The following is a 144,179-nucleotide window of genomic DNA, read 5'->3' as shown; positions in this document are numbered from 1 at the left end:
GGTTGGCCTAGGTTCCTTACCATGCAACATACATCGCCGTGATATTAGAACCAGTATTCTTTTGTACCATGCATGTTTGCCAAGAGATTTGTGACACTGGACTGCAAAACTGCATCTTTGTCTTTCATCTTATAGAGCAAAGCCTGTTTTTAATGTGTGTTCAACTCCATAACATAGAGTTGCTAGTATACTTTCAAACAGGAGGAGGACAATGTATTCTACATTGTGACTGACTATAGGTTCTTCAGAATACATTTGTAAAGGGCAATAGGCTGATGTGGTAATTTGTGTGGATCTTCCATCATTTCTTTCTCCTTTTCCTGCAGGAAAGAGTAGAGGAAAGGAACATGCTTCAACACTTTTCTTGCATATGCTCATTATGGAGCATTTGGTATGTCTCTGGTGCATTTTCTTTAGGATATTGTAGGGTTTGTCTAACTTTGTTTCAGTCGGCTAGGTGTTGCCAATTTATTTTGTCTTTTGTTGACACACCATTAGCTAGTGCAATCAATGAATGATCTGTTGGCCATTGTAATCCTAGAGTTTCTATATTTGCTTTAAGATCTAATGGCAAATATAGTACTTTGTCACAAATGCCCTTTAGTATCTCATATGGAGGCAATTTGTCAATTTTCGGTTGAAGGCATTGTATAGCTTGAAATGGGTGGACTGTTTTGATTATAATGCTGTCATACAAGTTAAGTTGCTAGAGAGCCTTTGAAAGTGGAAATATTTCTAAGTTATTAGGGATAGCACATGATGGCAGTTGGCTATTGCTAAGCTTTGTATTGCAGTACATGCAAACTATTAAAGCTAATTGGAACCATTGGAACCATTGGGATTCCTCATTGCCTCTATTTTGTAGGCCACATCTACTATTTTTATGTTCTTTGATAAAAGAAACATACTTGGTATAGTATTTCTGCAGATGTGTTTTGAAACTTAGCTGTTTCTTTTTTGTATGTGTTTGTTAGGAGGTTGGTGTTTGTGAGGTTTTCGCTAATGTTTTATGAAGTTACTAAATTTTCCAAGTCCACTTGAGTTCCAAAATATTTACTTTTGATGTGCTATGTTTCTCAAAGGAGTTCTTTTGCTGTCCCTTGTAGATTAATGTTATTTAAATGTTGCAGTTCTAGAGCAGGCGTGTTTGCATAGTACAGTCTACGCACAAGATTTGTTATAGCGGGATGGTGTGTTGCTAACATTTTGATGTGGTGGAAGGTGCTTTTGCAAGCAGTTCCGGAAATGCAGGATAATGAATGTCCTTGCAGCCCACTGTGGATGCACACTGGACAGTAGTCCATGTCTGTAAAGTGTTCATTCTATTTGTGTCTTGGGTCTACTGTTTGGATTATAATGCTCTCATACATGTTACATTTTTTAACAGCTTTTGGAAATGCTGATAGCATGCACTGGCATTTGGTTATTGTTACGCTTTGTATTGCAGTGTGTGCAAACTATTGAAGGGTCAGTTGTGTTGTATTTATTTTCTGCTGTTAGATATAAAGCTAAGTGGAACCATTGGGAATCCTCATTCTCCTCTATTTTGAAGGCCATAGTTACTATGTTTGTGCTCTTTTTATAAAATGTTCTGCAACAACAGACACATGCTTTGTGTGGTATTTCAGGATATGTGTTTTGAAACTTAGCTATTTCTATTTTGTATATGTTTGTAAGGTGGTTGTTGTTTGTGAGATTTTCGCTAATGTTTTCTAAAGTTACTGAATTTTCAAATTCAACGTCAGTTCCAAAATATTTACAGGGTAATTCATAGAATTTCGCAGAAAAGTGTCGCAAGCGGCTGGCGCAGAGTGTCCGCCTGCGATTGTCTGCGCCAGGCACGTGCGCTAAAACCGATTTCCGCGCACAGCGTATTCATGGATTTTAGGCTCCCAAATCAGCCGTGGCGCAGAGTATCGCAGCGACCCTGCAGCAGCGCCAGTAACGCCCCCAAGAACGCCCTCGCGCAAGGAAAAGCCATCAAAATCGCTAAATCATCGCAAAGGGCTGCGCTAACCCTGGACCAGTGTACAGGGCTGCCAAACAAGGAACACAAAGTGGGTAACGTGCATATCAGGGGTACGCGTGAAGTTATACACGCGATTAGCCAGGGTACGTGTATTACAGGGGTACGCGTGAAGTTTTACACGCGATTAGCCAGGGCACGTGTATCACAGGGGTACGCAGGAATTATCACACGCGATTTGGCTGGGTACGTGTATTACAGGGGTACACGGGAAGTTCTACACGCGATTCGGCTGGGTACGTGTATTACAGGGGTGCGCGGGAATTCTCACATGCGATTTGGCCAGATACGTGTATTACAGGGGTGCGCGGGAATTATCACACGCGATTTGGCTTGGTACATGTATTACAGGGGTGCGTGGGAAGTTCTACACGCGATTGGCCAGGGTACGTGTATTACAGGGGTACGTGGGAATTATCACACGCGATTTGGCTGGGTACGTGTATTACAGGGGTACACGGGAAGTTCTACACGCGATTGGCCAGGGTACGTGTATTACAGGGGTACGTGGGAATTATCACACGCGATTTGGCTGGGTACGTGTATTACAGGGGTGCGCGGGAATTCTCACATGCGATTTGGCCAGGTACGTGTATTACAGGGGTGTGCGGGAATTATCACACGCAATTAGGCTGGGTGGGTCCTCACAGGTGTTCCCTGTACACCCTCCACGGTCCCTGCAGGCAGCCCACAAAACAGGGGAATACCCTGCACACCTGCTCATGTCCCCCTGCATCCCCACCCCCCAGCAGTGCAGGGGCAGCCTCCACCAGGCCCCCACCCATGTCTCCCAACACCCCCACCCCCCAGCAGTGCAGGGGCAGCCTCCACCAGGCCCCCACTCATGTCTCCCACCACCCCCACCCCCCAGCATCCAGGGTCACCCTCCACCAGGCCCCCACCCATGTCTCCCACCACCCCCAACCCCCAGCCACCAGGGGCACCCTCCACCAGGCCCCCACTCATGTCTCCCACCACCCCCACCCCCCAGCATCCAGGGGCACCCTCCACCAGGCCCCCACCCATGTCTCCCACCACCCCCAACCCCCAGCCACCAGGGGCAGCCTCCACCAGGCCCCCACTCATGTCTCCCACCACCCCCACCCCCCAGCAGTGCAGGGGCAGCCTCCACCAGGCCTCCACCCATGTCCCCTATCACCCCCACCCCCCGCCACCAGGGGCACCCTCCACCAGGCCCCCATCCATGTCTCCCACCACCCCCACCCCCCAGCAGTGCAGGGGCACCCTCCACCAGGCCCCCACTCATGTCTCCCACCACCCCCACCCCCCAGCAGTGCAGGGGCAGCCTCCACCAGGCCCCCACTCATGTCCCCTATCACCCCCACCCCCCCGCCACCAGGGGCACCCTCCACCAGGCCCCCATCCATGTCTCCCACCACCCCCACCCCCCAGCAGTGCAGGGGCAGCCTCCACCAGGCCCCCACTCATGTCCCCTATCACCCACACCCCCCCGCCACCAGGGGCACCCTCCACCAGGCCCCCATACATGTCTCCCACCACCCCCACCCCCCAGCAGTGCAGGGGCACCCTCCACCAGGCCCCCACTCATGTCCCCTATCACCCCCACCCCCCCGCCACCAGGGGCACCCTTCACAAGGCCCCCATCCATGTCTCCCACCACCCCCACCCCCCCGCCACCAGGGGCACCCTCCACCAGGCCCCCACTCATGTCCCCTATCACCCCCACCCCCCCCGCCACCAGGGGCACCCTTCACAAGGCCCCCATCCATGTCTCCCACCACCCCCACCCCCCAGCAGTGCAGGGGCAGCCTCCACCAGGCCCCCACCCATGTCTCCCACCACCCCCACCCCCCAGCAGTGCAAGGGCAGCCTCCACCAGGCCCCCACTCATGTCTACCACCACCCCCACCCCCCAGCCACCAGGGGCACCCTCCACCAGGCCCCCACTCATGTCTCCCACCACCCCCACCCCCCAGCAGTGCAGGGGCAGCCTCCACCAGGCCCCCACTCATGTCTCCCACCACCCCCACCCCCCAGCAGTGCAGGGGCAGCCTCCACCAGGCACCCACTCATGTCTACCACCACCCCCACCCCCCAGCCACCAGGGGCACCCTCCACCAGGCCCCCACCCATGTCTCCCACCACCCCCACCCCCCAGCAGTGCAGGGGCAGCCTCCACCAGGCCCCCACTCATGTCCCCTATCACCCCCACCCCCCCGCCACCAGGGGCACCCTCCACCAGGCCCCCATCCATGTCTCCCACCACCCCCACCCCACAGCAGTGCAGGGGCACCCTCCACCAGGCCCCCACTCATGACCCCTATCACCCCCACCCCCCCGCCACCAGGGGCACCCTCCACCAGGCCCCCATCCATGTCTCCCACCACCCCCACCCCCCGCCACCAGGGGCACCCTCCACCAGGCCCCCATCCATGTCTCCCACCACTCCCACCCCCCAGCAGTGCAGGGGCAGCCTCCACCAGGCCCCCACTCATGTCCCCTATCACCTCCACCCCCCGCCACCAGGGGCACCCTCCACCAGGCCCCCATCCATGTCTCCCACCACCCCCACCCCCCGCCACCAGGGGCACCCTCCACCAGGCCCCCATCCATGTCTCCCACCACTCCCACCCCCCAGCAGTGCAGGGGCAGCCTCCACCAGGCCCCCACTCATGTCCCCTATCACCCCCACCCCCAGCAGTGCAGGGGCACCCTCCACCAGGCCCCCACTCATGTCCCACCCATGTCTCCCACCACCCCCACCCCCCAGCTACCAGGGGCATCCTCCACCAGGACACCAACTTCCCTGGCACTGAAGCTGGTTCCCCTCTGCCTCCTTGGCCGGGGGTTGCCACTGGTGCCAGATGTTGTAGTGCCCGACATGGCAACCCCAGAGGCAGGAGTGGGTGGGCAACTGGGTCCTGGGGCTGGGCTGTGGGGCGACGGAAAAGCAGTCGGGAGCCTTTGGTTCCAGCAGGGGTGGTCACAGCAACAGCACCCCTGGCTGATGTGCAGGCAGCAAATGGCAGGGCACGTGGGCAGCAGGCAGTCAGGCAGCAGCAGATGGCAGGTGGGAGCGTGCTCAGGGCTCTGAGGGGCAGTAATTTGGCCTCCTGGGCAGGAGCGTGGTCTTTCGTGTGTGAACGCATGGACAGCTTGATATGTAGTGAGTGATTTTGCACGTGAAAATCCCACACGTCTGCGTGTAAATCGATGAAAGGCCCTTAGCGCGTAAACGCTTATGCGCGTCTATGAAGTCACGTGCACGCATAGGCAAAAGTTGCGTGACACGTCCGAGTGTCAAAGCGTCTTATTGGTGGAAATAGCCCTACACGCAGAAGTGTCAAAGCGTGTAATTGGTGCAAATGGACCTACGCGCAGAAGTGTCAAAGCGTGTAATTGGTGCAAATGGACATACACGCAGAAGTGACAAAGCGTGTAATTGGTGCAAATGGACCTACACGCAGAAGTGACAAAGCGTGTAATTGGTGGGAATGGGCCTAGCACGTACACACCGCGTAAGTGACGCTGTACGCGTGGGCCTGCATATAAGGTACGTGTAGAACACCAATTCCTTGTACTGCATTTCGTGGAGAGCGAGTGGGTGAATTCTGTACTTCTTGTCGTTTCACACGCGATTTACTTCACAGCGTTTCAAGTTCGTACTCACTGTTACCTCTGACAGCTTTTTCTATTTTTTCTCTTGTACTGGTTTACCTGGGCCTGTTCCCTCAAACAGTGTTCCCTTCTACTGTTGTCCTGTCTCCTCAGACAGCGTACATATCTTCTTTTGGCGGGGGTGTTGCCAACCAAACGCGCTCATTTTTCACGCTCTTTTACCTGGCAGACGGTGAGTCACGCACGTATCTAACATCTGTGCTTGCCCCGTGTGTAGCCTACCCCTTCAGAGGTCATTCTAGGCTGCGTGTGACACGCATACGTTCATTCTTGTGTTACTGGGTGCCACAGCGTAGTGCAGGTTTTTCTTTCTGCACACGTGGTCTAGGAGGGGTTGCGTGCACGTCATCTCCCTTTTTTGGGCCTCCTGTGCGTTGCGTGACCCGTCATCTTTCCCCAGGGGTTACATTCAGCCTTGCTAGAGCACTAGGGTACAATTACCATCTGGTACCCAACCCCTTTGACCCCCAATTGCCCAGGACAATAGTCTACATCCACTCCCATACGCACATTAACATCAGTGCCATGGCTGGGAGGCGAGGATTCCGTAAGGGTGGCAAAGGTGGAAGAGCCACAAGTGGTGGCCGTGGTGGATCCGGTAGGGGACGTGGTCGTAACTTGCAGGGTGAGCCTGTCCCCCCATGTGTGGAGGACCAGTCACAGGCACCCATAATCCCCCCCCTCCCGTTGAGGCTGATGTGGCTGACACCATCCATGCTCAGCCCTTGTTGGACCAGCCCATTGTGGCACCAGACCTGGCTGACTCCATGGCTGACTTCCAGGTCAGCAGGGCTACGACACATGCGCTGGTGCACGTTGATGCCATCATGCCACGTGGATCTGGGGCAGCAAGGTCATCTGCTGCACCAAGGAGGCAGGGCGGAGAGGCTGCAGGGGCAGCTGCGGCTCCATCCACCCCAGCCCTCACACACCCAGCCAGGACAGTGTCGGTCCTAGTCCATGCTGCTGACATTCCCCCTGACACCATCACACTAGAGCCAATGCCTGCACCAACTCCCATGCTGAGTGTGCAATCCCACACTCCTGATACAGAGTCCACCAGGGCTCCTGCCCCTAGTGTCCAGAGCAGCGCAGGACACTCAGGATCACCACCACCTTCCAAGCGGAGGAGGAAGAGTGCTCGTCCGGCACAGGCTGATGCCCCAGACACGGCTACACAGTCCGGCCCGTCCAGGAAGCCCAGCTTCACGGATGACGAACTGAATGCACTTGTCGAGTATGTGTCCGGACATGACAACGAGATGGTCATTGTTGCAGGATCCAAGACCACACCTGCACAACGCCAGGCACACTGGCAGACCGTTGCGGACATCGTAAGTGCCCTTGGAATCGTGAGGCGCACAGCCAATGATTGCTATAAGCGCTGGAATGACCTAAAGCGCAGGGCAAAGAGTAAGCTGGCCTCAAGTCATGCCGCAACTCTAGTGACTGGAGGTGGGTCTCCAGTAGTAGACATGGAACTCACTCCACATGAGTCAGTCGCTGGGACCTACGTCACGGAGGAACAGATCCAAGGCGTGGGAGATCTGGCTGATTACGAGGCATTGTCCGGTGAGTGCACATGCATGTGTGTGTCATCCATGTGCATGGTGTGTGTGTGAGGGCTTCTGTTTGTGTGCCAGGTGAGAGTGTGTGCGCCTGAGTCGTATGGGTCAGCCATGTGCTTCATGCAATACTTCCTGTGCAGCTGCATTTGACCATAGCAGTATCCCTTCTGCCAACAGTAGACATCTAGCCCAACTGCACGCCAGTTGCCCTTGAAGTGTCACCTTGCCACAACATAGTTGCTTATTTTTCACTGTTCATTCAGTCAGATTGTTTTCATTCCCCCACTTTTACTAGCCATGTCGATGTCCACTAGTCACATGTCTGACATGGCTATGGTAAAGTGGAGTGACTTTGTTACCTGGATATCATTTGTACACACATGTCCCTGTGCAATTGGACCATTTCAGACTGGCAGCTCCAGGTGAAAAATCTGACCTGTTAGAATTAGAAAAGCAATTACATGCGGGAACTAGACTGAATGAATAGGTGCTGCCCTCCTCTCCATCTTCACTCAATAGCAATGGTACATGCCATCTGTGTGATGGCATGTGTGTTTCACCTGGCAATCACAGGCCAATGTGTGATGCCACTGCCAGGCAGCAAGCAGAAAATGTGTTCATCTTCCATCTTGGTGTCATCAGTGTGTGCCATTTGCCTGCACTTCATACGCAGTGAGGGTGCATGCATGGGAGGGTTTTAGTCATGTGGGACATGTGTCAATCAAGTACTGGTTCTCTTGTTTCTCAGCCCTCATTGTGTGCCATGGTGCTAATGCCTGTTTCCATTTCTTTGTTTTCATGTCTTTGCAGGGGAAGACGCACCTGATACTGCTGGGGTTGTGGAGATGGTGCAGACCCAGGAGGGGTCCGAGGGCCGACCAACCACCAGTGAGGGACGTGGTGTGGTGGTGGGGGAGAACCCACAAGTGCTGCAGGTCGTGCTCTCAAGGGGTGTCTCTGGCTGCACCTCCCCCGAGCTGTACTCAGGTGTTGATTCGGATGAGACCTACGTGCCGTCGCAAGTGCGTGTTCCAGGGAGGGATTCTGTTCTGTCTCACCCACCTGCACCAGGGTCAGAACCCTCCATGGGGATGTCAGTGTTGGCAGCTACGCCTTTGGTGGTTACGGATGCAGGGTCACACTCCGCGACATCTGATCCTGTTCCTGGGCCAGCAGATCAGAGGGGGAATGCAGTCCTGCAGCCTCAGGCAGTGCCGGCACAGCAAGGCGCAGTTCGCCTTGCCCCAGACAGGATGTGGTGCCCCCCGACGTGGTGGCCGTACACCACCTGGCAATACCGCATGGGAGCAATCCATTTACGGTATGGCAACCCAACAGGCTGCATCATCCGAGATGATGGCTCAGGCCATGGATAGGGTGGCCGCTTCCATTGTCCCCCCAGAAAGGCTGATGGAGCGACTAGAGCAGGCAACCGACTCCATCTGCCAGTCACACAGGGAGGACATGTTGGGGTCCAACAGGGACAGGCGGGCGGCACTGGCGACTCTGCAGGAGGCCATATCCATTGAGTCCCACGGCCACAGGGAAGCCCTGAGGCAGGAGCTCCTTCACCTCAGGACGACTCTTGTTGAGCTTGAGGCATCAACACACCAAAGGACAGAACAGCAGCTGAAGCGTCTCACCCGTACGCTCTGAGCTGAGATGCAGGCAACGAGGGCGGAGGTCCGGGCATCCCGTGAGTTGTTGCATGGGGACCTCCGCACACTCATCCTCCAGAACCAGACCTACCACACCCGCATGCTTGCAGCCAAGGAGGAGCAGACTAGGGCCTTGCGTGGGCTGCCTCCCATAGTGCAACCACCTCCGGATGCAGCTGCACAGGGTGATAATAGCGACAGCAGTGATACTCCCACAATAGGGTAGCCGTGTGGGCCATGAGCCCATGGAGGTGTTTTATTTTCCCAGGATCCACGCAGGTGGGTTCTGGTGTGCATCCTGTCCTCGGACCTCCTGGGTGGCCTCCCCAACCCCCCCGGGCCCATCAATGGCCATTTTTGATTGTTTCCTATTTTTATTTTTATTTTTATTTATTTTATTCCCTATTTTTTTGGGACGATTTGTTGGCTTACGTGGTTCCTGTGGGCATACGCTGCATTGTGGCTGGGCACATGCAGGCTTGTAATGTATTTGGTTCAGATGCTTGGGTTTGAGTCACACACACCCCTCCTGCTTCCCGTTTCCATGGGCTTGCAAAGGGTGTGCCCAAGTGACAGTGAATTACACAGTGACGTTGGACTCCCATGAGCTGTGTGGGCAGTCTGTAGTCAATACTGTGTATACATTCCTAGTGCATATTGCTGTTGTGTTGTACACTGCATGTTGCATTGATGTGTAACTCATCTTCTGTGTCTACCTCCCAATTTGCAGGTCCCTTCCTCATGTCTACACAAGGACCTCTAGTCTGGAGATGGGGTCCATGTTGGCAGCAGTGCACCTACAACTCTACATGGTGCCAACACTGCACAGTTGGTAGTGGTGGGAGTGCAGGCATTTCCAGGTGGTGAGACTACTAATATGTAACATTTGTGATGTCATGTTAATGGTAGTACGTGCTCAAGTATGTTGTTGGTCCGGCATTGCTGTGAGCATTTCAGGTGTTGCAGGTTTCTAATAGGGACACTGTACATAGTGACACTAGTGTGGGGATTACTTTGTTTACCTGCAAATAGCATGACATGGCACGGTGTGTCGTGTGGCGGTGCTGGGGTTGGGTTGGCTGACATGGCACTGTCCTCTTGTTGCATTTTGCAAGTGGGTATTCTTTTTAGCTGCTTGAATGTGTAACTCCACAAAACTGCATTGGTGGTGTCTGTGTGGGTAGGGATGCACACATTGTGACACTTACAGGTGAACAATCTCAGGCTGATATGGTATTCACGGTTCATTCTCCAGACATTCAGGATCAGTGTCAGGTTGAGTCATCATTGATTGGCAGATGGAATGTGCCAGGGCAGTGTGCACTCCACAGGGGTGTGATTTCTATGTGAAGTAATTAGCCACTAGCTGTGTACGGGCTGCCTCCCCCCGTGCCCTTTCCCCTCCCATGCGCAGCGGCTGTGCATGTGGTTGGGGATGTGGGGCCACCACCATGTCCACGGCCAGGCCCCGGCGTGTTGCAACGTTGTGCAGGACACATGCTGCCACTATGATCCTGCACACTACAGGGGGAGCGTATAACAGCTGGCCGCCAGAACGGTCAAGGGAGCGAAAGCGTGACTTTAGCACTCCGAATGTGCGCTCCACTATGTCCCGGGTCGTAATGTGGGCTGTGTTATATCTTACCTCGGGTGGCGTGGTGGGGTTCCGAATTGGCGTCATCATGTGGGGGCTGAGAGGGTAGGCCCTGTCCCCTGTGGAGCTGGTGATTGGTATCATTGGTGGGGTTGTGACCTTGCTCAGTATCCAACATGCATGCATGTGCAGTGGCATACATACTCACCAAGCAGCCATGTATCGCCATGCCGCCCAGCTTCTAGGTCCCGGCTTAGGGTGGACATTCGGTAAATGAAGCTGTCGTGGGTGGTCCCGGGATAGTTGGCATATACTGAGGTGATGATTCCCTTGGCATTACATGCTACCTGCACGTTGATGGAATGCCAGTGCTTGCGGTTCCTATAGATGTGCTCAGATGCCCTGGGGGGACGTAGAGCCACATGGGTGCAGTCGATGGCACCTAGCACTTTGGGGAATCGTGCCACACCGTAAAAATCCAGGGCGGCAGCATGCCTTTCTGCAGGTGTTCTGGGCAGGTATATGTGCCTGCGGACTGATGGGCGTGCAGTGATGATGTTCAAGACCTGGTGTAGGCAGCGTGACTGGGTGGCCTGTGACACCCCACCCACTATGGCACTTGTCCGCTGAAATGATCCAGTGGCTAAGAAGTGCAGTACATTGAGGACCTTCTCCAGGGGGCTGAGTGCTTGGGAGCACAGGGTGGGTGATGTGAGGTCATCCTCCCACTCACTCACCAGGTCCAGTATTATGTGTGGTGGAAACCTGTACCTCCCATACACCTGGTCATCAGGCATCCCGAAAAGGCTGGTTCTGGGTGTGAATATTCTGGCCCTGACTATCCTCCTCCTCCTCCTTTGGTAGCCCACTGCCACTGCTGCTAGGAACGGTATGTTCATCCTGGCGTCTGAGCTTGTTATTGTTAAAGTGCGCAAATGTATGCTTTGCGCGTGTTCTAGGCGAGCGTGTGACCCGCGCACCCCTGGAATCCAGTTCCCAGTCCAATAGCGTGTGGAAATTCCCACGCACCACGGGATACAGGTGCGCTGATGTACTTGCGTGTGTAAGTGCCCGCGCACCCATGAAATACACGTACATAGGCCAATCGCGTGTACGCGCACTTTTGTCCAATTACACGCTGACGTGCAGTATTTCCACGTGTGCTCCGTCATCACGTGCTGAGTGGGGAACACCCGTGCGGGTCACGTCACAGACGCGCTTACACGCTAAGGGCCTTTCCTCGGATTTCACGCTGACGTGCAGGATTTTCACGTGCCAAATCACTCCGTATCAAGCTGGCCACGCGAAAACACACGGAAGACCACGCTCCTGCCCAGAAGGCCGAGTTACTGCCCCCCAGTGCCCCGAGCAGCCTCCCACGTGCCATCTGCTGCTGCCTGCCTGCCTGCCTGCCTGCTGCCACCGTGCCCTGCCATTTGGTGCCTGCACATCAGCCATCTGCAGGGGTCCAGTTGCTGTGTCCACCCCTGCTGGAACTGAAGACTCCCGAGTGGGATTACATCGCTCCACAGCCCAGGACCCAGTTGCCCACCCACACCTGCCTCTGGGGTTGCCATGTCGGGCACTTCCACATCTGGCACCAGTGGCAACCCCAGGCCAGAGGGGCAGAGGGGCACCAGCTTCACTGCCACCGAAGTTGGTGTCCTGGTGGAGCATGTCCTGGGGCAGTATGATGCCCTCTTTGGATCGTCCCGCACCAGCAAGGAAGGACGGGAGAGGATCTGGGCCGACTGTGTGGTTGCCATCAACGCGGAGGGGGTGGCAACCCGCAACGTCCTGAAGATCAAGAAGCGCTGGGAGGACTTGAGGTCCAGGACCCTTGTGAAGGCCAGGCGCCTCGTGGAGGGGGGCCGGGGCCTCATGAGTTCCATCCAGATGAGGGTCCTGGAACGCGTACGCCCATCGCTCCACGCCCAGATCCTTGAGAGGGAGGCCCGTCTGGAGTTGAGCGGTAAGTGTCCAAGCATTACTGTGTGAGACAGGGCATGTTGCGGTGTGCTGGTTCTATGATACTTGCCTGTATGTGTGCCATAGGCCATGTATGCATGTATGTGTGCAGGGGCATCATAGTAATGCATGTGCGACCAGTGATGTGTGACCCACATGGTTGTTGCATGTGTTCAAATGCCGCATGGGGAGCCCTATGCCGATTTTGAACATGAGAGCATGCCAGTCTCTGTACCTGGACATGGGTGGGGGTGAGGGATGGGTGCTGATGCCAGGTACATATATGGTAGCCATGTCTGTGTGCCTGACCTGCGTGTCTGTGACTTGTGCATGCCATGGATGCATGACACATGTGTGTGACAATGCACAGATTCAGTGAAGCAGCCAAATTACCCTTGTATCCGCTGTGTTTGGTGTGTTTGGGGCCAGATGGATGTCACTGAGGTGAAGTGTGTGCATGTGATAGGCATGAGCCATGATGCATGTGAGTTACATATCATTGAATGTTTCAAGAGTCCATTGGACATGCATGGAAATGTCCATGGCATGCACCATGCCTGTTACTGTGTGTGTTTTGCCTGGACTGACCCATGTGTTGTGGAGGGACATGATGGAAGTGTACTTTGACAGTGGTGCTCATCTGCTATTGCTTCCTGTCTAGGGGACCATTGTACAGTACCCTAATGCTTGTGTTCTTTGTCTCCCTCTACGCAGCGGCTAGTGAAGAAGAGGGCGGAGACGGCGCTGTGGAGCAAGGCGGCGGGGATGCCCCCACGGCTGCAGCGGAAGGGGTGGGTGATCCCCCACAGGGGCCTGCTACGGTGGGAGACGGTGAGGAGCCATCCAGGTTGGTGGTTTGCACAGAGGAGGAGGAGGCCGCCACTGGGGCACACATGGGGCCTGGTGGGGGCATCCCTGCTGGTGCAAGTGGTGCAGTCCAGGGCCAGGGGCAGGAAGCAGCACAGGTCACCGTGGAGGGGCCTGTGCATGTCGCTGTCCCTGACCCTCTGAGTGCACCACCATGCACCAGCAGGGATGCCCCGTCCCAGGCCCGTCCGCAGGTAGAAGGGATGTCCATGTCACCTGACTCCCCTCCACCTGCGGACGTGGGAACCCCTGGCCGTGTGGAGAAGGTCCTGATTGGGGTCGCGTTGCGCACGGCTGTGATTCGTGATGCCGTGCATGCTTCCCGGGAGGAGCACGCACGTCATCACGAAGTGCACTGTGCCGACGTGGCCCAATTGGGATCGGCCATGTTCGGGGGTTTGCTGCATGTGTTGGCCAATCTGGCGGCCCTCTCCTCCTCTGTGCAGGCTATACACCAGTCGTTCTCCTTGCCGTCTTCCATCCCAGATGCCACCAGGGCCCCCTGTGGACCTGCCCCGACCAATGCAGCCAGCTCGGTGGGGATCCCATCCCTGCCACAGTTGGGAGTCGGAGGTCCAGAAGGGGTGGACAACACAGCAACTGGACCCCAGCAGATGGAAGATGTGACAGCATCATCGGGCAGGGCACGTGCACAACAGCGTCGGTGGTTTCCATCAGCCTGGATGCCGTCGTGCTGGCAGAGGCAGTGGCGTCGGAGGCAGCAGCAGGCTCGACGTGGGAGGCATCATGGCTCGGGGCCATCAAGATCAGAGGGGCAGGCATCGGCCGGAGGGCAGGGCAACCCTGGGATGGTGGTGTCTTCCGTGTGGGAGCAGTTGGTCCAGCGGATAGGTGCGGAGCGGCAGCGGGCGGAAGAGGAGCGGCTCACCATGGTCAGGGCGGAGTTCTCCATGCGTCGGGCGTTGAGGCGGGCTGAGTGCCTCGAGGAAGCTCGCAGGGAGTTTGAGCTGAACATGGGGTTATCCCTGCGAGACCTCGGGGCCAGGACAGAGTCCCGCCTCCAGGACATCGACATGGAGTTCGATGATGCCCTGGCCAGCAACATCACCGAGTGAGCCGCAGGACTTGCCCGCTGCCTTTGTATATAGTTATTTAGTTAGTTAGTGTTATGTTTCCTTTATTCATTTTTATTTTTTTGGACCGCTCGGACAATGGCCACTTTTTTGTAGATATTTTTTTCATTAGGTAGTAGTAGGTTTCATTTATGGTGTTGGGCTCATGGACCCTGGAATATTTGTGTATATAGTTTGCTTTTTGAAGAAACATTTTTTTTATTGATTATTGTGTTCACCATGAGGAAATGGTTTTTCATTATTTTCCTTCCACATGACATTGCTTTGGACAATGTTTGTTTTTGGATTACTTTGTTTTTTTTATTTTTACATTTGTTCTCGGACATGGACCATTTATTTTGTTATCCCCATTGTTGTATGTTTGATTTGTTTACTTATTTTTCATCTTTAATACATGTTTTTTTAACTTTCACTTGTGGTATTTTCTCATTGGTTTCATACATGTCATGATATGGGTTTTGACATTCACTTGCACCCGTTGTGTATGTGTGTGTGACGGACATGTGTTCATTTACATACTTGCCATTGGGGTTGTATCATGTAATTGCATTCACTATGTGGGTGGATGCAATCCTTGCCTGGGTGTTTGTGCTGGGTATGCTGCCCATTACTGCCATGATTGAGTATCGTCAGGACCTGGGGGCAGGGGGACATGTGTGGGTGCCTGGTGGGGGCTGCCCCTGCACTGCTGGGGGGTGGGGGTGGTGGGAGACATGAGTGGGGGCCTGGTGGAGGCTGCCCCTGGTGACTGGGGGCGTGGGGGTGGTGGGAGACATGAGTGGGGGCCTGGTGGAGGATGCCCCTGGTGGCGGAGGGGTGGGGGTGATAGGGGACATGAGTGGGGGCCTGGTGGGGGCTGCCCCTGCACTGCGGGGGGTGGGGGTGGTGGGAGACATGGGTGGGGGCCTGGTGGGGGCTGCCCCTGCACTGCTGGGGGGTGGGGGTGGTGGGAGACATGAGTGGGGGCCTGGTGGAGGCTGCCCCTGGTGACTGGGGGGGTGGGGGTGGTGGGAGACATGAGTGGGGGCCTGGTGGAGGGTGCCCCTGGTGGCGGAGGGGTGGGGGTGATAGGGGACATGAGTGGGGGCCTGGTGGGGGCTGCCCCTGCACTGCTGGGGGGTGGGGGTGGTGGGAGACATGGGTGGGGGCCTGGTGGAGGCTGCCCCTGCACTGCTGGGGGGTGGGGGTGGTGGGAGACATGAGTGGGGGCCTGGTGGAGGGTGCCCATGGTGGCTGGGGGGTGGGGGTGGTGGGAGACATGAGTGGGGGCCTGGTGGAGGCTGCCCCTGCACTGCTGGGGGGTGGGGGTGGTGGGAGACATGAGTGGGGGCCTGGTGGAGGCTGCCCCTGCACTGCTGGGGGGTGGGGGTGGTGGGAGACATGGGTGGGGGCCTGGTGGAGGCTGCCCCTGCACTGCTGGGGGGTGGGGGTGGTGGGAGACATGAGTGGGGGCCTGGTGGAGGCTGCCCCTGCACTGCTGGGGGGTGGGGGTGGTGGGAGATATGAGTGGGGGCCTGGTGGAGGGTGCCCATGGTGGCAGGGGGGTGGGGGTGGTGGGAGACATGAGTGGGGGCCTGGTGGAGGCTGCCCCTGGATGGTGGGGGGTGGGGGTGGTGGGAGACATGAGTGGGGGTCTGGTGGAGGGTGCCCATGGTGGCAGGGGGGTGGGGGTGGTGGGAGACATGAGTGGGGGCCTGGTGGAGGCTGCCCCTGGATGGTGGGGGGTGGGGGTGGTGGGAGACATGAGTGGGGGCCTGGTGGAGGCTGCCCCTGGTGACTGGGGGGGTGGGGGTGGTGGGAGACATGGGTGGGGGCCTGGTGGAGGCTGCCCCTGCACTGCTGGGGGGTGGGGGTGGTGGGAGACATGGGTGGGGGCCTGGTGGAGGCTGCCCCTGCACTGCTGGGGGGTGGGGGTGGTGGGAGACATGAGTGGGGGCCTGGTGGAGGGTGCCCATGGTGGCAGGGGGGTGGGGGTGGTGGGAGACATGAGTGGGGGCCTGGTGGAGGCTGCCCCTGGATGGTGGGGGGTGGGGGTGGTGGGAGACATGAGTGGGGGCCTGGTGGAGGCTGCCCCTGCACTGCTGGGGGGTGGGGGTGGTGGGAGACATGAGTGGGGGCCTGGTGGAGGGTGCCCATGGTGGCAGGGGGGTGGGGGTGGTGGGAGACATGAGTGGGGGCCTGGTGGAGGCTGCCCCTGGATGGTGGGGGGTGGGGGTGGTGGGAGACATGAGTGGGGGCCTGGTGGAGGCTGCCCCTGGTGACTGGGGGGCTGGGGGTGGTGGGAGACATGAGTGGGGGCCTGGTGGCCGGGGGGTGGGGGTGATAGGGGACATGAGTGGGGGCCTGGTGGGGGCTGCCCCTGCACTGCTGGGGGGTGGGGGTGGTGGGAGACATGGGTGGGGGCCTGGTGGAGGCTGCCCCTGCACTGCTGGGTGGTGGGGGTGGTGGGAGACATGAGTGGGGGACTGGTGGAGGGTGCCCATGGTGGCAGGGGGGTGGGGGTGGTGGGAGACATGAGTGGGGGCCTGGTGGAGGCTGCCCCTGGATGGTGGGGGGTGGGGGTGGTGGGAGACATGAGTGGGGGCCTGGTGGAGGCTGCCCCTGCACTGCTGGGGGGTGGGGGTGGTGGGAGACATGAGTGGGGGCCTGGTAGAGGGTGCCCATGGTGGCAGGGGGTTGGGGGTGGTGGGAGACATGAGTGGGGGCCTGGTGGAGGCTGCCCCTGGATGGTGGGGGGTGGGGGTGGTGGGAGACATGAGTGCGGGCCTGGTGGAGGCTGCCCCTGGTGACTGGGGGGCTGGGGGTGGTGGGAGACATGAGTGGGGGCCTGGTGGCCGGGGGGTGGGGGTGATAGGGGACATGAGTGGGGGCCTGGTGGGGGCTGCCCCTGCACTGCTGGGGGGTGGGGGTGGTGGGAGACATGGGTGGGGGCCTGGTGGAGGCTGCCCCTGCACTGATGGGTGGTGGGGGTGGTGGGAGACATGAGTGGGGGCCTGGTGGAGGGTGCCCATGGTGGCAGGGGGGTGGGGGTGGTGGGAGACATGAGTGGGGGCCTGGTGGAGGCTGCCCATGGATCGTGGGGGATGGGGGTGGTGGGAGACATGAGTGGGGGCCTGGTGGAGGCTGCCCCTGCACTGCTGGGGGTGGGGGTGGTGGGAGACATGAGTGGGGGCCTGGTGGAGGCTGCCCCTGCACTGCTGGGGGGTGGGGTGGTGGGAGACATGGGTGGGGGCCTGGTGGAGGCTGCCCCTGCACTGCTGGGGGGTGGGGGTGGTGGGAGACATGAGTGGGGGCCTGGTGGAGGGTGCCCATGGTGGCAGGGGGGTGGGGGTGGTGGGAGACATGAGTGGGGGCCTGGTGGAGGCTGCCCCTGGATGGTGGGGGGTGGGGGTGGTGGGAGACATGAGTGGGGGCCTGGTGGAGGCTGCCCCTGGTGACTGGGGGGGTGGGGGTGGTGGGAGACATGAGTGGGGGCCTGGTGGAGGGTGCCCCTGGATGGTGGGGGGTGGGGGTGGTGGGAGACATGGGTGGGGGCCTGGTGGAGGCTGCCCCTACACTGCTGGGGGGTGGGGGTGGTGGGAGACATGAGTGGGGGCCTGGTGGAGGCTGCCCCTGCACTGCTGGGGGGTGGGGGTGGTGGGAGACATGAGTGGGGGCCTGGTGGAGGGTGCCCATGGTGGCAGGGGGGTGGGGGTGGTGGGAGACATGAGTGGGGGCCTGGTGGAGGCTGCCCCTGGATGGTGGGGGGTGGGGGTGGTGGGAGACATGGGTGGGGGCCTGGTGGAGGCTGCCCCTGCACTGCTGGGGGGTGGGGGTGGTGGGAGACATGAGCAGGTGTGCAGGGTAGTCCCCTGTTTTGTGGGCTGCCTGCAGGGGCCGTCGAGGGTGTACAGGGAACACCTGTGAGGACCCACCCAGCCTAATCGCGTGTGTAACTTCCCACGCACCCCTGTAATACACGTACCAAGCCAAATCGCGTGTGATAATTCCCGCGCACCCCTGAAATACACGCGCCCAGGCTATTCGCGTGTGGAAATTCCCGCGCACCCCTGAAATACACGTACCCTGCTGAAATCGCGTGTTAAACTTCCCGCGCACCCCTGAAATACACGCGCACAGGCTATTCGCGTGTGGAACTTCCCGCGCACCCCTGAAATACACGTACCCTGCTGTAATCACGTGTGGGACTTCCCGCGCACCCCTGAAATACACGCGCCCAGGCTATTCGCGTGTGGAACTTCCCGCGCACCCCTGAAATACACGTACCCTGCTGTAATCGCGTGTGGAACTTCCTGCGCACCCCTGAAATACACGCGCCCAGGCTATTCGCGTGTGGAACTTCCCGCGCACCCCTGAAATACACGCGCCCAGGCTATTCGCGTGTGGAACTTCCCGCGCACCCCTGAAATACACGCGCCCAGGCTATTCGCATGTGGAACTTCCCACGCACCCCTGAAATACACGCACCCAGGCTATTCGCGTGTGGAACTTCCCGCGCACCCCTGAAATACACGTACCCTGCTGTAATCGCGTGTGGGACTTCCCGCGCACCCCTGAAATACACGCGCCCAGGCTATTCACGTGTGGAACTTCCCGCGCACCCCTGAAATACACGCGCCCAGGCTATTCGCGTGTGGAACTTCCCGCGCACCCCTGAAATACACGTACCCTGATGGAATCTCGTGTGGAACTTCCCGCGCACTCCTGAAATACACCTACCCTGATGGAATCGCGTGTGGAACTTCCCGCGCACCCTTGAAATCCACGTACCCGGCCAAATCGCGTGTGAGACTTCCCACGCACCCCGGTATACACGCACACGTATTTTTTGTCAGCGTGTCCGTGTTTGTGGGTACCCCTTTGCACGTCATTTGTCCTGGAGGGCCACAGTATAGGACATTCATCATGGAAGTATATGGGTGCTATTTGTTGGCGCACCTTTTGGCGCACATTTCTTACAGCCGCAGAGACGCTACCGCCTGCTTTCTTGTGGCGGTCGTGTTTGTGCCTGTGCGCTGGTTTGAGCGTGCGCTTTTTTGCCCTATTCTATTCCATGAATACGTGTTGTAGGCGAGCGTGTGGGCGTTCCGCGCACTTGTGCCCTGTACTTCCCCCGTGACGCCCACGTTTTTGCAAGTTGTTCCCCATTCCGAGTGTTACGCCCGTGTTCCGCCTACTTTTGTTGCGTGCGCCGCGCTATGTGCGAATTTCTCTGTGGCCTGTGCGATTTTCGCTGTGACCTGGCGCACGCGGTTAGATGGCCTGTGCGCCAACGTGTGCGGCGCACTTTTTATCGCACATCCGCTGGTTTTCTCGCGCACGGACTTCCATGAATCGACGTGCGCTGCTTTTCGTGCGATTTTCGCACTTGCACTGCGATTTTCGCTATTCCACTGCGATTCGCACGTTTTTGCCCACTTGCGCCGCGCTAATTATTCCATGAATCGGCCTGACAGTTTGGATGTGCTCTATTTCTCAAAGGAATTCTTTGGCAATTCCATGTAGGAGAATGTTATTTAAATGTTGCAGTTCTAGAGCAGGATTTTTTTCACAGTAAAGTCAATGGACAAGATTTTGTATAGTGGAATTGTATGTTACTAACAGTTCCTGAAATGCATGCAAATGAATGTCCTTGCAGTCCAGTGTGGATGTGCACTGGGCAGGACTCCATGGTTTGTGAAGTTTATATTCTACTTTTGTCTTCTAACATAGTCATTGAGGAATTGTCGTAAAGATTTTAAGGATTGTTGGTGTACGTTAAATATTGAGCTGTATGTCCATTTGTAACCTGGATGGTGTGTTTGGTCAAAAGTAACATTTGGTTGAACATTTGTTAAGAATGTTTTTTCTATAAGGGTTTATTTTGCGATAATGGTGTCACCGATCATTTCATGCCCTCTGACATTATTGTCTATGGCAATTGGGTTTCTTAGTTCTTGTTTTTTAGCATCTCCATTGCCATATGGTTCTGTGCTGTTGAGGGTAGATTGTGACTTTTTAGCTGTCTTCATAAGAATGTTAAAAACTCTACAGTGGAATCTTTTTGTAAACATTTTTTTGGATTGATTTACTGTGGGTGTGTTAACATTGGTAGATATGGTGTTAGGTTCATTAGTAGTTCTGTTTTTGTTTGTACATCTTGTTTTACTTTTAGATTTTGCAAGAGGGGCCTTACTTTCTTTAGTGGTGGCTGGTTTCCTTTTTTGGAGTGAGCTTACTAGTTGTTTTGTTTTAATGTTTTCTATACATTGTTTTAGAGGAGGATGACTATATGGCTTGTTTTATTTGTATCTGTTCTATTTTTTCTTTGTTTTGTTTTAGTAGGCATTCAGTTCTGTCTGTTGGGAAAAAGAAAGTTTGTGTTTTGAAAGTTGTGGAATATTTATGCATGTATTATGCATGGATTTGTGTGTGTGTGTGATTGTGTAGTGGGATGATTAGTGTGGTTCAGAAGGTTGTAAGAGAAAGAGTCTGTGCAGGTGTGATAAGATTGGGTTAGTGACTATATTAGTTGTTGTATGATTGAATAAGTAGACATTATGATGTTTCAAGGAAAGCAGTGATTGTTATATTGGTGTGTTTTAGTGCATAGGTATGAGGGTTGTGTGGGCGTAATGGATAGAGGGGTGAACGTGTGTGTGTGTGTGCGTTTGTTTGTGTGTGTGTATGCTAAAGGGTGTTAGTGATTTGGAATGCAATGAATTGGCAAGTTGTTGCATTGGTATTAGGACCTCATATACATGGGGATATGGAATATTAAGGAAGTGGAATTGTGGTATAGAAGTTGTTGAGATATGGATGTGTTGTTCGGCAGTAAGGAATGTGTGGTGCATTGAATAAAGAGCAGTGTTTAGATGGGAATAAACAGAGTGTGAATGTTGCAATATAATGAGTAAGACCGACATACACTGCATACTCTAGGCTGGTTTATAGTGAAAGTACATTGTTACATTGTTACAATTAGAGAGATATACATGAAAGTGTTCTTTCTTCAATAGCTGTCATCTTCAATCTCTCTTTTTCATGTAATTTTAAAAGAAAGCTAAAGGGCATATGTGGTAATGGTGAAGTACTTTTAGTAAGAGAGGTTGTTATTTGTTAAGGTAGTGGGAGTTGTTGGGAAAAATAGTTAATACAATTGTGTTATGGGTGGTGTAGCTAAATATGTTAACTAGGTTGTTAAGGGTGCAAGTGCTTCAGGGTTCCCCTTCCCGGACTGGGAATGGCAATTTACTTTACCCCTGCCGCCTGTGATATCTAGGTAGTATTGGGGTGTTAGGTGGTGGTAACAGTAATATTGGGTTGCCGGCAACTTGCTGGCTTAAAAAAGATTCATATCTTGGTTATTTTTTGTGCTGGGGATTTTCATAGGAAAAGTGGTGTGTTTATGGTGCAATGTATTTGTAATGTGTTACAGTGTTTTTAAAGAATAGGTAAACTGTGGCCTGGTGGTAATGCAATGGCAGATTGTAGTTGGAGCAGTGTATGGTGTCTTATAGTAGTGGTTGGAAAAGAACAGTAGTTTATATGTAAGGTGAAGTTTTGTATATAGATACATTGGCAGTATACACATATGTGCAGATGAAGAATGATGGTACTATAAGGGATGTAATGAGAACGATTGGAAAGTATGAGATTTATATGGAATGAAAATCTTTTTAGGAGCATTTTGTTGTAAATATGTGCATTTACAGCAGCACTGTGTGTAACTTTTTTTCTAAAACAAACAAAAAGCTGATGCATAAAATTTGTAGAACATTTTTAAGTGGCACCTGGTGTTTGGAAGTTTGATGTGTTGGCAGTACATGTAAGTTACTGCCTCTTGATGTGACAAGCAGCATGCTGTAATACATGGCATTTGACAGAGTAGTTAGAAAAGAGAACATGCTTATTGATAAGCTTATTACAGGGTAAGTGGCAGCAACCCTGTATATATATATATATAGTGAAAACACGTTGTTAGAGGGACTTTATGGTTAAGTTGCGCTACTAAAAACCTATGAAATTCAGTGAAAAAACTTTGTTAAAGGGACGTTATGGTTAAGTTGCGCTGCTAAAAACCTATGAAATTCAGTGAAAAAACTTTGTTAAAGGGATGTTATGGCTCCAAGTAAAACTGAAAACCCCCTGAAATTCGCCAGTTATGGTAAGCTCTGCAACCATAACTCGTGCCACCACCGTGCACTGCTAAGACTAACACCCATGACATCAAAGATGACATCACAAATGTCATTGATTACCAGTGCAGGGTGGTGGCGTGAGTTTTGGTTGCTTAGTTTACCATAACTGGTAAATTTCAGGGGTTTTTCAGTTTAACTTGGAACCATAAAGTCCCTTTACCAAAGTTTTTTCACTGAATTTCATAGGTTTTTAGTAGCACAACTTAACCATAACGTCCATTTAACAAAGTTGTTTCACTGAATTTCATTGGTTTTTAGTAGCACAGCTTAATAATAATAACTCTGATTTTATCTACATGTAAAATTGAACATACTGAACCTTTTCTATTGAGTTTGATGTCCGCGAACTCTTTTAATGTCTACGGACATGTTCGGACAACAGTACCACTACCTAAAAACTCTGGGGGGGTAGGTTTGATTGTTATATCATAACATGTGAACATTTTACAAATTCACAAACCAGCACACATACACATTATATGTAGTAATACATAAAAAGGGTAACCCATATATGTAACACACTATCCATTCATTTAAATACAATATTTTCTAAAATAGAATATACCAAAAGAAGATAAATAGGCTTCCAACATAATTACCTCACATACACTCCACACCTAAGAGCAAGAGCAGACCTACAGAGTACTACAGAACAGACCTTACCTGAAATAGTATATTGCGTTGTAATTAATTTCATTTTTTTTAAAAAAAAAACAATATAGGTGTCCGCGGACAGCACGGGTGTTCTGAAATGTTCGTAAATAAACGAAAATGGAGGTGTCCTGAAGAACACTATACCTGTCCGTACTGTTCGCTAGCAAGTTGAAACTGTTCTAAGAACACACGCGGTGTCCTGAAATGTTCGTAAAGAAAGGAAAATGGAAGTGTCCTGAAGAACACTATACCTGTCCGTACTGTTCGCTAGCAAGTTGAAACTGTTCTTAGAACACAAGTGGTGTCCTGAAGTGTTCGTAAATAAATGAAAATGGAGGTGTCCTGAAGAACACTATACCTGTCCGTACTGTTCGCTACCAAGTTGAAACTGTTGTAAGAACACACGCGGAGTCCTGAAATGTGCGTAAATAAACAGAAATGGAGGTGTCCTGAAGAACATTACACCTGTCCGTACTGTTCGCTACCAAGTTGAAACTGTTCTAAGAACAAATGACTGTCCGTAACTGTTTGTTTGACGTGTGACGCACTTTCAATTACTTCAGGACCCGAACATTGTTCGTAGAACATCAACGCACATGCGCAAACCAATGTCCGTGCGTTTGGTGTCCTGCGGACAGCCGCTCCCTTCGCTGACATGTTCGTGAAGCGATCATGTGACCGTGCCCACGCTGATCGTGTGTTCTAAAATGCAGACACTATTCGTGTCTCCAAACAATTGAAAAGTACATTTTCAAGTAATCCACAATATTTTTCAATAAAAACTCACCATAGCACAAGTCCCACATACTAATAATGAGTTCTACCTACTTTTTGAAACTTTTTTAACCTTTTTTTGTGTTCTATCCATAACCATTGCAATTTTCTCTAGGAGGAAGTGGTGGCTCTGAAAAGAGCCTTTGGGTGGTGTTTGTGTTTGAAAAATTTTAAATACTCAACACCTACTTCAAAATGGATGCTGTAATTCTAAAAAAAGGTTGCAATGCATTTTGTATGTATCTTAGAAAAATCTGATTGCCAGCATAAATTAGATGTACTCCATCTCTGCGAAAAATGTATGTCATACGAAACATAATATTTTCATTGTGAAAAGAGGACATGCCAAAATCTCTTAGAAAGGCACAAACAGCCTTGTTGACATTTTGCCTTGCTTTCTCCATTTGTGGACCAAATGAAGAAGAACAAAGCCACATTTGTCTCTGCGCAATCCGTGAAAAAATTACTTGAGAATTTGGAAACATGTCCATGACCTTCCCAAGTCCTTCTTTCATTGCAAATAGCAAAGAAATTCCAGACACATGTCCTAAACTGTTCCATCCACAATGAATTACAATAATGTCTGGATGTTGCTCTGTCTCCAAAGTAGCACAGAGAGGTAACAAGTCCAACCACTTCATTCCACGTACTCCATGCCAGTGTACTTCCACATATGGGAATCCAAGATCTACAGCTACTCCACAGCCTTCTGCATGCACCTTCAACCAATGTATCCACAAGTCTCCCAAAATCCAAACAATCTGTTCTCTGAAACAGACAGCCATAGCTATCTGTTCTTCTCTCAGCAAAAAGAGTATCTGAGAAACTTTCTCCCGGCACAACACACCCACTAAACTTTCCCGACCAATCCCTTTCTATGCTCATTCTCATTTGCATGGCTTCCCAACACAAAAATCCCCGGATGTAACACCCGATGTCCGCGAACTACCGCCACGTCCGCGGACATATCGTAACATTGACAGCCCTTCTACCATTTCCACTTCACTCTCTGTGCCATTCCATGATTGGATGTAGCTAATAAGTCACATGACCATCCACCAATCACATCCAAGACCTCTACATCTAACTGCATCATCATAGATCAGCACTGCAAATGTACTGTGAATCTCTCTGAGTACAAGTGTCGTTTCATTAGAAAGCACTTTCTACAAGAAATACTGTACAAGTCTCCAAGAATTCGACTTGCAGCTCCATGCATATCCATATGCATGAACACAAACTACAGGTATGCATATTTTCTGTAAAGTACATTAACACATTTTCTACTTTCATATAAACAGATTAACTGCCTTTTAGCTTGTATAATCTGTAAAATGAATGTACTGTCTTTTTTCAATCTCCTAAAATCAATTTACATACCTTTATACTATTTAATTTCTTCATACACACACACACTCAAATCATGTTGAACTAACATTTTTTAAATAAAATATATACACTACATATAGTCAAACAAAATTGCATGCACACTCTATGTTAAAATCTCAAACAACAATACTTGTACAATTACATAAACATTTTTTTATTTTTGTATTTATTTAATTACTTACATTTATATAGGACAATCAACCCATGGCATTGAGGCACTATTACTTGCAAAAGCTTAGTTACAGGAATAGTGGTATTCAGTGGTACATTATGAACTCCAGAAGACATACTAAAGATATTTTGTTTGCTACAATTAGTCATTGCAATACAGTTTATTCATAAACAACATTTGATTGGTATTCAACTGGTGCAACGTATTTTATGTGAATAAGATAGTTTTAATGATTTTAAGGAAGGCACTGAGGATGTCAATGAAAAAAATCAATGTCTAAATTAAAGACAGTGGTATATACAAACACAATTACTAATATATTTCTTTTACAATTGCAGTGAAGACCATTCTCCTGAAAAGAAGCAGCCGATTTTGAAGTGCAAAGAACAACTAAGAAGTAACCTGCTCATTTTAGAAAAAAAGTAAGTTGAATACCACCATAATATTTGTATTATTACTCAAACAAACTGTAAGATCAATTCATGCTATTTATGCGCCTAAAAGAGATTCTGCATCATTCTGTCCAAAAATCCCCATTTCTTAAACAGCGATTTGCAGCCAGAATGGTCCACTAATTCCTATTTGTCGACACACAAATTACCCAACTCAGCCACTAGAATTTTGATGTTATAGAACAAACAACTGTTTTAATTGTATAGCATTAGATTTACTATTTGTACTTCTCCACATCACTAGCTTACTTTTTTCCGTAATCTGAACCAAAGTTTAGTAACATATTAATTCAAGAATACCCATCCCTACTAGTTGTAGTTGCCAAATGCACAATCACACACCATTACATACATCTTTATCATCTTACTCAAACACTCATGCACACAGCACACATACATTGCAGAACACCCCAACCCATACCCTCTTTATTTTTTTCAACAGACCCTAAAGAATGCCTACCAAAAATCAAGTCCGTAGAAAGCAACGCAGAAGTAGAGCAAATGAAAATAAAAGTGTCCAACATAAGCATCCATCTCTAGCAGAATTTGTAAAAAAAGTTGAAACAAAACAGCTAATACAGTCATTTAGTGAAACAAAAGAAGTTTCAAGTACGAAAACTTTGCCTCCTCTATCAAAATGTAAAACAAACCAGAAAACAATTAACAGAAAATCAGCTATCACTACAGATAAAAATGCTTCTATAAATCTTGATATAGTGCAAAGTAAGCATACCAAGAAAAGTATTTTAGCCAACATTTTCTGTCACAAAGTCCTTCAAAATCTTATAAAAACAGGAGAGAAACCAGGTTCAACCCTTAAAACCTATCGTAGGAAATTAATCTTAGAAGCGCTGACAGACAGTGCAATTCTTCTCAAAAGAAAGTTATTTATTTTAGTGTTAAACAAAATGAAACCACTAACAAAACTAATAACTAAATTACAAAAAAGACTTCTCAATAAACAAAATGTCAAAAGAAAGAACTTCTTAAGTATCTGCGGAGGTGAATGGAGTCACACTACAAGCACAGAACCCTACTTTAATGAAAAAGCATACAAACAAAAGCATACAATTGCCATACATAGTGGTCGAGGTTATGAGGTAATGGAACAAGAAGTACTCCTTACAAAAATATGCCCAGAAAACTTAGAATTACCCCTCCATTCAACTGAATCAGAACGTCTAGTGTACAAATGGCCATGCACGTCAATGTGTAACACTCCTCAAAAATGTTTCAAGTCTTTACGCCAATTCCTCAATCAATATGTGAAAAGCAAAGAGAAAATCAAAATTAAACTGCAAAATATGGATACCTGTCCAGTACGCAAGTACACAGGACTACAAGGACATTCATTGGCCTGCATTACAGGACCTACTTGCAAAACCACCTTCCATGATATCAAAAGGATATCAACACCTCATTCAACTATAAGAAATCTAGTTTATAAACTGTACTATGCTAAAACTCCTGCTTTAGCACTAGCCAATTTAAATAACATTCTTCTACATGGTACAGCAAAAGACCTACTTGAAGAAATCGACTATATCCAGAAAAAATATTTTGGAAGTGAAAGCCACTTACAGAATGAAATAGCTGTAAACCAAATTAGTAACAATTCTACACATGGCAACCTTTTACTACACACATACAAAAAAGAAATACTAAAGTTTAAAAGTACATCAGCTGAAGTACCAAGAAATGTGTGTGTATGTTGCCGCAGAACTTTTTATAAAAGTAACACAAAAACTGTAGACCTATAATACAAAATAGAAGACAATGAAGATTCTAAATGGTTTGAATTAGCTCTCTACCTTATAGCAGAAAACAAATACGAAATAACTGACCCCTTAATACTTTGCAGTTACTGCACTACAAAACTTGACAACATCCAAACTCCTTCACCTGCTATCACAAATAATTTGGAACTATATCCACTACCAAAACCCCTTCAACAAATTAATTTATACGAGAGCATCATAATTCAAACATTGCACCCATTTCAAGCAATAATACGCCTTCAACCAAAAATTGCAAAATTAACTCCCTCTGAATTAGTGAAAGGTATTTGTGGAAAAGTAGTGTATTTACCATTAGATCTAAAAGAAAATGTGCACACTCTAGAAGTGCAACGTCCAATGCAGCAATCTTTAATTATCTTAGTAAATGGAGTACCTACAAAAGACAAAAAAAAAATTGGCAACAGCTGGTAGATTTACATAAAGTTAGAGAAGCCTTGCAATATCTTAAAAAGAATAATGAATATTACAAAGAAATTAATATTGAAGAAAACTTGAAGGATACAACTGAAATAATTCAGGAGACACAGAAGCTGGTCAATTTGAGCTCCTAGATCCTGCTACAATATCAAATACTTACTATACAATTCATCCATTGCACTCTAATGACACCATAGAAGATGCACTGGAAATGTACCAAATGCGTCAAACAAAAGGATCACCAATCAGCATATGGGAAAAAAGTATATAAGCACGTGCTTTTCCTTTACTCTTTCCTACTGGCAAAGTAGGAAGGTACGATGATAGACCTATTCAAATATCAGCATCAGAATAACGCTCATTACGGATGTATTCTAAAGATCCCAGATTTAGACAAAATGTGGAATACATATTCCACCTACTCTTTGAAAGTGAACTAGCAACTTTATGTTACGGAGTTGCACACATATTAAAATCAGGATCGCACTTTCAAAATATGACAGCTACACAATTATTACAAAAAGTTCAACAAAAAGATGAGATTTTGCAATCAAATATTACAAATCTATTAGCAAATATGCGTGGTACTAAAGAGTACTGGTTTCTACGTCATGGAGATGTACGTTGTATGATCAGAAACCTTGGCCCACCCACTTGGTTTGTTACATTAAGTTGTGCAGAATATGCAGGAATACCAAGCCAGAGGAGCACCACAAATCCACATGCTTTTATGGATTAAAAATGCTCGTAAATTTCGTCAAGACAGTGATGCCACTGTTTTACAGTTTATTGCAAAATATGTCACTTGTGAAATTCCATCAGAATCCACGAATAGTGATCTTCATGCACACATTTTACAATTTCAAAGACACAAATGTGGCAAATATTGTCGTCGCAAATACAAAAACAAAGGGAAATACTACACCAAATGCCGATTTGGTTTCCCTAGACCGGTTACAAATACAGGTCAAGTGAACAACCTCATGTCTTTAGTTAGACATAGTGTTAAAGGTAAGAAAAGAAGAAGAAAAATATATCAATGATTACAATGCAATCATTGCCCACTTATGGAATGCAAACATAGATGTGCAGTACATTGCAGACAATTCTACTGCAGTTGCACGATATGTCATAGCATACTTAACCAAAGCAGGAAAGACAGAGCTGCAAGACCTCTGGAATGACCTGTCATCAGACAAAACAGTGCCTCAGAAATTATAAAGCTTGGGCATAAAAATGCTCTCCCATAGAGAATGTGGATCCTATGAAGCAGCTGATCATTTAACTGGTACTGCATTGTATGGTAAATCTGAAAATATAGTATAGCTAAGTCTTGGTCCAGATAAATCTAGAAAAAGAGTTATAAAATCATACGAAGATATAGAAACAATAGCCAAACATGATCCTAACAGCCAAGACATTTTAAAAAACAATTTATTGGACAGATACTACCCAAACAGGAGTACCACTTTGGAAACCATGTGTCTGTACCACATAGTCCAAAACTACACATACAAAAATAATATAAAAACGGATGAAAAAAAGGTAAATACAGAGTGACAAACTGTGAAGGCAGTTTAGTAAAACTCACCAAACCAAATTTAATTAATCATATCAAATTGTCATTAAAGACTCCTCAGCATAAAGAAGTATATTACATGTCCCTGCTACAACTCTTTAAACCATGGAGAAAAGAAGAAGAAATACTAGATCACTATGACTCATATTAAGACGCTTTCAAAGCAATTGAAAGCACTATAACTGATGTAAACTTTACACAGTACAAAACAATGTTGCACAATGAACAGCAACATGAAGAAGAACTCCAGGCCCAACTAGATAAGGACACTCCTGACAGTAGTCAACCTTCTGTAACAGGAAGCCAAGAACCACTGGGAGAACCACTAATAACAAATGAGGCAGAATTAGCTATGATAGAAGTAGAAAACACCATGTGTCAGTATGAAGATAAAGAAGACTTAACTATACTACAATCAAAACTACACAATGAGCAATGTAGCATTTTTCAAGAAGTAACAAAAGAAATTGCACATGGTGTACAACATGAAAACAAAGAATGTGCCTGCCAAAATTACAAACCTACGCTACTGTACGTCAGTGGTGAAGCTGGTACTGGCAAAACATTCTGAAACAAAATCATCAGTAAGTTCCTTCAACAATTGAGACTATTACAAACTTTCTACAGAAGCTGCAATGGAACTATGCAGAGTATTGAAACAAATGAAAAGGCTACTAATAGATGAAGTGATCATGGTGTCCAACATATTGTTGTCTTTGATTCACCTCAACATAGGTGGTGTCACTTTACACCGATTACTACTCCTGCCAGTAGAACACCAAAACAAATTAGATTATTACAAACTTTCTGCAGAAGCTGCAATGGAACTATGCAGAGTATTGAAACAAATGAAAATGCTACTAATAGATGAAGTGAGCATGGTGTCCAACCTAATGTTGGCTTTGATTCACCTCAGATTACAAGAAGTACTCAAAACAAACTATGAAGAGCTCTTTGCAGGAAAACACATTATTGTTTTCGGAGATCTTCTTCAATTCACACCAGTAAAAGGTGAGCCTATTTTTAAAACATTAGGACACAAACTGTGCTGTAAAACTGTTGGCAGCATTGGAAATGTCAACCTTTGGCAACATTTCCAATACAGATAATTAACAGAAAACATGCAGCAATCTGCAGATCTCACTTATGCCAACATCTTAAAAAGTATCAGAGTTGGTATACTTTCTAAAGAAGCAGAAGCAATATTTAAAACCTGGCACATTCATGCACTTTATCGCGATAATGCATGTGCTACAGATGTTATGGAACAATTAGCCCACAAAAATGTCACTTGTATGGCCTTAATACCAACTCTTGCAAGCTGTTTCAAATTAAATGAAAAAATGTTAAGTAAAGAAATGCAACCAATAATGGAAATTAGCGCCACAGACAAACTAGATGTACATGGTATGACACTACCCATGTGTGACCAAGCCACAACAAGACTAAATAGTTAAGAAAAATCAACCTCATACACAGCAGGCTTGGAAAAGATATTAAAATTATCCTTAAATTGCAGAGTGATGCTTAAACATAACCTTAACGTGGACCAAGGACTAGTTAATGGAGCATTGGGTACAGTTGTTGGCTTTCAAACATACCCACGTGACAACAAAATTCAGTTTGTCAATATTCTCTTTGACAAACTTTCAGAAGTGAAAAGGATAGGATGCTCAACAGCTCGATTCCTTCTCTTCAAAGACATGTATGTACGCAGAGAAGAATTTTCTCTAACTCTTGCATACACAGTCACCATTCATAAATCACAAGGTCTTACCCTAGACAAAGCAATGATAGACATTGGTAACACAGTCTTTAAAGAAGGCATGAGCTACGTAGCACTATCACGCTTACGTACACTTGACGGTCTATTTCTAATCAACTTTGATGCAAGTAAAATAAACGCTGATATTCCTTGCATTTTAGAATACAATAGACTTCGCTTACTATACACCCCCCATCTAAACACGTATTCTGTACCACAAAAAGTAAAACGTTGTGAAAGAAAACTAAATCAAACAGAAATGCAATAGGATGTCACTGCAAATCGTCCAAAGAGAGTAAAAGAAACTAAAACTTCATGAAGTACCACAAACATAAAAGAACCCGTTAGGGAAAGTAAACCAGGTACTTCATCAAAGAAGGAAGACAAAAAAAATCAATCAGATACAGAACTACCTGGCCCATTTAAACTCTCAAATATAGTTGGAGTGAGTTGCTATGCAAATGTAGCAATGAATATTCTATTTCAGTTGCCACCAATTGTTGACAACTTTTATTTATACAGTACAGACCAATTGTGTTTGCAAATGTTAGTACTTCACAGAAATGCAACAAACAATCCTGATAACACTTATAGTGTTCATGGAATAAGACAACAATTGGACTACGGTGCTGGAATGGTTAAATTCACTATAAACTCACAGGAAGATCCACAAGAATTTCTAATGTACCTACTACAAGTACTGGAAAAAAAACTTTTTTTTCTTTCAGATTTCATACATGTGGAAACATACATGCACTCTCTGCAACAATGTGAGACAAGAACAAATCCCCAATGAACGTTTCATATATATATTAATACCTAATTGTGAATCCATTCCATTTCAGCATCTTGTACAAAAAGCAAACCATGGTAGATTATGTACTACCTGCAATTTGGATAATCGCTCCATGTTACTAAAACAAACACATAGTAAATACGTAATACTAACGCTTCTACGTTACAATGCAGATGGTACCAAAAACAACTGCAAGCTGACTGGATTCACACATGGTCAAGTATCACTTGGTAAGAAAACCTTCACAACAATATGTATAATCTACCACGCAGGAGTCACAACCAATTCAGGGCACTACACTGCATGTATTAAAAAGATATGTGGATGGTTTGAATGTAATGATAGTACCATTGCTCTAAAGCAGAGATTACCAGCGCATCTTCCAAACGCTTATTTAATGTTCTTGAAACCAAAATTGAATAACTAAACTGTAATTAAACCGTAAGTAAACTTGTAGTAAAAAAATATAAACTGTTAGAATATTCCATCTAACTGCCCAAAGATTCTACAAAAACTAATCAGATAAATGAATACCACTAATTTAGAGCAAACAATAGACAGTTTGAATATGCCAATTGGTATCCAACTGTCCCAAAATTTTACAATATCCAACCAGATAAATCAATACCACTAAAATATATAAAAAAATAGACAGTTAGAATACGCCTACTGGTATCTAACTGCTCCAAAATTTTTACAATATCCAAACAAATAAATGATATGTTACTGCTCCAAAAAACTGCAACAAGCCAATATCTATAGCATTAGCCAGAAACAAGTGAACACTGAAAACAAACAAATAAACTGTAGCATAACAGAAAAAGGTATTTTTTTTTTCTCCCACAGACCCAATGATTTTAGCAACAAACACAGAAACTGAGCATATTGCACAGTACTCTGGTTTGCAATGTATTAAATATGAGGGTCAAAAAAAAGAAATGTTGATTATTCAATGTAATAAGTCATTGCAAAATACCAATATTAACATGCTCTTTTCTTTTTATCACAGAAATGAAAAAGAAATACATGTACTGCAGTTACTAAACCAAACAGTAAGTATATTATAATAAGTACAACCATCGCAGCATATCACACCTATAGTGGCTTATAACTTTGTTCCTTATAAATTTGTTTTTGATCCCAAAGTTATAAGCCACTATGAGTGTGATATGCTGCGGTGGTTGTGGCCAGGGCATAGAGTATTGGGTGCATGGCCAAAACCACCATAGCATATCACACCCATAGAGTCAAACATTTCAACTATGGCCTATGGGAACTTTTAAAGTCTGTGGACATAATGAGTGTTCTTAGAACACTTTCAACTTTCCAGCGAACAATACGGACAGCGTCCTCAGGACACCCCCATTTTGTTTATTTACGAACATTTTAGGACACTGCTAGTGTTCTTAGAACACATTCAACTTGCCACCGAACAATACGGACACTGTCCTCAGGACACCCCCATTTTGTTTATTTACAAACATTTCAGGACACCGCTAGTGTTCTTAGAACACATTCAACTTGCCACCGAACAATACAGACACTGTCCTCAGGACACCCCCATTTTGTTTATTTACGAACATTTCAGAACACTGCAAGTGTTCTTAGAACACATTGAACTTGCCAAAGAACAATACGGACAGCGTCCTCAGAACACCCCCATTTTGTTTATTAATGAACATTTCAGAACACTGCAAGTGTTCTTAGAACACATTCAACTTGCCAAAGAACAATATGGACAGCGTCCTCAGAACACCCCCATTTTGTTAATTTACGAACATTTAACATACACCACGAGTGTTCTTAGAACACTTTCAACTTGCCAAAGAACAATACGGACAGCGTCCTCAGAACACCCCCATTTTGTTAATTTACGAACATTTAACGTACACCACGAGTGTTCTTAGAACACTTTCAACTTGCCAGCTAACAATACGGACAACGTCCTCAGAACACCCCCATTTTGTTAATTTACGAACATTTCAGGACACCGCAAGTGTTCTTAGAACACATTCAACTTGCCAAAGAACAATACGGACAGCGTCCTCAGAACACCCCCATTTTGTTAACTTGCGAACATTTAACGGACAGCATGAGTGTTCTAGGAACACTTTCAACTTTCCAGCGAACAATACGGACAGCGTCCTCAGAACACCCCCATTTTGTTAATTTACGAACATTTCAGGACATCGCAAGTGTTCTTAGAACACATTCAACTTGCCAGAGAACAATACGGACAGCGTCCTCAGGACACCCTCATTTTGTTAATTTACGAACATTTAGCGGACACCACAAGTGTTATTAGAACACTTCCAACTTGTCAGCGAACAATATGGACAGCGTCCTCAGGACACCCCCATTTTGTTAATTTACGAACTTTTAGCGGACACCACCAGTGTTTTTAGAACACATTCAACTTGCCAATGAACAATACGGACAGCGTTCTCAGAACACCCCCATTTTGTTAATTTACGAACATTTCAGGACATCGCAAGTGTTCTTAGAACACATTCAACTTGCCAGAGAACAATACAGACAGCGTCCTCAGAACACCCCCATTTTGTTAATTTATGAACATTTCAGGACACTGTGAGTGTTCTTAGAACACATTCAACTTGCCAGCGAACAATATGGACAGCGTCCTCAGGACACCCCCATTTTGTTAATTTACGAACATTTAGCGGACACCACGAGTGTTCTTAGAACACATTCAATTTGCCAGAGAACAATACGGACAGCGTCTTCAGAACACCCCCATGTTGTTAATTTACGAACATTTCGGGACACCTCGAGTGTTCTTAGAACACTTTCAACTTGCCAGAGAACAATACGGACAGCGTCCTCAGGATACCCCGTTTTGTTTATTTACGAACATTTCAGGACACCGCAAGTGTTCTTAGAACACATTCAACTTGCCAGCGAACAATAGGGACAGCGTCCTCAGGACACCCCCATTTAACATTTCAGGACACTGCAAGTGTTCCTAGAACACTTTCAACTTGCCAGCGAACAATACGGACAGCGTCCTCAGGACACCCCCATTTTGTTAATTTACGAACATTTCAGGACACCGCAAGTGTTCTTAGAACACTTTCAACTTGCCAGAGAACAATACGGACAGCGTCCTCAGGATACCCCGTTTTGTTTATTTACGAACATTTCAGGACACCGCAAGTGTTCTTAGAACACATTCAACTTGCCAGCGAACAATAGGGACAGCGTCCTCAGGACACCCCCATTTAACATTTCAGGACACTGCAAGTGTTCCTAGAACACTTTCAACTTGCCAGCGAACAATAGGGACAGCGTCCTCAGGACACCCCCATTTAACATTTCAGGACACTGCAAGTGTTCCTAGAACACTTTCAACTTGCCAGCGAACAATACGGACAGCGTCCTCAGGACACCCCCATTTTGTTAATTTACGAACATTTCAGGACACCGCAAGTGTTCTTAGAACACATTCAACTTGCCAGAGAACAATACGGACAGCGTCCTCAGGACACCCTCATTTTGTTAATTTACGAACATTTAGCGGACACCACAAGTGTTATTAGAACACTTCCAACTTGTCAGCGAACAATATGGACAGCGTCCTCAGGACACCCCCATTTTGTTAATTTACGAACTTTTAGCGGACACCACCAGTGTTTTTAGAACACATTCAACTTGCCAATGAACAATACGGACAGCGTTCTCAGAACACCCCCATTTTGTTAATTTACGAACATTTCAGGACATCGCAAGTGTTCTTAGAACACATTCAACTTGTCAGAGAACAATACAGACAGCGTCCTCAGAACACCCCCATTTTGTTAATTTATGAACATTTCAGGACACTGTGAGTGTTCTTAGAACACATTCAACTTGCCAGCGAACAATATGGACAGCGTCCTCAGGACACCCCCATTTTGTTAATTTACGAACATTTAGCGGACACCACGAGTGTTCTTAGAACACATTCAATTTGCCAGAGAACAATACGGACAGCGTCTTCAGAACACCCCCATGTTGTTAATTTACGAACATTTCGGGACACCTCGAGTGTTCTTAGAACACTTTCAACTTGCCAGAGAACAATACGGACAGCGTCCTCAGGATACCCCGTTTTGTTTATTTACGAACATTTCAGGACACCGCAAGTGTTCTTAGAACACATTCAACTTGCCAGCGAACAATAGGGACAGCGTCCTCAGGACACCCCCATTTAACATTTCAGGACACTGCAAGTGTTCCTAGAACACTTTCAACTTGCCAGCGAACAATACGGACAGCGTCCTCAGGACACCCCCATTTTGTTAATTTACGGACATTTCAGGACACCGCAAGTGTTCTTAGAACACTTTCAACTTGCCAGAGAACAATACGGACAGCGTCCTCAGGATACCCCGTTTTGTTTATTTACGAACATTTCAGGACACCGCAAGTGTTCTTAGAACACATTCAACTTGCCAGCGAACAATAGAGACAGCGTCCTCAGGACACCCCCATTTAACATTTCAGGACACTGCAAGTGTTCCTAGAACACTTTCAACTTGCCAGCGAACAATACGGACAGCGTCCTCAGGACACCCCCATTTTGTTAATTTACGAACATTTCAGGACACCGCAAGTGTTCTTAGAACACTTTCAACTTGCCAGAGAACAATACGGACAGCGTCCTCAGGACACCCCCATTTTGTTTATTTACAAATATTTCAGGACACCGCGAGTGTTCTTAGAACACATTCAACTTGCCAGCGAACAAATTGGACACATATTGCGTCCTCAGAACACCCCCCCATTTAGTTTATTTAGAACATTTCAGAACAGCCGTAATGTCCACAGACATATCGAACACAACAAGAGGGTCTACCACATAAAAGAATACAACATTTAACCTATCTCATACTCTCCCACCCTCCCCAAACACTCTTACACACCAACGCACTCTACTAAATACAAATTTTAAACCAAGTTTCACTGCGCCGTCCGGGAACATCCGTGAATCCAAGATGGCGGGCGCTACCGAAAATCTGACGTGCTTCACGCCATCCAAACAGCGAACACGCCGCATGTCCGTAGACATTATGCAATCCGATTGGCCAATCAGGACACCGTCCGCAGAGCTAACAGGGAAGTGTGTTTGCGGACCGTACACAGATATCACTAATTTCTTATGACATACTTTTTGGTAATTTAAAAAAAAACTACTGGACGGATTTTCGCCAAATCTGCAAAAGCATGCTTTCGGGACCAGGCCACTACTCCTGGTCCAAATCTGGTGAAAATCCATCCAGCGGTTTGGGCTGTAGGCACGAGCAAAGTTTTTTCTCCATTCAGTCTATGGGAAAAAAATAAGTTTTGGGACCCCCCTATAACTTTGCCCCCCCTGGACGAATCCTCACCAAACTTTGCGAATAATTCAGAGTGGGACATATACTTTTTTGGCAAAGTTTGGTGAGGATTCGTCCAGGGAGAGCGAAGTTATAAGCCGCCCAAAAAGTGCTCTTCCTATGGAAACAGCAACTTAACCATAACTACATATGTGTATATATATTCAGTAAAAAAACTTGTTAAAGGGACGTTATGGATCCAAGTAAAACCGAAAAAACCCTGAAATTCACCAGTTATGATAAGCTAAGCAACCATAACTCGTGCCACCATTATAATAGAGTAACATTTAAAAAATTCACGAAGTACCACACATACATATTATAGGGTCGATTCATGGAGCAAATGTGCGCCGAAAATCCCAGCGCACGCACGCGTGCGATTCAAGGAAGACGCTGCGCGTGTTTCCCGCTGTCCGTGCGCCCAATCCTGCCATGGCGCACGCAGGCTCACATGGCATGAGCTATGCGCACAGCAAAAGTGCACATAGCGCGGCGCTCACAACCAAAGTGGGCGGAGCAGTAGGCGTAACACGCGGAATGGGGAATAATGCGTGAAAAAGTAGGCGTAACTGGGGAAGTACTGCAGGGAACTACACGGAACGCCCACCCGCACGCCAACAACCCGTATTCATGGATACGAATACGGGAAACCTGCACACGGCAAAAGACGCACACAGGCGTCAACGCGTACGCCACACGAAGGCAGGTGGAAGCGTCCCCGCGCACAGTATAAAAGTGCGCGCAAACAACAAACACATATATACAGCTACGATGAATGCCCCATTTGTCGCAGCACTGATCGTGGGACACCGCAGGAGGAGGAGAATAGCCAGGGCACGCATTTTCGCACCACGGACAAGCCTTTTTGGGATGCCTGATGACCAGGTCTACGGCAGGTATAGGTTTCCACCCCATATCATCCTAGACCTGGTCAGGGAGTGGGAAGATGACCTTAAATCCCCCACCCTTTGCTCCCAAGCATTGAGCCCCTTGTAGAAGGTGCTCAATGTCCTGCATTTTTTGGCCACTGGGTCATTTCAGCCGACTACTGCCATAGTGGGGGGTCTCACAGGCCACGCAATCACGCTGCCTACACCAGGAACTGGCAATCATGACAGCGCGCCCCTCAGTCTGCAGGCACATATACATGCCCAGAACACCCGCAGAAAGGCAGGCCGTTGTCCTGGATTTTTTCAGGGTGGCACACTTCCCCAAAGTGCTCGGTGCCATAGATTGCACCCATGTGGCCCTACGTCCACCTAGGGCCACTGAGCACATCTACCGAAACTGCAAGCACTGGCATTCCATCAATGTGCAGGTGGTATGCGATGCAAAGGGAATCATCACCTCTGTCTATGCAAACTACCCTGGCTCCACCCATGACAGTTTCATATACAGAATGTCCGCCCTGAGCCGGGCCCTGGAAGCTGGGCAGCATGGCGACACCTGGTTCCTAGGTGAGTACAAATGCCCTTGCACATGCATGCATGTCACACACACACACAAATATACAAACCCCAATAATCAAAACCATTTACACCTCCCCAGGGGACAGTGCCTACCCTCTGAGCAACCACATGATGATGCCAATCGGAACCCCACCACACCACCCCAGGTAAGATACATCGCCGTCCATATTGCAACCAGGGCCATAGTGGAGCGCACATTCGGAGTGCTCTAGTCACGTTTCCGCTCCCTTGACCGCTCTGGCGGGCAGCAACTCTATGCACCCCCAGTAGTGTGCAGGATCATTGTGGCAGCATGTGTCCTGCACAATGTTGCAACACGGCAGGGCGTACCGGTGGACATGGTGGTGCCCCCACATCCCCAACCACAGGCACAGGTGCTGCCCATGGGAGGGGATAGGGCACGTGGCGAGGAAGCCCGGACCCAGCTTGTGGCCACATTTTTCACCTAAACTCCAACCCCTGCGGAGTGCACACATGTCTGGCACATACCAGGTGACAATCGATGATGACAAAGAGACAGTCAACTGTCACAACCATACCACCCTGAGATAGTTGCCATGGAAGTGCCACATTGTCTGAATCCCTAGCTACTTAAACACAAGCTACCCTGTGTGACCAAAAGGCACACATATGACATGACATGATATAGCCTATACACAAGTATTTCAAGGTGCGATGAGGCAGGGAGGGGGGAACAAGGGAAGACAGACAACAATACTACTAGGCCAGGTGTCATTTAGATTGTGCAAGTGCAGGGGTAGGGGGAAGGGAAAAGTGCAAGGGGAAGAGGAGAGGGGGAGTGCAGTACAGGGTAAGTAGACTAAAAAACAAATACATAGGCCAGCTGGTGGCAACTGCAAAGGTAAGTGCAGACAAGTGCTGGGAAGGGGGGGGGGCTGTAGGGATAGAGAGACAGTCCCGCAGTGCAGGGGTTGCCAGGGAGGCAGTGCAAGTGGAGAGTGGCTGGGCCAGGGACCGAGGTCGGTGAGAGTGGCCCAGTTGCAGATCCAGTGCAGTTCCAGTGAAGAATTTTGCAAGGGAGAGGCAGAGAGAAAGCAGAAGCAAAGAGGAAGGTCTTGAGGTGCTTCCCGAACCGGAGATGGTTCTCCTCAAGTTCCAGTGAGGCAGGAAGGCTGTTCCAGAGGGAGGCCCCTGCCGCAGAGAGGGATCTACCCCCAGCTAGTTGCTTTGAGAAGCGGATGACCCTGACATGCAAGGTGTGAATCACACACACCTGCAAAACAGGCCATGGCCATCACTGTTATGTCACTCAAACCCTCCCAAACCACAACATGACATGGCAAGCAATACCCATACACCAACACAGTAACAATAAGGTACACATTGCCATGTCAAAAATGTACAGTGGCATCAGACAATTATGCCTGACATGGAATCAGATGAAATGACTGACCAACAACCTCCCACCCAAAATAAGTCATTTCCAAATGCATTACAAGAGTTGTAGACGTAACATAATAATGAATGCCTGTCTACATGCACATTGTGCATTGCAAAATCAACACTACAGCTTCGGTGTGCTGTGTCCAACTCCTGCAACACACTGCTCAGCGCACAGCACAGTGAACAGCCATTGTGTGTGATGCACACCCTGAGCATCACATCTAAGCGACAGACCACATCAAAAAGCAAATTAGGCATGTACAGGATCCATAATTGGTCACAGAACATGTAGGCACCAGAAGGCAAACAGTGTACACGTGGATATGCAAGGGTGGTTGTACATGTAGTGCATCAGAGTGCAAGTGTGTGGTGTGGGTCAGTAAGGACATGCACTAAACATATGCATGTGCAATCAAGTGACCATCAGTGTCCTCTACACATCATATGTGAACATTCACCATGTGTACACCCCAGCATGTCAAACCACAACTATCCCCTCGCACCTGAAAGGTAAACACAACACATGAACAGGCATTGATCAGCAGAACACAACATGTACATAGGATACCACCATTACAATGTCAGGGTTCCCATCACACTGCAGGGCAAGGCGACTATCAACAACAACCCCCCCTCCCTCACAAATGACCATGACCCACTGAACAACTGCACCTGGGTCATGGAGCCTTCAACCCTCAATTCCACCTGGCCACAGGATCACCTTTCCCCTTCGTCACCTTCTCCCACCTTGTGTGTAAAAAGGTGCCTGCACCCTCAGAGTCCACACTCATTTGCAAAATCACAAAATCCAATCCAGAAAAAAGAACAAGAACACCCTCCAGTAGATGACTTGACCTAGCAGTATCTCACAAAGGCCAAGTACTACCACAATGATGTAACAACCAAGGTAGCACAGTAAAACAATGTCACAACAGGATGTGAACCATGTGTGGTACATAACATAGAATGATGCACCATGAATGGATGTGTACTGTCACAGGTCCCGTGTACAGGCGCGGGAGTGTCACGAAACAACCACCCCCACCGTGTCCCGGGTGCCTGCAACGTCAAACTCACACAGGCCTCTGAGACCCTGGTGGGGAAGGAGGGTCAGGTATATGCAGTCGGGACAGGTGTTGGCACACTGGATAACTGGAATGAGTGGCAGGAGAGGGGAGGAGGAATGACACATGAAAGTAGTGAATGCACGAAAATGTACTACCTGCATGAACACATACACAATCTAAACAGACTTGGACATCATTGTCATGGACTTCTGTAGTCCAGGCTTAGGAGTGGCATGAACCAACGACCCCCTCTAGGGTTTTGGCGCCTGCAAGTTTGGGGCTTACACAGGCATCCACAACCCCAGCGGGGAAAGAGGGTTAGGGAACGTTGCTTGGATAGGTACGGGAAGCAGGAACACCGGGTAGAGGGTACAGGGTTTAAAATTGGATAGGATTCCGGGAGATTAGGGGAAAAAAAACATACCAAATTGAATTACACATTCATCCATGCATTAGTGCACCACCCAGCAAGCCTATGCAGAGCAGTTTGAAAGAAAAAAAACAAGACACTTAGCTCTGGTTTTGAGTGCTGGCCTACTGCCTGCGCACTCTCAGGTCCGGTTACAGGAGCAGTGCAATACTGCAAAGAGAGTCATAGTCAATAACCTGTATGTGCCCATTACACAAAAACACACCACCAAACATGTCCCATACAATAAACTACTCTACAAACAGACAATCTGGTGTAGATGCTTCGTACCCATATATAACATTACCCCTGTGATGGGTCATACACAGTCAATGCAGTAAGTCAGCCGCCGCTGGGTGCGTGGCAAATGGAACACCAATGTGTCACAATTCACACAACATGCAATGTTCCCTGGGTAAGCAGACAGACCCATATAGCAAGGCATGACTTCAGAGCAAGTTGTGTTCCACCATGACCGAAACAAAGTTGGCAGTGCATTTATCAAAATGTACATGGAAATGAAATGCACTGCACCCGAGTATGTCCCTTGCTGTATGTCCCTGTGAGCTGCCCCTTTCCATGTCTCGGAAGGCTACGTGGTTGATACAAGTGCCTCAATGGACCTTGGTGTACCGGAGGGTATGTGCCACTGCCCCTGAAAGTGTCCCAGACAACCTTACAATCAACAGCCATCAGTCCACCAACACATCTGAGCTGCATTGTGTGCTTCAACACCAATATTCGTCCAAGCTCACCCTCAGTGCTGTGACTAAGCCTGCATGTGCAACTCGCCTGGTGCAAGCTTTGCTGTGTTGTGGCCCCCCTGTGCTGCTCACCTTGCCTGGAGTTCTTTGGAACACGTCAGCAGTTCTAGGATGTCTGTCTGCAATCCCTGTGCCTCTGCTTGTGCACACATGTGCATGTGGGCACCAACAAACGTGTCCAGAATTCCGACGTCCAATGGGCCATGTCTGCTGGCAAGGGTGCTCTGGAGGCTCATCCCCCTGCAGAAAGGGCATGAAACACATGATTAATGCTTTAAAGTCATCTTTGTGTGTCTCTTCAGGCATCTCATTACTTGACCATGTCAGAGAGTTACATCAGAAATCACACCATCAGTCCGTCTTTCACATCCAAAGTGTGGAACACAATATCTACGGCATGAATTGCAACAAGCACGTCTACAGTAAAGATAAGAAAAGATAAGAAACATGCTACACAATGCATAGCAATTAATGTACACATTAATCATGAAACACCCCATCTAGCAAAAGCTGAACAGTGGACAATAACACCGAAATCATCCCCACTAGGGGTGTCAACTCAAGTCACACAGCACCAGACATGCCACAGATATGACAGTCCAAAGCCCTTGTGTAATAGGTTGTCACACCGAACCATCCTTGCGAGCCCATGGATAAGGGAGGCAGGAGTGGCATATGTGAGTCAAGGACCCCAAGCAGCAAACACATACACAAGACAAGCCTGAAGGGCCCAGCTGGAACAGACAGTGGATGCCTTCAAAAGCCACAAAGCACTGCACCGTCACATGAAAGCACAATAGACAAGCAATTTTAAACTATAATAACTAATTACACTATGGAAAACCTACATTACCTAATTAAACTAACTATCAAACAGAAACTTAACTAACTAAACTAAAAGAAAAATAAAAAATGGCCACATACGACCCGGGGGGGAGGGGAGGCACCCAGGAGGGGGGAGGTACAGGGTGCTGCTCAACACCCACATGCGATGATGCAGAGCCAAAAAAAAAACTCCATGGGCTCAACGCCTGCACAGCCCGACCTATGTGGGAGATAGATGGTCGTCCGAGTCTGGCTGATCCTGGAAAGGAGGACGTGGCACAGTAGCCTGGCCACGCCTAGCCGCAGCTTGCCCCTCGTCGGCAGCAAGTCTGCCGGACGGGTGAGCCTGGTTCTGTGTGGCGATGTGACGTAGGTCTGCATGCAGAACCTCACGTGATACACGTGCTTCCTCTTGCAAGGTAGCACGTGTAACACGGAGTTCCTCCTGCAAGGCCTGGCTGGACAACCGCTGCACCACCCAGCAAGCCAGTGGCTCAGCCGAGATGGTACGCACAAGCTGTGCAAACCTCTCCTCTGCCCGCTGCCTCTGGGATATCCTAAGGACACCCAGAGTGGATTTGAGGGAAGCATACTCCTCCCTCAGGACATCCATGTGCGCCTCTGAATGAGTAGCAATTGCTTGACGCAGAGACGACATTTCAGCCTGGCGTGCCCCTGTCTGAGGCCGCCATGCCCAGCCTGAGCGAGCGGGCCGTGGACCGTGCCGCCTGCTGCTGGGGAAGCACCTGCCTAGCAGGGGGAGCACAGATCGGGCCACACACTCCATGCTCTCAGCGATTTTCTCCATTGCTGCCCCCTGCCGTTCTGAATTGGCAGTCATGTCTTGCTCCCACTCAGTATACTGCGCTTGCGCGCGGTGACCACGTTGCCAGGCTTGACCCCCTGCGGGACCCAAGGACCGGGGGTCCTCGCTGTGTTGGCACCGCCCGCGGCTGCACGACTACATGCCCCCGTCGACGTGATGTCCCAGGCACATCAGTGACTGGTGTGGAGGGTGACCCTGCGTCCCGATCCACCACGGGCGGAGTAACCAAGACTGTCTGATTCCTCAGTGCAGGTGTCATAGACAGAGGAGTGTCCACATCAGAATCACTCACCCCTGACACATGTACTTGATGCTCATCCAACTCAACATGGACATCAGAGTCGTCATTAAGGCTGGACTCATAGGCAGCCAGAGACAAGATGGACTGTAGCAATTGGGGGTTTTCGTGGCCTACCACCCCCACACCCTCCACTTGTGCCGGGTTGATGTAGTGGTAACAACCCTGTGTCTGGCATGACAACACCATCCTCCGCCTCCACTGCGTAATCACCTGAAAAATAGAGAGAAAAAAGGTCACTACACTTGTCAGAAGCACACAACACACACATACACCGACAGCAAACGCATCAGGCAGACATGTGACACACAACATATAACCTGGCATGCATGCTGGGTCAACTTTGAATTGCTTCTGTGATCAGACCTGTTGAAAGGTGGCAGTTTCCATGGAAGTGGGTCTATGCAGTGCAGAAAATGTGTACCTACATGTACAAGGACTCCATGGTGTGTGCCAGGAAATGTGAAGGCAGTGCAAGGTCAAATTCAGGCATCACGTGCATTGTGCATTCAATGTGTACCATATCTAGAAGCCAATCACCCCTCCACCCCTGTACCAAAGCAGGGATGCCTAGCATGGTATCAAAAGGCTGACCATACACCTGTGTATTGACAGGCAGTGTTGACTGGCATCAACAGCTTAATGTGATTCAAGTGACAACACTGCAAATGATGATGGGACAGTAAGCAGGACACATGATGAAAACTCTGGAGGCCGCCCATGTGTGAAGAAGACACAACAACAGTTGGACAGAGTCATTGGCCATTGAACAGGCTGAGGCCTGTGAGCCACACAGATTGTCAGACCCTAAACATGTGTGCAACGCAGTACTGAGCCACAGTTGACATGGGAAGGCTGATGAGATGCCATTCAATGTATGTAACCAAGGACTTGTATTACAGTGATCATCCAGTCAAGGACACATGGGGCATGCGTGCAATGCACATGGAGCATGAATGGGCACTCATGTCCCTGCGGGACATCTGACCTATGCACAGTACAAGTGAGATACCCTGCATCAAGTACTAAGGCTGTACCACACAGCATATTTCTGGCAGATTCTACGCTGGAAGTTAGCATCTACACAGGACGCATGAACAAGAAAGTACACATTGGCAAGATTGAAGCAGACCAGTGCAAAGGTGGAACTGGGGTGCAGAGTGGCAGAGGAGGGGCAAGGAAGCATGCCTATATGGAGTCCCCGCATGCAGGCAGAGGAGACATGCATCATGGAAGCATTGCATTACTTACATATCAGAACCATGTACACGTCACATGTAGTGGCAATCATGCACAACACATCCCACAAGTGAAACACACACGTCCTCAACAAACACGCATCAACACTCACTGGACTGGGCATCAAAGTCCAGCATCTCTCCCACTCCTTCGACCAATTCAGGTGGTATGAACTCTGCAACGAGTGCCTCATGCAGAGTGAGCTCTTCCTCCTCTGGTGCAGGCCCACCGCCAGTCACCAGAGTGAAGTTGTAATTAGAGGCATGCTTAGCCTTAGTGCTGCGTTTGATGTCATTCCAACGCTTTTTGCACTCTTGCGCCGTGCGCACCTCATGGCCGAATGAACTGACATGTTCCGCAACATGCTTCAGTGGGTGTCACGTTGGGCAGCCGTAGTCTGACTATTGGCACCCACTAGTATGTCACGGCTGTGGCCCCGCACGTAGCCCACGAGGAAGTCCAGTTCCTGCTTGCAGAAATGCTTCTTCCTCGACGTGCAGGAGGTTGTGGCTGTGTGTGGGGTCCCAGTCTGTGCTGCAGGTGCAACCTTCCTCCTCTTCGACTGTGGCGCAGACCCTGGCTGGCTAATGCCGCCCTGACCAGTATGGCCAGTGGGTTCGGTGGATTGAGCCAAGGGAGTGGCAGGTGGAGGGATGACCAAAGGCCTGACTTGTGTCAGTGGCAGCTGGGTGCCCTTTAATGGACCCTGCGCAGCAACATTAGCTGTGGCAGGGACATTGACCGCAACGGTCCTGGTTGGCAGACTCATAACTGGGGTGTTGTTGGGTGCATCTGCCCCTGCACTTGCCAACACCCGGCTGTTCGGGGCAGCAGATGACATAACTGCCCCAGGGACACGTGTCTCGGTCTGAGCAGACCGGCCTGCCCCTATGGTTTCCCTCCTGGCCTGTTGGAGATCTACCAAGGGCTCCTCAAGTGCCAACGCAGCCTGCGCTGGCAGACCCTGAGCCTGGGTGGCGGTGTCCACAGCTGCACCTGCAGCTACCCCTACCCTTGGGCCCGTGGCAGTCGATGGAACGGACTGCCGGGTCACACGAGTGCCAGTGCCAGATGCAGAAGCTGCATCCCTCGGAACCACAGGGGGTGGTGGCATGACTGCACCGACACATGGCACAACATTGTGCTCAAGTGGCGCACCCCTGCCTCTTCCCCCTCTGTGGCCACCCTGGACACCCTGGAGTCCCCCTACTCCCTGGTCACCATGGCCACGTCCCCGACCACGCCCGCCACGAGGAGTACGCCCAGCTGAGGTGCCCCTCACCTTTGGTGGCCTCCCAACCATGGCACAGATGTAGTAGTGCCGGCACAGATGAAGTAGTGCCAATGGGAGGTGTACACCACAGTTGACCCTGGCAATTGGGGTGAAGGGGGTGGGAAGCAAGATGTTAACAGCCCCCCTGCACCTGCAAGGCTGTATGTGACCCCGGTGATGTAGTGACGGGTCACGCAATGCTCAGGCACCCCAAAACTGCAGTAAAACCGTGCACGCAACCCTGCAGCCTATGTGCGTGGATTCAACCTCCCGCAGTACGCGGTGGCACCCAGTGAATAACGTGTATGCGTGGGACACGCAGGCTACTATGACATCGAAAATGGGTGCGATACACTGGGGCACCCGCAGTGGGAAAAAGAGCGTGTGCGACTCACCGTCTGACTAGCACGATGCAGAAAAACACACGTAGCCAATACCCCCGCCAAAAGAAGAGATACGTCCTTGATAGCTGTGAAGTTGTGATGGCGCGCGAAACAACAGGAAGCAGCAACACACGTCGGTCTTCACGAAAGGCACGTACAGCGAACTGCTGGCCCCGCTCACCTTTAACCCGTGCTGAGGGAAACGCCCGCGCGCGTCACGTCACTTACGCGCATGGGCCCTTTCCTCGGATTACATGCGGACGTGCAGTTTTTCACGTGCGCTGAAACGCCCATGCATGCCTGTGCGCGTCACGTCACAGGGGCGCTTGCGCTTGAAGGGCCTTCTGTCCAATGAAATTGCGTATGCGTGCAGATGCGCTTACGCGCTAAGAGCCTTTCCTCGAATTACACGCTGACGTGCAGAATTTTCACGTGCCAAATCACTCCGTATCAAGCTGGCCACGCGTAAGCACACGGAAGACCACGCTCCTGCCCAGAAGGCCGAATTACTGCCCCCCAGAGCCCCGAGCACGCTCCCACCTGCCATCTGCTACTGCCTGACTGCCTGCTGCCCACGTGGCCTGCCATTTGCTGCCTGCACATGAGCCAGGGGTGCTGTTGCTGTGACCATCCCTGCTGGAGCCGAAGACAACCGACTGGGATTCCATCGCTCCACAGCCCAGCCCCAGGACCCAGTTGCCCACCCACTCCTGCCTCTGGGGTTGTCATGTCAGGCACTGCAACATCTGGCACCACTGACAACCCCCGGCCAGAGAGGCATTGGGGCACCAGCTTCAGTGCCAGGGAAGTTGGTGTCCTGGTGGAGTAAGTCCTGGGGCAGTATGATGCCCTCTTCGGAAGTTCCCGCGCCGACAAGGAAGGACGGACTCAGATCTGGACGGACATCGTGACTGCCATCAACGCGGAGGGGGGGGCAGTCAGCGACTTCCAACATGTCAAGAAGCGCTGGGAGGACTTCAGGTCCAGGACCCTGAACAAAGCCCGGTGCCTCTTGAAGGCAGCGGATGCTAAGGGGCGCCGGGGCCACTTGTCGGAAGATCAGATGAGGGACCTGGAAGGCATATCCCCAGCGCTCCACGTCCAGGTACTTGAGAGGCAGACCTGTCTGGAGTCGAGCGGTAAGTGTACATCCATCCTGATTGTAAGCTGTGCATGTGGTGATGTTTCAGTAGTGTGCAGGTTGCACATCTGTTTGTATGGGGTCGAGTATGGGTGGGGGTGTACAGGGCCGTGAGGCTAACACATGTGAGGGCTGTAATGTGTGAGACATGGATGGTGCTTGTGTGTGTAGGCTTGCATGCCAAATGCAGTTGTGTGGGCACACATGTTTGGATGAATGTGTATGTAAGTAGGCCTGTTTGTGATGTCACGCATGTATGTTGTTTTCAGCTGCATGTATCAGCACTGTGTACATGTGCATGTGTGTGTATTTGACAAGGGTGCAACAGTGATGCAACATGGATGCATGTGACAGCGGGATGTGGAAGCCTGATTGGCAGATGTGACATGGATGCCCATCTGAACACTGCGACACTTGGCAGAGGTGTACACATGCATGCAAGTGTGGTGGTGTGTGTACATGTGTAGTGCACACCCGGTGTTGCATGTGATGTCTGGCTCACCATTGCCTGCTCATGCTGTTGTATGTGTATGGATGGTGCTGGCAGTTGTGATATGGCTGTGGTATGGCTCATGTGTGCAAGTTGAAATGACATGTGTGTTGGGGATTGTGATAGAATGTCTGAGGTTTGCCAATGCCACTCATGTACAACTGTCATATGTGTATGTGTCCATTGTACAGTGCCCTGATGCCTGTGTTTTATTTCTCCCTGTCTGCAGCGTCAACTGATGAAGAGGGCGGAGAAGGTGCTGTGGAGCACAGCGGCGGGGATCCCACCGCCAGCCGGAGACGCAAGGCCCGGCTCCCCTCCCAGGTTGTGATCTCGTCGGGGAGTGAGGAGTCCGGTGCCGCGTCCCAGGCAGCAGCTGCTGAGGGGAGGTCCAAGAGGCAGAGGTTAGAGTTGGACTCCTCGGCAGCAGAAGGGGCAGCTGGGACCCCACAGGGCCCAACGGGGGAAGATGGCACGGATCATCCAGGTTGGTGGGGGGTTTGGTGGAGGAGGAGGCCGTGCAAACAACAGAGACGGGGTCTGGAGGTGGAGATTCCACTGGTGCTAGTGGTGCAGTGCAGGACCAGGGACAGGAGGCAGCAGAGGCCGCCGCGGAGGTGCCTGTGTGCAATCCTGTCCCTGATCCAGTCCCTGCATCATCTCGCACCAGCAGGGATGCCTACGTCTAGACCCGTTTTCAGGCAGGGGATGAGCTCACGACAACTGGCTTTCCTCTGCCTGCGGACGTGGCTATCCGGGTCCGGGTTGAGCCTGTCCTGACTGGTGTGGCGTTGCGTCAACGGGCCATGCGAGGTGACCTGCAGTCTTTTCATGAGGAGACTGCACGTCATCTCGAATGGCTCGTTGACCGCGTCGGCCTACTGGGACAGGTCACCCAGGCCAGGTTCCTCCGTTTGACAGGGCTTGCTACAACCCCCTCCTCAACTGAACCCCCTATGCGCCAGTCGTCCTCCGTGCCATCTTCCCACCCATCAGTCACCTGGGTGCCCTGTGGAGCTGCCTCTGACGGTGCGGCCAGGCTGGTGGAGGAGGCATCCCTGCCACAGTCGGGAGTCGGACGTCCAGCAGGGGTGACCACATCAACGACTGCACCCCAGCCAGCGGAGGATGTGCAGACAGCAGGAGGCAGTGCACGGGCAGAGGCACAGCAGCAGCAGCAACGTGGTGGGAGCCATGATGGCTCGGGGCCTTTGACATCGGAGGGGCAGGCATCGGCCGGAGGGCAGGAGGACCCAGGACGGGAAGTGTCTTCTGTGTGGCAGCGGTTGGGCCACACCATAGATGCGGTGCAGAAGCGGGCAGAAGAGGCACGGCTCACGATGGTCAGGGCGGAGAACTCCATGCGGAGGGCCCTGAGGTGGGCCGAGTGCCTCGGGGAAATCCGCAGGGGGTTGGAGGTAGACACGTCGACGGCCCTGCGGACCCTCGGGGCCATGGAGGAGGACCGCCTCTGGGACATTGAGCAGGAGTTCGATGATGCTCTGGCCCGGGACATCCAAAAGTGAGCTGTCGGACTAGCCCGCTGCCCTTGTAAATAGTTCTGTAGTTAGTGTTAGGTTTCCTTTGGTTTTGCATTTTTTTTTGGACCTTTTGGACAATGGGCCACATTTTTGTATATATTTTTTTTTTTATTAGGTAGTGTTATTAGATAGGTTTCATTTCTTCTGTTGGGATCATGGACCCTGGCTTGTTTATCTATATATAGTTGACTGTTGGATTTTCTTTTTTTTTTTTTACAATTTACCCATGGAGCAATGGCTTTCAATTATAATTTTCCATTGGATTTACTTTTGTGGACTGTGACTTTGGACACCTTTCCTTTGGATTATGATTTTTGGTTTTGCATTATTTCACGGACATGCTGCTTTTTATTTTTTTTAATTCCCATTTCTGTTTGTTTATTTTTGATTCAATTTATGTTTCTTTTAATACATATTTTTTGTTCAAACTTCAATGTGTAGTATCATCTCATTGGTTTCATGCATATCATGATATGGGTTTTGAGATTCACTGACACCCATTGGGTGTATGTGAGGGACATGTGTTCATTTCCAAACTTGCAATTGGGGTTCTATCATGTTATTGCCATTGGATGGATGCAATACTCGGGTGGGTGTTTGGCATTTGGCGGCTGACCACAGGGGCCAGGGATCTAGATTGTGATGACATGTTGGCTGGGGGACATGAGTGGGTGCATGCTGGCAGGTGCCACACAGTGCTGGGGGGTGGGGGTGCAGAGGGACATGAGTTGGGGGCCTGGTGGAAGGTGCCCCACAGTGCTGGGGGGTGGGGGTGCAGGGGGACATGAGTTGGACATGAGTTGGGGCCTGGTGGAGGTTTCCCCACAGTGCTGGGGGGTGCGGGTGCAGGGGGACATGTGTGGGGCCTGGTGGAGGGTGCCCCACAGTGCTGAGGGGTGGGGGTGCAGGGGGACATGAGTTGGGGCCTGGTGGAGGGTGCCCCACAGTGCTGTGGGGTGCGGGTGCAGGGGGACATGTGTGGGGGCCTGGTGGAGGGTGCCCCACAGTGCTGGGGGGTGGGGGTGCAGGGGGACATGAGTTGTGGTCCTGGTGGAGTGTGCCCCACAGTGCTGGGGGGTGGGGGTGTAGGGGGACATGAGTTGAAGGTGCAGGCTAGTCCCCCGTGGTGTGGGCTGCCTGCAGGGGCCGTGGAGGTTGTGGAGCGAACACCTGGGAGGACCCACACGGCCAATTCACGTGTAGTACTCCACGGAACCCCTGAAATACATGTACCCTGCTGATATCGCGTGTGAAACTTCCCGCGCACCCCAAAATACACTTACCCAGGACATTTGCATGTGGAACTTCCAGTGCACCCCTGAAATACACGTACCCTGCTGAATTCACGTGTTTAAGTTTCCGCGCAACCCGAAATACACGTACCCAGGACATTCGCGTGTGGAACTTCCAGCGCACCCCAGTAATACAGGTACCCTGCTGAATTCACGTGTGTAAGTTTCCGCGCACCCTGAAATACACATACCCAGGACATTCGCGTGTGGAACTTCCAGCGCACCCCTGATATACACGTACTCTGATGGACTCGCATGTGAAACTTCCCGCGCACCCCTGAAATACACATACCATGCTCGCACAGGGCCAATCGCGTGTGAAACTTCCCGCGCACCCCAGTAATACAGGTACCCGGCTGAATTCACGTGTGTAAGTTTCCGCGCACCCCGAAATACACGTACCCAGGACATTCGCGTGTGGAACTTCCAGCGCACCCCTGATATACACGTACCCTGGTGGAATCGCATGTGACACTTCCCGCACACCCCTGAAATACACGTACCACGCTCGCACAGGGCCAATCGCGTGTGAAACTTCCCGCGCACCCCAGTAATACAGGTACCCTGCTGAATTCACGTGTGTAAGTATCCGCGCACCCCGAAATACACGTACCCAGGACATTCGCGTATGGAACTTCCAGCGCACCCCTGATATACACGTACCCTGCTGAATTCACATGTGAAACTTCCCGCGCACCCCTGATGTACACGTACCCTGATGGAATTGAGTGTGGAACTTCCCGCGCACCCCTGAAATACATGTACCCAGCTGAAATAACATGAGGAACTTCCCGCGCACCCCAGTGATACACATACTCAGTTGGCGTGCTGGTACAGGGTTAGCGCAGCCCTTTACGCTGGATTGGGGATTTTGATGGCTTTTCCCTACGCAAGGGGCGTTCTTCGGGGCGTAACTGGCGCTGCTGCAGGGTCGCTGCGCCACTGCGCGCCACGGCTGGTTTTGGTGGCTGGAATCCATGAATACGCTGTGCGCGGAAATGTATTTTGGCGCACGCGGCTGCCGCAGGGATTCGCACGTGCACACTGTGCGCCAGCCGCGTGCGCCACTTGTGCGCTGAATTCTATGAATTACCCCCTATATGTAGTAATACATAAGAAATGTAACCCATATATGTAACACACTAACCATTCATTTAAATAAAATATGTTCTAAAATGGAATATACCAAATGAAGATAAATTGGCTTCCAACATAATTACCTCACAGACACTCCACAACTAAGAGCAAGACCAGACCTACAGAGTACTCCATTTTACTCATATATTTATAAACTTTCTGTATTAGATAAAAAGAAATATATTATCTTTTTTTTTCTCACAGAAATGTCTAGTACTCTGGAATGGCTAGAGGAGCACTTCCCACATGACGAAATGTTAGAAGATAGTGAAGCTAATGGTACACACTTTACAATATAAACCATTTAATTATTATTATTTGATATATATTTACCATATATTTTTTTTTTGTACAGAGCATACCAAACTAGAAAATACCTTTGAAGAAACTGTTACGGTTAACACTCTTCAAAACATAAAAGAAAAAATAGATTTATTGTTGACCAATTTTAATAATTTGAAAACTTTTGTTGAGGATCATTTTAAAACAAAAACCTCATACCATTGTCCCACATGTACTTGTCCCCCCTCACCATACCCCAGTCAATTATCCCCAAACCATCTCCATAACCCAAAACGTTTTGATGAGACTTCCATTCCTTCTTCACCTGATACCAATCATGTTGAAACCTCTAATTCTCCTGTTTTTGTTTCCATTTCTGCCTCACCTTCTCTGTCATAAATTGTTAATATATGTTAAATAAACTTACATTTTTATATTGTGTTGTAATTACTTTCAGTTTTTAGAAAGAAAACAATTTAGGTGTCCACGGACACCGCGGTTGTTCTGAAATGTTCGTAAATAAATGAAAATGGAGGTGTCCTGAAGAACACTATACCTGTCCGTATTGTTCGCTAGCAAGTTGAAACTTTTCTAGAACACACACGGTGTCCTGAAATGTTCATAAATAAACAAAAATGGAGGTGTCCTGAAGAACACTATACCTGTCCGTAGTGTTCGCTAGCAAGTTAAAACTGTTCTAAGAACACAACTGGTGTCCTGAAATGTTCTTCAAGAAACTAAAATGGAAGTGTCCTAGAGAACACTATACATGTCCGTAGTGTTCGCTAACAAGTTGAAACTGTTCTAGAACACACGCGATGTCCTGAATTGTTCGTAAATAAACAAAATGGGGGTGTCCTGAAGAACACTATACCTGTCCGTATTGTTCGCTAGCAAGTTGAAACTGTTCTTAAAATACATGTGGTGTCCTGAAATGTTCGTAAATAAACAAAAATGGAGGTGTCCTGAAGAACAGTATACCTGTCCGTAGTGTTCGCTACCAAGTTGTACGTTTTCTAAGAACACAAGCGGTGTCCTGAAATGTTCGTAAATAAACGAAAATGGAGGTGTTCTGAGTACGCTATGTCTGTCCGTATTGTTCGCAAGGAAGTTCAACTGTTCTAAGAACAAACGGTTGTCAGTAACTGTTCATTTGACGTGTGACGCACTTTTAATTACTTCAGGACCCGAACAGTGTCCGTAGGACATCAACACGTATGCGCAAACCAATATCCGTGCATTTGGTGTCCTGCGGACAGCCGCTTCCTTCGCAAACATGTTCGCAAAGCGATCATTTGACCACGCCCACGCTGATCGCGTGTTCTCAATGCGGACATTGTTCATGTCCCTGAACAATTTAAAAGTACATTTTCAAGTAATCCACAATATTTCTCAATAAAACTCACCATAGCACAAATCCCACATTCTAATCCTGAGTTTCTACATACTTTTTGAAACCTTATGAACCTATTATTGTGTTTGATCTGTCCACAGACAGCGCGCATGTCTGCGAACCGTGCACAAGCACCCCTATAAAAGACCACGCCCTAGAGCTTATTCTCATTGTGTTTCTGGCTATTCTACAGAACACAGCGATTTTTGCTGTCACCTGCAGATTACACCATCAACGAGATGGCATCCATGGCTGAACTGCTGCCACCTGGTGCTGTAACTGCTTCAGCACCGCCCCCACCCTCTCCACCACCACCACCTCCCCAAGGGCTGGAAGAGGGGAACAGGAGTGAGGATGCAGAGGAGGAAGAAGAGGATGACGAGAATGAGGTAGTGGAAATCCCTACTACCCGCACTAGGCATGAATCTTGGGTGTGGCGGTTATTTACCATTCATGGGAATGGTCCTAAGGCTTGTGCGAACCAAGTCACCTGCAATGAGTGCAAATGGTACTCAGTCATGGGAGGCATGGTTCGTACAGCTTTTGGACCACAACCATGAAGCGACACCTCAAGTCATTTCACTCTGGGGCCATTCGCAGGGTTGTACCTCGCGAGGAGCATAGTAGGTTGATTTCCTCTACTTCATCCTCCGTTTCCGATCCTGTCACCACAAGGGACACCTCGATGGGACAGCGTCTTCCTCAAGCTGCCTCACAGGCCATACATAATGCTGATGACCCTTACCTTTCGAGGGTCACAGTTGTGTGTATGTACTGTGACACAGTACTCTTCAGGGGGGAGCGACTTTGTAGTGCTTATGAGACTATCGTCAGGGCACGAGAAGACCTGCTCACTACCCAAATAAAACCCACTCTACATCTTCCTCTCTCAGCTCACCCTTTCTTATCCCTGTGGTTGGTGTCCCCCCTTTACCCTCCTTTCCCCACCTATCCTAGTGTGTCGTGTATAAAAAACAAAAAAAATATAAAATAACAAAAATCAAAAGAAAATAAGGCTCTTTTCAGAGCGGCCTTTCACAGTTAAAAAATAGAAGTGAACATACATGAAGCAGGGCCCTTTGTATTTTTTAGAAGTCCACGGACAGTCCACGGACATCTAAAATTTTGGGGTCCTACCCTATCATAAGCATTGCAATTTTCTCTGGGACGAAGTGGTGGCTCTGAAAAGAGCCTTTGGGAGGTGTTTGTGTTTCAAAAATTATAAATACTCAACACCTACTTCAAAATGGATGCTGTAATTCTAAAAATGGTTGCAATGCATTTTGTATGTTTCTTAGAAAAATCTGATTGCCAGCATAAGTTAGATGTACTCCATCTCTGCGAAAAATGTATGTATTACGAAACATAATATTTTCATTGTGAAAAGAGGACATGCCAAAATCTCTTAGAAAGGCACAAACAGCCTTATTGACATTGCGCCTTGCTTTCTCCATTTGTGGACCAAATGAAGAAGAACGAAGCCACATTTGCCTCTGCGCAATCCGTGAAAAAATTACTTGAGAATTTGGAAACATGTCCATGATCTTCCCAAGTCCTTCTTTCATTGCAAATTGCAAAGAAATTCCAGACACATGTCCTAAACTGTTCCCTCCACAATTAATTATAATTATATCTGGATGTTACTCTGTCTCCAAAGTAGCACAGAGAGGTAACAAGTCCAACCACTTAATTCCACATACTCCATGCCAGTGTACTTCCACATGTGGGAATCCAAGATCTACAGCTACTCCACAGGTTTCTGCATGCTCCTTCAACCAATGTATCCACGAGTCTCCCAAAATCCAAACAATCTGTTTTCTGAAACACACAGCCATAGCTTAATGTTCTTCTGTCAGCAAAAAGAGTATCTGAGAAACTCTCTCCTGGCACAACACACCCACTAAACTTTCCTGACCAATCCCTTTCAGTGCTCATTCTCATTTGCATGACTTCTGAACCCAAAAATCCCCGGATGTAACACTCGATGTCCGCGAACTACCGCCATCTCTGCGGACCTATCATAACATGAAAAGCCCTTCTACCATTTTCCACTTCACTCTCTATGCCATTCCCTCATTGGATGTAGCTAAGAAGTCACATGACCACCAATCACATTCAAGACCTCTACATCTAACTGCATCATCATAGATCAGCACTGCAAATGTACTGTGAATCTCTCTGAGTACAAGTGTCATATCATTGGCAAGCACCATCTACAGGAAATACTGTACAAGTCTCCAAGATTTCTACTTGCAGATCCATGCATATCCATATGCATGAACACAAACTACAGGTATGCACATTTTCTGTACAGTACATGAACACATTTTCTAACTGACTTTTAGCTTGTATTATCTGTAAAATGAATCTACTGTCTTTTTTTCAATCTCCTAAAATCAACTGTCACTTACAAACCTTTATACTATTTAATTTCTTTATACACACACACACTCAAATCATGTTAAACTAACATCTTTGAAATGAAATATATAGACTACATATCAAACAAAATTGCATGCACACTCTATATTCAAATCTCAAATAATAATACTTGAACAATTACATTTTTTTTATGTCTTTATTTATTTAATTATTTACATTTATATAGGACAAGCAGCCCATTACATTGAGGCACTATTACTTGGAAGAGCTTAGTTACAGGAATAATGGTATTCAGTGCTACATTATAAATTTCACAAGACATAGTAAAGATATTTTGTTTGCTACAGTTAGTAATTGCAATACAATTTGTTCATTAAGAACATATCATATGTATTCAACTGGTGCGACGTATCTTATGTAAATAAGATAGTTCTAATGGTTTTGAGAAAGACGCTGAGGATGCCAATTAAAAATTAAAAACAGTGCTATATACAAACAAAATTACTAATTTGTTTCTTTTACAATTGCAGTGAAGACCATTTTCCTGAAAAGAAGCAGCCGAATTTTAAGTACAAAGAAGAACTAAGAAGTAACCTGCTCATTTTAGAATAAAAGTAAGTAGAATATCACCCTAATATTTGTATTATTATTCAAACACACTGTAAGGTGAATTCATGCTATTTCTTTGCCTAAAAATAATGATTGTGCACCTTTCTGTCCACAAATCCCCATGTCTTAAACAGCGATTTACAGTCAGAATGGCCCACAAATTCCTATTTTTCGACACACAAATTACCCAACTCAACGTCTAGAATTTAGAAGTTATAAAACAAACAACTGTTTTAATTGTATAGCATTAGATATACTATTTATACTTCTCCACACCACTAACTTACTTGTTTTCTGTCCTCTGAACCTCAGTTTAGTAACACATTAATTCAATAATACCCATCCCTACTAGTTGTAGTTCACAATGCACAATCACACATCATTACATACATCTTTATCATCTTACTCAAACACTCATGCACACAGCACGCATACATTGCAGAACACCCCAACCCATACCTTCTTTATTTTTTTCAACAGACCCTAAAGAATGCCTACCAAAAATGAAGTCCGTATAAAGCAACGCAGAAGTAGAGCAAATGAAAATAAAAGTGTCCAACATAAGCATCCATATCTAGCACAATTTGTAAAAAAAAGAAAGTTGAAACAAAACAGCTAATACAGTCATTTAGTGAAACAAAAGAAGCTTCAAGTACAACAACTTTGCCTCCTCTATCAAAATGTAAACCAAACCAAAAAACAATTAACAGAAAATCAGCTATCACTGCAGATAAAACTGCTCCTTTAAATCTTGATATAGGTCAAAGTAATCATACCAAGAAAAGTATTTTAGCCAGAATGTTCCGTCACACAAAGTCCTTCAAAATCTTATAAAAACAGGAGAGAAACCAGGTTAAATGCTTAAAACCTATAGTAGAAAATTAATCTTAGAAGCGTTGATAGACAGTGGAATTCTTCTCAAAAGAAAGTTTTTTATTTTAGTGTTAAACAAAATGAAACCACTAACAAAACTAATAACTAAATTACAAAAAAAAACTTCTCAATAAACGAAATGTCAACAGAAAGAACTTCTTAAGTATCTGCGGAGGTGAATAGAGTCACACTAAGAGCACAGAACCATACTTTAATGAAGAAGCGTACAAACAAAAGAAAACAAATACAATTGCCATACATAGCAGTGTTCAAGGTTATGAAAAAGTTAATAATACCATAATGGACCAAGAAGTACTCCTTACAAAAATATGCCCTAAACACGTAGAATTACCGCTCCATTCAACTGAACCAGAACGTCTAGTGTACAAATGGCCATGCACATCAATGTGTAACATTCACAAACAATTTTTCAAGTCTTTACGCCAATTCCTTAACCTTATAAGTGCCACGGGCCGTTTCTATTGGCCCAGGCATGCTAATCTAAGTGCTGGGCCGATAGCGTCGGCCGAATGATTCATCTCCAAATGGGAGGAGATTTCTGTTTTCCCCATCTCTCCTATCCAATGCAGAGCAGTTCAGCATACTTTATAACCCCACCCTCTACCACAATTTCACATAATATGTAATTGGGGGAGGGAAATGCAGGTGCAAAGAGCGCCTCATTCGAGCTGCTTCTGCCGTGATTAGAGAGAAGCACCACCCTTCAGTGGGAGTTGTATTTTACAGTTTCCTCGTCTCCTAAACCAATGTGTGACCCTCAAATACAAATACACGCCCCTTTGATTAATATTCTGTATTTGGGAGTGGGAGGTACAATTGTTCCAGCACTCCTCCAGGTCCCTGTGGACGCTACCATTTGTGTCAATTTTAAATGTGTCCCTGCAGATCAGGGCTATTGCAGCTCCACAACTGCAAAACCACAGACTCACTCAGAAAAAAATGTACATGTTCTGTGAAACTAATGACAACAACGAAAACCCTTGTTGGCTTCGCAGTCCTCTTTTTTTTTTTTTTTGCTTCCCCCCGAAACGGGCCAGAGATAGTTTTGCCCTTTCACAGCCGCACCCCAGCCCCTCCCTTTCAGGCCTGCTTTCCTGCACGTGCACAGACTAAGACTGGAGCCGTTATTGTTTTTGCTGCGTGTGTACTGCCATCTCGTTATTTTACATGTTTAGGTAAGTGAGATTACTTATTCATTTATAATGTCATCAACGGCAAGTGATTTCACGCTTTCATCGATTCTGCAAATGCTGTCTGAGAATTGATATCTGAGTTATTTTCTCGCCGATTTCACTTCCCAGACTGCAGCATTTGCAGCTTTTTCATTTGATCCATGTGAACTTTGCTTTTCAATCTGAAAGGCAGGAACTGACCACTGCATCGTTCAAAGCTTCTGCTAATAACGTGTGCAGGCTGCAGCAGGACATTTAGGCACACGCCATGTTTGACTGTTTTTGCCAGTGCAAACCCTGACAACCTCCTGAGCAGGGGTGCAATACAAGTGCACTTGAGAGGTCAGTAGTATTTGGAAGGGACATGTATTTTGCAGTTTAAAAAAATAAATGTCGGAAATACATGTTGAGGTCCTCTCTGTTCTCGCTTCTATGTTGTGTGGGTGTCTCCCTGTTTATGGGGGTTTCTTATCCATTGCCCGGTGAGTGTCACTACCCTGTTTTTTTTATAGCACCCCACATTTAAATTCAGGGATGTCCGTTTCAAGTGCACAGTACACGTGTGCCAGAGAAGATCTGTGCATTTTACGTTGGAAGTTGTTAGTTTCACCTGCCCGGGGATGAGCTTGCTTGTGCACGTGTTCCCTTTTCTCCTTCGAACAAACTGTGATGCTGCCAGTTAACAACACATTGCGATATCTAAAGCGGAAAGTGCTGCTGATGTTTGTGTCACACTTAGGATTTGATTTGTTTTCTTCAAAACGGGTCTAATTTGGTGCAAGGGCTATTTGGGAGCAGCCGCTAATTTCAGTATTGGACCGCTGCGCCAAAATAGCCGTCGCGCCAAATGAGCTGGGGCAAGATTTTTGTTGCCCCACTGTTGCCGTGTCGAAGGGGGCTTTGGGGACACAGCGGTGTGTCAAAATGGCCCGTACCTAAACGTGGTGCACTGTGAGCAGGCCCATGGAAAGAAAGCAACACAAGGCGCACTACAGATAAAGACTGCATTGATGTGCTGCTGGTTTGTCTGGATTCTGCAAATCTGTGCAACGACTGGCGAAGCATGATTTCTTTTCGTTTATTTTCACTTGCACACTACTTGGTATCACTTAATATCTCACTGCAATGCAGGCTGCTTTCTAGAACCACCGTGCCCCTGCTACCATGATTTCTAAGAACACATATGGGCCTGATTCACAAAGCATTTGTCAATGGGATTGCACCACTACCTGTCTGAGTTTCTAATACCCCAATCAATGCTCTGCCCGTCTACCTACTCCTGCACCTCCCTATAAGCCTCTTACCGCCCTCCCCATGCCCTAACACTTTTCTATTAGCCGTTCACTGCCCACACCTGCCGCACAGCTTCCCATCAGGTCCTCGCTGCACCCACCTGTCGTAGCTCCTCTCTACAGTCACAAACTGCCCCACACCTCTCCATCAGCCCCTGACTTCCCTCATTTGCCCCAGCACCTCTGCATCAGCCTCTGACTGCCACCATTTGCCCCAGCACCTCCCCTACAGTCCCAAGCTGCCCCCCATCAGCCCCTGACTGCCCCCATTTCCCCCAGCACCTCTTTTTCAGTCCCTCGTTGCCCACACCTCTCCATCAGCCCCTGACTTCCCTAATTTGTCCTAGCACCTGTCCATCAGCCCCTGACTGCCCCCACCTACCCAGCACCTCTCCTTCAGTCCCAAGCTGCCCCAGCACCTCTCCATCAGATCCTGACTGTCACCATTTGCCCCAGCACCTCACCTTCAGTCCCAAGCTTCCCCACACCTCTCCATCAGTCCCTCGAGCCCCCATTTGGCGCCGCTCCTCTCCGTCCACCCCTCACCGCCCTTATACCGCTCCATCAGCCCCTCGCTGCTCCTCACAATGTCATCTACCCATCCCCCCTTGTCACCAGACCCTCCTTCTCCAGGTCACCCTCCCCCTATTCCCTGTATCCCTTTTTCCCTGTACCCCTTCTTCCTGTCACCTGCCTCTTCCCTCTTGTCTCCCTCTGTATCATCTGCCTTTTCTCCCATGTGTCAGCCTTCACTCACACCCATGTCATCAGCTCCTTATTCCCCTGTCACCTGCCACTTCTTCTCCATTTTCCTGTCACCTCTTTTTTTCGCTGTGTCTCAGCTTCTCCCCCACCCATGATACCTATCCCTTCTCCCCATGACTCCAGCTTCTTCTTTCCCAGTCTCTTCTCTCTCATGCCAGCATCCTTTCTCTCACCTGTGTCAGCTCTCCTATTGATATGTGCCCATTCCCTTCTCCCATACACCTCTGCTGCTTCGTCCTCTGTCACCTGCCCCTTCTCCTCCCTGTCACCTTCCCCTTCTCCCTCTTATAACCTACCTTCCTTCCCCCATGCCATCTGCTCCATCATGGCCGTTACAAACAGCCTTTCACCCTACCCATGGCCTAAGCCCATGTCCCCATGTTATTTGCCAGCCCCTTCCTCACCATGTCACAAGCACACTGTTTTCCCATGCCTCTTCTGCCCATGTCACCAGCCCCTTCTGCCCCTGTCACCTGCCACATATTCAGCTTCTTGTCCCCTGTTCCTTTTCCCTTATGCCACAGCCTCTCATCCTGCCCATGTTACCTGTCCCTTTCCTCCCCATGTTCAACCTCTTTCTCACTTTCCCTTCTCCTCAGTGTCATATCCCTTCTCTCTGTGTCATTTGCGCCTCCTCTCCATGTCACCATCTTTCCACCATCTGTGTCACCTGTCCCTTCAACCCCTGGTCCACCTCCCTTAAGCTTGTCCTTCATTGAAGTTCTGTTAAAAACAAGCATTGTCAAAGTCAACATGTTGGCTTGTGTATAAGTATTATGCATTTGCCAGGCACTGCCATTAGATGCCCTGGTACTTGCACCATTTTGCACCTGCTACCATCAATGGTCAGTTAATTCCACTACTGCAGTGCCTTGCAAGTGCCATTCCCATTCCTACACAACAGCCCAAACTGTTGGCATTGCCAATGCTTGTTTGTTTCATTTTTGTTTGTAATACCCTTTAGGCTAGCATACGAGAGTGGTTTATAACCAGGTGTTCTTTCAAGATTGTAAAACAGTTATGACAATGGGTTATTGCTTGAAGAACACTTAGTGTAGTAGTACAATGCGGTGGGAAAGGGACTAATGTATTGTCAGCATTGCCAATTATATGATTTCTGATTCTCTCAGATGGTCCCTTTTGCTGCCTAGGAGTTCAACTGCATCACACCAGCGACCCATCCAAGTAACTGTATAGAGGCTGCTGGGATCCTGCCACTGACATCCTTTCATCAATGTGAGGTAGGTTTGTTAATGATTTGCAGATTTTTAAGCACTTGAATCATGGCACCTTTCTGTGAGTTATCCCCTGCCACGACCACATCAAATCCAAAACATGTTGCACGGCAGTTTTTAATCATGTACTACTTGTTCTGCAAAACATTTCAGGAGGGGAGATGGAGGTAACCCCTTCAAATGTTGGGAGCAGGGCTAACCTCAGAGACTGTGGGAGGAGGGGCAAACCTACTTGTGCAGGGGCATCTAACTTCTTGAAACATTCTAATGAGGCTATTCTGGTGAAGCTTTATGTTAAAAGCAATTAACTCTCTCAGTCATGACTGAATCCGGGTGGCTGCAGGAGTTAGCTGTGTTCTGACTTGTAGCCCCTACACCTACCCCTCTAATCACTCTCCTGACATGCAATCTTGACTGGGGGGCAGGCATGCATGAGTTCAGAGGCATGCAACAGAGCGAGGGTTAGATAAACCTGCAAGGGTGGGTGACCAAAGCATGTGGCAGTGTGCAGGGGCTTATTGAAATCACATGGCAGTTCTGGGGGGGTATTTTAGAGGCTTCACCCAATCCTCTAAACCACTTACCTTTGTCTTGTCTCTCTTCCCGCAGTGAACAAGGATTCCCCCTATCTAAGTCCAAAGCCGGATGAGTGGAACACCCTGGGCAGGAGCCACTTGCAGCACCTCCATGGCCTTGAGAAGACTCCCTGGACCAGGAGTCCAAGTACAGCCAGGTAAGAGAGTACCCGAAAGACCAGTGTGGTGACTGCAGTGTGCCATGGAGAGTGGGGTGGAAGGTGGCAGCAGAGACCTGCTGTGGGTGGGGGGTATGCACCAGGTAGGCCGGTGCATGCATTAGGGTGATTGGGGGTGGGACAAACTGTGCTTTTGGATGTCATTCCCTGATCCACCTTCATTCGGGTGTGTCCTTGAGCAAGTGACATGTGTTAGGGAATTTTTACGGACGTGTAGCCTTCACAGGTGACCCTGGTGTAGGGGCATTTGTGAGGTAATGCTAGTATTTGATCCCACTCTGAGGACTTCAACCTCAGCAGTTACGAGGCTTTGAATGGTGGCACCCACCCATGTTTTCATTTGGGGGAGCAGGCACCCCCAAATGTTTGTTTGGGATTTTTATTTTAACAGAGTCATGTGGCACCCTACATGAAGTGTTTCACTTCCAAGAACTGGGCCTTGTCAGGGTCGGTTTGGATTGCAGCATGCAGGGTTTGTTTTCTCATGTTCCTCACTATATCATAAGCACAACGTCATCTCTTCATGAGAACAGTGTCACATCATGTACACAATATTGGATCATTAGCGTACCATTGTTACACAATGAGTGCACCACCCCATGCGCACAAAAAAAATAATGCCCAGTGCTTCTAAAAGCACGTAGTGCGAGGCCGTAGCGTGGTCTTTGCCGGGCCTCCCTGCTTCGTGGACTCACTTTTCCCCACCTCCCAAGCGCCCTGATTGGCTCTCTGCACCCTCATCAAGGACACCCCAGGGCAGCCCTCTGCCCGGCAGCCCTTGCGGCTAAGGGTCCCAAGGCAAAGGGCGGCAGCGACAGAGGTGGCTCCAAGAAGTGTCTGCAGGGGAAGCCAAGGAAGCCAGCAGCTAACAGACACCAACAAAAACTGTAAGTGTGGCATGGTGGGGGTGTAGAGCAATTACTCTACACCAGAAAGCCCCCGCCACTCTACCTTACCTTTCCCATAACATAGACTGCCATAGACTTAGCCCATGCATACTTAGAAAGTTGTGTGACCACCAGCCGGATATCAACCATGACAGTGTTTGAAATGTTGCCTTGCACTGCATCCTAACATACTAGTCAATATTAACAAGTGTCACACCTGGAGGGAATTGTGGACGCTAGCCTGCGTCGCATCTAGATAGGTTTGTATATGTCGGCATCTGCCTACTTGGATGGAATTAGGAAGGCTTAGCATACACCACACTTGATAGAACTCCAATTGAAATGTTAGAAATGTGAATGTCGGCATGCGCCGCACTTAGTCAGAATTCCTAGCTCTGCCTCACATCTAGCTGGGATTATGAGTATTAGCAAGCAACATACTTAGAAGAAACTGTAAATGTTAGCATGTGCAACACTTAAACGTAATTCCTAACTTGGGCCTGCGTCGCATCTAGACAGGTTTGCGAATGTTAGCATATGCCACACCTAGATGGAACTCGAATGCTAGCATGTGCCACACTTAGAATTGAGAACATTAGCCTGCGTCGCATCTAGACAGGATTGTGAATGTTAGCATGTGCCACACTTAGAATTGAGAACATTAGCCTGCGCCGTATCTAGACAGGATTGTGAATGTTAGCATATGGCACACTTAGATGGAACTTGAATGTTAACATGTGCGACACTTAGAATTGAGAACATTAGCCTGCGTCGCATCTAGACAGGATTGTGAATGTTAGATGCCGCACCTAGATGGAACTTGAATCTTAGCATGTGCCACACTTAGAATTGAGAACATTGGCCTAGACGGATTTCCTAACTTCGCCCTGCGCCGCATCTAGATAATATTGTGAAGGTTGGCGAGTGCCACACCTAGACGGAATTATGAAGATTACCAAGCACACCACTTAAATGGAAATGAGAATGTTAGCATGTCCCACACTTGGATAGAGTTGTGAACATTGGCCTGTGCGGTACCTGAATAATATTGTGAAGATTGGTGAGTGCCACACTCAGACTGAATGTGTAGGTCAGCGGGTGCTACACTTAGACAGAACTGTGAATGCTTGCAGGTTAAATGTCAAATAACCCACTAACCAATATAAACTCAAACTCTCTGCATACTTAAAAAAACTCACACAACCATCTCTCGCACAACAAGCTGCACGCACTTCACCACACTCCAACAACACATAAGTCGCACCAACAGCACACGTGGACTGACACCGATCCAATACTTGCACCAAAGCTCAGCACCCGGTGTCTACCGAGTTGAAGCTGCCAACAGTACACCACTCGTCTCACTATCCTACTCCCTCTTCACCTTACTAACCCATCCCACCTTCTCATTTACAGATCCTCCAGAGCGCCTGGGGACCAATTCCGTTGGTGACGGTGCGCTATATAAGTACTGTTAACATAACATAACATGTTTTAGGCAGAGCTGAGTGTAAACAGTGCATGAATGTAGTGCTGCGGGCATTCTTTGTGGAGTTTGTAAGAATGATTTGACCTTCAACCTTGCAGGTTTGAAACCTGAGATCGAGTGTTTGATTCCTCATGTTTTTCAAGTTGAGTGTTACAACTGTATTTATGGGTGCAGCATTTGGTTGCCTGTGGCGCAGTGTGCAGTCAACTCATGTTTGGGTATACCATCCCTTTTAGGAAGGCAGACTAAAAACATAAAGCAAAGGATTGCCTTTGCTCAACCTCTCCCAATATTGGACGTTGTCAACCACTCAAACTTTATGTCATTACATGGTTGGGGTTCACAGATCGTCCTCACTGGGATTGCCTCCGCCCCGTTGGGCAGTCATCAACTCTTCCAGATAAGGAACATCTGTACACTGCACCAGCCAGTTGTGTCGTGGAGACATTGCGAGTGACCCTGGAGTAGGGGTCATGTGTGAGGGGATGCTAATATTTGAGCCAACTCACAGGACTTCAACCTCAGCAGTAACAGGGCTTAGAATGGTGTCACCCACCCATGTTTTCATTTGGCGGGGTGGGTTATGTACCTAAAGGTTAGCAGCATCAAGGACATTGCATGGGTAAAACACTGATTGTGCTCATTCAAATTAGGCTACCGAGCACTTACTGTAACGGTGTTGATGAAGGAAGCAATTTACCTTTTTATGGCTGGCTAGCAGCTTGCAACCTAAATGCTGGCATCCTGTTACTAAATTAAACGGGTGGACTAGAGGATCTTCTGGGAATACCCATGCTTTATTTGATCAATACATGGCATGCTACGGATCGTGGGATATTTCTATGTTTGTTGCATTTATGTTGCGGTTCTAAGAAGGATGAATGTGCCTAGGTCTTAAAAATACTTAGAGGTGGTCGTGGCTTATTACCTGTGCCAAGGCTGCTCCTCTCACTCCATCCACAACAATTCTCATTACTGGATTGGTCTTAAAGTGTCAGCTTATTAGACTGCGAATATCTTACAGGGTAGAGTTGTTTTGATGTCTGAGGGCAATCGGTGTATATACACTTTGCACACTTTCACACCTTTAAACACTTATGTATAGGCGTGTTATAAATGCCATATGATATCATACAATAACAAATATGCTGCTACTTTCAGGCTACCAGCCCCAGAAAGTGTATGTTGGTTTTTTTCACTTGATTATGAAAGCTATGGGTACTCAAGGGAACCTTTTGCACGCCCCATTTCCACTGTCTTCCATCAAGTGTATACTTGACACTTTGCAATATGCTTGTGCCTCCACCATCTATCCTTCTCCAAGTTAAGTCTGCCAAGTTTAATCGTGTACTGGAAGGTATAAAATTACCAAGTGATTGGTGGCCTTTAGCTGTGTGTAGTGTAAGGTAATTGGAGATTTGAAGGTGCGTCAATTGTTTGGGGTGAAGTGAGGGTTTCGGAATAGTGAGGACTCCTTGTTGGTGTATATGCAATTGGTTGAACTGTTAGCCTGCTGAGTGTGGATAACTGAAATCAACTGAAGTGGGTGGGGGGAGGGATTGTGCCACTCTTGTAAGACTGACTTTTCTTCTCTCTATGTTTATGGAATTACTTCACCGAGAACGGTGGCTGCGGATGTCTACGCACACAACCAGATCAATTTGCAGGCAAGAGTTGAAGAGCATTGAAATCAACTCCCAGGTAAGTCGGTGACTAGATGGGTATACCTATGTTGTGGGCACCATGTGGTGACTTTTGATGCAGCATGGTATACTCACTGGGAATCCGAGTTTATTACCTGCACTCTTCTTGCTCTATGAATGTGATGAATGTTCTCCGGTTTGTCTGCTCGTTGTAAAATTATCATTTACATGAGGGCTTGCCACTAGAGTAGGACCATGCCGTTTGCATCTATTCATCCTGCCCATTGGAGCGCCTGATGGCACAGTGACTTCTCCCCACTTGCATTCCCCTGGGCATCTGGTTGATGGCAAAATCTCTGCAACCGTCTTTTATTTTCAGGTGGACTCGGGCATTGTCTTCTCTACACCCAACACAGTAGACCAGGGATTGCCACTAGATTAGGCCCATGCAGTTTGTGTCTATCCAACCTGCCCATCGGAGCAACTGACGGGCAGAGAGTTCTCCCACCTTGCGCTCCCCTGGGCAGCTGGTTGATGGCAAAATCTCTGCATCCGTCTTTTTTTTGCAGGTGGATCCGGGCATCGTCTTCTCTACACCCAACACAGTAGACCAGGGATTGCCACTATATTAGGGCATGCAGTTTGCGTCTATCCAACCTGCCCATCGGAGTGCCTGATGGGCAGAGAGTTCTCCCACGTTGCGCTCCCCTGGGCAGCTGGTTGACGGCAAAATCTCTGCATCCATCTTTTTTTTGCAGGTGGACCCAGGCATCGTCTTCTCTACACCCAACACAGTAGACCAGGGATTGCCACTAGATTAGGCCCATGCAGTTTGCGTCTATCCAACCTGCCCATCGGAGCACCTGACGGGCAGTGAGTTCTCCCGCCTTGCGCTCCCCTAGGAAGCTGGTTGACGGCAAAATCTTTGCATTCATCTTTTTTTTGCAGGTGGACCCAGGCATCGTCTTCTCTACACCCAACACAGTAGACCAGGGATTGCCACTATATTAGGCCATGCAGTTTGTGTCTATCCAACCTGCCCATCGGAGCACCTGACGGGCAGAGAGTTCTCCCACCTTGCGCTCCCCTGGGCAGCTGGTTGATGGCAAAATCTCTGCATCCGTCTTTTTTTGCAGGTGGATCCGGGCATCGTCTTCTCTACACCCAACACAGTAGACCAGGGTTTGCCACTATATTAGGGCATGCAGTTTGTGTCTATCCAACCTGCCCATCGGAGCACCTGACGGGCAGAGAGTTCTCCCACCTTGCGCTCCCCTGGGCAGCTGGTTGATGGCAAAATCTCTGCATCCGTCTTTTTTTTGCAGGTGGATCCGGGCATCGTCTTCTCTACACCCAACACAGTAGACCAGGGATCGCCACTAGATTAGGCCCATGCAGTTTGCGTCTATCCAACCTGCCCATCGGAGCACCTGACGGGCAGTGAGTTCTCCCGCCTTGCGCTCCCCTGGGCAGCTGGTTGATGGCAAAATCTCTGCATCCGTCTTTTTTTTGCAGGTGGATCCGGGCATCGTCTTCTCTACACCCAACACAGTAGACCAGGGATTGCCACTATATTAGGGCATGCAGTTTGTGTCTATCCAACCTGCCCATCGGAGCACCTGACGGGCAGAGAGTTCTCCCACCTTGCGCTCCCCTGGGCAGCTGGTTGATGGCAAAATCTCTGCATCCATCTTTTTTTTGCAGGTGGATCCGGGCATCGTCTTCTCTACACCCAACACAGTAGACCAGGGATTGCCACTAGATTAGGCCCATGCAGTTTGCATCTATCCAACCTGCCCCTCGGAGTGCCTGATGGGCAGAGAGTTCTCCCACTTTGCGCTCCCCTGGGCAGTTGGTTGACGGCAAAATCTCTGCATCTGTCTTTTTGCAGGTGGACTCGGGCATCGTCTTCTCTACACCCAACACAGTAGACCAGGGATTGCCACTAGATTAGGCCCATGCAGTTTGCATCTATCCAACCTGCCCATCGGAGCGCCTAATGGGGCAGTAAATTTGCTGCTTGCACTCCCCTGGACAGCTGGTCCGCAGAAAAATATTTGCAGCTGTTTTTCCCCTTGCAGGTAGAACCGGGCATCGTCTCCTCTACATCCAACACCACAGACCAGGGCTCACCACTACACTAGGCCTCTGCAGTATTTTAATTAATGCATTTCTAAATATATCTGTAATCTACTGGTTGCTCGCAGTAATCTTAGTTTGATTTTCAAAATCTATGTTTCAATTTGTAATTTCTTAAAATAGTTTGGTGCTGGTTTGAGGGAGGTGGGAGGGCATGCGTGAAGTGGGATGGCATGGGTGTGGGGAGTTGAGGGAGGTGGGTGGGAATGGGTGTGGGAGATTGATGGGTGTCTGAGGGCTAATTACTCAGTTTCTCACTTGTTTTACCATACACAATTACTTAACGTGCGCATACTCCTCTAGAGACTAGAACACCATATACAGTCACCCACTGGTCTTCCAATGTGCTGTGGTTAAGCTTCACAAAAGGATCTTTCCCTACTTTCACCCCATTTGATGAGTGTGATGGAAAGGCAGGGTGGTCTTCTGTAGAGAGTGTGTTTTTATTTCATATAAACTGGGGTTGTTGGGTATGGTGTGTACAACACGTTCGCGGTCACCAAGCAGTCAATAGAGCACTATGAATTTGTGTACCATTTTAAACCACAGGTAAATATTGCGCTAAAAACCTCATCGCTTCCTAACCCATGTTCATTCCGAGACCAGCTCTTGAATCTTGCGTTCTGGCTTTTTCAAGCCTTTTTGTTTCTCTTGCTTCATGACCTGATTTCCGTCTAGGACCTGCTTCTGAATAATCCTTCCTGGCACTGGCAAACTCCCCTGAAGTCCTGTTTCTTTGTGACTTAGTTTCGCCTGTCTTCTGCTTTCAGATTGACTTCCCGACTAGTAACTTGGTATTGTATTTTGTTGTTTTCTCATGGATTGTGTGAACATCGCGATCTTCTATTGATAAGCTTGTGTGGTAGTAATTTAGTCTTATTGTGGGTGACGACCAATTCTTTGTGTGTTTTCCTTGCAGCATAGGAGTGAGCACTGCACCAACCAGCTCCTCCCCCTTTCCGACCTGAGACGCTGTGATCTCAAGAGGAAAGTCACCCTGTTTTAGGAGACTTTACACTGTACTAGTTTGTGCGGCCTGACATGCTGCCAACACTATTGGTATTGGTTCTCTATTGCTCTGTTTTTGTTGTTGTAGGTAAATTAATATATATATATATATATATATATATATAAATATATATATATATATATATATAGCATCAAAGGAGCAAGTGCATACCTTTTTATTCTCGTTTATATTTTCTGTGGGCAAAATGTGCATAATGATCTTCCCAACATGTTTGGTCAATAAGATGCTTTATCTGTTGAAGTTAGAGAAGTGTAAATTAACTCCTTAGGGGGTTTTGCCAGCCTCCGTGATCCCAGCTGTGTCTAAGATTGGCCAGCCACTCTCACAATGATTGTTTGTGGTGCTTATGACAGAAATGGAATGCATTTAAAAGTATGAAATGTGTTTAAAATTAGGCGGTAACTAAGCCCAGAGCAGGGATCTGCAACATATTGCCTTGCAGATCTTACTTATCTTACTACAACTCCCATGATTCCTCACTGTAATCAATGCGTGTCATGGTGGAATTATGGTGGAAGGATTTTGCAGCCCACAAGATCTGCAGTTTAAAAATGTGTACTCCCCTGGAACCCTTTGTAAAGACTGGTAGGGGGGTCTGTACTTCTGCTCTCTATATGGTAGAGGAGAGGCACAGAGGATCCCAGCCAAGATTCTCTATTATTGGTAAACGTGGTCGAGTAATCAAGGCCTAGCTTCTCAAGAGGTGATGCAGGCTGGTTCTTAAGTACAGTGTGCCCCAAGCCCCCACAAAGGAATGTCCACACACAGTTTTGGTTAGAACACAGTCTTTATATAATCAATATTCAAGGTTATGTACACTTATCACAATAACTCACTTTGTACTCAGGAAAATCAACAATGGCAAATATATACAATTCTAAAGTGGTACCACCCTTTGTATTAGATCTCATTAAAGTGCATCAACAAAACTGTAACAATGTCACACAGATCAATAATAGTGAAACCAGCAATAGAGAGGAAGGAAAGCAAGATGGTTGAAACAATAGGCAGAATACTGGCCCCTAACACTAGACACAGTTCTGTGTGGAAATCCCCCCACCTGGGCAACCTGTAAAATAAAGATATAACACAAGCCCAGTTCATATATTGTTCTATAAGTCTTATTTCCTTCTATAATGTTTTTACCCCCCCCCAATGTACCTTTGTGGAGTAGAGTTCTTCAAAGAGGCGTCGACAGATCCTGCTTGAGTGACTCCCTTTAAAGCAGGAGCCACGGATCGTTGAGAGGCGTCGAGAGGCGTAGAGGAACTCAGCGTTCGGCGTCGGGAATCGACAGTCCGACAGTGAACGGGGTAGAACAGCGTAGATGAGGCAGCAGCTTCGATCCGAGCGGTGCTCGTCAACAACGGAGCGTTGGCGTGCTGCAAGGAAGAGGCTTGCGGGGCACCTCGGTGACAATAGTTCTGGACCGCAAGAGTGTGAAGACCCCTTCAACCGAGGAGCAGGAGCTCCCTGTCCAGGCCCAGCCACTGCAGGAGCAGGGGGCACCTTTCCTTCAGGCCGCTCGACCTGCGCCGAATTTTCACAGCAACGCGCTGGCCTGAGCGCCCACACACGGCGAATCCATCCCACGAGCGCCGGAGCCTCCATAAATGAAGCTGCACCGACGCTCAGAGATGGAAACAGGCTGCCGTGCCTGAAATAGCGGGAATCGCTATTTTTGCACCTGTCCCCCACCCAGGTACATCACGGCCCACCACATTCAAAGATGGCCGCCCGTCCCTTTGTTGCTCACCAGAGAGCCTAACCAGGCCCACATCAGCCACATGCTGCAGCTGATTGGCCGGCAATACCCTTAACCCCCTGATTGGTAGCCGGCAGGCGGAGCTGGCCCACTCCATCGAAGGCCCACGACTGCAAGGCCATTTCCTGTTTCTTGCCTGTTGCTTGCCGGAGCTGCCGTCTGCCAGTCCCCCTGGCCCTCACAGGCAGGCAAGCCACACGGTGTAAGCACAACGTGACCTCGCTTCGAGGCCACTACCTGGTAAGCAATTCTCCAGCACTCCCACGGCACCCTTATTCCCCTTACTCACTTATTGCTCATGTGACTCCTCATCGTTGAACTTACTCACCTACCCACCAACCTGCGAGCACCAGAGCTGTTCCTTAATGCTAGTGACCCGCATACTGTATTAGTGCCATATGCCCAATGTTGAATCTAGTATTCGTGCCATATGCCCAATGTTGAACCTAGGTACCACTGCCCTACCTGCATACTGTATTTGTGCCATATGCCTAATGTGGAATCTAGGTACCACTGCCCTACCTGCATACTGTATTTGTGCCATATGCCCAATGTGGAATCTAGTATTCGTGCCATTTGCCCAATGTTGAACCTAGGTACCACTGCCCTACCTGCATACTGTATTTGTGCCATATGCCTAATGTGGAATCTAGGTACCACTGCCCTACCTGCATACTGTATTTGTGCCATATGCCTAATGTGGAATCTAGTATTTGTGCCATATGCCCAATGTTGAACCTAGGTACCACTGCCCTATCTGCATACTGCATCTGTACTGCCCTGCCCTGAATTGAATTGTACGTGTTTGTATTGCTTCTCGCCCTGCTTTGTACAGCCACGGCATTGAATCGCCATATCACTATATTGCATTTTTCCCTGGTCTGAATTGTCTCCCCACTGTACATTCCCTGTGTCCTAACTGCCATACCACCGAATCGCATTATCCCCTGCTCTATTACTATACTGCGCCACGCTACGGCACACTGAACTTAGCCATTACCCTGAATTCCACTGACCTGTAGCCGGACCTTCAGACTGTCACCCTACCCTATCTTTCCTGCCTATACCCCTTCTCCTAGATAGCACCCATATTGCCACTCCCACTCTGCTCACACAACGCCAGCGCAGTACTGCAGAAAATGCTGACTATATTACTCATCTTCTGTGCGATGGCCACACCTGCATCCTCAGACATTCCCATTCAGGATACCGACTCAGGAGCCCCCCCATCCCAGCCAGGCACCAGTCTCACCAACGTTTCCTACATAACTAGTTACTATTCTGACCCTTCCTGCCCAAGGTATCATCGCAAGTCAGGACCCATAACCCCTGCCTCCCACCCCTGCCCTACCACCGAAAGAAACAACAAACTTCGTGCTAGACTCTCTAAACTATATGAGCCACCCCGAAGACTCCTGTCTGAATCCAAATGCAAAGCCAAAAGCTCCACCAAAGGCCCTGCTATCCCCACAACCAAGTCCAAATCTATCGCACATACAAACATCTCGATAAAAACGGATGTACACTCCTACAAAGGAGCGCTCCTCAATACTAGATCATTAGTCGCACATGCCCTTGATATAGCAGACCTAATTATTACAGATAAATTAGATTTTATTGCTCTAACCGAAACCTGGCTCCACAATGCAGCAGGCCCGTCTCTAATGCTGGCCATCCCAGATGGCTATACCATATCCAGGCAGGACCGCGTGGGCAACCGGGGCAGTGGCATCGCCATCATATCCAAAGAAAGTTTAGCTCTCAGACTAGCCCCGACCCAAACTCTGCAATCGTGCGAATCCCTCACTGCCAAACTCCCTATAAACAACACCCAATCCCTCACTATCCACCTGATCTACAGACCACCTGGTCCACTCGGGACTTTCGAGGAAGATTTGCATAACCTCATTTCCAACAATGCAAAAACCACCTCACAACTACTGCTACTAGGTGACCTTAACCTAGGGTTTAACGACCCAGCAGACATACATGCCTCTACCATAGCCAACACGATCTCATCACTCGGACTCTCACAAAAAGTTAACCTACCCACCCACCTGAAGGGAAGAACCCTAGACTGGGTTGCTGACACTAACTGCTCAGCGGTCATCTCCTCCACCACACCACTACCTTGGACTGACCACTCGCTGGTCTCATTTAATCTACTGACCTCTAGACCACCTACCACAACCGTGCCACTGACACCACCCTGCCTCACAAGAAATAAGAAAAATATTTCAGTAGAAAAAATCATCCCAGCCATCCTTCCAACCCTAAACGCATTGTCAGACAATCTAGATCCCAACACACTAGTTCACGAATATAATAAAATCATGTTAACTACCATGGACAACATTGCCCCACTCAAACTTCTCACCAGCAAGCCAAAAACCCATTTAAATAAATGGTACACACCTGAACTCAAAGCCCTCCGTCTAAAAAAGCGAAAATGTGAAGCTGATTGGAAACTATGCCCCTCCAGTGAAAAGAAAGCCATCCTTGACACGATTTCTCGTCATTACAAAGCTGAAATCTGCTTAGCTAAACAGAACTCCTATAACAACCTCATTGCCAACTCCAACTCAAGTATGAAGGAGCTCTTCTCCATACTGAAGGAACTTGAGTCACCCATTGCCACACCCGACACCTGCACCAAGGACCAGACTTGGTGCACAGACATCCAACAGGCACTAGCAAATAAAATAAACACCCTACAAAACAAAATTCAAATAAAAAAAACTCCTTAAACCTCACTAACTCTCCCACATCTCCGCCCAACGCCTTACCAAGTACACACACTAACTCATTCACCTTCTCCAAAACCACCACCCTGGAGGTTGAGAAAATTATTCTTTCTCTTAAACCCTCAAACTGTAAAGGCGACATCTGCCCTGCACACATAATCAAGGACGCAGCCAGAGACCTGTCGCCCTTTATCTCTAAACTCATAAACGCCTCTTTTTCCTCAGGCAGTATTCCTTCCAACTTAAAACAATCCTGGGTGCTCCCCCTCCTCAAAAAGCAGACGCTTGATCCTCTCATCCCCACCAACTACCGACCCATCACCACGGTACCCTTCCTACTGAAAATCTTGGACAAAGTGGCCTATGTCCAGATTCAAAAATACCAAGAACTACACAAATTACTAGGCTCTAGACAATCAGGTTTCCGCCCATTACATGGCACGGAAACAGCCCTCATTGATCTGAAGACCCAAATTGATGATCTGAGGGACAAGGGTAAGACAGCACTTCTCCTCCTACTCGACCTCTCCGCGGCATTCGACCTCGTCGACCACAAGGTCCTCTGCAGACACCTTGATTCAGCTGCTCATTTCTCCCCAGAAGCTATCAGATGGATTGAATCCTTTCTGAGTGAGAGAACAATGAGAGTTTTCTCCCCTTCAGCAGAAGCAGACCCCTCTCCTATCACCTGCGGAGTCCCGCAGGGCTCATGCATCTCCCCCACACTATACAACATCTTCACCAAACCCCTGTTCGACGATCTGGACCATCTGGGTGTCACCTACACTAACTATGCATATGACACCCAGATTCTCCTCCCACTTTCAGGGGATCACAGTAAGGACAGAGAGCTGGTGAATAGGGTATATCTCATCATTCAGGCATGGATGGCATCTCATGGTCTATGCCTGAATGATGACAAGACAGAGCTCATCATTTTGGGTACCCCTGCTAATATCAACAAACTAGGCCTTGATTATGCCGAATTTAACATAGATGGTAATTCTATCAAAGTATCCAGGGAAGTAAAAACCCTCGGCTTTTATTTGGATGCCACTATGTCATTCACTAAACAGGTCAACTCACTAGCATCCACCACTGCGTATACGTGCAAATTAATAAGAGCAGGCAGACCATTCCTATCCAATGACAGCTGTATGATCCTGGCAAGAGCACTCATACTATCTAGGCTCGATTATTGTAATGACCTTTATAGCGGTGCTAACAAAGCCATTATCCACAGGTTACAAATCCTACAAAATAATGCTTTGAGAGCTGCCCTCAGCATCAATAAGAGAGATCATATCTCCACCACCAGACGCCAACACAAATGGCTCTCCACAGACAACAAAATCAAACTAAAGTTGGCCTCCCTAACCCATAAAGCCCTCAACAATGCCGCCCCCAGTTATCTGATGGACAAGGTAAAGAGAAAGTCTTCCATCAGACAAACAAGATCTATCAATTCAAACTGCCTGATAATTCCCAGATTCAAACTCTCCACCATTGGTGGCAACAGTTTCCCGGTGAAAGCTGCCACATTCTGGAACTCTTTCCCACACAACCTAAGAGCTGATCAACCATATTTGCACTTTAGAAGGCACCTCATCAGTCACCTGAATTCCAATAACCCCTGTACTTAGTTGCACTTTCTATACCCATGTATAGATATTGATACCCTTGTTTGCGGCCTTGCCCTCGCCTCTAACAGCCCTGTACACACCTGTATATTTCTCTCCTGTATAGATATTGATTTTTTTATGTATGAAGATTTGTATATTTCCTATTCCTGTAATCCTTGAATATTCTTTACTTCAACTGTATATTTCTGTAACATTGTAAGCTTCGAATTATCTTTTTGCCTGCGCCCTGTTGCCCCTGGGTAAGGTGCGCCATACAAATAAATAAACAAACATACAAACAAACAAACAAACTGTGGCCTAGCAAGGGCGTCGAGTCGTTCGAGTCTTTGTGGTCTTCGGGTGGCGGGAAACCCACTGGCGGATTTCTCCTCGGCGTGTTGGTTGTCCTCGACTTTCTCCGGCAGGATGAAGCGGTCGACGATGCGGACGAGGGAGTCCTTCGATTCAAATGTTCTTAGGCAAGGAGCGGGCGGCTTCGGTCGTCGGTGGCACAGCTTCAAGTGGTCCCCACGGCTGGGCTCTCCACCCAGAAGCTACGACCACCAAGGATGCCATTGTTATTGCTGCTGTGGTGGCTGAAGCATTTAGAGTAACTATGGAGCGACAATCACTGTTGCCCTTGATGAATGAACATGGAGCATACACCCGGTTGCGCCCCTTTTCAGGCAAAAAACTGGTGCCCAAAGGAGAAGAGGGGTATGAAGTGTGGGTTGACCTCACTCAACTTACGCTACATGATTGTACAGTGTCAGATCAAGAAAAAAGGAGGCGTGTGATAGAGGCATTGCGAGGACCTGCACTACAGACGGTTCAGTCCCTGCGCACACTCATCCGACTTCCCTGCAAGTAATGGATACCACCATGGAGATTTTGATATCGATGTGGGGATGACAGCAACTCAACTCGTCTGTGCGACCAAGACTATGCCCGAGTAGCTGCTCGATTTACTGCATTTAAACCAACTCCAGCACGAGCATTGCTGGGAAACGCACAGGTGGTTGTAGCCGAGGAGCAGCTAGAACCTCGAGTACAGGAGTAAGCCCCACTGCAATAACTCCCATACATCAATACAGGCACAAAATTCTGACGTACTACAAAGCACCAAATTACGGCTCAGGAGGGTGCCACACCTGACCATCTTCATTTAGTCCATGAGCTCTGCAACTCCAAGAAAATGTCACCAGCGACATGCAACAGACTACGAACTCAGGCCAATTTATCAAGAACCATTCCTGAGGGCTTGATTGGGCCACCCATGACAATCCCAGTTGTGATTGAAGGGCGAAGGACTACAGCACTACTGGACAGTTGCTCCCAGATCAATATTGTTTATGAGCCCTATTATCGCAAACATATGTCAGAACCGCTGTAGGGGTTAAATCTGATGGGAGTCGGCGATGCCGCTTGCCGATATCTGGGGTACATCTGCGTAAAGATCCATCTAAATCAAGAGGTGGCTGGAGTAAGCACCACGTTGACCGCCCCAGCATTAGTATGCACCACCAAGAACCAGTATCCAGAGGTAAACCTGGTCATGGGGACCAACTCAGCCCTGTTTGGTACCCTAGCCAGAAAGTGTATGGAGATGGCAGGTCCGCAGTTCGCACATTCTCTGATAATGCACCCAGCATGCCAAGAAAAGCATGGAGAACGTGGTGCACCCTGACAGTCCTGTGGGAGAAGTGAACACCACTAACCACAGTCAGCTTGACATACCGCCTGGTCAGACAATCATGGTGCCTTGCCGTGTACGTCTCCAAAGGCAACACTGCTCCAGGAGATTGGTGATGGATGCTCCTGAAGGTGAAGAACTGCCTGGAGGCCTGATGGAGAACCAAGATGTGCAGCTGTGCATCGACTACCGGCGGCTACACAGCAGAAATGTGCCAGATCAATATATCACCCCCCGAGTAGATGAGTCCCTGGACTGTCTGGTTGGGAGCAATTGGTTTTCTGTCTTAGATCTCCAAAGTGGGTATTACCAGATTCCCATGTTACCAAAAGGAGAAGACAGCCTTCATCTGCCCGTTAGGATTTTACCAGTTTACCCGAATGCCACAGGGGATATCGGGAGCGCCAGCCACATTTTCAACGCTTGATGGAACGAACAGTGGGGAGACATGAACTTGAGGTGCTGGTTTATCTAAACATTGTGATCGTGTTTGGGAGGACCCTGGAAAAACATCACCAAATGTTGCTGAAGGTTTTGGATCATCTTCAACAGCAAGGGCTAAAAGCATCCCTAGAAAAATGCCAGTTTTGCCACACCAGTGTGAAGTATATTAGCCTTGTGGTGTGCGCTGAGGAAGTGAGTGTGGACCCCACCAAGATGGATGCCATCAAGACTTGGCCCCGTCCACAGAACCGGGCGAGAGATGAGAAGTTTCCTGGGATTCTGCAATTATTACCGAAGGTTCGTGCCTGGCTTCAACAACATAGCCCGACTGCTCCCGGAATTGACTAAGGGTTATCCAGCCCCACAGAAGAAGACGGCTAGCCGGGGGAAGCAGTCCATGTCCCTGTATCATCCTAAAGAGGAATTTGTTATGCCCTGGAGTGAGAAGTGTGAACAAGCCTTTGCCCAGTTAAAAAAAGAAAACTCTCACTGAAGCACCGGTACTGGCAAACACTGATCTGCACCTGCCCTATATTGTACATGTGAAGCCAGTTCTTATGGCTTGGGTGCCATACTCTATCAAGAGCAACAGGGAACTGTCAGGCACGTGGCATTCGCCAGCCGCCGGCTGAACCCCTCTGAATTGAATTACCCCACCCATAGGCTGGAGTTTTTGGCCCTGAAGTGGGCTGTGTCTGAGAAACTGTATGACTACCTGTATGGGGCTACTTTCACAGTAAGAACAGACAACAACCCACTCATATACATCCTCAAGTACACCAAATTGGATGAGCAACTGAAGAAAAAGAGGTATGATAATAAGGTCTGGTTCCCCAACCTGCAACCAGGGGATCGGGTGCTCATCAGGAATTTAGGGAAGAGAGGGCAAAACAAACTGGGCAATCGCTGGGACTCGCAGCCTTATCTGATTGGGCAACATCTGACATGGTTGCCTGTGTTCAGACTGAGAATGGAAGTGCCCCCGAGGGATGTGAAGACCCTCCACAGAAATCATCTCCTGCCCATATGGGGATGGTGTGGAAATGGATCCGACTGTTGCTGAAGTTCCTTTTTCCCCAAGTGAGAGGAGCACCAGAAGTCTTCAACAGGAGCCACTGCATGGAGAAATCCTACAACCCGCATGCCCATGTATTGTACCGTCTGTAGCCTCCAAGTCAAGAGAGAAGAGAGATGCCGAAGATACAGAGCTTCCAACCACTGAAGTAGCCCCAAGGCCCTCAGACATTTCGGCCAGTACCGAATACAAGGAAGGGGATGAAAGTGCTGAAGGTTTAGCCTTGGGCTACTGGTATGGAAGCGAGGATACAAATACTGGTCCCGCCGAACAATCTGGGATAAGGAGAGAAATATTAGGGTTTGGGGGTGCCAATACAGGGCTCCCAAACCCAAGAGGAAAACCTGCCAAGGCCAGACTCGGTGACTAGGGATGGACCACCCGCATCCATAGATCCTCAAGAAACAGCACCTGAGGATCAACGAGAGGTTTGGTGTCCTAAGGTTGTACGCCCCTGAGCTAGGTAAACAGCTACCAGTATCGAGGGGATGCTAGTCTGACAGAATCAATTATTTATTTACCAAAAGCATTTGTTTCCAGGTGGGCCCAATGATGGAATTGATTATTTACTGAATGTGAATGTGTTTGTTCTCAGGTGACCGCACTGACAGAATGGATTATTTATTTACCAACTGTGAAGGCGCTTGTTCTCAGGTGATCCCACTGATCTAATTGAGTATTTATTTACCACATAATAAAAGCACTTGTTCTCAGGCGACCCCACTGACACAATTGAGTATTTATCTAACACATGTGCAAGCACTTTATTTACCAAATGTGAATGTTTGTTCTCAGGTGATCCTACTGATCTAATTGAAATAGCAAATAACATTGCAAGGAAACAAATGCTAATTTTAAGGTCAAAGGTGATATTTCCTACCACCCCATGCCCTACTTGACGCATAGAAGACGAAGTACATGACCATTCTAACAACACCTCATGTGTAAACGTTCTACATCGTAGCCAAACAAAAACGTTTAGTTGAATGATTTAGAGGTCAAAGGTCAAATCCCAAAGCATCTCAAACTTCTGTACCTTTTTATACGAAAGAATGTACCATGGGTTTGAGATGACACCACATTTGTCTCTATCGAACCCAGTTCCAAAGCAATAGCAAAACGCGCATTGAGAATAATTGTTCTAGGGGTCAAAGGTCAATGATAATTTCCACTTGACTTATGTATCCAATAGATGTGATAGTACATACAAATACGTTATTGTTGGCTTCACCCTTTTCTAAAACTGTTCAAAAATTGTCAAAACTAAACAAATACATCATATTTACAATCCTTTTTTCTGAAGTCAAAGGTCAAACAAAAAGGCCACTTTGACTATCTGCCCCATTGATGAGTAGCACATACCATGTCCATTATAGTGATACCAGACACATCTAAATCAAATGAACGGTTGCTGAGAAATTAAAAACACTTTGGAAGTGCTTGTTCTAAGGTCAAAGGTCAATTGTCATACCACCTACACTCCACTTGATGCCTCCAAGTCAAAGTACCCAACATGACTGTTCCAATAACACCTCTTTTATATAAATGTGCTAAATGGTAGCAGAGCAACAACAAAAAAACACTTTTGGGTGAGAGATTCTAAGGTCAAAGGTCAAATAACAAAACCAGAGGCCCTTTCTGATCCATAAATTAAAAAGCACAAATCAGGACTTTCGAAAAGACACCTGATTTGTCAAAATCGGTACCACAGTTGTATAACAATTAACAAAAAAGCACTTTGCACTTGATTATTGTGAGGTCAAAGGTCAAATGTCATAACCTCTCTACATATTAGACAATGGATTATGGAGAACATGTCATTAACTTTCAAAAGACACCGCAATTAAGACAAACAGAACTAGGGTTACAAAGATATGATGACAAAAACATTGAATGTAGTGCATTTTAAGGTCAAAGGTCAGATACAAAGACTCTGTGAGCCATTGGCTCACATACAGATATAACACGTTCGAAAATTGTCTGCTGACTAAACATACATAACAGAACAAACCATTTACTAGACTTTATTGAGTTCCAGTTCTGAAATAGAGATTCTTGCAGGGAAAACAGCAAGGGAAATAAACAATGTCGGCCATTTTGAAATGTATGTAAGACTACCCAGAACCTCTGAGAATATTTATTTTCCTTTGCATCATATTGCTACTAAGTAAAACCTGATTTCCCTAATGATGCTTCTAAATTATTGGTCTTTTCCGTTCACTTTTTTCATTATATTTGTGGATTGGAAAAAAAGTTCACATTTGACACTCATGGGATGCACTTACGCTAAGCCCCAAAAAATAAATAAATAAAATAAAACTTGAAACTTCAGTTTTTTGTCTGAGCAGCAAACATAATATACTTGAAATTTGCCCATCTACCTACTGAAAAAAATAGTTTTCTGAAAGTGCTACCTTTGTCGTCAGTGATATATACTCTTTACAGTGATATGTGTCCACCATATTGAATCATGTCATGTGACCTCAGGGTGTGACACAAACGTGTGCTTTTTGGCTCATTTTTTAGAGAAAAATATACTGAAACAAAAAATGTATGGTTATCCTATAGTATTATCGATTTCTAGTGAGCTACAGCAATTTGAGATGAAACAGCTAAGAATCAGAGAAAATAGCATGGCACTGAGTGTTTTCCAATGGGCACTAATAGGGTTAATCAATATGTGAAAAGCAAAGACAAAATCAAAATTAAACTATTGCAAAATATGGATACCTGTCTAGTACGCACGTACACAGGACTACAAGGACACTCATTGGCCTGCATTACAGGACCTACTTGCAAAACCACCTTCAATGATATCAAAAGGATATCAACACATCATAAACAGTACTATGCTAAAAGTCCTGCTTTAGCACTAGCCAAATTAAATAACATTCTTCTACATGGTACAGCAAAAGACCTACTAGGTGAAATAAACTATATTCAGAAAAAATAGTTTGGAAGTGAAACCCACTTACAGAATGAAATATCTGTAAACCAAATTAGTAACAATTCTACACATGGCAACCTTTAACTACACACATACAAAAAAGAAATACTAAAATTTAAAAGTACATCAGCTGAAGTACCAAACCATGTGTGTGTATGTTGTCGCAGAACTTTTTATAAAAGTAACACAAAAACTGTACAAAAAATAGAAGACAATGAAGATTCTAAATGGTTTGAATTAGCGCTCTACCTTATTGCAGAAATCAAATACAAAATAACTGACCCCGTAATACTTTGTAGTTACTGAACTACAAAACTTGACAGCAACCAAACTCCTTCACGTGCTATCACAAATAATTTGGAATTATATCCACTACCAAAACCCCTTCAACAACTTAATTTATATAAGAGCATCATAATTCAAACAGTGCACCCATTTCAAGCAATAATACGCCTTCAACCAAAAACTGCAAAATTACCTCCCTCTGAATTAGTGAAAGGTATTCATGGAAAAGTAGTGTATTTACCATTAGATCAAAAAGAAAATGTGCACAATCTAGGAGTGAAACGTCCAATGCAACAATCTTTAATTATCTTGGTAAATGGAGTACCTACAAAAGACAAAAAAATTTGGCAACAGCTGGTAGATTTACATAAAGTTAGAGAAGCCTTGCAAAATCTTAAAGAGAATAATGAATATTACAAAGAAATTAATACTGAAGAAAACTTGAAGGATACAACTGAAATAATTCAAGAGACACAGGAAGCTGCTCAATTTGAGCTACTAGATCCTGCTACAATATCAAACACTTTAGACCATTATACAATTCATGATTGCACTCTAATGACACCATACAAGATGCACTGGAACTATACCAAATGCGTCAAACAAAAGAATCACCAATCATCATATGGGAAAAAAGTATAGAAGCATGTGCTTTTCCTCTACCCTTTCCTACTGGCAAAGGAGGAAGGTACGATGATAGACCTACTCAAATATCAGCATCAGAATACCGCTCATTACAGATGCATTCTGAAGATTCCAGATTTAGACAAAATGTGGAATACATATTCCACATACTCTTTGAAAGTGAACTAGCAACTTTATGTTACGGAGTTGCACACATATCAAAATCAGGATCACACTTTCAAAATATGACAGCTACACAATTATTACAAAAAGTACAACAAAAAGATGAGGTTTTACAATCAAATATTACAAATCTATTAGCAAATACTTAGTGGTACTAAAGAGTACTGGTTTCGACGTCATGGAGATGTACGTTGAATGATCAGAAACCTTGGGCCACCCAATTGGTTTGTTACATTAAGTTGTGCAGAATATGCATGGGAAGATTTATATGATGTTCTACGCACATCAAACTTTGTTCTCTGGATCCTGTTAATGTTTCAAGATATTTTCACCATCGCTTCATTGCTATGCTACATTTAATTGGTAATAAAACTGTTCCTCCCCTTGGAGAAGTGCACCACTTCTTTTGGAGAAAAGTAAACCAAGCCGGAGGAGCACCACATATCCACCTGCTTTTATGGATGAAAGATGCTCCTAAATTTGGTCAAGATAGTGATGCCACTCTTTTATAGTTTATTGAAAAATATGTCACTTGTGAAATTCCATCGGAATCCAAAAATAGTGATCTTCATGCACAAATTTAAAAATTTCAAAGACACAAATGTGGCAAATATTGTTGTCGCAAATACAAAAAAAAAGGGAAATACTACACCAAATGGCGATTTGGTTTCCCTAGACCAGTTACAAATACAGGTCAAGTGAACAACCTCATGTCTTCAGTTAGACATAGTGTTAAAGGTAAATCACCTAAAAATACATATTACATAAAAAGAAAAGAAGAAGAAAAATATATAAATGATTACAAAGCAATCATTGCCCACTTATGGAATGCAAACATAGATGTGCAGTACATTGCAGACAATTCTACTGCAGTTGCATATATGTCACAGCATACTTAACCAAAGCAGAAAAGACAGAGCTGCAAGACCTCTGGAATGACCTGTCATCAGATAAAACAGTATCTCAAAAATTATACAGCTTGGGCATAAAAATGCTGTCCCATAGAGAATGTGGATCCTATGAAGCAGCTGATCATTTAACTGGTACTGCACTCTATGGTAAATCTGAAAATATAGTATGGCTAAGTCTTGGTACAGCTAAATCTAGAAAAAGAGTTCTAAAATCATACGTAGATATAGAAACAATAGCCAAACATGATCCCAACAGCCAAGACATTTTAAAAAACAATTTATTGGACACATACTATAGTGAATTTCTCCATTCCAGCACAGTAGTCCAATTGTTGTCTTCTTCCATAAACACTATACGTGTTCTCAGGATTGTTTGCTGCATTTCTGTGAAGTACTAACATTTGCATACACAATGGGTCTGTACTGGGTAAGTAAGTGTTGTCAACAATTGGTGGTAATTGAAATAGAATATTCATTGCTACATTTGCGTAGCAACTTACACCAACTATATTTGAGAGTTTAAATGGACCAGGTAGTTCTGTATCTGACTGCTTTTTTTGGAGTTTGTCTTCCTTCTTTGAAGAAGTACCTGATTTACTTTCCCTAATTGATTCTTTTTTGCTTGTGTTACTTGATGAAGTATTATTTTGTTTTACTCTCTTTGGAGGATTTGCAGTGACATCCTGTTGCATTTCTGTTTGATTTATTTTTCTTTTATAACGTTTTACTTTTTGTGGAACAGAATATGTGTTTAGATGGGGGTGTATAGTGACCGAAGTCTATTGTATTCTAAAATGCAAGGAATATCAGCGTTTATTTTACTTGCATCAAAGTTGATTAGAAATAAACCGTCAAGTGTACGTAAGCGTGATAGTGCTACGTAGCTCATGCCTTCTTTAAAGACTGTGTTACCAATATCTATCATTGCTTTGTCTAGGGTAAGACCTTGTGATTTATGAATCGTGACTGCGTATGCAGGAGTTAGAGAAAATTGTTATCTGCGTACATACATGTCTTTGAAGAGAAGGAATCGAGCTGTTGAGCGTCCTATCCTTTTTACTTTTGAAAGTTTGTCAAAGAGTATATTGACAAACTGAATTTTGTTGTCACGTGGGTATGTTTGAAAGCCAACAACTGCACCGAGTGCTGCATTAACTAGTCCTTGGTCCACGTCAAGGTTACATTTAAGCATTACCCTGCAATTTAAGGATAGTTTTAATATCTTTTCTAAGCCTGCTGTATTTAAGATTGATTTTTCTAAACTATTTAGTCTTGTTGTGGCTTGGTCACACATGGGTAGTGTCATACCATGTACATCTAGTTTGTCTGTGGCGTTAATTTCCATTATTGGTTGCGTTTCTTTACTTAACATTATTTCATTGAATTTGAAACAGCTTGCAAGAGTTGACATTAAGGCCATACAATTGACATTTTTGTGGGCTAATTGTTCCATAACATCTGTAGCACATGCATTATCATGATAAAGTGCATTAATTTGCCGGGTTTTCAATATTGCTTCTGCTTCTTTAGAAAGTATACCAACTCTGATACTTTTTAAGACGTTGGCATAAGTGAGATCTGCAGATTGCCGCATGTTTTCTGTTAATTCTCTGTATTGGAAATGTTGCCAAAGGTTGACATTTCCAATGCTGCCAACAGTTTTACGGCAGAGTTTGTGTCCTAATGTTTTAAAAATAGGCTCCCCTTTTACTGGTGTCAGTTGAATAAGATCTCTGAAAACAATAATGTGTTTTCCTGCAAAGAGCTCTTCATAGTTTGTTTTGAGTACTTCTTGTAATCTGAGTTGAATCAAAGCCAACATTAGGTTGGAGACCATGCTCATTCATCTATTAGTAGCATTTTCATTTGTTTCAATACTCTGCGTAGTTCCATTGCAGCTTCTTTAGAAAGTTTGTAATAGTCTAATTTGTTCTGGTGTTCTACTGGCAATAGTAGTAATCGGTGTAAAGTGACACCACCTATGTTGTAGGCAGCTAAACCTGTGGGGGCAGTGACAAAAGCGGACAGTTTGTTGTTTGTCAATTGTTGAAGGAACTTATTGATGATTTTGATTAGGAATGTTTTGCCAGAACCAGCTTCACATCTGACGTACAGTAGTATAGGTTTATAATTATATAAGGTTTATAATTATTGTTTTGTTACTTCTTGAAAAATGCTACGTTGTTCATTGTTTAGTTTTGATTTTAGTATAGTTAAGTCTTCTTTATCTTCATACTGACACATGGTGTTTTCTACTTCTATCATAGCTAATTCTGCCTAATTTATTATTAGTGGTTCCCTCAGTGGTTCTTGGCTTCCTGTTACAGAAGGTTGACTACTGTCAGGAGTGTCCTTATCTAGTTGGGCCTGGAGTTCTTCTTCGTGTTGCTGTTCATTCTGCAACATGGTTTTGTACTGTGTAAAGTTTACATCAGTTATAGTGCTTTCATTTGCTTTGAAAGCATCTTCATATGAGTCATAGTTATCTAGTATTTCTTCTTCTTTTCTCCATGGTTTAAAGAGTTGTAGCAGAGACATGTAATATACTTCTTTATGTTGAGGAATCTTTAATGACAATTTGATATGATTAATTAAATGTGGTTTACTGAGTTTAACTAAGCTGCCTTCACAGTTTGTCACTCTGTATTTACCTTTTTTTCATCAGGTTTTATATTATTATTGAATGTGTAGTTTTGGGCTATGTGGTATAGACACATGGTTTCCAAAGTATTACTTCTGTTTGGGTAGTATGTGTCCAATAAATTGTTTTTTAATATCTCTTGGCTGTTGGGATCACATTTGGCTATTGTTTCTATATCTTTGTATGATTTTAGAACTCTTTTTCTAGATTTAGCTGGACCAAGACTTAGCCATACTATATTTTCAGATTTACCATACAATGCAGTACCAGTTAAATGATCAGCTGCTTCATATGATCCACATTCTCTATGGGAGAGCATTTTTATGCCCAAGCTGTATAATTTCTGAGACACTGTTTTATCTAATGACAGGTCATTCCAGAGGTCTTGGAGCTCTGTCTTTTCTGCTTTGGTTAAGTATGCTGTGACATATAGTGCAACTGCAGTAGAATTGTCTGCAATGTACTGCACATCTATGTTTGCATTCCATAAGTGGGCAATGATTGCATTATAATCATTGATATATTTTTCTTCTTCTTTTTTTTAATGTAATATTTATTTTCAGGTGACTTACCTTTAACACTATGTCTAACTGAAGACATGAGGTTGTTCACTAGATCTGTATTTGTAACTGGTCTAGGGAAACCAAATCGCCATTTGGTGTAGTATTTCCCTTTGTTTTTGTATTTGCGACGACAATATTTTCCACATTTGTGTCTTTGAAATTGTAAAATTTGAACATGAAGATCACTATTTGTGGCTTCTGATGGAATTTCACAAGTGACATATTTTTCAATAAACTGTAAAACAGTGGCATCACTGTCTTGACCAAATTTAGGATCATCTTTAATCTATAAAATCATGTGGATATGTGGTGCTCCTCTTGTTTGGTATTCTTTTCTCCAAAAGAAGTGTTGCACTTCTCCAAGGGGAGGAACAGTTTTATTACAAATAAAATGTAGCATAGCAATGAAGCGATGGTAAAAATATCTTGAAACATTAACAGGATCCAAAGAACAAAGTTCTCCAGGTGTTAGTATATCTATGTTTGTTTTGTTTTTGTTTGATATGCGTAGGAAATCAAGTAAATCTTCCCATGCATATTCTGCATAACTTAATGTAACAAAGCAAGTGGGTGGGCAAAGGTTTCTGATCATACAACGTACATTTCCATGACGTCGAAACCAGTACTCTTTAGTACCACACATATTTGCTAATGGATTTGTAATATTTGATTGTAAAACCTCATCCTTCTGTTGCACGTTTTGTAATAATTCTGTAGCTGTCATATTTTGAAAGTGTGATCCTGATTTTAATATGTGTGCAACTCCGTAACATAAAGTTGCTAGTTCACTTTCAAAGAGTAGGTGGAATATGTATTCCACATTTTGTCTAAATCTGGGATCTTCAGAATACTTCCGTTATGAGCGGTATTCTGATGCTGATATTTGAATAGGTCTATCATCGTACCTTCCTCCTTTGCCAGTAGGAAAGAGTAGAGGAAAAGCATGTGCTTCTATACTTTTTCCCCATATGCTGATTGGTGATCCTTTTGTTTGACACATTTGGTACGTTTCCAGTGCATCTTCTATGGTGTCATTAGAGTGCAAAGGATGCATTGTATAATGGTCTAAAGTATTTGATATTGTAGCAGGATCTAGGAGCTTAAATTGACCAGTTTCTTGTGTTTCTTGAATTATCCTTCAGGTTTTCTTCAATATTAATTTCTTTGTAATTGTTAGGAATAAGGGCAGACGTGTAACGCTCACCTGATTCCCACGGGGGCGCTGGCCTGGTTCGCGCTGCTGTGACCTCGTCTAAGGCGATGCGCAGGGTTCGGAAGACGGACTGGACCGGGCCCCAGATCTGGCTTGTCTGACTCGCAGAAGTATCCTTCTGTAGGTGAGAATAGGGGGTTAACTGTCTCTGGGGTAATGCAATCGGCCTCCCACTTCCCCCTCTCACCCTCCTCAAACCCTTCTGTGCTTCCCCGTAGCGTCTCACCTTAGGGTCTGGAAGGACGAGCTCTCCATCCTGCTTCTGATGCAGGGGCGCGTTGGTATCCAGTTACGTCACTGGATTTTCGGATGGGTGAGAACCAAACTTGCTTGGCTTCCAGGTAAGTTTTTCTATAAGTGGTTCCCCTTGTGTCCATGCATTAATGTTCTAATGCTAGTGTCTTTTTCCCCATAGGGGCCGGGGTACGGAATGCCGGGGAACAGGCACCGACCCGAGGTGAGCGGTGAAATCCTTGAGGAAATCAGGTAAGTCTTTAATGAGTGTTTTGGTAATGTCTTTTCATTCACTCATTAACGCTAATGTCTTTTTCCCCTTAGGGGCCGGGGTCCGAAAATGCCTGGATGCGGTGCGGACCCGAAATGAAAAGGGAATGACCCAACAGGTAAGTCTTGACATGGAGTTTTAGCTTCCCTTTTCCCTTCTTTCTCTCACCTTTGTTCTTTTCTTTTTCTCCCTAGGCGCGGGGGCGCGACTGCGAATCCGGATGGTTGCTGCTGAACATGGAGGCGCCCTGTAAAGGTGAGTAGAATGCGGCGCTGCAGCGATCGATGCGATGTGCTTTTAAAAATAAATGTCTTCCTTTTCAGGATTGTCGGCGAAATGTCTCTGGGATGCAGATTTAGCAGGTGAGGCCTTTTCCTTCTTCTGTTCTCTTGTTCCCTTCCTTTGCAGGTGATTCAGGATGCTGCAGGTGTGGCAGAAGTCAAGATGCAGGAGCAGACACGGTGAGCGTCCAGCTGCTAGATGCAGAACAACGCGAAGCACGTGTGGCTGATCGGGTGTGGTTTAAATAGCCTTGGAAGAAGTTCCTAGAATGTGTCCTTCCTCCAATCAGGTATGTATCCTTCCCCGACCACGCCCGGGTGGTAAATGAGTCCCACAGGTAAAGTAGTTCCTTTCAGGCCTCAAGGAGGCCGGGGTTCTGCAGCATGGTCTGCATCAGGTAAGTGCACCCAAACACTTTCATAATGAGCCTGGCGCCTATGGCGCCAGGACTGACGTTTTCTATGAGCCTGGTGCCATAGGCGCCAGGACGCTGTCCAAAGGGCCCCTATAAGGGGTTGCTGGGACCTTCCCCGGGGACTTGATGTCCGCTTTCGGGGACGCAGGGCCTGAGCCGGCTCCCCGGGAGCGGGCATCGTGACAAGACGTGTGTTTCAGGGGCTCAGAACGGGCTAAAACACTAAAAGACTACAATTCCCAGCAGCCCTTGGGAGACTGGATAGTTTACTGCTGTGCGGGCGTGGGCCGTGGATTTGGAGAAAGAAGCTGCGTCGGAGAAGTCAGGAGTCGCTCGTTCATGGAAATTGCAGGAATGCGGAGGCGGCGGGCATGAGCAGGTTTGCAGCTTTGAGACGAATTATCACGGCGGCTGCTACGGGCTACTGCAAGCATCATCCGGGAAGGCTCTGGAGCCTCCCAGACCTAAGATAAGTGTGCGAAGGGCTTTATTTCTTTTGAATATGCACACGCTGACCACGAGCACGTTATCAGAAGGACTTAAGGCTTGTTAGGGTTGGGGCAGCTCCCATTTTGGACGCACTAAACTTGTGTTCTGGGTAGTGTGAATGTATGTATTGTTCCCAACATTACTGCCAACGGGTATGGACTGCTCACTCTATGCAAGTGGAGAAAATGACTAAACAATTTCTAGGTTAATGTTGAAAGAGTGCATTTTTGGCAAAACGCTCTGCTTATATGTGAAATATTGTTCATGTTCTTGTTTGTAAGTGTTGCATTAGCCAGCCTAGGGGGCCATGTGTTATGTCTTTCATCATGGGAACATTCCCATGGTATGTTTCATCCTGCTTAAAATGCTTTCTGTTTCATGTCATAGAGTAATTGAGGTACATGTAATAAGGTGTTCTCAAGGTATATGTTTATAGGTAACAAGCAGTACTACGGCATATGGTATCAAGTGATCAATGCATTTCATGTTATGGTATTACAAGTTATTAATAAGAGTAGATTTTTTCCCTGTGCTTCCCCCAGCCCTATCCAACCTAGGTTTTCGCTTACCCTCTATCCGGTGTTCCTAAACCTCCCTACCCTGTCTACAACCTCTCCCTAACCCTTTTCCCCCACTGGCTGCCACGTGGTGTCCTGTCTATTATAGATATCAGGTACCTGTGCCAACCACGGTGGGACGGTCGACTTAATTCGGCTTCTGTGGTTCGGGGAAGAGTGTCGACCTATCTTCCCATTATTGTGTATCTTGACAGTAATATTCATTATTCTCTTTAAGATATTGCAAGGCTTGTCTAACTTTATGTAATTCTACCAGCTGTTGCCATATTTGTTTGTCTTTGTAGGTACTCCATTTACTAAGATAATTAAAGATTGCTGCATTGGACGTTGCACTCCTAGAATATGCACATTTTCTTTTAGATCTAATGGTAAATACACTACTTTTCCACAAATGCCTTTTACTAATTCAGAGGGAGGTAATTTTGCTGTTTTTGGTTGAAGGCGTATTATTGCGTGAAATGGGTGCACTGTTTTAATTCTGATGCTCTCATATAAATTAAGTTGTTGTAGGGGTTTTGGTAGTGGGTATAATTCCAAATTATTTGTGATAGCACGTGAATGGGTTTGGTTGTTGTCAAGTTTTGTAGTGCAGTAACTGCAAAGTATTAAGAGGTCAGTTATTTCAGATTTGTTTTCTGCTACAAGGTAGAGAGCTAATTCAAACCATTTAGTATATTCATTGTCTTCTATTTTGTATGATAGGTCTACAGTTTTTGTGTTACTTTTATAAAAAGTTCTGCGACAACATACACACACATAGTTTGGTACTTCAGCTGATGTACTTTTAAATTTTATTATTTCTTTTTTGTATGTGTTTATTAAAAGGTTGCCATGTGTAGAATTGTTGCTGATTTGGTTTAAAGCTATTTCATTCTGTGAGTGGCGTTCACTTCCAAAATATTTTTTCTGGATATAGTCAATTTCTTCAAGTAGGTATTTTGCTGTACCATGTAGAAGAATGTTATTTAAATTTGCTAGTGCTAAAGCAGGACTTTTAGCATAGTACAGTTTATAGACTAGATTTCTTATAGTTGAATGATGTGTTGATATCCTTTTGATATCATGGAAGGTGGTTTTACAAGTAGGTCCTGTAATGCAGGCCAATGAATGTCCTTGTAGTCCTGTGTACTTGCGCACTGGACAGGTATCCATATTTTGCAGTAGTTTAATTTTGATTTTGTCTTTGCTTTTTACATATTGATTGAGGAATTGGCGTAAAGACTTGAAAAATTGTTTGGGAATGTTAAACATTGACGTGCATGGCCATTTGTACACTAGATGTTCTGATTCAGTTGAATGGAGGGGTAATTCTAAGTTTTCAGGGCGTATTTTTGTAAGGAGTACTTCTTGTTCCGTTATGGTATCATTCACTTTTTCTTAACCTCAACCACTGCTGTGTATGGCAATTGTATTTGTTTGCTTTTGTTTGTACGCTTCTTCATTAAAGTATGGTTCCGTGCTCGTAGTGTGATTCCATTCACTTCTGCATATACTTAAGACATTCTTTCTGTTGACATTTCGTTTATTTATAAGTCTTTTTTGTTATTTAGTTATTAGTTTTGTTAGTGGTTTCATTTTGTTTAACACTAAAATAAAGAACTTTCATTTGAGAAGAATTGCACTGTCTATCAACCCTTCTAAGATTAATTTCCTACGATAGGTTTTAAGGGTTGATCCTGGTTTCTCTCCTGTTTTTATAAGATTTTGAAGGACTCTGTGATGGAACATTTTGGCTAAAATACTTTTCTTGGTATGCTTACTTTGAACTTTATCAAGATTTATAGAAGCAGTTTTATCTGTAGTGATAGCAGATTTTTTGTTAATTGTTTTCTGGTTTGTTTTACATTTTGATAGAGGAGGCACAGTTTTTCCACTTGAAACTTCTTTTGCTTCACTAAATGACTGTATTAGCTGTTTTGTTTCAACTTCTTTTACAAATTCCGCTAGATATGGATGCTTATGTTGGACACTTTTATTTTCATTTGCTCTACTTCTGCGTTGCTTTCTACGGAATTGACTTTTGGTAGGCGTTCTTTAGGGTCTGTTGAAAAAAATAAAGAAGGTATGGGTTGGGGTGTTCCGCAATGTATGTGTGCTGTGTGCTTGAGTGTTTGAGTAAGATGATAAAGATGTATGTAATGGTGTGTGGTTGTGCATTGGGAACTACAACTAGTAGGGATGGGTATTCTTGAATTTATATGCTACTAAACTGGGGTTCAGATGACTAAATCGCTGTTTAAGACATCGGGATCTTTGGACAGAATGGTGCACAATCTCTATTTTTAGGCACAGAAATAGCATGAATTAACTTTACAGTGTGTTTCAGTAATAATACAAATATTATTGTGTTATTCTACTTACTTTTTTTTAAATGAACAGGTTAATTCTTAGTTCTTCTTTGTTCTTCAAATTCGGTTGCTTCTTTTCAGGAGAATGGTCTTCGCTGCAATTGTAAAAGAAACAAATTAGTAATTTTGTTTGTATATAGCACTGTTTTTAATTTAGACATTGATTTTTTTAATTGAAATCCTCAGCGCCTTCCTCAAAACCATTAATACGAACCATTAATACTATCTTATTTGCATGATATGTTCTTAATGAATAAATTGTATTGTAATGACTAACTTTAGCAAACAAAATATCTTTACTATGTTTGTGAAATTCATAATGTACCACTGAATACCACTATTTCTGTAACTAAGGTCTTCCAGGTAATAGTGTATCAATGTTATGCTTAAATTAAAGTAATTGAATAAATAAAGAAATAAGACAAAAATATTAAGTCAGTTTGAAATGTGTTCATGTATTGTACAGAAAATATGCATACCTGTAGTTTGTGTTCATGCATTTGGATATGCACGGAGCTGCAAGTAGAAATCTTGGAGACTTGTACAGTATTTCTTGTAGATGGTGCTTGCCAATGATATGATACTTGTACACAGAGAGATTCACAGTACATTTGCAGTGCTGATCTATGATGATGCAGTTAGATGTAGAGGTCTTGAATGTTATTGGTGGATGGTCATGTGACTTCTTAGCTACATCCAATGAGGGAATGGCACAGAAAGTGAAGTGGAAATGGTAGAAGGGCTGTTCATGTTACGATATGTCCGCGGACATGGCGGTAGTTCGGTATTACCCAAATTGTTCGTTTACAATTGTTCGAATGAACAATTGACCAAATTTAAAGGGTCACAATTGACCTTTTCACAATTGACCGAATATATATATATATATATATATATATATATATATATATATATATATATATATAGGGTTTTGGGGGGTTTGGCGTTGGGTGGGGGGATGTGGGGGGTTTCACCCCACATACATAGTACAATTGACCTTCAAAATTCGGTCAATTGTGAAAAGGTCAATTGTCATTTGAACAGTTGTAAAACGAACAATTCGTATACAACTGGTAGTTCACGGACATCGGGTGTTACATCCGGGGATTTTTAGGTTCAGAAGTCATGCACATGAGAATGAGCACTGAAAGGGATTGGTCAGGAAAATGTATTGGGTGTGTTGTGCCAGGAGAGAGTTTCGCAGATACTCTTTTTGCTGAGAGAACAACAGATAGCTATGGCTGTGTGTTTCAGAAAACAGATTGTTTGGATTTTGGGAGATTCATGGATACATTGGTTGAAGGTGCAGGCAGAAAGCTGTGGAGTAGCTGTAGATCTTGGATTTCCACATGTGGAAGTACACTGGCATGGAGTACCTGGAATTAAGTGTTTGGACTTACTATCTCTTTATGCTAGTTTGGAAACAAAGCAACATCCAGACATAATTGTAATTCATTGTGGAGGGAACAGTTTAGGACATGTGTCTGGAATTTCTTTTCAATTTTCTACGAAAGAAGGACTTGGGAAAGTCATGGACATGTTCCCTAATTCTCAAGTAATATTTTCACGGATTGCAGAGACAAATTTGGCTTCATTCTTCTTCATTTGGTCCACAAATGGAAAAAGCAAGGCACAATGTTTATAAGGGTATTTGTGCCTTTATGAGAGATTTTGGCATGTCCTCTTTTCACAATGAAAATATTATGTTTCGTAGTACATAGATTTTTCGCAGGGATGGAGTTCATCTTACTTATGCTGGCAATCATATTTTTTGGAGAAATATACAAAATGCATTACGACCTTTTTTAGAATTACAGCATCCATTTTGAAGTAGGTGTTAAGTATTTATAATTTTTGACATACAAACACCTCCCAAAGGCTCTTTTCAGAGCCACCACTTCCTACCAGAGAAAATTGCAATGGTTATGATAGGGTAGCAACCCAATTTTTTAGATGTCCGCGGACTCTCTGCGGATTTCTAAGAAATACAAAGGGCTCTGCTTCATTTATTTTCACTTCTATTTTTTAACCGTGAAAGGCGGCTCTGAAAAGAGCATTATTTTTTTAGATTTTTGTAATTTTGTATTTTTTTTGGTTTTTTATACATGACACACTAGGAGAGCAGGGGAAAGGAGGGGGGACACCAACCACAGGGATAAGAAAGGGCGAGCAGAGAGAGGAAGATGTAGAGTGGGTTTTATTTGGGTAGTGAGCAGGTCTTCTCATGCTCTGAGACGAAAGTCTCAAAAGCACTGCGAAGTCGCTCCCCCCTGCAGAGTACTCTGTCACAGTACATACATACACTGTGACCCTCGAAAGGTAAGGGTCATCAGAATTCTGTATGGCCTGTGAGGCAGCTTGCGGAAGACACTGTCCCACAGAGGTGGTCCTTGTGGTGGCTGATCCGAAACAGAGGATGAAGTAGAGGAAATCAACCGTCTACGTTCTTCACAAAGTACAACCTTGCGAATAGCCCCAAAGTGAAATGACCTCAGGTGTCGCTTCATGGTAGTGGTCCCAAAGCTGTACAAACCGTGCCTCCCGCGACTGAGTATCATTTTGCACTCATTGTAGGTGACACGGTTCGCATGAGCCTTAGTACCATTCCCATGAATGGTAAACAACCGCCACACCCAAGACTCATGCCTAGTGCGGGTAATAGGGATTTCCTCTACCTCATTCTCCTCATCCTCTTCTTCCTCCTCTGCATCCTCACTCCTGTTCCCCTCTTCAGGCCCTTGGGGAGGTGGTGGTGGTGGAGGGGGTGGGGGTGGTGCTGAGGCAGACACAGCACCAGGTGGCAGCAGTGGAGCCACTTAAGCCATCAGGTTGAAGATGGAAATCTGCAGGTTGCAGCAAAAATCTCTGGGCTCTGTAGAATAGCCAGAAACACAATGAGAATAAGCTCTAGGGCGTGGTCTTTTATAGGGGCATGTGCGCGGTCCGCGGACATGCTTGCTGTCCGCGGACAGATCGAACACAAAAAAAGGTTCAAAAGGTTTCAAAAAGTATGTATAAACTTATAATTAGTATGTGGGACTTGTGCTAAGGTGATTTTTTATTGGAAAATATTGTGGATTACTTGAAAATGTACTTTTAAATTGTTCGGGGACACGAACAGTGTCCGCATTCAGAACACGTGATCAGCGTGGGCGCGGTCACATGGTCGCTTCGCCAAGGAAGCGGCTGTCCACAGGACACCAAATGCATGGGCATTGGTTTGCGCATGCGCGTTGATGTTCTACGGACACTGTTCGGGTTCTGAAGTAATTAAAAGTGAGTCAGACGTCAAACGAACAGTAACGGACAGGTGTTTGTTCTTAGAACAGTGTCAACTTGCTTGCGAACAATATGGACAGAAATAGCGTCGTCAGAACACCTCCGTTTTCGTTTATTTACGAACATTTCAGGACACCACGTGTGTTCTTAGAACAGTTTCAACTTGCTAACGAACAGTACGGACAGGTATAGTGTTCTTCAGGACACCTCCAGTTTCGTTTATTTACGAACATTTCAGAACACCCGCGCTGTCCGCGGACACCTACATTGTTTTTTTTTAAAACAGAAACTAATTACAATTCAATATAACAATTTAACTTTATATAACATGTATTAATAATTTATGACAGAGAAGGTGAGGCAGAAACGGAAACAAAAATAGGAGAATTAGGGGTTTCAACATGATTGGTATCAGGTGAAGAAGGGATGGAAGTCTCATCAAAACGTTTTGGGTTATGGAGAGGGTTTGGGGATAATTGACTGGGATATGGTGAGAGGGGACAAGTACATGTGGGGCAATGGTATGACGTTTTTGGTTTAAAATGATCTTCAACAAAAGTTTTCAAATTATTAAAATTGGTCAACAATAAATCCATTTTTTCTTTTATGCTGTCAAGCGTGTTTTCCATAACAGCTTCTTCAGAGGTATTTTCTATTTTGGTATGCTCTGTTCAAAAAATATATATATATATATGTTAAATGTATATAAAATAATAATAATTAAATGGTTTATATTGTAAAGTGTTTACCATTAGTTTCACTATCTTGTGACATTTCCTCATGTGGGAAATGCTGCTCTAGCCATTCCAGAGTACTAGACTTTTCTGTGAGAAAAAAAAAGATATTATATTTGTTTTAATCTAATACAGAAAGTTTATAAATATATGAGTAAAATGAAGTACACCTACTATTTCAGGTAAAATATGTTCTAAGTACTGTGAAGGTCTGGTGTTGTTCTTAGTTCTGTAGTGTCTGTGAGGTAATTATGTTGGAAGCCAATTCATCTTCTTCTGGTATAGTCCATTTTAGAACATATTAGGGGTCATTACGACCCTGGCGTTAAGGGTTTAACGGCGCCGTGAAAGGTGTCGGCGCCGTTAAACCTTTAACGCCTGATTACGAGGACCCTTTGCGGGCCCGACCTTAAAGTAGGGTGCCGCAAAGGGACCTCGGTGCTAATTACGGTACCGCAATTTGCGGTACCGCACATAGCTCCTTCCCCAGTCCCATTTAGACCTATGGGGCGAAAATGGGAATGGGGAAGGGCCATGGTGAAATGGGGAAATACCGCCCGCCAACCTTGGAATGGGGCAGTATTTCCCCATTTCACCATGGCGGACTCGTTACAACACAGGCACCAACCATGGTGCTAATAGCAAAGTAAACAAACTTTGTTAAAGGGACGTTATGGTTAAGTTGTGCTACTAAAAACCTATGAAATTCAGTGAAAAAACTTTGTTAAAGGAACGTTATGGTTCAAAGTAAAACCGAAAAACCCCTGAAATTCGGCAGTTATGGTAAGATAAGCAACCATAAGTCGCGTCACCGTGCACTGTTAACACTAACACCCAGGACATCAAAGATGACATCACAAATGTCATTGATGACATCACTGATGATATCACATGTCTGGCTCTCCCTTTTTTCCGTTTACTGACATATCTAGGCCATATAGTTTTCTTCAGTAATAGTCAGGAAGTAAAAATTGAAAAGGTACTATATTTGTAGACTTAGGGTCAAGTCACATCATATGAAACATATACATAGCGGAAGACACAGGTTTGAAAGAGAGCAATCCTTTCTGTGCATGAAGATAATCATTAGGGTTATCAGCACTTTATCATAGTTTTATTTTTATTACTCTACCTTCCCTGTATATGCTCATATTTGTATACATTGTACTCACTCTCCTTTCCTTAGGGTGCAGTCACATCATGTGATACACATACATATGGTAAGTAGCAGCTTTGAAACAGAGCAATAATTTCTCTGCATAAAGACAATCAGTTAGGTTATGAACTCTTTCAGCTACTACTTCTGCTTTTTGTTTTTACTTCACTGTCCCTGTATATACTCACATTTGTATGTGTTGTTGTCTCTTTGTGTTTTGTCTGTAATAATTATGTATTAAGTGGGTTTTATTATCTACTTATTACATGTTTAACAGTACGCAAAACTCTAATAAGAAAGCAGTTATCATTTCACTATTCAACATGGCAAGATTATCAATATTGCACCTTCATCATGTATGCTGCACACACTGCCTTTGTTTCTGCATGAGTAGCTTAGTATACAATTTAACCATAACGTCCCTTTAACAAAGTTTTTTTACTGAATTTCATAGGTTTTTAGTAGCGCAACTTAACCATAACGCCCCTTTAACACAGTTTTTTTACTGAATTTCATAGGTTTTTATTAGTGCAACTGAACCATAAAGTCACTTTAACACATTATTTTTTACTGAATTTCATAGTTTCTTATTAGTGCAACATAACCATAACGTCGTTTTCAATGGAGGAAGACCACTAGCATCCTAGGTTCTCAAAGTGGGAACCCGGGGTGGTAAAAAAAAAGATTTTTCTTCCCAAACCAGGACACTGCAGGGGGGTGGGAGGAAGGGGGGGGAGGAGAGAGACACACGGGGCATGAGCGGGGGTGGGCGGCGGGAGGGATACAGACACAGTCATGAGCGGGGGGAGGGATAGACGCACGGGGCATGAGCGGGGGGTGGGCAGCAGTAGGGATAGAGACAATGTGGGTGGGCGGCGGGAGGGATAGAGACACGGGGCATGAGCGGGGGGTGGGCGGCGGGAGGGATAGAGACACAGGGCATGAGCGGGGGGTAGGCGGCGGGAGGGATAGAGACATGGGGCATGAGCGGGGGGTGGGCGGCGGGAGGGATAGAGACACGGGGCATGAGCGGGGGAGGGATGGATACATGGGGCATGAGCGGGGGAGGGATAGACACACCGGGCATGAGCGGGGGTGGGCGGCGGGAGGGATAGACACACGGGGCATGAGCGGGGGTGGGCGGCGGGAGGGATAGACACACAAGGGCATTAGCGGGGGGTCAAGGGGTGGGGGGAGGGGGGAGACACACGGGGCATGAGCGGGGGTGGGGGGGAGAGACACACGGGGCATGAGCGGGGGGTGGGAGGCGGGAGGGATAGAGACACGGGCATGAGCGGGGGGTGGGCGGCGGGAGGGATAGAGACACAGGGCATGAGCAGGGGTTGGGCGGCGTGAGGGATAGGCACACGGGGCATGAGTGGGGGGTCGGGGGTGGGGTGGGAGAGACACACGGGCATGAGCAGGGGTGGGGGAGGGGAGAGACACACGGGGTATGAGCAGGGGTGGGGTGGAGGGCAGAGACACACGAGGCATGAGCAGGGGTGGGGGTAGGGGAGAGACACACGGGGCATGAGTGGGGGTGTGCGGCGGGAGGGATAGAGACACGGGGCAGGAGTGGGAGCGAGAGAGACACACGGGGCATGAGTGGGGGGTGGGCGGGAGGGGGAGAGAAACACGGGGCATGAGCGGGGGAGGGCGGCGGGAGGAATAGACACACGGGGCATGAGCAGCGGGAGGGATAGACACACGGGGCATGAGCGAGGGTGGGCGGCGGGAGGGATAGAAACACGGGGCATGAGTGGGGGGTGGGCGGCGGGAGGGATAGACACATGGGGCATGAGCGGGGGGTGGGCGGTGGGAGGGATAGACACACGGGGCATGAGTGGGGGGTGGGCGGCGGGAGGGATAGACACACGGGGCATGAGCGGGGGTGGGCGGCGGGAGGGATAGAGACACGGGGTATGAGCGGGGGGTGGGCGGCGGGAGGGATAGACCCACAGGGCATGAGCGGGGGGTGGGTGGCGGGAGGGATAGAGACACGGGGCATGAGCTGGGAAGGGATAGAGAGACGGGGCATGAGCGGGGGGTGGACGGCGGGAGGGATAGACACACGGGACATGACGGGAGGGAAAGACACAAGGGTCGTGAGCTGGGGGTGGGCGGCGGGAGGGATAGACACACGGGGAATGAGCGGGGGGTGGGCGGGAAGGAGGGATAGACACACGGGGCATGAGCAGGGGGTGGGCCGGAGGGGGAGAGACACACGGGGCATGAGCGGGGGGTGGGTGGGAAGGGAGAGACACATGGGGCATGAGCGGGGGTGGGGGGGACAGGGAGAGACACACGGGGCGTGAGCGGGGGGTGGGCGGGAGGGGGAGAGACACAGGGCATGAGCTGGGAAGGGATAGAGACACGGGGCATGAGCGGGGGGTGGGCGGCGGGAGGGATAGACACACGGGGCATGAGCGGGTGTGTGGGCGGCGGGAGGGATAAACACAAGGGTCGTGAGCTGGGGGTGGGCGGCGGGAGGGATAGACACACGGGGAATGAGCGGGGGGTGGGCGGGAAGGAGGGATAGACACACGGGGCATGAGCGGGGGGTGGGCGGGAGGGGGAGAGACACACGGGGCATGAGCGGGGGGTGGGTGGGAAGGGAGAGACACATGGGGCATGAGCGGGGGTGGGGGGGACAGGGAGAGACACACGGGGCGTGAGCGGGGGGTGGGCGGGAGGGGGAGAGACACAGGGCATGAGTGGGGGGATAACACATGGGGCATGAGCGGGGGCTCAGGGGGTGGGAGGGAGGGGAGAGACACACGGAGCATGAGCGGCCGGTGGGCGGCAGGAGGGATAGAGACACGGGGCGTGGGCAGCAGGAGGGATAGAGACACGGGGCATGAGCGGGGGGATGGATAGAGACACGGGGCATGAGCGGGGGGTGGGCGGCTGGAGGGATAGACACATGGGGCATGAGCGGGGGGTGGGCGGCAGGAGGGATAGACACACGGGGCATGAGCGGGGGTGGGCGGGAGGGATAGACACACGGGGCATGAGCGGGAGGGATAGACACACGGGGCATGAGCGGGGGGTGGGCGGCGAGAGGGATAGACACACGGAACATGAGCGGATGGTGGGCGGCGGGAGGGATAGACACACGGGGCATGAGCGGGGGGTGGGCGGTGGGAGGGATAGACACACGGGGCATGAGCGGGGGGTCGGGGGGTTGGGGGGAGGGGAGAGACACACAGGACATGAGCGGGGTGGGCGGCGGGAGGGATAGACACACGGGCATGAGCGGGGGGTTGGGGTTGGGGGGGAAGGGGGGAGGAGAGAGACACACAGGGCATGAGCAGGGGGTGGGTGGCAGGAGGGATAGAGACACGGGGCATGAGCTGGGGGAAGGATAGACACACGGGGCATGAGCGGGGGGTGGGCGGCTGGAGGGATAGAGACACGGGGGGTGGGCGGCGGGAGGGATAGGGGCATGAGCGGGGGGTGGGCGGCGGGAGGGATAGAGACACGGGGCATGAGCGGGGGTGGGCGGCGGTTTGGGATAGAGACACGGGGCATGAGCGAGGTGTGGACGGCGGGAGGGATAGAGACACGGGGCATGAGCGGGGGGTGGGAGGCGACAGGGATAGAGACACGTAGCATGAGCAGGGGAGGGATAGAGACACGGGGCATGAGTGGGGGGAGGGAGAGAGACACGAGGCATGAGCGGGGGGTGGGCGGCGCAAGGGATAGACACACGGGGCATGACAGGGGGTGGGCGGCGGGAGCAATAGACACATGGGGCATGAGCATGGGGTGGGCGAGAGTAATAGACACATGGGGCATGAGCGGGGGGTGGGCAGCGGGAGGATAGACACACGGGGCATGAGCAGTGGGTGGGCGGCGGGAGGGATAGACACAAGGGGCATGAGCGGGGGGTCAAGGGGTGGGGGGAGGGGAGATACACACGGGGCATGAGCGGGGGGTGAGCGGCGGGAGGGATAGACACACGGAGCATGAGCGGGGGTGGGCAGCGGGAGGGATAGACGCACGGGTTATGAGCAGTTTAGGGATAGACACATGGGGCATGAGCGGGCGGGTGGGCAGGAGGGATAGACACACGGGGCATGAGCGGGCGGTGGGCGGGAAGGATAGACACACGGGGCATGAGCGGGGGGTGGGCGGCGAGAGGGATAGACACACGGGGCATGAGCGGGGGGTGGGCAGCGGGAGGGATAGACACACGGGGCATGAGCGGGGGGTGGGTGGCGTGAGGGATGGAAGCACAGGGCATGAGTGGGGGGGTGGGGGGAGGGGAGAGACACGCGGGGGGTGGGCGGCGGGAGGGATAGACACATGGGGCATAAGCGGGGGGTTGGGGGCAGGGGGGAGGAGAGAGACACACGGGGCATGAGCAGGGGGTGGGCAGCGGGAGGGATAGAGACATGGGGCATGAGCAGGGGGTGGGCGGCGTTAGGGATAGAGACACAGGGCATGAGCAGGCGGTGGGCGGTGGGAGGGATAGAGACACGGGGCATGAGCGGGGGGTGTACGGCGGGAGGGATATAGACATGGGGCATGAGCGGGGGGTGGGATGCGGGAGGGATAGAGACACGGGGCATGAGCGGGGGAGGGATAGAGACACGGGGCATGAGCGGGGGGAGGGATAGAGACATGGGGCATGAGCGGGGGGTGGGCGGTGGGAGGAATAGACACACGGGGCATGAGCGGGGGGTGGGCGGCGAGAGGGATAGACACACGGGGCATGAGCGGTGGGTGGGCAGTGTGAGGGATAGACACACGGGGCATGAGCGGGGGTCAAGGGGTGTGGGGAGGTGAGAGACACACGGGGCATGAGTGGGGGTGGGGGGAGGGGAGAGACACACGGGGCATGATCGGGGGGTGGGCGGCGGGAGGGATAGAGACACAGGGCATGCGCGGGGGGTGGGCGGCGGGAGGGATAGAGACACGGGGCATGAGCGGGGGGTGGGGGGAGGGAGAGACACACGGGGCATGAGCGGGGGGTGGGGGGGAGGGGAGAGACACACGGGGCATGAGCGGGGGTGGGGGGAAAGACACACGGGACATGAGCGAGGGAGGGGAGAGACACACGGGGCATGAGCGGGGTGGGGGAGGGGAGAGACATACGAGGCATGAGCAGGGTTGGGGGGGAGGGGAGAGACACACGGGGCATGAGCGGGGGGAGTGCGCCGGGATGGATAGAGACACGGGGCATGAGCGGGAGGGAGAGAGACACACAGGGCATGAGCGGGGGGTGGGTGGGAGGGGGAGAGACGAGACACACGGGGCATGAGCGGGGGGGGTGGGCGGAGAGAGGGATAGACACATGGGGCATGAGCAGTGGGAGGGATAGACACACGGGGCATGAGCGGGGGTGGGCGGCAGTCAGGGATATACACACGGGGCATGAGCGGGGGTGGGCGGCAGGAGGGATAGACACACAGGGCATGAGCGGGGGGTGGGCGGCGGGAGGGATAGAGACACGGGGCATGAACGGGGGGTGGGCGGCGGGAGGGATAGAGACACGGGGCATGAGCGGGGGGTGGGCGGCGGTAGGGATAGACACACAGGGCATGAGCGGGGGGTGGGCGGCGGGAGGGATAGACACACGGGTCGTGAGCTGGGGGGTGGGTGGCGGGAGGGATAGACACACAGGGAATGAGCGGGGGGTGGGCGGGAAGGAGGGATAGACACACAGGGCATGAGCGGGGGTGGGCGGGAGGGGGAGAGACACACGGGGCATGAGCGGGGGGTGGGTGGTAAGGGAGAGACACACGGGGAATGAGCGGGGGTGGGGGGACAGGGAGAGACACACGGGGCATGAGCAGGGGTGGGGGGGACAGGGAGAGACACACGGGGCATGAGCGGGGGGTGGGCGGGAGGGGGAGAGACACAGGGCATGAGTGGGGGGTGGGGGGATAGACACATGGGGCATGAGCGGGGGGTCAGGGTGTGGGGGGAGGGGAGAGACACACAGGGCATGAGCGGCTGGTGGGCGGCGGGAGGGATAGAGACACGGGGAGTGGGCAGCAGGAGGGATAGAGACATGGGTCATGAGCGGGGGGAGGGATAGAGACACGGGGCATGAGCGGGGGGTGGGCGGCTGGAGGGAGGGATAGACACATGGGGCATGAGCGGGGGGTGGGCGGCAGGAGGGATAGACACACGGGGCATGAGCGGGGGTGGGCGGGAGTGACAGACACACGGGGCATGAGAGGGAGGGATAGACACACGGGGCATGAGCGGGGGGTGGGCGGCGAGAGGGATAGACACACGGAACATGAGCGGAGGGTGGGCGGCGGGAGGGATAGACACACGGGGCATAAGCGGGGGGTGGGCGGCGGGAGGGATAGAGACACGGGGCATGAGCAGGGGCTCGGGGGGTTGGGGGGAGGGGAGAGAAACACAGGGCAGGAGCGGGGGTGGGCGGCGGGAGGGATAGACACACGGGGCATGAGCGGGGGGTTGGAGGGCAGGGGGGAGGAGAGAGACACACAGGGCATGAGCAGGGGGTGGGCGGCAGGAGGGATAGAGACACGGGGCATGAGCGGGGGGAAGGATAGACACATGGGGCATGAGCGGGGGTGGGCGGCGTGAGGGATGGACACACAGGGCATGAGCGGGGGGTTGGGGGGAGGGTAGAGACACGGGGCATGAGCGGGGGGAGGGATAGAGACATGGGGCATGAGCGGGGGGTGGGCGGTGGGAGGAATAGACACACGGGGCATGAGCGGGGGGTGGGCGGCGAGAGGGATAGACACACGGGGCATGAGCGGTGGGTGGGCAGTGTGAGGGATAGACACACGGGGCATGAGCGGGGGTCAAGGGGTGGGGGGAGGTGAGAGACACACGGGGCATGAGTGGGGGTGGGGGGAGGGGAGAGACACACGGGGCATGAGCGGGGGGTGGGCGGCGGGAGGGATAGAGACACAGGGCATGAGCGGGGGGTGGGCGGCGGGAGGGATAGAGACACGGGGCATGAGCGGGGGGTGGGGGGAGGGAGAGACACACGGGGCATGAGCGGGGGGTGGGGGGGAGGGGAGAGACACACGGGGCATGAGCGGGGGTGGGGGGAAAGACACACGGGACATGAGCGAGGGAGGGGAGAGACACACGGGGCATGAGCGGGGTGGGGGAGGGGAGAGACATACGAGGCATGAGCAGGGTTGGGGGGAGGGGAGAGACACACGGGGCATGAGCGGGGGGAGTGCGCCGGGATGGATAGAGACACGGGGCATGAGCGGGAGGGAGAGAGACACACAGGGCATGAGCGGGGGGTGGGTGGGAGGGGGAGGGACGAGACACACGGGGCATGAGCGGGGGGGGTGGGCGGAGAGAGGGATAGACACATGGGGCATGAGCAGTGGGAGGGATAGACACACGGGGCATGAGCGGGGGTGGGCGGCAGTCAGGGATATACACACGGGGCATGAGCGGGGGTGGGCGGCAGGAGGGATAGACACACAGGGCATGAGCGGGGGGTGGGCGGCGGGAGGGATAGAGACACGGGGCATGAACGGGGGTGGGCGGCGGGAGGGATAGAGACACGGGGCATGAGCGGGGGGTGGGCGGCGGTAGGGATAGACACACAGGGCATGAGCGGGGGGTGGGCGGCGGGAGGGATAGACACACGGGTCGTGACCTGGGGGGTGGGTGGCGGAAGGGATAGACACACGGGGAATGAGCGGGGGGTGGGCGGGAAGGAGGGATAGACACACAGGGCATGAGCGGGGGTGGGCGGGAGGGGGATAGACACACGGGGCATGAGCGGGGGGTCGGGGGGTTGGGGGGAGGGGAGAGACACACAGGACATGAGCGGGGTGGGCGGCGGGAGGGATAGACACACGGGCATGAGCGGGGGGTTGGGGTTGGGGGGGAAGGGGGTAGGAGAGAGACACACAGGGCATGAGCAGGGGGTGGGTGGCAGGAGGGATAGAGACACGGGGCATGAGCTGGGGGAAGGATAGACACACGGGGCATGAGCGGGGGGTGGGCGGCTGGAGGGATAGAGACACGGGGGGTGGGCGGCGGGAGGGATAGGGGCATGAGCGGGGGGTGGGCGGCGGGAGGGATAGAGACACGGGGCATGAGCGGGGGTGGGCGGCGGTTTGGGATAGAGACACGGGGCATGAGCGAGGTGTGGACGGCGGGAGGGATAGAGACACGGGGCATGAGCGGGGCGTGGGAGGCGACAGGGATAGAGACACGTAGCATGAGCAGGGGAGGGATAGAGACACGGGGCATGAGTGGGGGGAGGGAGAGAGACACGAGGCATGAGCGGGGGGTGGGCGGCGCAAGGGATAGACACACGGGGCATGACAGGGGGTGGGCGGCGGGAGCAATAGACACATGGGGCATGAGCATGGGGTGGGCGAGAGTAATAGACACACGGGGCATGAGCGGGGGGTGGGCAGCGGGAGGATAGACACACGGGGCATGAGCAGTGGGTGGGCGGCGGGAGGGATAGACACAAGGGGCATGAGCGGGGGGTCAAGGGGTGGGGGGAGGGGAGATACACACGGGGCATGAGCGGGGGGTGAGCGGCGGGAGGGATAGACACACGGAGCATGAGCGGGGGTGGGCAGCGGGAGGGATAGACGCACGGGTTATGAGCAGTTTAGGGATAGACACATGGGGCATGAGCGGGCGGGTGGGCAGGAGGGATAGACACACGGGGCATGAGCGGGCGGTGGGCGGGAAGGATAGACACACGGGGCATGAGCGGGGGGTGGGCGGCGAGAGGGATAGACACACGGGGCATGAGCGGGGGGTGGGCAGCGGGAGGGATAGACACACGGGGCATGAGCGGGGGGTGGGTGGCGTGAGGGATGGAAGCACAGGGCATGAGTGGGGGGGTGGGGGGAGGGGAGAGACACGCGGGGGGTGGGCGGCGGGAGGGATAGACACATGGGGCATAAGCGGGGGGTTGGGGGCAGGGGGGAGGAGAGAGACACACGGGGCATGAGCAGGGGGTGGGCAGCGGGAGGGATAGAGACATGGGGCATGAGCAGGGGGTGGGCGGCGTTAGGGATAGAGACACAGGGCATGAGCAGGCGGTGGGCGGTGGGAGGGATAGAGACACGGGGCATGAGCGGGGGGTGTACGGCGGGAGGGATATAGACATGGGGCATGAGCGGGGGGTGGGATGCGGGAGGGATAGAGACACGGGGCATGAGCGGGGGAGGGATAGAGACACGGGGCATGAGCGGGGGGAGGGATAGAGACATGGGGCATGAGCGGGGGGTGGGCGGTGGGAGGAATAGACACACGGGGCATGAGCGGGGGGTGGGCGGCGAGAGGGATAGACACACGGGGCATGAGCGGTGGGTGGGCAGTGTGAGGGATAGACACACGGGGCATGAGCGGGGGTCAAGGGGTGTGGGGAGGTGAGAGACACACGGGGCATGAGTGGGGGTGGGGGGAGGGGAGAGACACACGGGGCATGATCGGGGGGTGGGCGGCGGGAGGGATAGAGACACAGGGCATGCGCGGGGGGTGGGCGGCGGGAGGGATAGAGACACGGGGCATGAGCGGGGGGTGGGGGGAGGGAGAGACACACGGGGCATGAGCGGGGGGTGGGGGGGAGGGGAGAGACACACGGGGCATGAGCGGGGGTGGGGGGAAAGACACACGGGACATGAGCGAGGGAGGGGAGAGACACACGGGGCATGAGCGGGGTGGGGGAGGGGAGAGACATACGAGGCATGAGCAGGGTTGGGGGGGAGGGGAGAGACACACGGGGCATGAGCGGGGGGAGTGCGCCGGGATGGATAGAGACACGGGGCATGAGCGGGAGGGAGAGAGACACACAGGGCATGAGCGGGGGGTGGGTGGGAGGGGGAGAGACGAGACACACGGGGCATGAGCGGGGGGGGTGGGCGGAGAGAGGGATAGACACATGGGGCATGAGCAGTGGGAGGGATAGACACACGGGGCATGAGCGGGGGTGGGCGGCAGTCAGGGATATACACACGGGGCATGAGCGGGGGTGGGCGGCAGGAGGGATAGACACACAGGGCATGAGCGGGGGGTGGGCGGCGGGAGGGATAGAGACACGGGGCATGAACGGGGGGTGGGCGGCGGGAGGGATAGAGACACGGGGCATGAGCGGGGGGTGGGCGGCGGTAGGGATAGACACACAGGGCATGAGCGGGGGGTGGGCGGCGGGAGGGATAGACACACGGGTCGTGAGCTGGGGGGTGGGTGGCGGGAGGGATAGACACACAGGGAATGAGCGGGGGGTGGGCGGGAAGGAGGGATAGACACACAGGGCATGAGCGGGGGTGGGCGGGAGGGGGAGAGACACACGGGGCATGAGCGGGGGGTGGGTGGGAAGGGAGAGACACACGGGGAATGAGCGGGGGTGGGGGGGACAGGGAGAGACACACGGGGCATGAGCAGGGGTGGGGGGGACAGGGAGAGACACACGGGGCATGAGCGGGGGGTGGGCGGGAGGGGGAGAGACACAGGGCATGAGTGGGGGGTGGGGGGATAGACACATGGGGCATGAGCGGGGGGTCAGGGTGTGGGGGGAGGGGAGAGACACACAGGGCATGAGCGGCTGGTGGGCGGCGGGAGGGATAGAGACACGGGGAGTGGGCAGCAGGAGGGATAGAGACATGGGTCATGAGCGGGGGGAGGGATAGAGACACGGGGCATGAGCGGGGGGTGGGCGGCTGGAGGGAGGGATAGACACATGGGGCATGAGCGGGGGGTGGGCGGCAGGAGGGATAGACACACGGGGCATGAGCGGGGGTGGGCGGGAGTGACAGACACACGGGGCATGAGAGGGAGGGATAGACACACGGGGCATGAGCGGGGGGTGGGCGGCGAGAGGGATAGACACACGGAACATGAGCGGAGGGTGGGCGGCGGGAGGGATAGACACACGGGGCATAAGCGGGGGGTGGGCGGCGGGAGGGATAGAGACACGGGGCATGAGCAGGGGCTCGGGGGGTTGGGGGGAGGGGAGAGAAACACAGGGCAGGAGCGGGGGTGGGCGGCGGGAGGGATAGACACACGGGGCATGAGCGGGGGGTTGGAGGGCAGGGGGGAGGAGAGAGACACACAGGGCATGAGCAGGGGGTGGGCGGCAGGAGGGATAGAGACACGGGGCATGAGCGGGGGGAAGGATAGACACATGGGGCATGAGCGGGGGTGGGCGGCGTGAGGGATGGACACACAGGGCATGAGCGGGGGGTTGGGGGGAGGGTAGAGACACGGGGCATGAGCGGGGGGAGGGATAGAGACATGGGGCATGAGCGGGGGGTGGGCGGTGGGAGGAATAGACACACGGGGCATGAGCGGGGGGTGGGCGGCGAGAGGGATAGACACACGGGGCATGAGCGGTGGGTGGGCAGTGTGAGGGATAGACACACGGGGCATGAGCGGGGGTCAAGGGGTGGGGGGAGGTGAGAGACACACGGGGCATGAGTGGGGGTGGGGGGAGGGGAGAGACACACGGGGCATGAGCGGGGGGTGGGCGGCGGGAGGGATAGAGACACAGGGCATGAGCGGGGGGTGGGCGGCGGGAGGGGATAGAGACACGGGGCATGAGCGGGGGGTGGGGGGAGGGAGAGACACACGGGGCATGAGCGGGGGTGGGGGGGAGGGGAGAGACACACGGGGCATGAGCGGGGGTGGGGGGAAAGACACACGGGACATGAGCGAGGGAGGGGAGAGACACACGGGGCATGAGCGGGGTGGGGGAGGGGAGAGACATACGAGGCATGAGCAGGGTTGGGGGGAGGGGAGAGACACACGGGGCATGAGCGGGGGGAGTGCGCCGGGATGGATAGAGACACGGGGCATGAGCGGGAGGGAGAGAGACACACAGGGCATGAGCGGGGGGTGGGTGGGAGGGGGAGGGACGAGACACACGGGGCATGAGCGGGGGTGGTGGGCGGAGAGAGGGATAGACACATGGGGCATGAGCAGTGGGAGGGATAGACACACGGGGCATGAGCGGGGGTGGGCGGCAGTCAGGGATATACACACGGGGCATGAGCGGGGGTGGGCGGCAGGAGGGATAGACACACAGGGCATGAGCGGGGGGTGGGCGGCGGGAGGGATAGAGACACGGGGCATGAACGGGGGGTGGGCGGCGGGAGGGATAGAGACACGGGGCATGAGCGGGGGGTGGGCGGCGGTAGGGATAGACACACAGGGCATGAGCGGGGGGTGGGCGGCGGGAGGGATAGACACACGGGTCGTGACCTGGGGGGTGGGTGGCGGGAGGGATAGACACACGGGGAATGAGCGGGGGGTGGGCGGGAAGGAGGGATAGACACACAGGGCATGAGCGGGGGTGGGCGGGAGGGGGAGAGACACACGGGGCATGAGCGGGGGGTGGGTGGGAAGGGAGAGACACACGGGGAATGAGCGGGGGTGGGGGGACAGGGAGAGACACACGGGGCATGAGCAGGGGTGGGGGGGACAGGGAGAGACACACGGGGCATGAGCGGGGGGTGGGCGGGAGGGGGAGAGACACAGGGCATGAGTGGGGGGTGGGGGGATAGACACATGGGGCATGAGCGGGGGGTCAGGGTGTGGGGGGAGGGGAGAGACACACAGGGCATGAGCGGGGGTGGGCGGCGGGAGGGATAGACACACGGGGCATGAGCGGGGGTGGGCGGCGGGAGGGATAGACACACAAGGGCATTAGCGGGGGGTCAAGGGGTGGGGGGAGGGGGGAGACACACGGGGCATGAGCGGGGGTGGGGGGGAGAGACACACGGGGCATGAGCGGGGGGTGGGAGGCGGGAGGGATAGAGACACGGGCATGAGCGGGGGGTGGGCGGCGGGAGGGATAGAGACACAGGGCATGAGCAGGGGTTGGGCGGCGTGAGGGATAGGCACACGGGGCATGAGTGGGGGGTCGGGGGTGGGGTGGGAGAGACACACGGGCATGAGCAGGGGTGGGGGAGGGGAGAGACACACGGGGTATGAGCAGGGGTGGGGTGGAGGGCAGAGACACACGAGGCATGAGCAGGGGTGGGGGTAGGGGAGAGACACACGGGGCATGAGTGGGGGTGTGCGGCGGGAGGGATAGAGACACGGGGCAGGAGTGGGAGCGAGAGAGACACACGGGGCATGAGTGGGGGGTGGGCGGGAGGGGGAGAGAAACACGGGGCATGAGCGGGGGAGGGCGGCGGGAGGAATAGACACACGGGGCATGAGCAGCGGGAGGGATAGACACACGGGGCATGAGCGAGGGTGGGCGGCGGGAGGGATAGAAACACGGGGCATGAGTGGGGGGTGGGCGGCGGGAGGGATAGACACATGGGGCATGAGCGGGGGGTGGGCGGTGGGAGGGATAGACACACGGGGCATGAGTGGGGGGTGGGCGGCGGGAGGGATAGACACACGGGGCATGAGCGGGGGTGGGCGGCGGGAGGGATAGAGACACGGGGTATGAGCGGGGGGTGGGCGGCGGGAGGGATAGACCCACAGGGCATGAGCGGGGGGTGGGTGGCGGGAGGGATAGAGACACGGGGCATGAGCTGGGAAGGGATAGAGAGACGGGGCATGAGCGGGGGGTGGACGGCGGGAGGGATAGACACACGGGACATGACGGGAGGGAAAGACACAAGGGTCGTGAGCTGGGGGTGGGCGGCGGGAGGGATAGACACACGGGGAATGAGCGGGGGGTGGGCGGGAAGGAGGGATAGACACACGGGGCATGAGCAGGGGGTGGGCCGGAGGGGGAGAGACACACGGGGCATGAGCGGGGGGTGGGTGGGAAGGGAGAGACACATGGGGCATGAGCGGGGGTGGGGGGGACAGGGAGAGACACACGGGGCGTGAGCGGGGGGTGGGCGGGAGGGGGAGAGACACAGGGCATGAGCTGGGAAGGGATAGAGACACGGGGCATGAGCGGGGGGTGGGCGGCGGGAGGGATAGACACACGGGGCATGAGCGGGTGTGTGGGCGGCGGGAGGGATAAACACAAGGGTCGTGAGCTGGGGGTGGGCGGCGGGAGGGATAGACACACGGGGAATGAGCGGGGGGTGGGCGGGAAGGAGGGATAGACACACGGGGCATGAGCGGGGGGTGGGCGGGAGGGGGAGAGACACACGGGGCATGAGCGGGGGGTGGGTGGGAAGGGAGAGACACATGGGGCATGAGCGGGGGTGGGGGGGACAGGGAGAGACACACGGGGCGTGAGCGGGGGGTGGGCGGGAGGGGGAGAGACACAGGGCATGAGTGGGGGGATAACACATGGGGCATGAGCGGGGGCTCAGGGGGTGGGAGGGAGGGGAGAGACACACGGAGCATGAGCGGCCGGTGGGCGGCAGGAGGGATAGAGACACGGGGCGTGGGCAGCAGGAGGGATAGAGACACGGGGCATGAGCGGGGGGATGGATAGAGACACGGGGCATGAGCGGGGGGTGGGCGGCTGGAGGGATAGACACATGGGGCATGAGCGGGGGGTGGGCGGCAGGAGGGATAGACACACGGGGCATGAGCGGGGGTGGGCGGGAGGGATAGACACACGGGGCATGAGCGGGAGGGATAGACACACGGGGCATGAGCGGGGGGTGGGCGGCGAGAGGGATAGACACACGGAACATGAGCGGATGGTGGGCGGCGGGAGGGATAGACACACGGGGCATGAGCGGGGGGTCGGGGGCAGGGGGGAGGAGAGAGACACACAGGGCATGAGTGGGGGGGTGGGGGGAGGGGAGAGACACGCGGGGGGTGGGCGGCGGGAGGGATAGACACATGGGGCATAAGCGGGGGGTTGGGGGCAGGGGGGAGGAGAGAGACACACGGGGCATGAGCAGGGGGTGGGCAGCGGGAGGGATAGAGACATGGGGCATGAGCAGGGGGTGGGCGGCGTTAGGGATAGAGACACAGGGCATGAGCAGGCGGTGGGCGGTGGGAGGGATAGAGACACGGGGCATGAGCGGGGGGTGTACGGCGGGAGGGATATAGACATGGGGCATGAGCGGGGGGTGGGATGCGGGAGGGATAGAGACACGGGGCATGAGCGGGGGAGGGATAGAGACACGGGGCATGAGCGGGGGGAGGGATAGAGACATGGGGCATGAGCGGGGGGTGGGCGGTGGGAGGAATAGACACACGGGGCATGAGCGGGGGGTGGGCGGCGAGAGGGATAGACACACGGGGCATGAGCGGTGGGTGGGCAGTGTGAGGGATAGACACACGGGGCATGAGCGGGGGTCAAGGGGTGTGGGGAGGTGAGAGACACACGGGGCATGAGTGGGGGTGGGGGGAGGGGAGAGACACACGGGGCATGATCGGGGGGTGGGCGGCGGGAGGGATAGAGACACAGGGCATGCGCGGGGGGTGGGCGGCGGGAGGGATAGAGACACGGGGCATGAGCGGGGGGTGGGGGGAGGGAGAGACACACGGGGCATGAGCGGGGGGTGGGGGGGAGGGGAGAGACACACGGGGCATGAGCGGGGGTGGGGGGAAAGACACACGGGACATGAGCGAGGGAGGGGAGAGACACACGGGGCATGAGCGGGGTGGGGGAGGGGAGAGACATACGAGGCATGAGCAGGGTTGGGGGGGAGGGGAGAGACACACGGGGCATGAGCGGGGGGAGTGCGCCGGGATGGATAGAGACACGGGGCATGAGCGGGAGGGAGAGAGACACACAGGGCATGAGCGGGGGGTGGGTGGGAGGGGGAGAGACGAGACACACGGGGCATGAGCGGGGGGGGTGGGCGGAGAGAGGGATAGACACATGGGGCATGAGCAGTGGGAGGGATAGACACACGGGGCATGAGCGGGGGTGGGCGGCAGTCAGGGATATACACACGGGGCATGAGCGGGGGTGGGCGGCAGGAGGGATAGACACACAGGGCATGAGCGGGGGGTGGGCGGCGGGAGGGATAGAGACACGGGGCATGAACGGGGGGTGGGCGGCGGGAGGGATAGAGACACGGGGCATGAGCGGGGGGTGGGCGGCGGTAGGGATAGACACACAGGGCATGAGCGGGGGGTGGGCGGCGGGAGGGATAGACACACGGGTCGTGAGCTGGGGGGTGGGTGGCGGGAGGGATAGACACACAGGGAATGAGCGGGGGGTGGGCGGGAAGGAGGGATAGACACACAGGGCATGAGCGGGGGTGGGCGGGAGGGGGAGAGACACACGGGGCATGAGCGGGGGGTGGGTGGTAAGGGAGAGACACACGGGGAATGAGCGGGGGTGGGGGGACAGGGAGAGACACACGGGGCATGAGCAGGGGTGGGGGGGACAGGGAGAGACACACGGGGCATGAGCGGGGGGTGGGCGGGAGGGGGAGAGACACAGGGCATGAGTGGGGGGTGGGGGGATAGACACATGGGGCATGAGCGGGGGGTCAGGGTGTGGGGGGAGGGGAGAGACACACAGGGCATGAGCGGCTGGTGGGCGGCGGGAGGGATAGAGACACGGGGAGTGGGCAGCAGGAGGGATAGAGACATGGGTCATGAGCGGGGGGAGGGATAGAGACACGGGGCATGAGCGGGGGGTGGGCGGCTGGAGGGAGGGATAGACACATGGGGCATGAGCGGGGGGTGGGCGGCAGGAGGGATAGACACACGGGGCATGAGCGGGGGTGGGCGGGAGTGACAGACACACGGGGCATGAGAGGGAGGGATAGACACACGGGGCATGAGCGGGGGGTGGGCGGCGAGAGGGATAGACACACGGAACATGAGCGGAGGGTGGGCGGCGGGAGGGATAGACACACGGGGCATAAGCGGGGGGTGGGCGGCGGGAGGGATAGAGACACGGGGCATGAGCAGGGGCTCGGGGGGTTGGGGGGAGGGGAGAGAAACACAGGGCAGGAGCGGGGGTGGGCGGCGGGAGGGATAGACACACGGGGCATGAGCGGGGGGTTGGAGGGCAGGGGGGAGGAGAGAGACACACAGGGCATGAGCAGGGGGTGGGCGGCAGGAGGGATAGAGACACGGGGCATGAGCGGGGGGAAGGATAGACACATGGGGCATGAGCGGGGGTGGGCGGCGTGAGGGATGGACACACAGGGCATGAGCGGGGGGTTGGGGGGAGGGTAGAGACACGGGGCATGAGCGGGGGGAGGGATAGAGACATGGGGCATGAGCGGGGGGTGGGCGGTGGGAGGAATAGACACACGGGGCATGAGCGGGGGGTGGGCGGCGAGAGGGATAGACACACGGGGCATGAGCGGTGGGTGGGCAGTGTGAGGGATAGACACACGGGGCATGAGCGGGGGTCAAGGGGTGGGGGGAGGTGAGAGACACACGGGGCATGAGTGGGGGTGGGGGGAGGGGAGAGACACACGGGGCATGAGCGGGGGGTGGGCGGCGGGAGGGATAGAGACACAGGGCATGAGCGGGGGGTGGGCGGCGGGAGGGATAGAGACACGGGGCATGAGCGGGGGGTGGGGGGAGGGAGAGACACACGGGGCATGAGCGGGGGGTGGGGGGGAGGGGAGAGACACACGGGGCATGAGCGGGGGTGGGGGGAAAGACACACGGGACATGAGCGAGGGAGGGGAGAGACACACGGGGCATGAGCGGGGTGGGGGAGGGGAGAGACATACGAGGCATGAGCAGGGTTGGGGGGAGGGGAGAGACACACGGGGCATGAGCGGGGGGAGTGCGCCGGGATGGATAGAGACACGGGGCATGAGCGGGAGGGAGAGAGACACACAGGGCATGAGCGGGGGGTGGGTGGGAGGGGGAGGGACGAGACACACGGGGCATGAGCGGGGGGGGTGGGCGGAGAGAGGGATAGACACATGGGGCATGAGCAGTGGGAGGGATAGACACACGGGGCATGAGCGGGGGTGGGCGGCAGTCAGGGATATACACACGGGGCATGAGCGGGGGTGGGCGGCAGGAGGGATAGACACACAGGGCATGAGCGGGGGGTGGGCGGCGGGAGGGATAGAGACACGGGGCATGAACGGGGGTGGGCGGCGGGAGGGATAGAGACACGGGGCATGAGCGGGGGGTGGGCGGCGGTAGGGATAGACACACAGGGCATGAGCGGGGGGTGGGCGGCGGGAGGGATAGACACACGGGTCGTGACCTGGGGGGTGGGTGGCGGAAGGGATAGACACACGGGGAATGAGCGGGGGGTGGGCGGGAAGGAGGGATAGACACACAGGGCATGAGCGGGGGTGGGCGGGAGGGGGATAGACACACGGGGCATGAGCGGGGGGTCGGGGGGTTGGGGGGAGGGGAGAGACACACAGGACATGAGCGGGGTGGGCGGCGGGAGGGATAGACACACGGGCATGAGCGGGGGGTTGGGGTTGGGGGGGAAGGGGGTAGGAGAGAGACACACAGGGCATGAGCAGGGGGTGGGTGGCAGGAGGGATAGAGACACGGGGCATGAGCTGGGGGAAGGATAGACACACGGGGCATGAGCGGGGGGTGGGCGGCTGGAGGGATAGAGACACGGGGGGTGGGCGGCGGGAGGGATAGGGGCATGAGCGGGGGGTGGGCGGCGGGAGGGATAGAGACACGGGGCATGAGCGGGGGTGGGCGGCGGTTTGGGATAGAGACACGGGGCATGAGCGAGGTGTGGACGGCGGGAGGGATAGAGACACGGGGCATGAGCGGGGCGTGGGAGGCGACAGGGATAGAGACACGTAGCATGAGCAGGGGAGGGATAGAGACACGGGGCATGAGTGGGGGGAGGGAGAGAGACACGAGGCATGAGCGGGGGGTGGGCGGCGCAAGGGATAGACACACGGGGCATGACAGGGGGTGGGCGGCGGGAGCAATAGACACATGGGGCATGAGCATGGGGTGGGCGAGAGTAATAGACACACGGGGCATGAGCGGGGGGTGGGCAGCGGGAGGATAGACACACGGGGCATGAGCAGTGGGTGGGCGGCGGGAGGGATAGACACAAGGGGCATGAGCGGGGGGTCAAGGGGTGGGGGGAGGGGAGATACACACGGGGCATGAGCGGGGGGTGAGCGGCGGGAGGGATAGACACACGGAGCATGAGCGGGGGTGGGCAGCGGGAGGGATAGACGCACGGGTTATGAGCAGTTTAGGGATAGACACATGGGGCATGAGCGGGCGGGTGGGCAGGAGGGATAGACACACGGGGCATGAGCGGGCGGTGGGCGGGAAGGATAGACACACGGGGCATGAGCGGGGGGTGGGCGGCGAGAGGGATAGACACACGGGGCATGAGCGGGGGGTGGGCAGCGGGAGGGATAGACACACGGGGCATGAGCGGGGGGTGGGTGGCGTGAGGGATGGAAGCACAGGGCATGAGTGGGGGGGTGGGGGGAGGGGAGAGACACGCGGGGGGTGGGCGGCGGGAGGGATAGACACATGGGGCATAAGCGGGGGGTTGGGGGCAGGGGGGAGGAGAGAGACACACGGGGCATGAGCAGGGGGTGGGCAGCGGGAGGGATAGAGACATGGGGCATGAGCAGGGGGTGGGCGGCGTTAGGGATAGAGACACAGGGCATGAGCAGGCGGTGGGCGGTGGGAGGGATAGAGACACGGGGCATGAGCGGGGGGTGTACGGCGGGAGGGATATAGACATGGGGCATGAGCGGGGGGTGGGATGCGGGAGGGATAGAGACACGGGGCATGAGCGGGGGAGGGATAGAGACACGGGGCATGAGCGGGGGGAGGGATAGAGACATGGGGCATGAGCGGGGGGTGGGCGGTGGGAGGAATAGACACACGGGGCATGAGCGGGGGGTGGGCGGCGAGAGGGATAGACACACGGGGCATGAGCGGTGGGTGGGCAGTGTGAGGGATAGACACACGGGGCATGAGCGGGGGTCAAGGGGTGTGGGGAGGTGAGAGACACACGGGGCATGAGTGGGGGTGGGGGGAGGGGAGAGACACACGGGGCATGATCGGGGGGTGGGCGGCGGGAGGGATAGAGACACAGGGCATGCGCGGGGGGTGGGCGGCGGGAGGGATAGAGACACGGGGCATGAGCGGGGGGTGGGCGGCGGGAGGGATAGAGACACGGGGCATGAGCGGGGGGTGGGGGGGAGGGGAGAGACACACGGGGCATGAGCGGGGGTGGGGGGAAAGACACACGGGACATGAGCGAGGGAGGGGAGAGACACACGGGGCATGAGCGGGGTGGGGGAGGGGAGAGACATACGAGGCATGAGCAGGGTTGGGGGGGAGGGGAGAGACACACGGGGCATGAGCGGGGGGAGTGCGCCGGGATGGATAGAGACACGGGGCATGAGCGGGAGGGAGAGAGACACACAGGGCATGAGCGGGGGGTGGGTGGGAGGGGGAGAGACGAGACACACGGGGCATGAGCGGGGGGGGTGGGCGGAGAGAGGGATAGACACATGGGGCATGAGCAGTGGGAGGGATAGACACACGGGGCATGAGCGGGGGTGGGCGGCAGTCAGGGATATACACACGGGGCATGAGCGGGGGTGGGCGGCAGGAGGGATAGACACACAGGGCATGAGCGGGGGGTGGGCGGCGGGAGGGATAGAGACACGGGGCATGAACGGGGGGTGGGCGGCGGGAGGGATAGAGACACGGGGCATGAGCGGGGGGTGGGCGGCGGTAGGGATAGACACACAGGGCATGAGCGGGGGGTGGGCGGCGGGAGGGATAGACACACGGGTCGTGAGCTGGGGGGTGGGTGGCGGGAGGGATAGACACACAGGGAATGAGCGGGGGGTGGGCGGGAAGGAGGGATAGACACACAGGGCATGAGCGGGGGTGGGCGGGAGGGGGAGAGACACACGGGGCATGAGCGGGGGGTGGGTGGGAAGGGAGAGACACACGGGGAATGAGCGGGGGTGGGGGGGACAGGGAGAGACACACGGGGCATGAGCAGGGGTGGGGGGGACAGGGAGAGACACACGGGGCATGAGCGGGGGGTGGGCGGGAGGGGGAGAGACACAGGGCATGAGTGGGGGGTGGGGGGATAGACACATGGGGCATGAGCGGGGGGTCAGGGTGTGGGGGGAGGGGAGAGACACACAGGGCATGAGCGGCTGGTGGGCGGCGGGAGGGATAGAGACACGGGGAGTGGGCAGCAGGAGGGATAGAGACATGGGTCATGAGCGGGGGGAGGGATAGAGACACGGGGCATGAGCGGGGGGTGGGCGGCTGGAGGGAGGGATAGACACATGGGGCATGAGCGGGGGGTGGGCGGCAGGAGGGATAGACACACGGGGCATGAGCGGGGGTGGGCGGGAGTGACAGACACACGGGGCATGAGAGGGAGGGATAGACACACGGGGCATGAGCGGGGGGTGGGCGGCGAGAGGGATAGACACACGGAACATGAGCGGAGGGTGGGCGGCGGGAGGGATAGACACACGGGGCATAAGCGGGGGGTGGGCGGCGGGAGGGATAGAGACACGGGGCATGAGCAGGGGCTCGGGGGGTTGGGGGGAGGGGAGAGAAACACAGGGCAGGAGCGGGGGTGGGCGGCGGGAGGGATAGACACACGGGGCATGAGCGGGGGGTTGGAGGGCAGGGGGGAGGAGAGAGACACACAGGGCATGAGCAGGGGGTGGGCGGCAGGAGGGATAGAGACACGGGGCATGAGCGGGGGGAAGGATAGACACATGGGGCATGAGCGGGGGTGGGCGGCGTGAGGGATGGACACACAGGGCATGAGCGGGGGGTTGGGGGGAGGGTAGAGACACGGGGCATGAGCGGGGGGAGGGATAGAGACATGGGGCATGAGCGGGGGGTGGGCGGTGGGAGGAATAGACACACGGGGCATGAGCGGGGGGTGGGCGGCGAGAGGGATAGACACACGGGGCATGAGCGGTGGGTGGGCAGTGTGAGGGATAGACACACGGGGCATGAGCGGGGGTCAAGGGGTGGGGGGAGGTGAGAGACACACGGGGCATGAGTGGGGGTGGGGGGAGGGGAGAGACACACGGGGCATGAGCGGGGGGTGGGCGGCGGGAGGGATAGAGACACAGGGCATGAGCGGGGGGTGGGCGGCGGGAGGGATAGAGACACGGGGCATGAGCGGGGGGTGGGGGGAGGGAGAGACACACGGGGCATGAGCGGGGGGTGGGGGGGAGGGGAGAGACACACGGGGCATGAGCGGGGGTGGGGGGAAAGACACACGGGACATGAGCGAGGGAGGGGAGAGACACACGGGGCATGAGCGGGGTGGGGGAGGGGAGAGACATACGAGGCATGAGCAGGGTTGGGGGGAGGGGAGAGACACACGGGGCATGAGCGGGGGGAGTGCGCCGGGATGGATAGAGACACGGGGCATGAGCGGGAGGGAGAGAGACACACAGGGCATGAGCGGGGGGTGGGTGGGAGGGGGAGGGACGAGACACACGGGGCATGAGCGGGGGTGGTGGGCGGAGAGAGGGATAGACACATGGGGCATGAGCAGTGGGAGGGATAGACACACGGGGCATGAGCGGGGGTGGGCGGCAGTCAGGGATATACACACGGGGCATGAGCGGGGGTGGGCGGCAGGAGGGATAGACACACAGGGCATGAGCGGGGGGTGGGCGGCGGGAGGGATAGAGACACGGGGCATGAACGGGGGGTGGGCGGCGGGAGGGATAGAGACACGGGGCATGAGCGGGGGGTGGGCGGCGGTAGGGATAGACACACAGGGCATGAGCGGGGGGTGGGCGGCGGGAGGGATAGACACACGGGTCGTGACCTGGGGGGTGGGTGGCGGGAGGGATAGACACACGGGGAATGAGCGGGGGGTGGGCGGGAAGGAGGGATAGACACACAGGGCATGAGCGGGGGTGGGCGGGAGGGGGAGAGACACACGGGGCATGAGCGGGGGGTGGGTGGGAAGGGAGAGACACACGGGGAATGAGCGGGGGTGGGGGGACAGGGAGAGACACACGGGGCATGAGCAGGGGTGGGGGGGACAGGGAGAGACACACGGGGCATGAGCGGGGGGTGGGCGGGAGGGGGAGAGACACAGGGCATGAGTGGGGGGTGGGGGGATAGACACATGGGGCATGAGCGGGGGGTCAGGGTGTGGGGGGAGGGGAGAGACACACAGGGCATGAGCGGGGGTGGGCGGCGGGAGGGATAGACACACGGGGCATGAGCGGGGGTGGGCGGCGGGAGGGATAGACACACAAGGGCATTAGCGGGGGGTCAAGGGGTGGGGGGAGGGGGGAGACACACGGGGCATGAGCGGGGGTGGGGGGGAGAGACACACGGGGCATGAGCGGGGGGTGGGAGGCGGGAGGGATAGAGACACGGGCATGAGCGGGGGGTGGGCGGCGGGAGGGATAGAGACACAGGGCATGAGCAGGGGTTGGGCGGCGTGAGGGATAGGCACACGGGGCATGAGTGGGGGGTCGGGGGTGGGGTGGGAGAGACACACGGGCATGAGCAGGGGTGGGGGAGGGGAGAGACACACGGGGTATGAGCAGGGGTGGGGTGGAGGGCAGAGACACACGAGGCATGAGCAGGGGTGGGGGTAGGGGAGAGACACACGGGGCATGAGTGGGGGTGTGCGGCGGGAGGGATAGAGACACGGGGCAGGAGTGGGAGCGAGAGAGACACACGGGGCATGAGTGGGGGGTGGGCGGGAGGGGGAGAGAAACACGGGGCATGAGCGGGGGAGGGCGGCGGGAGGAATAGACACACGGGGCATGAGCAGCGGGAGGGATAGACACACGGGGCATGAGCGAGGGTGGGCGGCGGGAGGGATAGAAACACGGGGCATGAGTGGGGGGTGGGCGGCGGGAGGGATAGACACATGGGGCATGAGCGGGGGGTGGGCGGTGGGAGGGATAGACACACGGGGCATGAGTGGGGGGTGGGCGGCGGGAGGGATAGACACACGGGGCATGAGCGGGGGTGGGCGGCGGGAGGGATAGAGACACGGGGTATGAGCGGGGGGTGGGCGGCGGGAGGGATAGACCCACAGGGCATGAGCGGGGGGTGGGTGGCGGGAGGGATAGAGACACGGGGCATGAGCTGGGAAGGGATAGAGAGACGGGGCATGAGCGGGGGGTGGACGGCGGGAGGGATAGACACACGGGACATGACGGGAGGGAAAGACACAAGGGTCGTGAGCTGGGGGTGGGCGGCGGGAGGGATAGACACACGGGGAATGAGCGGGGGGTGGGCGGGAAGGAGGGATAGACACACGGGGCATGAGCAGGGGGTGGGCCGGAGGGGGAGAGACACACGGGGCATGAGCGGGGGGTGGGTGGGAAGGGAGAGACACATGGGGCATGAGCGGGGGTGGGGGGGACAGGGAGAGACACACGGGGCGTGAGCGGGGGGTGGGCGGGAGGGGGAGAGACACAGGGCATGAGCTGGGAAGGGATAGAGACACGGGGCATGAGCGGGGGGTGGGCGGCGGGAGGGATAGACACACGGGGCATGAGCGGGTGTGTGGGCGGCGGGAGGGATAAACACAAGGGTCGTGAGCTGGGGGTGGGCGGCGGGAGGGATAGACACACGGGGAATGAGCGGGGGGTGGGCGGGAAGGAGGGATAGACACACGGGGCATGAGCGGGGGGTGGGCGGGAGGGGGAGAGACACACGGGGCATGAGCGGGGGGTGGGTGGGAAGGGAGAGACACATGGGGCATGAGCGGGGGTGGGGGGGACAGGGAGAGACACACGGGGCGTGAGCGGGGGGTGGGCGGGAGGGGGAGAGACACAGGGCATGAGTGGGGGGATAACACATGGGGCATGAGCGGGGGCTCAGGGGGTGGGAGGGAGGGGAGAGACACACGGAGCATGAGCGGCCGGTGGGCGGCAGGAGGGATAGAGACACGGGGCGTGGGCAGCAGGAGGGATAGAGACACGGGGCATGAGCGGGGGGATGGATAGAGACACGGGGCATGAGCGGGGGGTGGGCGGCTGGAGGGATAGACACATGGGGCATGAGCGGGGGGTGGGCGGCAGGAGGGATAGACACACGGGGCATGAGCGGGGGTGGGCGGGAGGGATAGACACACGGGGCATGAGCGGGAGGGATAGACACACGGGGCATGAGCGGGGGGTGGGCGGCGAGAGGGATAGACACACGGAACATGAGCGGATGGTGGGCGGCGGGAGGGATAGACACACGGGGCATGAGCGGGGGGTGGGCGGTGGGAGGGATAGACACACGGGGCATGAGCGGGGGGTCGGGGGGTTGGGGGGAGGGGAGAGACACACAGGACATGAGCGGGGTGGGCGGCGGGAGGGATAGACACACGGGCATGAGCGGGGGGTTGGGGTTGGGGGGGAAGGGGGGGGGAGAGAGACACACAGGGCATGAGCAGGGGGTGGGTGGCAGGAGGGATAGAGACACGGGGCATGAGCTGGGGGAAGGATAGACACACGGGGCATGAGCGGGGGGTGGGCGGCTGGAGGGATAGAGACACGGGGGGTGGGCGGCGGGAGGGATAGGGGCATGAGCGGGGGGTGGGCGGCGGGAGGGATAGAGACACGGGGCATGAGCGGGGGTGGGCGGCGGTTTGGGATAGAGACACGGGGCATGAGCGAGGTGTGGACGGCGGGAGGGATAGAGACACGGGGCATGAGCGGGGGGTGGGAGGCGACAGGGATAGAGACACGTAGCATGAGCAGGGGAGGGATAGAGACACGGGGCATGAGTGGGGGGAGGGAGAGAGACACGAGGCATGAGCGGGGGGTGGGCGGCGCAAGGGATAGACACACGGGGCATGACAGGGGGTGGGCGGCGGGAGCAATAGACACATGGGGCATGAGCATGGGGTGGGCGAGAGTAATAGACACATGGGGCATGAGCGGGGGGTGGGCAGCGGGAGGATAGACACACGGGGCATGAGCAGTGGGTGGGCGGCGGGAGGGATAGACACAAGGGGCATGAGCGGGGGGTCAAGGGGTGGGGGGAGGGGAGATACACACGGGGCATGAGCGGGGGGTGAGCGGCGGGAGGGATAGACACACGGAGCATGAGCGGGGGTGGGCAGCGGGAGGGATAGACGCACGGGTTATGAGCAGTTTAGGGATAGACACATGGGGCATGAGCGGGCGGGTGGGCAGGAGGGATAGACACACGGGGCATGAGCGGGCGGTGGGCGGGAAGGATAGACACACGGGGCATGAGCGGGGGGTGGGCGGCGAGAGGGATAGACACACGGGGCATGAGCGGGGGGTGGGCAGCGGGAGGGATAGACACACGGGGCATGAGCGGGGGGTGGGTGGCGTGAGGGATGGAAGCACAGGGCATGAGTGGGGGGGTGGGGGGAGGGGAGAGACACGCGGGGGGTGGGCGGCGGGAGGGATAGACACATGGGGCATAAGCGGGGGGTTGGGGGCAGGGGGGAGGAGAGAGACACACGGGGCATGAGCAGGGGGTGGGCAGCGGGAGGGATAGAGACATGGGGCATGAGCAGGGGGTGGGCGGCGTTAGGGATAGAGACACAGGGCATGAGCAGGCGGTGGGCGGTGGGAGGGATAGAGACACGGGGCATGAGCGGGGGGTGTACGGCGGGAGGGATATAGACATGGGGCATGAGCGGGGGGTGGGATGCGGGAGGGATAGAGACACGGGGCATGAGCGGGGGAGGGATAGAGACACGGGGCATGAGCGGGGGGAGGGATAGAGACATGGGGCATGAGCGGGGGGTGGGCGGTGGGAGGAATAGACACACGGGGCATGAGCGGGGGGTGGGCGGCGAGAGGGATAGACACACGGGGCATGAGCGGTGGGTGGGCAGTGTGAGGGATAGACACACGGGGCATGAGCGGGGGTCAAGGGGTGTGGGGAGGTGAGAGACACACGGGGCATGAGTGGGGGTGGGGGGAGGGGAGAGACACACGGGGCATGATCGGGGGGTGGGCGGCGGGAGGGATAGAGACACAGGGCATGCGCGGGGGGTGGGCGGCGGGAGGGATAGAGACACGGGGCATGAGCGGGGGGTGGGGGGAGGGAGAGACACACGGGGCATGAGCGGGGGGTGGGGGGGAGGGGAGAGACACACGGGGCATGAGCGGGGGTGGGGGGAAAGACACACGGGACATGAGCGAGGGAGGGGAGAGACACACGGGGCATGAGCGGGGTGGGGGAGGGGAGAGACATACGAGGCATGAGCAGGGTTGGGGGGGAGGGGAGAGACACACGGGGCATGAGCGGGGGGAGTGCGCCGGGATGGATAGAGACACGGGGCATGAGCGGGAGGGAGAGAGACACACAGGGCATGAGCGGGGGGTGGGTGGGAGGGGGAGAGACGAGACACACGGGGCATGAGCGGGGGGGGTGGGCGGAGAGAGGGATAGACACATGGGGCATGAGCAGTGGGAGGGATAGACACACGGGGCATGAGCGGGGGTGGGCGGCAGTCAGGGATATACACACGGGGCATGAGCGGGGGTGGGCGGCAGGAGGGATAGACACACAGGGCATGAGCGGGGGGTGGGCGGCGGGAGGGATAGAGACACGGGGCATGAACGGGGGGTGGGCGGCGGGAGGGATAGAGACACGGGGCATGAGCGGGGGGTGGGCGGCGGTAGGGATAGACACACAGGGCATGAGCGGGGGGTGGGCGGCGGGAGGGATAGACACACGGGTCGTGAGCTGGGGGGTGGGTGGCGGGAGGGATAGACACACAGGGAATGAGCGGGGGGTGGGCGGGAAGGAGGGATAGACACACAGGGCATGAGCGGGGGTGGGCGGGAGGGGGAGAGACACACGGGGCATGAGCGGGGGGTGGGTGGTAAGGGAGAGACACACGGGGAATGAGCGGGGGTGGGGGGACAGGGAGAGACACACGGGGCATGAGCAGGGGTGGGGGGGACAGGGAGAGACACACGGGGCATGAGCGGGGGGTGGGCGGGAGGGGGAGAGACACAGGGCATGAGTGGGGGGTGGGGGGATAGACACATGGGGCATGAGCGGGGGGTCAGGGTGTGGGGGGAGGGGAGAGACACACAGGGCATGAGCGGCTGGTGGGCGGCGGGAGGGATAGAGACACGGGGAGTGGGCAGCAGGAGGGATAGAGACATGGGTCATGAGCGGGGGGAGGGATAGAGACACGGGGCATGAGCGGGGGGTGGGCGGCTGGAGGGAGGGATAGACACATGGGGCATGAGCGGGGGGTGGGCGGCAGGAGGGATAGACACACGGGGCATGAGCGGGGGTGGGCGGGAGTGACAGACACACGGGGCATGAGAGGGAGGGATAGACACACGGGGCATGAGCGGGGGGTGGGCGGCGAGAGGGATAGACACACGGAACATGAGCGGAGGGTGGGCGGCGGGAGGGATAGACACACGGGGCATAAGCGGGGGGTGGGCGGCGGGAGGGATAGAGACACGGGGCATGAGCAGGGGCTCGGGGGGTTGGGGGGAGGGGAGAGAAACACAGGGCAGGAGCGGGGGTGGGCGGCGGGAGGGATAGACACACGGGGCATGAGCGGGGGGTTGGAGGGCAGGGGGGAGGAGAGAGACACACAGGGCATGAGCAGGGGGTGGGCGGCAGGAGGGATAGAGACACGGGGCATGAGCGGGGGGAAGGATAGACACATGGGGCATGAGCGGGGGTGGGCGGCGTGAGGGATGGACACACAGGGCATGAGCGGGGGGTTGGGGGGAGGGTAGAGACACGGGGCATGAGCGGGGGGAGGGATAGAGACATGGGGCATGAGCGGGGGGTGGGCGGTGGGAGGAATAGACACACGGGGCATGAGCGGGGGGTGGGCGGCGAGAGGGATAGACACACGGGGCATGAGCGGTGGGTGGGCAGTGTGAGGGATAGACACACGGGGCATGAGCGGGGGTCAAGGGGTGGGGGGAGGTGAGAGACACACGGGGCATGAGTGGGGGTGGGGGGAGGGGAGAGACACACGGGGCATGAGCGGGGGGTGGGCGGCGGGAGGGATAGAGACACAGGGCATGAGCGGGGGGTGGGCGGCGGGAGGGATAGAGACACGGGGCATGAGCGGGGGGTGGGGGGAGGGAGAGACACACGGGGCATGAGCGGGGGGTGGGGGGGAGGGGAGAGACACACGGGGCATGAGCGGGGGTGGGGGGAAAGACACACGGGACATGAGCGAGGGAGGGGAGAGACACACGGGGCATGAGCGGGGTGGGGGAGGGGAGAGACATACGAGGCATGAGCAGGGTTGGGGGGAGGGGAGAGACACACGGGGCATGAGCGGGGGGAGTGCGCCGGGATGGATAGAGACACGGGGCATGAGCGGGAGGGAGAGAGACACACAGGGCATGAGCGGGGGGTGGGTGGGAGGGGGAGGGACGAGACACACGGGGCATGAGCGGGGGGGGTGGGCGGAGAGAGGGATAGACACATGGGGCATGAGCAGTGGGAGGGATAGACACACGGGGCATGAGCGGGGGTGGGCGGCAGTCAGGGATATACACACGGGGCATGAGCGGGGGTGGGCGGCAGGAGGGATAGACACACAGGGCATGAGCGGGGGGTGGGCGGCGGGAGGGATAGAGACACGGGGCATGAACGGGGGTGGGCGGCGGGAGGGATAGAGACACGGGGCATGAGCGGGGGGTGGGCGGCGGTAGGGATAGACACACAGGGCATGAGCGGGGGGTGGGCGGCGGGAGGGATAGACACACGGGTCGTGACCTGGGGGGTGGGTGGCGGAAGGGATAGACACACGGGGAATGAGCGGGGGGTGGGCGGGAAGGAGGGATAGACACACAGGGCATGAGCGGGGGTGGGCGGGAGGGGGATAGACACACGGGGCATGAGCGGGGGGTCGGGGGGTTGGGGGGAGGGGAGAGACACACAGGACATGAGCGGGGTGGGCGGCGGGAGGGATAGACACACGGGCATGAGCGGGGGGTTGGGGTTGGGGGGGAAGGGGGGAGGAGAGAGACACACAGGGCATGAGCAGGGGGTGGGTGGCAGGAGGGATAGAGACACGGGGCATGAGCTGGGGGAAGGATAGACACACGGGGCATGAGCGGGGGGTGGGCGGCTGGAGGGATAGAGACACGGGGGGTGGGCGGCGGGAGGGATAGGGGCATGAGCGGGGGGTGGGCGGCGGGAGGGATAGAGACACGGGGCATGAGCGGGGGTGGGCGGCGGTTTGGGATAGAGACACGGGGCATGAGCGAGGTGTGGACGGCGGGAGGGATAGAGACACGGGGCATGAGCGGGGCGTGGGAGGCGACAGGGATAGAGACACGTAGCATGAGCAGGGGAGGGATAGAGACACGGGGCATGAGTGGGGGGAGGGAGAGAGACACGAGGCATGAGCGGGGGGTGGGCGGCGCAAGGGATAGACACACGGGGCATGACAGGGGGTGGGCGGCGGGAGCAATAGACACATGGGGCATGAGCATGGGGTGGGCGAGAGTAATAGACACACGGGGCATGAGCGGGGGGTGGGCAGCGGGAGGATAGACACACGGGGCATGAGCAGTGGGTGGGCGGCGGGAGGGATAGACACAAGGGGCATGAGCGGGGGGTCAAGGGGTGGGGGGAGGGGAGATACACACGGGGCATGAGCGGGGGGTGAGCGGCGGGAGGGATAGACACACGGAGCATGAGCGGGGGTGGGCAGCGGGAGGGATAGACGCACGGGTTATGAGCAGTTTAGGGATAGACACATGGGGCATGAGCGGGCGGGTGGGCAGGAGGGATAGACACACGGGGCATGAGCGGGCGGTGGGCGGGAAGGATAGACACACGGGGCATGAGCGGGGGGTGGGCGGCGAGAGGGATAGACACACGGGGCATGAGCGGGGGGTGGGCAGCGGGAGGGATAGACACACGGGGCATGAGCGGGGGGTGGGTGGCGTGAGGGATGGAAGCACAGGGCATGAGTGGGGGGGTGGGGGGAGGGGAGAGACACGCGGGGGGTGGGCGGCGGGAGGGATAGACACATGGGGCATAAGCGGGGGGTTGGGGGCAGGGGGGAGGAGAGAGACACACGGGGCATGAGCAGGGGGTGGGCAGCGGGAGGGATAGAGACATGGGGCATGAGCAGGGGGTGGGCGGCGTTAGGGATAGAGACACAGGGCATGAGCAGGCGGTGGGCGGTGGGAGGGATAGAGACACGGGGCATGAGCGGGGGGTGTACGGCGGGAGGGATATAGACATGGGGCATGAGCGGGGGGTGGGATGCGGGAGGGATAGAGACACGGGGCATGAGCGGGGGAGGGATAGAGACACGGGGCATGAGCGGGGGGAGGGATAGAGACATGGGGCATGAGCGGGGGGTGGGCGGTGGGAGGAATAGACACACGGGGCATGAGCGGGGGGTGGGCGGCGAGAGGGATAGACACACGGGGCATGAGCGGTGGGTGGGCAGTGTGAGGGATAGACACACGGGGCATGAGCGGGGGTCAAGGGGTGTGGGGAGGTGAGAGACACACGGGGCATGAGTGGGGGTGGGGGGAGGGGAGAGACACACGGGGCATGATCGGGGGGTGGGCGGCGGGAGGGATAGAGACACAGGGCATGCGCGGGGGGTGGGCGGCGGGAGGGATAGAGACACGGGGCATGAGCGGGGGGTGGGGGGAGGGAGAGACACACGGGGCATGAGCGGGGGGTGGGGGGGAGGGGAGAGACACACGGGGCATGAGCGGGGGTGGGGGGAAAGACACACGGGACATGAGCGAGGGAGGGGAGAGACACACGGGGCATGAGCGGGGTGGGGGAGGGGAGAGACATACGAGGCATGAGCAGGGTTGGGGGGGAGGGGAGAGACACACGGGGCATGAGCGGGGGGAGTGCGCCGGGATGGATAGAGACACGGGGCATGAGCGGGAGGGAGAGAGACACACAGGGCATGAGCGGGGGGTGGGTGGGAGGGGGAGAGACGAGACACACGGGGCATGAGCGGGGGGGGTGGGCGGAGAGAGGGATAGACACATGGGGCATGAGCAGTGGGAGGGATAGACACACGGGGCATGAGCGGGGGTGGGCGGCAGTCAGGGATATACACACGGGGCATGAGCGGGGGTGGGCGGCAGGAGGGATAGACACACAGGGCATGAGCGGGGGGTGGGCGGCGGGAGGGATAGAGACACGGGGCATGAACGGGGGGTGGGCGGCGGGAGGGATAGAGACACGGGGCATGAGCGGGGGGTGGGCGGCGGTAGGGATAGACACACAGGGCATGAGCGGGGGGTGGGCGGCGGGAGGGATAGACACACGGGTCGTGAGCTGGGGGGTGGGTGGCGGGAGGGATAGACACACAGGGAATGAGCGGGGGGTGGGCGGGAAGGAGGGATAGACACACAGGGCATGAGCGGGGGTGGGCGGGAGGGGGAGAGACACACGGGGCATGAGCGGGGGGTGGGTGGGAAGGGAGAGACACACGGGGAATGAGCGGGGGTGGGGGGGACAGGGAGAGACACACGGGGCATGAGCAGGGGTGGGGGGGACAGGGAGAGACACACGGGGCATGAGCGGGGGGTGGGCGGGAGGGGGAGAGACACAGGGCATGAGTGGGGGGTGGGGGGATAGACACATGGGGCATGAGCGGGGGGTCAGGGTGTGGGGGGAGGGGAGAGACACACAGGGCATGAGCGGCTGGTGGGCGGCGGGAGGGATAGAGACACGGGGAGTGGGCAGCAGGAGGGATAGAGACATGGGTCATGAGCGGGGGGAGGGATAGAGACACGGGGCATGAGCGGGGGGTGGGCGGCTGGAGGGAGGGATAGACACATGGGGCATGAGCGGGGGGTGGGCGGCAGGAGGGATAGACACACGGGGCATGAGCGGGGGTGGGCGGGAGTGACAGACACACGGGGCATGAGAGGGAGGGATAGACACACGGGGCATGAGCGGGGGGTGGGCGGCGAGAGGGATAGACACACGGAACATGAGCGGAGGGTGGGCGGCGGGAGGGATAGACACACGGGGCATAAGCGGGGGGTGGGCGGCGGGAGGGATAGAGACACGGGGCATGAGCAGGGGCTCGGGGGGTTGGGGGGAGGGGAGAGAAACACAGGGCAGGAGCGGGGGTGGGCGGCGGGAGGGATAGACACACGGGGCATGAGCGGGGGGTTGGAGGGCAGGGGGGAGGAGAGAGACACACAGGGCATGAGCAGGGGGTGGGCGGCAGGAGGGATAGAGACACGGGGCATGAGCGGGGGGAAGGATAGACACATGGGGCATGAGCGGGGGTGGGCGGCGTGAGGGATGGACACACAGGGCATGAGCGGGGGGTTGGGGGGAGGGTAGAGACACGGGGCATGAGCGGGGGGAGGGATAGAGACATGGGGCATGAGCGGGGGGTGGGCGGTGGGAGGAATAGACACACGGGGCATGAGCGGGGGGTGGGCGGCGAGAGGGATAGACACACGGGGCATGAGCGGTGGGTGGGCAGTGTGAGGGATAGACACACGGGGCATGAGCGGGGGTCAAGGGGTGGGGGGAGGTGAGAGACACACGGGGCATGAGTGGGGGTGGGGGGAGGGGAGAGACACACGGGGCATGAGCGGGGGGTGGGCGGCGGGAGGGATAGAGACACAGGGCATGAGCGGGGGGTGGGCGGCGGGAGGGATAGAGACACGGGGCATGAGCGGGGGGTGGGGGGAGGGAGAGACACACGGGGCATGAGCGGGGGGTGGGGGGGAGGGGAGAGACACACGGGGCATGAGCGGGGGTGGGGGGAAAGACACACGGGACATGAGCGAGGGAGGGGAGAGACACACGGGGCATGAGCGGGGTGGGGGAGGGGAGAGACATACGAGGCATGAGCAGGGTTGGGGGGAGGGGAGAGACACACGGGGCATGAGCGGGGGGAGTGCGCCGGGATGGATAGAGACACGGGGCATGAGCGGGAGGGAGAGAGACACACAGGGCATGAGCGGGGGGTGGGTGGGAGGGGGAGGGACGAGACACACGGGGCATGAGCGGGGGTGGTGGGCGGAGAGAGGGATAGACACATGGGGCATGAGCAGTGGGAGGGATAGACACACGGGGCATGAGCGGGGGTGGGCGGCAGTCAGGGATATACACACGGGGCATGAGCGGGGGTGGGCGGCAGGAGGGATAGACACACAGGGCATGAGCGGGGGGTGGGCGGCGGGAGGGATAGAGACACGGGGCATGAACGGGGGGTGGGCGGCGGGAGGGATAGAGACACGGGGCATGAGCGGGGGGTGGGCGGCGGTAGGGATAGACACACAGGGCATGAGCGGGGGGTGGGCGGCGGGAGGGATAGACACACGGGTCGTGACCTGGGGGGTGGGTGGCGGGAGGGATAGACACACGGGGAATGAGCGGGGGGTGGGCGGGAAGGAGGGATAGACACACAGGGCATGAGCGGGGGTGGGCGGGAGGGGGAGAGACACACGGGGCATGAGCGGGGGGTGGGTGGGAAGGGAGAGACACACGGGGAATGAGCGGGGGTGGGGGGACAGGGAGAGACACACGGGGCATGAGCAGGGGTGGGGGGGACAGGGAGAGACACACGGGGCATGAGCGGGGGGTGGGCGGGAGGGGGAGAGACACAGGGCATGAGTGGGGGGTGGGGGGATAGACACTTGGGGCATGAGCGGGGGGTCAGGGTGTGGGGGGAGGGGAGAGACACACAGGGCATGAGCGGCTGGTGGGCGGCGGGAGGGATAGAGACACGGGGAGTGGGCAGCAGGAGGGATAGAGACATGGGTCATGAGCGGGGGGAGGGATAGAGACACGGGGCATGAGCGGGGGGTGGGCGGCTGGAGGGAGGGATAGACACATGGGGCATGAGCGGGGGGTGGGCGGCAGGAGGGATAGACACACGGGGCATGAGCGGGGGTAGGCGGGAGTGACAGACACACGGGGCATGAGAGGGAGGGATAGACACACGGGGCATGAGCGGGGGGTGGGCGGCGAGAGCGATAGACACACGGAACATGAGCGGAGGGTGGGCGGCGGTCGGGATAGACACACGGGGCATAAGCGGGGGGTGGGCGGCGGGAGGGATAGAGACACGGGGCATGAGCAGGGGCTCGGGGGGTTGGGGGGAGGGGAGAGAAACACAGGGCAGGAGCGGGGGTGGGCGGCGGGAGGGATAGACACACGGGGCATGAGCGGGGGGTTGGAGGGCAGGGGGGAGGAGAGAGACACACAGGGCATGAGCAGGGGGTGGGCGGCAGGAGGGATAGAGACACGGGGCATGAGCGGGGGAAAAATAGACACATGGGGCATGAGCGGGGCTGGGCGGCGTGAGGGATGGACACACAGGGCATGAGCGGGGGGTTGGGGGGAGGGTAGAGACACGCGGGTGGTGGGCGGCGGGAGGGATAGAGACATGGGGCATGGGCGGGGGGTGGGCGGTGGGAGGAATAGACACACGGGGCATGAGCGGGGGGTGGGCGGCGAGAGGGATAGACACACGGGGCATGAGCGGTGGGTGGGCAGTGTGAGGGATAGACACACGGGGCATGAGCGGGGGTCAAGGGGTGGGGGGAGGTGAGAGACACACGGGGCATGAGTGGGGATGGGGGGAGGGGAGAGACAACGGGCATGAGCGGGGGGTGGGCGGCGGGAGGGATAGAGACACAGGGCATGAGCGGGGGGTGGGCGGCGGTAGGGATAGAGACACGGGGCGTGGGCAGCAGGAGGGATAGAGACACACAGGGCATGAGCGGGGGGTGAGCGGCGGGAGGGATAGACACACGGAGCATGAGCGGGGGTGGGCAGCGGGAGGGATAGACGCACGGGGTATGAGCAGTTTAGGGATAGACACATGGGGCATGAGCTGGCGGTGGGCGGAAGGGATAGACACACAGGGCATGAGCGGGCGGTGGGCGAGAAGGATAGACACACGGGGCGTGAGCAGGGGGTGGGCGGTGCGAGGGATAGACACACATGGGCATGAGCGGGGGGTTGGGGGGAGGGGAGAGACACACGGGGCATGAGCAGGGGATCGGCAGCGGGAGGGATAGAGGCACGGGGCATGAGCGGGGGGTGGGCGGCGTTAGGGATAGAGACACGGGGCATGAGCGGGCGGTGGGCGGTGGGAGGGATAGAGACACGAGGCATGAGCGGGGGGTGGACGGCGGGAGGGATAGAGACATGGGGCATGAGCGGGGGGTGGCCGGTGGGAGGAATAGACACACGGGGCATGAGCGGGGGGTGGGCGGCGAGAGGGATAGACACACGGGGCATGAGCGGTGGGTGGGCAGTGTGAGGGATAGACACACGGGGCATGAGCGGGGGTCAAGGGGTGGGGGGAGGTGAGAGACACACGGGGCATGAGTGGGGGTGGTGGGGAGGTGAGAGACACACGGGGCATGAGCGGGGGGTGGGCGGCGGGAGGGATAGAGACACAGGGCATGAGCGGGGGGTGGGCGGCGGGAGGGATAGAGACACGGGGCATGAGCGGGGGGTGGGGGGAGGGAGAGACACAGGGGGCATGAGCGGGGGGTGGGGGGGAGGGGAGAGACACACGGGGCATGAGCGGGGGTGGGGGGAAAGACACACGGGACATGAGCGAGGGAGGGGAGAGACACACGGGGCATGAGCGGGGTGGGGGAGGGGAGAGACATACGAGGCATGAGCAGGGTTGGGGGGAGGGGAGAGACAAACGGGGCATGAGCGGGGGGAGTGCGCCGGGAGGGATAGAGCCACTGGGCATGAGCGGGAGGGAGAGAGACACACAGGGCATGAGCGGGGGGTGGGTGGGAGGGGGAGAGACGAGACACACGGGGCATGAGCGGGGGGGTGGTGGCGAGAGAGATAGACACATGGGGCATGAGCAGTGGGAGGGATAGACACACGGGGCATGAGCGGGGGTGGGCGGCGGGAGGGATATACACATGGGGCATAAGCGGGGGTGGGCTGCAGGAGGGATAGACACACAGGGCATGAGTGGTGGCTGGGTGGCGGGAGGGATAGACACACGGGGCATGAGCTGGGGTGGGCGGTGGGAGGGATAGAGACACGGGGTATGAGCGGGGGTGGGCGACGGGAGGGATAGACACACGGGGCATGTGCGGGGGGTATGCGGCGGGAGGGACAGAGACACGCGGCATGAGCGGGGGGTGGGCAGCGGGGGGTGGGGCTAGAGACACACGGCATGAGCGGGGGGGGGAGGGATAGACACACGGGGCATGAGCGGGGGGGTGGGTGGCAGGAGGGATAGACACACAGGGAATGAGCGGGGGGTGTGCGGGTTAGGATGGATAGACACACGGGGCATGAGCGGGTGGTAGAGAGACACACGGGGCATGATTGGGGGGTGGGTGGGAGGGGGAGAGACACACGGGGCATGAGCGGGGGGTGGGCGGGAGGGGGAGAGACACACGGGGCATGAGTGGGGGTGGGGGGAGGGGGAGAGACACACGGGGCATGAGCGGGGGCTGGGCGGAAGGGGGAGAGACACATGGGGCATGAGCGGGGGGTGGATGGGAGGGGGAGAGACACACAGGGCCTGAGCGGAGGGTGGGCGGGAGGGGGAGAGACACACGGGGCATGAGCGGGGGTGGGGGGAGGGAGAGAGACACACAGGGCATGAGCGGGGGGTGGGCAGGAGGGGTAGAGACACACGGGGCATGAGCGGGGGCGGGGGGAAGGAGAGAGACACACAGGGCATGAGCGGGGATGGGGGGGAGAGAGACATACGGGGCATGAGCGGGGGTTGTGGGGATGGAGAGAGACACACAGCATTCGTGTGCAGGCAGCATATCCCGCTCCTCGGCCCTCCGCTGGCTACTGTGTGCCGATGGCGTGAGCGGGGGGCTGGAGTAACAGGGGACAGACACGGGCGGACTTACTGTGCAGGCGGCAGATCCCGCTCCTGCTGACAAAGCCTCTCATGCGAGGAACAAAGATGGCGGGCGTCTCTGAAGCCAGACGCACTGCACGCTTTCACCGCATCCAATGAGAGAGCATGTCAGATGTCCGCGGACATCACGCAAGCTGCTTTCCCAATCACCGTTCTGTCCGCGGAGCGAACAGGGAAGTGTGTCCGCGAAGCGAACACAGATATCACTAATTTTTTTCACTTACATTTTTGTCATTTTTTTTAAAACTACTGGACGGATTTACACCAAATAAAGCAAAGCACGCTTCTGGGACCAAGCTGCCGCTATTGCCACAAATTTGGTGTAAATCCGTCCAGCGGTTTGGGCTGTAGGCATGAGCAAAGTCTTTTCCCATTATGTCTATGGGAAAAAAACAAAAGTTTTGGGGGCCCCCCCTATAACTTTTCCCCCCCTGGACGAATCCTCACCAAACTTTGCAAAACAATTCAGAGTGGGCCATATACTTTTTTTTTACAAAGTTTGGTGAGGATTCGTCCAGGGGGAACGAAGTTATAAGCCGCCCAAAAAGTGCTCTTCCTATGGAAACACCAACTTAACCATAACTACATGGCTACTACCGTGGCCATGTAGTAAATGTATATACATATATATATATATATATATATATTTGTAAAACTGAAAAAAATACTTAAATATCAGCATACCTGTACTATGGCTTGTTAGATGCAGATGTTGTTGAATCTGCAAATAGACCTCTTGGAGTTTCAAAGTTGTTTTTGATGCAGGTGGCGGTGAGTAACAGGAGTTCAAAAGTACATCTGAAGTGTTGTACTGAGATGGCAGGGTTACATGCAGAGTTTTTGGATGTGATTGGTGGATGAATGTGTGACTGTTTGAAAGCAGCCAATAAGGGAGTGTTACAAACAAAAAAGTAAAAAGGGCAAAGGGCTGCCCTGTGCTATGGTATCCACAGAAACCGTGTTAGTCTGCGGACATGGTACATGCCATAAAGGTCCTTTAAGGATGCCAGGCATGGAAAGTGGACTGTGGTGACCGCAGACAATCGTGGAAATCCTAACTCATCAGGGTATCAGCCAATCAGTTTCTGTAGTTGGGGTGTACAGGAACAGAGGGTACCAGTGTTTTTGTTTGCACTGTGCAGTGAAGATGTATGTGGCTATGGCTATGAAGAAGCATAGTGTTGATGGTGGGAGATTATTGGATCCATTTATTGATGGTGTATACTGAATCGTGTGGCATCTCTGTGACTATTGGATTGGAAGAAGTGGAGGTTTCATGGTATGCAGTTTGTGGGTTAAAGTGGGTGACCTTACTACCATTGTGAGAGTATGGCTCACTTTAAACTTCTAGATATTATTATTGTGCATTGTGGAGGCAACATGTTACGCTATATTACTCTAGTATCTGTGCAGGTGGTCCGAAGGATATATTGGCCTAATGGAACTGTTTCCAGCAGCAAAGGTTATTTTTTCTGAAATCAATCCAAGTCAAATATGGAGATGTTCAAATTAGTTTTGTCTAGAAATGGAAGGAGATGGGCACCATGTCATTAAAGGTGTGTGTGCTTTTTATGTGGTTTAGGGATGGTAAATTTTAACAATGACAATGAAAATATCAAGTTGGATGGTGTAGTACTTTTCGGAGAGATGGAGTGCATTTGACAGATGTTGGCAATCCGATTTCTTTTTTTTTATTGGTCACTTGTTAGCACACATGCAAACTGTTTCAAAGAGCCCACAGGGAAACAGGGTGGGGACAGGGGAAGATAGACAATAAATTACAACAAAGATAAATAATGTAATTGATAGTACAAACTAACATGAGAATAACAGGGAGGGGAGACAAACCTACTATGCCTTGTGAGTGTTCAGAATTCGCAACATTCTTTTGAATGTTCAAAATCCATTGAAAAAGTTCATGCGAACAAGTTAAATGGTAAGCTGTGGAGTGTGTAGTAGAGCATTTGTTTTGTAGGAGTAGGACATACGAATGAGAAAAACAAAACAAATGAATAAAAGCTTTTCAGAGCCACCATTGTGGAATAAATCATTTAAATTGAATTTATATCTCTCCACCGCCTTTAATTGGCCATGCTGTCCTCAGACAAGGTGGCAGTCCGCAGACATCACACATGCCATCTTGATCTTTTAAGGATGCCAGGCATGGAAAGGTGACTGCAGTGACCGCGGACAATTGCAGACATCCACGGACATCGAGGAGATCAGCCAATCAGGTTTTGTGACTGTGGTGTACAAGAAGACTGAGCAGGCAAGAGTTATCTTTGTTCTGTGCAGTGAAAATTAGTCTGGCTATGGCTTTGAGGAAGCAGAGTGTATGGTGGTGGGAAATACTTGGGTCCATTGGTTGAAGGTGTGCTGTGTGCAGTTTGGATTACTAGAGAATCTTGGATTTCAAGAATTTGAACTTTACTGGTATGGAGTTCGGGAAATGAAGTGGGCTAAATTGCTCCCATTTTAAGAGAGTAGGGTTACTTTGCAGCATCTGGACATCATTGTAGTTCTCTGTGGACACAATAGTTTGGCCTTTGTCACCAGAACTTCATTACAGTTTGCAATGAAGGATTAATTTACAAAGCTAATGGAACTGTTCCCACATTTGAAGATTGTTTTCTTTTAGGATTGCTCAAAGACAAATGTGGAAGTGTTCAAATGTGTTGTGTCCACAAATTGCAAGGCACAGTGTAAACAAAGCTGTACTTGCTTGTGTGCAGGTTGTTGGAATGACATCTTTTCATAATGAAAATAACAAATGTGATGTTGTCAACATTTTTCTAAAGAGATGGAGTGCATTTTACTGATGTTGACAATCAGATTTTTCTTGAAAATGTTCTAAATGCATTGAAACAATTTCTGTGAACACATACAATATGGATTGAGGTATTATTTTAGTACTTGTAGTAAACAAAAAGAAAAACAGAAAAATACATTAGAAGGGCTTTTTGTGAAAGCTCGAAAAAATAACAAAGTTCAGTAGAACATTTGTACTTCAGTATATAAATCTGAAAAATCACCCAAAAAATAAAAAAAGAAAGATCTGCCATTTTTTAATGAAAAACAAGTTCATTGATTTCAATTCCCTGCCCGAGTCTAGAATGTTCCAGGTATCTGTGGACTGTTATAGTGTCCGCAGGCTGAAAAACATCCTCTGATTCATTTTTCATTCTATTTTTTAACTGTGAAAGGTGGCTCCAAAAGGAATCGTTTTTGTCTCTCTGGCTTTTATGTTTTTGGGGATTTTTTTTTTTTTTGAGAGGCAATAAGGTAATTTGGGGGAGGGAATTGAGGGTTGGGAGAAAAGGGTGCACCAACCACAGATACAGAGGGGCAGGCGGACAGGAAATATGTTGGGCATGCTTTAAATGTAAGGTAGATGGCAGTACTTCTCATGCTCCTTAAGTGCGGCCTTGAAAGCACTCCCACTGCAGAGCAGAGTGTCTCAATACAAACAGAGTATTGTGACCCTCAAAATGTAAGGGTCAACAGCTTTCTATATGGCCTGCGAGGTAGCCAAGTGGGATCCTCTGACCCACAGAAGTAGCCTGTGTGGTGGCAGGAGTGGCTGAGGAAGATGGGGTAGTGAAAAATAACCCACTTTTCTCTGAGAAAGGAACTGCCTTTCCAGAGCACCTGGGTGGTTGGAGCGAGTGTGGCGTTGCACGGAAGTGGTACAAAAGAGTACTGCCCAGGTTGTCCGCGACATAGTACCCTTTGTAGAGGCTTTTCATGAAAAGTAAATGCATATGTGATATCATAAGTGATGTCATCAATTGCATTTGCGTGTCATCTTTTATGTCATGGGTGTTAGTCTTAGCAGTGCACAGTGGTGGCACAAGTTATGGTTGCTTAGCAACATAATGGAATGCACCAAGCTAGAAAATAAGCTATGCATCCAACAGTATTACCTCAATGCTGCATTACATACAAACCGAGAAGCAACTGTCAGCGGGACAGCTGCAAAGTACTGACAGCAGAACTGTACTACAAAGTCGTAAGTACACTATATTTTTTTTTCTACACCTGTACAGTTTGTTCTGTGTACAATACTAGTAAAAATGATTTCTATTTTTTTTATACAGAAATGGCAAGCAACCTGGAGTGGCTTCACGAGAATTACCCATGTGATGAAATTAATGAAGACAGTGGGCCTCATTACAGGTCGGCGGTCCGGAAATAACAGTGGTGGGAAACCCGCCACCACTGTTAATTCCGGACCGCCTGATCCTGAGTCCTGCAGGCAGGAGGTGGCGTTCCCGCCAGGTCTGACCTGGCAGGTTTACAACTGCCCGCCTGCAGGCAGACGAGGAAACACCAGCACCATCACGAGATGGTGCCTGTATATCCATGATCCTCATTCCCATTGAGTCCCATAGGACTCAATGGTAATGGGGATTTACACCATTCCACCTCTGGAATTCCCGGGACACTGGGGTTGTAATGCCCCGGTAATTATGGGATTCACGGAGGCGGAATGGTAATACGAGTCCGGCGTTAACCAGGCAGTTTTACCACCTCGGTTACCGCCAGACTCGTAATGAGGCCCAGTAACTCTATTGGTACACAGTGCAGTTTGAAAAGTAAGAAAATTAATACACATTGCTTCACATGTACCTAAGACATATTTGTTTCTTTAACAGTGCATACAGGAAATAAAGGGAATGGCCCAGAGCAGCAACTCCTCCACAAGTCCATGGGCACATAAAAAAAACAAACTAACAGTATACAAAATCCACTAGTGAGCCTGGAGGTAAAAATGGACCAATCAATTAACAGGTTTAGTGACTTTTTGTACAGAGACATATAATGGACGATATTAAATACCACTGCCCCACCTGCACCTGTAACTCTTACTCCAGTCCCAGCCAACCATCCCCACAAACCACCTCTAAGCAAAGATGTTACGATGAGACCTCAATTCCTTCTGCCCCTGATGCCCAACCTGTGGAAAACACAAATTCCCCTATATATGTCTCCATTTCTGCTACCCCTTCCTTTTCCCAATTGTGTGTGTTTATGTGTGTAAATAAAGTTCTGTATGTATACTGTTGCTGTGTGTGTGTGTGTTTTCTTTTTTAAAAGCCCTGCTAGGAGTCTGAGGAGCACAGAACTGTCCGGGATGTCTGTAATTAATCAAAAAGACCTCACCCTTGTCTAGAGGAAACTTGTGGACAGCTGACCCATTCGTGAACGTTTGCAATGTTACCATGTGACCGCACCCATGCTGAACGTCGGTCCTTATTTGTGAACAGGATCCGGGCCCCCCCGGAAAAGTGCTTTATTGAGCAATTCAATGTGTTTTACTGTGAAACTTCACCCTTACCCAGGTCCCAGACCATGCTCGTGGCGATCTGGAAATTTTTTGGAACTTTTTGAGTCAAGCAGGGACCATGCAACTGTCGGAGAAGCGCTGCCAAGATCCACTATAAAAGGCCACACCCCAGTGCTGCTCCTCATTCTGTTTTTGGATTGCCAGAACAGCGCACTCTCTATCATTGGCATTACTTGGCTACAATTGGCATTGCTGTTGGTTGTGGCTGACCAGCACTACTGCTGCAGGTTTCTGTTTAGCTATTTAACACATTGCTGTGTTTTTGCTGTTTTGCAGATTATTCTGTTCCTGGTTCCAGACTACTTTTTTTGGACAATGGCATCCATGGCTACCTCTCCTGCTGCCTCTGCCTCAGCATCATCCCTGCCACCTCCAACACCACCACCACCTTCCCAAGGGCCTGGGAAGGGGAATAGGCATGACGATGCAGAGGAGGTACAAGAGGGCAAAGAGGATGAGGTAGTGGAAGTCCCTGCTAACTGCTGCTGATGTGAGACTTGGGTGTGGAGGCACTTTACCACGGTTGGAGATAAGCCCAAGGCCAGTGCGGCAAAGGTTTGCTGCAATGAGTGGTACTCAGTCATGGTAAACCTGAGCTGTATAGTTATGGGACTACCTCCATGCGGTGACACCTGAGATCCAGCCACAAAGCAGCAGTTTGGAGGGTTGTCCCCTTTGAACAGGGTAGTAGGTTGAGTTCCACTGCACCATCCTCAACATCTGCTCCTGTCACCACAAGGACACTCCTGTGGAACTGATGATTTCACCAGCAGCCTCGCAGGCTATACACATGCAGTAGATCCTTACCTTTCAAAGGTTACTAATTTGTGTGTGTACTGCGACGCAGTACTCTGCAAGGGTGAGCAGTTCTGGAGTGGTTTTGAGGCTGCTTTACGGGACCATGAAGGAAAGTGCCCCCAAAATCGATGAGGTGCACCCAACATCTTCCTCTCTCCAACTGCCCTTTCTTATCTCTGTGGTTGGTGCCTCTTGCCTACTCTCCCTACGCTTCCCTCCCTTGTGTGTCATGTTTAAAAAATTCAAAGAAATTCACAGAAAAAAAGGAGCCACCTTTCACAGTTTATAAATAGAAGTGCCAATGAAATGGTGCAGGCCCTGCGCAGTCTAAGAAGTCTGCGGACAGCATGATTGTCCACGGACTTCCAAAGCATGCAGGGGGTGGCAGCATATAAACCATTGCATTCTTTTACGGGACAAAGTGGTGGCTCTTTTTTTTTGTTCTTGGAAGTTTTGAAATGGCCAACACCTACTACACACATGCTTCCTATGCTTGCAAGAACGGCTGCAAAGCATTTTTTATATTGCACAAAAAAGTGACTTCCAGCATCAGTAAGATGAATGCCATCTCTGTGGAAAATGCTGGTTCTATGAAATGTTACATTTTCATTGTGTAAGGAAGACATACCAACATCTCGCAAAATT

The sequence above is a fragment of the Ambystoma mexicanum genome, chromosome 5q (genome assembly GCF_040938575.1).
Source record: "Ambystoma mexicanum isolate Mex_15411 chromosome 5q, UKY_AmexF1_1, whole genome shotgun sequence".
Classification (NCBI taxonomy): domain Eukaryota; kingdom Metazoa; phylum Chordata; class Amphibia; order Caudata; family Ambystomatidae; genus Ambystoma; species Ambystoma mexicanum.
Note: the sequence above shows the minus strand (reverse complement) of the source record.